The sequence below is a fragment of the Leucopleurus acutus genome, assembly GCF_964270905.1.
Source record: "Leucopleurus acutus genome assembly, chromosome: 5".
NCBI classification, from domain to species: domain Eukaryota; kingdom Metazoa; phylum Chordata; class Mammalia; order Artiodactyla; family Delphinidae; genus Leucopleurus; species Leucopleurus acutus.
Genome location: NC_139147.1, coordinates 48,922,058 through 49,066,236, shown reverse-complemented (window position 1 = coordinate 49,066,236; position 144,179 = coordinate 48,922,058). Strand labels below are relative to the sequence as shown.

Sequence of the window (144,179 nt, the reverse complement as noted above, 5' to 3'; positions counted from 1 at the left end):
GACTGATTTGCATATATTTAAGAATCCTTGCATAAACTCCACTTGATCATGGTATATGATCCTTTTAATGTGCTTTTGGATTCTGTTTGCTAGGATATTGTTGAGGATTTTTGCATCTATGTTCATCAGTGATATTGGCCTGTAGTTTTCTTTTTTTGTGACGCCTTTGTCTGGCTTTGGTATCAGGGTGATGCTGTCCTCGTAGAATGAGTTCGGGAGTGTTCCTCCTTCTGCTATGTTTTGGAAGAGTTTTAGAAGGATAGGTGTTAACTCTTCTCTAAATGTTTGATAGAATTCACTTGTGAAGCCATCTGGTCCTGGGCTTTTGTTTGTTGGAAGATTTTTAATCTCACTTTCAAATTCAGTGCTTGTGATTGGTCTGTTTATGTTTTCTACTTCTTCCTGGTTCAGTCTTGGAAGGTAGTGCTTTTCTAAGAATTTGTGCATTTCTTCTAGTTTGTCCATTTTATTGGCATATAGTTGCTTGTAGTAATCTCTCTTGATCCTTTGTATTTCTGCAGTGTCAGTTGTTACTTCCCTTTTTCATTTCTAATTCTTTTGAGTCTTCTCCCTTCTTTTCTTGATGAGTCTGGCTAATGGTTTATCAATTTTGTTTATCTTTTGAAAGAACCAGCTTTTAGTTTTATTGATGTTTGCTATCATTTCCTTCATTTCTTTTTCATTTATTTCTGATCTGATCTTTATGATTTCTTTCCTTCTGCTAACTTTGGGGGTTTTTTGTTCTTTTCTCTAATTGCTTTAGGCGTAAGGTTAGATTGTTTATTTGAGATGTTTCTTGTTTCTTGAGGTAGGATTATATTGCTATAAACTTCCCTCTTAGAACTGCTTTTGCTGCCTCACATAGGTTTTGGGTGGTCATGTTTTCATTGTCATTTATTTCTAGGTATTTTTTGATTTCCTCTTTTGATTTCTTCAATGATCTCTTGGTTATTTAGTAGCATATTGTCTAGCCTCCATGTGTTTGTATTTTTTACAGCTTCTGTGCTGTAATCGATACCTAGTCTCATAGTGTTGTGGTCTGAAAAGATGCTTGATATGATTTCAATCTTCTTAAATTTACCAAGGCTTGATTTGTGACTCACGATATGGTCTATCCTGGAGAATATTCCATGAGCACTTGAGAAGAAAGTGTATTCTGTTGTTTTGGGATGGAATGTCATGTAAGTATCAATTAAGTCCATCTTGTTTAATGTATCATTTAAACCTTGTGTTTCCTTATTTATTTTCATTTTGGGTGATCTGTCCATTGGTGAAAGTTGTTTTAAAGTCCCCTACTATTATTGTGTTACTGTCAATTTCCCCTTTTATGGCTGTTAGCATTTGCCTTATGTATTGAGGTGTTCCTATGTTGGGTGCATATATATTTACAATTGTTACATCTTCTTCCTAGTTCGATCGCTTGATCATTTTATAGTGTCCTTCTTTGTCTCTTGTAATAGTCTTTATTTTACATTCTGTTTTGTCTGATATGAGAATTGCTGCTTCAGCTTTCTGTTGATTTCCATTTGCATGGAATATCTTTTTCCATCCCCTCACGTTCATTCTGTACATGTCCCTAGGTCTGAAGTGGGTCTGTTGTGGACAGCGTGTATACAGGTTATGTTTTTGTATCTATTCAGTCAGCCTGGGTCTTTTGGTTGGAGCATTTAATCCATTTACATTTAAGGTAGTTATCGATATGTATTTTCCTATTACCATTTTCCTAATTGTTTTTGGTTTGTTTTTGTAGGTCTTTTCATTCTTTTGTGTTTCCTGCCCAGAGAATTTGCTTTAGCATTTTTGTAAAGCTGGTTTGGTTGTACCGAATTCTCTTAGATTTTGCTTGTCTGTAAAAGTTTTAATTTCTCTGTCGAATCTGAATGAGATCCTTGCTGGATAGAGTAATCTTGGTTGCAGGTTTTTCCCGTTTATCACTTAAATATGTCCTGCCCACTCCCTTCTGGTTTGCAGAGTTTCTGCTGAAAGATCGGCTGTTAACCTTATAGCCATTCCCTTACATGTTACTTGTTGCTTTTCCCTTGCTGCTTTTAATATTTTTTGTTTGTAGTTATTTTTTAATTTTTTTTTGTTTTGCGTAACACGGGCCTCTCACTGTTGTGGACTCTCCTGTTGCGGAGCACACGCTCCGGACACGCAGGCTCAGCAGCCATGGCTCACAGGCCCAGCCGCTTCGTGGCATGTGAGATTTTCTGGACTGGGGCACGAACCCCCGTCCCCTGCATCGGCAGGCAGACTCTCAACCATTGCGCCATCAGGGAAGCCCTGTATTTAATTTTTGATAGTTTGATTAATATGTGTCTTGGTTTATTTCTGCTTGGATTTATCCTGCATGGGACTCTATGCTTCCTGGAGTTGAATGAGTATTTCCTTTCTCATGTTAGGGAAGTTTCCAACTATAATATTTTCAAATATTTCCTCATATTCTTTCTTTTTCTCTTCCTCTTCTGGGACCTGTATAATTTGAATGTTGATGCATTTAATGATGCCCCAGCGGTCTCCGAGACTGTCCTCAATTGTGTTCTTTCTTTTTTCTGCTCCCTGGCAGTTATTTCCACTATTTTATCTTCCAGCTCGCTTATGTGTTTTTTCTGCCTCAGTTATTCTGCCATTGCTTCCTTCTAGAGTATTTTTAATTTCAGTAATTATGTTGTTCCTCACTGTTTATTTGCTCTTTAGTTCTTTAGATCCTTGTTAAATGTCTCTTGTATTTTCCCCATCTGTTTCCAAGAATTTGGATCATCTTTTCTATCATTGCTCTGAATTCTTTTTCAGGTAAGTTATGTATCTCGTCTTCATTTATTTGGTCTTGTACGTTTTTACCTAGCTTCTTCATCTGTAACATGTGTTTTTGTTGTTTCTTTTTTTTTCTCCTGGGTGGTGCTGTATTCCTGTCTTAATGGTTGTTTCGCCTGAGACTTACAACACTGAAGTTTGCAGCCGGTTGGATAGAGCTGGGTCATGGTGCTGAGATGAGGACCTCTGGGAGGCTTCACTCCGATTAATAGTCACTGGGGTCTGAGGTTCTCTCTTAGTCCAGCAGTTTGGACTCGGAGCTCCCACCACAGTAGCTTGGGCCTGACATCCGGAATGGGAACCAAGATCCCGCAAGCTTTGTGGCACAGTAAAAAAAAAAAAAAAAAAAGCAAGCAATAAAGAAAAAGAGGAGCAGTACAGTATCAAAGAATAAAAAACAAAATAAAATTAGAAAGATAAAAAATATATTAGGAAAAATAAAAGTATAATTGAAACAACCACTTGCTGGGGCTTCCTTCTGTCCTTTTTGGTGTCCATGGTTCCCCACCAGTGCCTGGTAAGTGTCTTAGTTGTGCGGAGATGTGAATTCCCCATCATCCTAGTATGCCGTCTTCTGTTTTTTATTTTTGAGTTTTAGGAGTTCTCTCTATATTCTGAATATTAATATATTATCAGAAATATGATTTGCAAATATTTTCTCCCATTTTGTGGGTTGACTTTTATTCTACTGATACTGCCACTTGATGTACAGAAGTTTCAGTTTTGATAAAGTCCAATATATCTATGTTTCCATTTTTTGCCCATGCTTTGATGTCACATACAAGAAATTTTTGCCAAATCCAGTGTCATGAACATTTTCCCCTATGCCTAGAGTTTTATAGTTTCAGCTTATGCATTTAGGGCTTTGAGGCATTTTGAGTTAACTTTTGTGTAGGGTGTTAGGTGAGGGTCCATCTTCATTCTTTTTGCATGTGGATATTCTGTTTCTCCACATGCTTTGTTGAAAAGGCTGTCTTTTCCCTACTGAATGGTCTTGGCAGCCATGTGAAAATCATCTACCATATATGCGAGGGTTTATTTCTGGGTGTTGTTCTATTACATTGATCTCTATATCTGTCTTTATGCCAGTTCCATGGTGTTTTGATTATTATAGCTTTGTAGTAATTTTTGAAATCAGGGAGTGTGAGACCTCCAAATTTGTTGAAGATTGTTTTGGGCTCTTCTGGTTTCCTTAAGGTCATGTATGCGTTTTAGGATAAGTTTTTATATTTCTGCAAGAAGTGCTACTGCAGTTTTGATAAGATTGAATTCAGTGTGTAGATTGCTTTAGGTAGTATTGACATCTTAACAATATTAAGCCTTCCAATCCATGAACATGGGATGTGTTTCCATTTATTAATGTCTTCTTTAATTTCTTTCAGCCACGTTTTATAGTTTTCATTGTACATGTCTTTTGTCTCCTTGGTTAAGTGCTAAGTTTCTTTTTCTCTTCTTGAAGCTATTGTAAATAGATTGTTCTCTTAGTTTCCTTTTTTTGTTGTTGTTTATTAATTCTAACAGTTTTGTTTTTGTGTATGTGTGTGTGTAATCTTTAGAGTTTCCTACATGTAAGATCATATCATCTGCAAACACAGATTATTTCTTTACAGTTTTGATGCTTTTATATTTCTTTTTCTTGTATAAGTGCTCTGGCTAGAACTTCTAGTACTGTGTTGATTAGAAGTGGTAAAAGTGGGCATCCTTGTGTTATTCCTGATCCTAGAAGAAAAGCTGTCAATCTTTCATCGTTGAGTTTGATGTTTCCTGTGCATTTTTAATATATGGTTTTTACTATGTTGAGGTGAGTAGTTTGTTTCTATTCCTAGATTGTCGAATTTTATTTTTTAGTTATTAGCAAAAGGTATTGTATTTTGTGGAGTGCTTTTTCTGCATTAATTGACATGACCATGTGGTTTTACACTTTTATTCTGTTAATGTGGTGTGTTATATTGATAGATTTTTGTATGTTGAACCATCCTTGCATCCTGGGAGTAAATCCATGTAGTTAAGGTATATAACCATATGAGCCATTTGAGGTATTTTATTGAGGATTTTTGCATCAATGTTCCTTGGGGATATTGGCCTATATTTTTATTGTAGTGTCTTTGAATTGATTTGCTATCAGGGCAATGCTTGACCTCACAGAATGAGGATGTATTCCATCATCTTCAGTTTTTTGGAAGAGTTTGAAAAGATTATCTGTTAGTTGTTCTTTAAAAGTTTGGTAGAATTCACCGTTTGAGGCTGTCAGTTCCAGGGCTTTCCTTTATTGGGAGGTTTTTGGTTACTGACTCAATGTCCTTACTAGTTATGGGTCTATTCAGATTTTCTATTTATTTGTGATTTAGTAGGTTTTGTGTCAGTAGGAATTTGTTAATTTCATCTACATTATCCAATTCATATAGTTGTTCATCGTACTCTCTTCTAATCCTTTTTATTTCTGTCGGGCTGGTCATAATGTTTTAATTTTCATTTCTGATTTTATTAATTTGAATCTTCTCTTTGTTTTCTTAGTCCATCTAGCTAAAGGTCTGTTGATTTTATTGATCTTTCTGAAGAACGAACTTTTGGTTTTGTTGATTTTTCTCTTTTTTTTCTCCCATTCTCTTTTTATCTCTGCTCTTATCTTTATTATTTTATTACTTCCACTACCTTTGAATTTAGTTTGTTCTTTTTCTAGTTCCTTAAGTTGTAAAGTTAGGTTGTTGATATGAGATATTTCTTCTTTTTTGGTGTAAGCATCTATAGCTGTATATTTCTCCTTTAGCACTGCTTTTGCTTCATCCCATGTGTTTTGATATGTTGTCCTTTCATTTTCATTTATCCCTCAGCGTTTTCTATTTCCTTGTGATATCTTCTTACACCCATTGCTTGCTTCAGAGTGTGTTGTTTAATTTCCAAAGATGTGAGTATTCCAGTTTTCTTTCTGTTACTGATTTCTAACTTCATCCTGTGTGGTCAGAGAAGACGCCTTGTATGATATTTATCTTTCTAAATCTGTTGAGATGTAGTTTTTTTGTCTTAAAATACAGCTATCATGGAGAATGTCCTTTGTACACTTGAGAAGAATACATATTCTCTTGTTGGGTAGAGTATTCTGTTTATGACGGTTAGGTCTCGTAGATTTATTTTATTTGTTTAAGTCCTCTAATTCCTTACATATCTTCTCTCAGGTTGTTCTGTTCCTGTTGAGAGTGGGGTATTGAAGTCTTCAACTATTACTGTGAAAATGTCTGTTTCTCCCTTCTGTTCTATCAATTTTTTCCTTAATATATTTTGATAATATTAGATGTGTAAGTATTTACAATTGTTAAATCACCTGTTGTATTGAACCTTGTACTAATATATAATGTCCTTCTTTCTCTCCTGTGAACTTCTGATTTAAGGTCTATTTTGTCTGATATTAGTATAGCCACCCTTGCTCTCTTTTGGCAAGTATTTGCATAGAATATCTTTTTTCATATTTTCACTTTCAACCTATTTGTGTCTTTGCATCTAAAGTGAGTCTCTTGTAGACAGCCTGTAGTTGGATCTTTTTTTTTTTTGCCATGCCATGCAGCATGTGGGATCTTAGTTCCCCGACCAGGGATTCAACCTGCACCCCCTGTGGTGGAAGTGCAGAGTCTTAACCACTGGACTGCCAAGGAAGTCTTGGATCATATATTTTTAATCCATTCTGCCAGTCTTTATCTTTTGTTTGGGGTTGAATTGATTACAGTTAAAGCAGTTATTGATAAGGAAGGACTTTCTGTGATTTTGATATTTGTTTTCTATACACCTTATAGCTTTTTTGCCCCTTATTTCCTACATTACTGTCTTTCTCTGTGTTTACTTGTTTTTTCGTAGTGAAGCTTTTTGATTTCATTCTCATTTCCTTTTGTCTGTATTCTATAGCTGATTTCTTTGTGGTTATCATGAGGATTACATTTAACATTCTAAAGTTATAACATGCTAATTTGAATTTATGCCAGCTTAATTTCAATAACATTCAGAACTGTGCTCCTCTATAGCTCTGTCCTCACATCCTTTCAATTACTGATGTCATAAAATGATATCTTTATGAATTGTTTGTTCAAAAGCATAGTCTAATAATTTAAAAAATGCATTAGTTTCTTAAGTCAGTGGTCCCCAACATTTTTGGCACCAGGGACCAGTTTCGTGGAAGTCAGTTTTTCCATGGACGGGGGTCGGGGGGGGTGGTTCAGGCAGTAATGTGAGTGATGGTTCAGGCGGTAATGCGAGCGATGGGGAGCGATGGGGAGTGATGGGTAGTGGCAGATGAAGCTTCACTTGCCTACTGGCTGCTCACCTCCTGCTGTGCAGCCTAGTTCGTAACAGGCCGTGTGGACCAATAGCAGTCCATGACCCGGGGATTGAGGATCCATGGCTTAAATCATGTAGAAAGTAAACGGGCAAGTTACAAACCAGTTACAATTCCTGATTTTATAATTGTCTATGAATTTACTTTTACCAGTTATCTTTATTTCTTCATATGGCTTTGAATTACTGTCTAATGTCCTGTCATTTCAACATGAAGACTCTCTTTAGTTTTTCTTATAGGGCTGTTTTTTCTTATAGTGGTAATGAACGCCCTCAGCTTTTTTTTTTTTTTTTTTAGCGGTATGCGGGCCTCTCACTGTTGTGGCCTCTCCCGTTGCAGAGCACAGGCTCCGGACGCACAGGCTCAGTGGCCATGGCTCACGGGCCCAGCCGCTCCGTGGCATGTGGGATCTTCCCGGACCGGGGCACGAACCCATGTCCCCTGCATCTGCAGGCGGACTCTCAACCACTGCACCACCAGGGAAGCCCCCGCCCTCAGCTTTTGATTGTCTTAGAATATCTTAATTTTGTCCTAATTTTTGAAGGACAGTTTGGCCAGATATAGGATTTCCTGTTGACAGTTTTTTCCTTTAGTCCTTTGAATATACTAATTCAGTGCCTTCTGGCCAGCATGGTTATTGATGAGAAATCTGCTCATAATCTTATTGAGGATCTTTTGTGTGTGATGAGTCACGTTTTGCTTGGTGCTTTCAAGATTCTCTCTTTGCCTTTGTCTTTGGACAATTTGATTATAACAATTTGATTATAATTATATAACAATTTGATTATATAACAATTTGATTATAACAATTTGATTATAACATTTCTTGGTGTAGATCTCATTCAGTTTACTCTACATGTAGTTCCTTGAGCTTTTTGGGTATTTATATTCATTTTTTTCATCAAATTTGGAATTCTTTGGTGATATTTATTCCAATAATATCTTTGCCCCTTTCTCTTCTCCTCTGAGACTCCATAGGTCCCATAGGTCCCTTAGGCTCTGTTTACTTTTCTTAAATATTTCTTCTTTCTGGGCCTTCCCTGGTGGCGCAGTGGTTAAGAATCTGCCTGCCAATGCAGGGGGCATGGGTTCGAGCCCTTGTCCGGGAACATCCCACATTCCGTGGAGTAACTAAGCCCATGGGCTACAACTATTGAGCCTGCGCTCTGGAGCCCATGCGCTGTAACAAAGAGAAGCCACTGCAAAAAGAAGCCTGGGCGCTGCGACGAAGAGTAGCCCCTGCTCGCCGCAACTAGAGAAAGCCTGTGCGCAGCAATGAAGATCCAACACAGCCAAAAAATAAATAAATAAATTTATTAAAAAAATTATTTTTTTCTTCTTTCTGTTCCTCAGATTTGGTCATTTCCATGATCATATTTTCAGGTTCAGTGACCGTTTCTTCTTGTTTCTTCTCCCTGCTCAAATCTGCTTTTGAATCTCTCTAATAAATTTTCATTTCAGTTATTATACTCTTTTAGCTCCAGAATTTCCTTTTGGTTCATTTGTGTATTTTGTCTTTTATTGATATTTTCATTTTATCATAAGTCATTTTTTTGACTTTTGTCCAAGATATTTTTCTTTTTGTTTTTTTAAAATTTCTCCGCATCACGTAGCATGTGGGATATTTGTTCCCCGACCGACCAGGGATCAAACCTGCATCCCCTGCTTTGGAAGCACGGAGTCTTAACTACTGTACCACCAGGGAAGTCCCTGAGGATCTTTAAGATAGTCATTTTAATGTCTTTGTCTACTGAAGCTGCCAACTGGATCTTTTCAGGGACAGGTTCTGTTGATTAATTTTTTTTTCTGTTGAATTGGCCATACTTTCCTGTTTCTTTGTATGTCTTATGAATTTTTGTTGTTGTTGAAAATTTGACATTTGGATCTTGTAAGATGCCAAGTCTGAAAATCAGATTCTCCCTTCCCCAGCGTTTGCTGGATTTTTTTCCCTTTGTTAGTTTTTTAAATTGTTGTAACATGTCCCTCTTCCAGGGATCAGCCTGATATGTAAACAAAAGGTCTTTTCAGGTTTTTTCTGAACCTGTGTCTTTCCCTGGTTATGTCTGTGACATTCTAAATTTCCTTGTACATGTGATTACGTTTTAATGTCCTAGTCCTTAAATGTTTGGTTCCCATAAGGAGAAAATGGGAAAAATGAAGGGAGGAAATAAAATAGGTGCTAGTTCTTTAAATCTCTTGGAAGTTGTTTTAGCTGGATGGGGAGATTGTTGCAACAATTGTAGTGGTTGTTGTGGCAGTGGCTGCCTGTCTCTATGTCTGCTTATCCACGATCAGAGATAGCAATCAGTGATCAGAATACAGATTCCCAGTATTTGGAGGATGAGGTCCTTATTGCTCATGTTGGTAATTGTAAGCCTGTGCAAACTGTTCTAGGAACTTGGGCATTGCTGCTTGCCTCCAAGCTGGGCATAGGTAACTGCTACCATCCAAATTGCCTAAATTGACCAAAATTAACTGTTTTACTGTTGAACCTTTTGACTGGAAGTTGTAAGCCTTCCGTAGACTCCAGAATTCCAAAGTGGTTACATCATACAGATTCTGCCAGTGCAGTTGTTGTCTAGGTGAGAACATGGTAGGTGTTTCCTACTCTGCAGTCTTCCTGAGGTCACTTGGTATGTACTTCATATTTTATTGTACAGGGATCTTTGATTTATTCTTGGTGTCTGACTTTTTAGTACTTTTATAAATGTAAAAATTTCTAAGTGGGGGTGGGGGAGGGAAGAATTGGGAGTTTGGGATTAGCAGATGCAAATTATTGTATATAGGATGGATAACAACAAGATCCTACTGTATAGCACAGGGAACTATATTCAATATCCTGTGATAAACCGTGATGGAAAAGAACATGAAAAAGAATATATATACATATAACTGAATCACTTTGGTGTACAACAGAAATTAACAACATTGTAAATCAACTGTACTTCAATAAAATTTTAAAAATTTCTATGTTAAGTAGTTTTGAAAATGGAGTAATTACTGTATAATATATTCTACTGTAAAGGAATGCTGTAGGTTAATAATTTTATATAGTTTTTTATTTCAAAATTTTTACCCACTTAAATCATACCATAATGAGTTGTTTTGTTAATTATAGTTATCATGGGTGAGAAGATTGTCAGTAAAGATTGAATTCATTCTATGGCTAGTCTAATTAGTACCAAATTGCTTTCCCAATTGTTTATCAATTTGCTTTTAAAAACTAGTTTATTGATATGTTACTGACAGAATATTGTATTAGTTTTAGGTGTACAACATAATCTCATATATGTATATATTGCAAAATGAGTAACACAGTAAGTTTAGTTAACATCCATCACCGCACATAGTTACAGTTTTTTTTCTCTTTTTTTAAATATTTATTTATTTGGCTGCGCTGGCTCTTAGTTGTGGCATGCGGGATCTAGTTCCCTGACCAGGGCTTGAACCCAGCCCCCCTGCATTGGGAGCGCAGAGTCTTAACCACTGGACCAACAGGGAAGTCCCAGTTTTCTTTCTCTTGATGAGAACTTTTAAGATCTACTATCTTATCAACTTTCAAATATATAGTACACTGTTGTCATCTATAGTCATCATGCTGTACCTTACATCTCCAGGACTTATTTCTCTTACAACTGGAAACTTGTACCTTTTTACCACCTTCAGTCATTTCATGCCCCTGGCTCTGGCAGCCGCCAATCTGTTGTCTGTATCTAGGTGTGTGTTTGTCTGTTTTTAAATTTAGATTCCACATATAAGTGAGATTGTACAGTATTTGTCTTTGTCCAAGGTTCATTCATGTTGTCACAAATGGCAGGATTTCTTTTTTTATGACTGAATAATATTCCATCGTGTGTGTGTGTGTGTGTGTGTGTGTGTGTGTGTCATTGTCACATTTTCTTTATCCATTCATCTATTGACGGACACTTATGTTGTTTCCATGTCTTGGTTGTTGCAAGTAATGCTGCTGTTAACATGGGGGTGTGTATATCTTTTTGAGAGAGTGCTTTTGTTTCCTAAGGATACATACTAAGAAGTGGAATTGCTGGATCATATATTAGTTCTATTTTTAATTTTTTGAGGAACCTTCATACTGTTTTCCATAGTGGCTGCAGTAATTTACATTCCCACAGCACTCCACATCCTTGCCAACACTTCTTTCTTATCTTTTGATAATAGTCTTTCTCACATGTGTGAGATTATACCTCACTGTGGTTTTGATACACATTTCCCTGATGATTAGTGGATGTTGAGCTCCTTTTCATGTACCTGTTGGTCATTTGTAGTCTTTGGAAAAACCTCTGTTCGGTTTTTCTGCCTATTTTTTAATGAAATTGTTCTACTTTTTTGGTTGAGCTGTATGAATTCTTTATATATTTTGGATATTAACTCCCTTATCAGATACATGATTTACAAATATTTTCTCCTATTCCATGGGTTGCCTTTTTTGTTGTTGTTTTTTTTTTGTGGTACGCGGGCCTCTCACTATTGTGGCCTCTCCCGTTGCGGAGGACGCGCAGGCTCAGCGGCCATGGCTCACGGGCCCAGCCGCTCCGCGGCATGTGGGATCTTCCCGGTCTGGGGCACAAACCTGTGTCCCCTGCATCGGCAGGTGGACTCTCAACCACTGTGCCACCAGGGAAGCCCCATGGGTTGCCTTTTAATTTTATTGAAGGTTTCCTTTGCTGTGCAGCTTTTTGGTCCCACTTTTTAATTTTCTTTTGTTGCCTTTGTTTTGGTGTTTAATCCAAAAAATCATTGCCAAGATCATTGTGAAGGTACTTACTCTCATGTTTTTTTCTAGGAGTTGTATGGTTTCAGGTCATACATTTAAGTGTTTAATCCATTTTGTGTTGATTTTTGTATATGGTATAAGATATTTATACAGTTTCATTCTTTTGCATGTGGCTGTCAAGTTTTCCCAACGTCAGTTATTGAAGAGACTCTCCTTTTCCCATTGTGTATTCTTAGCGCCTTTATCATACAGGAGTTGACCATATATGCATGGATTAATTTCTGGCTCTCTATTCTGTTTCATTCATTTATGTGTCTGTTTTTATGCCAATAGTATATTGTTTTGATTACTGTGGTTTTGTAATGTAGTTTGAAATCATGAAGTGTGATTCCTCTGGCTTTGTTTTTCTTTCTCAAGATTGCTTTGGCTATTTGGGGTCTTTAGTAGTTCCATACAAATTTTAAGACTGTTCTATTTCTGTGAACAAGGCCATTAGAATGTTGATAGGGATTGCTTTGAATCTGTAGGTTGCTTTGGGTAGGATGAACATTTTAACAAAATTAATTTTTCCAATCCATGAGTATAGAATATCTTCCCATTTATTTGTGTCTTCAGTTTCTTTCATCAGTATCTTACAGTTTTCAGTGTACAGGTTCTTCTTCTTCTAGGTTATATTTATTCATAAGTATAATTTTATTCTTTTTGCTATAGTTATAAATGGTATTTTTTCTTAATTTCTCTTTCAGATAGTTCATTGTTAGTGTATAGAAATGCAACTGATTGTAGTGTGTTGACTTTGTATCCTGCAACTTTAGTGAATTCATTTATTCTCACAGTTTTTTGCTGGATTTTCTAGGGTTTTCTTTCTATAAGATCATATCATCTGCAAATAATGACAGTTTTACTTTTTCCTTTCTGATTTGGATGCCTTTTATTTATTTATTTTTTCTTGTCTAATTTGTCTAGCCAGGATTTCCAGTACTGCGTTGAATAAGAGTGGTGAGAGTGGGCACCCTTGTCTTGTTCTTCATCTTAGAGGTGAAGCTTTTAATTTTTACTGTTTAATATGATGTTAGCTGTGGGTTTGTGACATTGGCCTTTATTATGTTGTGGTATGTTCCTTTTATACCCAGGTTTTTGAGGGTTTTATCATGAAACGTTGTTGAATTTTGTCAAATGCTTTTTCTGCATCTTTTGAGGGATCAGATGATTTTATCTTTTATTTTATTAATGTGGTTTATCACATTGATTTTTGGATGTTGTACCATTCTTGCATCTCTGCAATAAGTTGCACTTGCTCATGGTGTTTGATCCTTTTAACGTGTGTTGTGGAATTTGGTTTCCAGTACTTTGATGAGAATTTTCGCATCTCTATGCATTAAGGGTATTTTGGTGTATAGTTTTCTTTTCCTGTAGTGTTCTTAACTGGCTTTGGTATTAGTGTAGTGATGGCCTTGCAAAATGAGTATAGAAGTGTTCCCTCCTCTTAAAATTTTTGGAAGAGTTTGAGAAGGATTGTCATTAATTCTTCTTTAATTGTTTGGTAGAATTACCAGTGAAACCATTTGGTCCTGGGCTTCTCTGTGTTGGGAGGTTTTTGATTACTAATTCAGTCTCCTTGTTATTGATCTGTTCAGATTTTCTTTTTCTTCATGATTCAGTTTGGTAGGTTGTATGTTTCTAGATATTTGTCCATTTCTTCTAGGTTATATGACTTGATGTACAATTGTTTGTAATAGTCACTTATGATATTCATATTTTATTCATATGATATTCATATTTCTGTGCTACCAGTTGTAATGATTTTATTTACAAGTCTTCTCTTTTTTCCTTTAGTCTAGCCAAAAGGTTTTTTGCCCCCAGAAAACCAGCTCTTAGGTTATCCATATTGTTGGCATATAATTACTTATTGTAGTCTCTTGATGATCTGTTTTGATTTGAGTCTTTTTTTTCTTGGTTCGTCTAGCTAAAGGTTTGTCAACTTTATTTTTTGAAAAAACTAGCTCTTAGTTTTGTTTATCTTTTCTGTTGTTTTTCTTATTTTTATTTTATTTACTTCTGCTCTGATCTTTGTTGTTTCTTTCCTTGTGCTTAGTTTGGGCTTCATGTGTTCTTTTTCTAGTTCCAAGAGGTGTAAAATGAGGTTGTTTATTGGAGTTCTTTCTTGTTTTTTAATGTAGGCATTTATTGCTATTAACTTCCCTTGTAGAACATTCCATAGATTTTGACATTTTATGCTCACATTTTCATTTGTTTCAAGATATTTCTTGATCTTCCTTTTGATTTTTTTCTTTGGCCAGTTGGTTTTCAGTAGCATATTGTTTAACCTCCATATACTTGTGAATTTTTCAGCTTTCCTCCTGTTATTGATTTCTCATTTTATACTGTTTGGTTGGGAAAGATATTTTGTAGATTTTAGTCTTCTTAAATTTGCTAAGTCTCGCATTGTGGCCTATCATGTGACTTATCATGGAGAATGTTCTGTGTTTATGTTTTATAAATGCATGTCAGGTCTATTTGGTCAAGTTTACGGTTCAATCCAATGTTTCCTTTTTGATTTTTTTTTTGTGTGTGGTCTGGATGACCTAATGATTACTGAAAGTGGGGTGAGGTATTGAAATCCCCTACTACTATTGTATTATGTTTTCATTAATAGTGATATTATGCTCATCATCCCAAACTTGTTTTTCACACAGTATTATATTTTATGTATTTAACCAGTAGGTTATATTTTAAATTATTTTCTCTGTAGGTAAAATTTGTAACTACACTCCAAACTTTATTTTTTAAAAATTTTTTTTATTTTTATTTTTTTGCGGTACGCAGGCCTCTCACTGTTGTGGCCTCTCCTGCTGCGGAGCACAGGCTCCGGACGCGCAGGCTCAGCGGCCATGGCTCATGGGCCCAGCCGCTGCGCGGCATGTGGGATCTTCCCGGACCGGGGCACGAACCCGTGTTCCCTGCATCGGCAGGCGGACTCCCAACCACTGCGCCACCAGGGAAGCCCCAAACTTTATTTTGTACATAACTTTTGATATGTGAACCATGCTTGAAACATATTAACAATTACCTTTGACTTATGTTTTGATTACACATAAGTGTGATTATCATGTACTTGTGTTCGTGGAATTTTTACTTTTTAGACCTCTTCGATGTATTTAATACTTGTATTATTCTTTGTTCATTTTGCATGTGCACAATTCTGTGTTGTGCTTATCTTGTTTTTTTCCTTCCAAAGAAGCATGGAGAACTTAAAGGTAGAACAGGAATGAGAACTTATTTCTCAAGTCATATTTTAATATTCTTTTTACTGTTCAGATCACATCCTCTGCTATATAGGATGCCATTTGTAACCTGTTATTTTTATCGTGAATATATGTCAGCTGGCTTCTAAATTCATTTGTGTTCAGAAGAATTGAGTATAATATTATTTTGTTTTGCAGGAGTTCACAACCAAGTCAGACAGACAATAATTACGCAAAGCAGGCTGCACACACTAAAGAAAAGCGAAGAGATGATGATAGCATTTCACTTGTAATGTCTGATACTCAACCTAAAGGTTAGTGAACCTCAGAAAACTGTTGCCAATTGAATTTTTGTCTGTTGCATTTTTAATAATATTTTTTAACTAACTTTATACATGAAAGTAAAGAGATTTTTTAGTGACACAAAGAAAATTGCTAAATTTACCATTTGTATACATCTCCTGATTTGTTTACAAAATCCAGAAGTTAAATTTGAATATTATTATTTTCTTTCTTTTTTTTTTGTTGGGGCTGGGCATACAGGTATAAAGTTATAATGTTAGTTTGACTCTTTCTAAATGTCACTCCCATGGATATGTCTAGTAAGTGATATTACTGCTAACTTGATTATTATTATTAGCTTCCCACTGTCTATCCTCCTACTATGAAATACATTCTTTATTCATTAGGATTTCTCTTGACTCTAGGAGGATGCCAATACAAGCCACTATTAGCCCAAATTTAAAGGTAAATACATCCCAGACTTCTGAAAATTCACTGTAGGCCTCCTTGCCTGTCGGGTTAATGAATTGACTTCTTTTCTCCTTTTTGTCTCTTCTTATAAAGATCGTAAAATAATTTATAAAAGCTTTCACCAAAACAAATTTATACATTAGTCAAATGTGAAACTAACATCTTCAAGGGTCTCTTGGATTATTAATAGCTTCAAACTAGTTGAGGTATTTTGTTTTCTGAATGATTTTATAAATTATTCACAAGAAACGGGGTCCTTCACTGACACTGTGTAAAAATTCTTTGTACTTCATTTGGAACACAGCTGTTTTCATATTTTAAATAGTCTTTTTCATAGAGGAGGAAAACCTAAAAGGAAACTAGACTGATATCTTTGATGTATACAAGAAACCAGCTGCAACTCTTATGAGGGCAATCTCTAAAGTATTGTGACTCTGTAGATATAATCTTTGAATTGGTCACTAGGTACTACCTGCATATAATGAAAGACTTTTTTTTTTTTACAAATTGTCCTTTTCTCAGAAATAATTATCTTTAATTACAATATAAAAGTGTAAGTGGGCTTATATTTGTACAAGTGGCCTCAATCAGATACTATCAAGACACTGTTAAACCTTCATTGCTTTCCTGGGTAGAGTAGGAATAGTTAAATAAAAAGCTTTCTAATTTGTGCCCTTCAGTATTCCTTCAAAGTCACAGTGGAATTTTAGACTTACAGCAGGGAAAAAAATGCACGATAAAAGAAACACTTTATAGTTTGTTAGTATCCCTGAAGGGTCTCCTCTTAAGTAAAGTGTTTTTAAGAAAATTAGCTATTGAAACTTTATTGAAACTCACCGTATTTTCATCCTATAGATAATTGTGTCTAATACCAATTGTTTAACGTGAGCCCATAAATTAATGAGAGTTCTGAATTAAATCCCAGGTATACCATTGTCAACTTCCAGTTTTTTTGAGATATAATTGACAGCACTGTATAAGTTTAAGGTGTACAGCGTAATGAATTTAACTTATTTACATCATGAAATGATTATCACAATGAATTTAGTGAACATCCATCTTCTCATATAGATACAGAATTAAATAGAAAAAAAATTTTCCTTGTGATGAGAACTCTTAGGATTTACTCTCCTAACAACTTTCCTATATAACACACAGCAGTGTTAATTGTATTTATCATGTTATACATTACATCCCTAGAACTTATTTATCTTATAACAGGAAGTTTGTATATGTCGACTGCCGTCTTGCAATTCTGCCTCCCCCTGCCTCTGATAACCGCAAATATTATCTCTTTTTCTGAGTTTCTTTGTTTTTGAATTATAATTGACCTACAGCATTATGTTAGTTCCTGTTACATGACATAGTAATTCAACATTTCTATACATTTCAAAATGATCACCACGATAAGTCTAGTTATGATCTGTCACCATACAAAAATATTACACAGTTATTGATATATTCCCCACACTAGATGTAGTTTTCTTTTGTAGTACATTAAGTTTGCCTTGTAGCATTTGCTTTTTTGAATATAATACATTGGAAATATTTAACATCTTATTTTTATAAGAATTTGTTACCTCTTTAATTTTATATGCTAGTAATATTTGCAAGTAAAATTGTATTTGTTATCAGGTAGAGTCTTGTTTTTACAATGTCTAGCTCTACCTAATAAATTTATCCCTGTTTCCAATGTGATAGTCTTGGCTGATGTGCAATTAGTAAACTGTTAGAAGGAAAACTCCTGTATAATAGGGTTTTTTTCAAGCCCTATTTCTTTCATCAGTTTTTTTTTAACTTTCAGCTTTATATATTTATTATAGTTGATTAACAATGTTGTGTTAGTTTCAGGTATGCAACAAAGTGATACAGTTATACGTATACATGTATCTATTATTTTTCAAATTCTTTTCCCAATTAGGTTGTTACAGAATATTGAGGAGAGTTCCCTGTGCTGTACAGTAGGTCCTTGTTGGTTATCCACTTTAAATACAGCAGTGTGTACATGTCAGTCCCACACTCCCTAACTGTCCCCCGACCCACACCCTTCCCCCGGTAACCATAAGTTTGTTCTCTAAGTCTGTGAGTCTGTTTCTGTTCTGTAAATAAGTTCATTTGTAACTATTTTTTTTTTTAGATTCTGCATATAAGCGATATCATACCATATTTCTCTTTCTCTGTCTGACTTACTGCACTCAGTATGACAGTCTCTGGGTCCATCCATGTTGCTGTGAATGGCAATTACTTCATTCTTTTTAATGGCTGAGTAGTATTCCATTGCATACATGTACCACATCTTCTTTATCCTTTCTTCTGTCGATGGACATTTAGGTTGTTTCCGTGTCTTGGCTATTGTAAACAGCGCTGTAATGAATATTGGGGTACATATATCCTTTTGGACCATGTTTTACTCTGGGTATATGCCCAGGAGTGGGATTGCAGGACTATATGGTAGCTCTGTTTTTGGCTTCTTAGGGAATTTCCATACTGTCGCCATAGTGGCTGCACCAATTTACATTCACACCAATAGTGTAGGAGGGTTCCCTTCTCTCCACACCCTCTCCAGCATTTATTGTTTGTGGATTTTTTCATGATTGCCATTCTGACTGGTGTGAGATGACATCTCATTGTACTTTTAATTTGCATTTCTCTAATAATTATCAATGTTGAACATCTTTTCATGTGGCTCTTGCCTGTCTGTATGTCTTCTTTGGAGAAATGTCTATTTAGGTTTTCTGCCCATTTTTGATTGGGTTGTTTGTTTTGATGATATTAAGCCACATGAGCTGTTTGTAAATTTTGGAGTCTAATCTCTTGTCGGTCACATCATGTGCAAATATTTTCTCCCATTCTGAGGGTTGTCTTTTCGTCTTGTTTTTGGTTTCCTTTGCTGTGCAAAAACTTTTGAGTTTGATTAGGTCTCATTTGTTTATTTTTGTTTTTATTTCCATTACTCTGCTGTGATTTATGTCTGAGAGTGTTCATCCTTTGTTTTCCTCTAAGAGTTTTTATAGTGTCCAGTCTCACATTTAGGTCTTTAATCCATTTTGAGTTTTTTTTTGTGTGTATGGTGTTAAAGAATATTCTAATTTAATTTTTTTAACATGTAGCTGTCCAGTTTTCCCAGCACCATTTATTGAAGAGACTGTGTTTCCTCCATTATGTAGTCTTGCCTCCTTTGTCATGGATTAATTGACCATAGGTGCATGGGTTTATTTCTGGGCTTTCTGTCCTATTCCATTGATCTGTATTTCTATTTTTGTGCTAGTACCATACTGTTTTGATGACTATAGCTTTGTAGTATAGTCTGAGGTCAGGGAGCCTGATTCCTCCAGCTCCACTTTTCTTTCTCAAGATTGCTTTGGCTATTCTTGGTCTTTTGTGTCTCCATACAAATTTTAAGATTTTTTTGTTCTAGTTATGTGAAAAATGCCATTGGTAATTTGATAGGGATTGCATTGAATCTATAGATTGCCTTAGTTAGTATAATCATTTTGACAATATTGATTCTTCCAGTCCAGGGACATGGTATATCTTTCCATCTGTTCATGTTGTCTTTGATTTCTTTCATCAGTGTCTTATAGTTTTTGGAGTACAGGTCTTTTGTCTTCTTAGGTAGGTTTGTTCCTAGGTGTTTTATTCTTTTTGATGTGATGGTAAATGGGATTGTTTCTTGAATTTCTCTTTCTGATCTTTCGTTGTTAGTGTATAGAAATGTAACAGATTTTTGTGTATTAATTTTGTAACCTGCAACTTTATCAAATTCATTGATGAGCTCTAGTAGTTTTCTGGTAGTGTCGTTAGGATTTTCTATGTATAGTATCATGTCATCTGCAAACTGAAAATCTAACTTCTTTTCCAATTTGGATTCCTCTTATTTCTTTTTCTTCTCTGATTGCTGTAGCTAGAACTTTGAAAACTATGTTGAAAGTGGCAAGAGTGGACATCCTTGTCTTGTTCCTGATCTTTGAGGAAATGCTTTTATTTTTTCACTGTTGAGTATGATGTTAGCTGTAGGTTTGTCATATATGGCCTTTATTATGCTGAGGTATGTTCCCTCTATGCCCACTTTTTTATCATAAATGGGTGCTGAATTTTGTCAAAAGCTTTTTCTCCATCTATTGAGATGATCATATGATTTTTTTTCTTCAATTTGTTGATGTGGTGTGTCATATTGACTGATTTGCAGGAATTGAAAAATCCTTCCATCCCTGGGATAAATCCCACTTGATCATGGTGTATGATCCTTTTAATGTGTTGTTGGATTTGGATTGCTAGTATTCTGTTGAGGATTTTTGCATCTATATTCATCAGTGATGTTGGCCTGTAATTTTCTTTTTTTTTTTTTGTAGTATCTTTGTCTAGTTTTGGTAACATAATGAATTTGGGAGTTTTCCTTCCTCTGCAATTTTTTGGAACAATTTCAGAAGGATAGCTGTTAGCTCTTCTCTAAATGTTGAATAGAATTCACCTGTGAAGCCATCTGGTCCTGAACTTTTGTTTGTTGGGGGTTTTAAAATCACAGTTTGAATTTCATTACTTGTGATTGGTCTGTTCATAATTTCTATTTCTTCCTGGTTCTGTCTTGGGAGAGTGTACCTTTCTAAGAATTTGTCCATTTCTTCCAGGTTGTCCATTTTATTGCCCTATAGATGCTATCTTATGATCCTTTGTATTTCTGTAGTGTCAGTTGTAACTTCTCCTTTTTCATTTCTAATTTTATTGGTTTGAATCCTCCTTTTTTTCTTGATGAGTCTGGCTAAAGGTTTATTAATTTTGTTTATCTTCTCAAAGAACCAGCTTTTAGTTTCATTGATCTTTGCTATTGTTTTCTTTGTCTCTGTTTCATTTATTTCTGCTCTGGTCTTTATGATTTCTTTCCTTCTACTAGCTTTAGGTTTTGCTTGTTCTTCTTTCTCCAGTTGCTTTAGGTGTAAGGTTAGGTTGTTCATTTGAGATTTTTCTTGTTTCCTGAGGTAAACTTGTATTGCTATAAACTTCCTTCTTAGCACTGCTTTTGCTGCATCCCATAGGTTTTGGATCATTGTGCTTTGTTTTCATTTGTCTCTAGGTATTTTTTGATTTCGTCAGTGATCCATTGGTTGTTTAGTAGCATATTGTTTAGCCTCTATGTGTTTGTGTTTTTGACAGTTTTTTTCTTTTTTCTTCTTTTTTAATTAATTAATTTATTTTTGGCTGTGTTGGGTTTTCGTTGCTGCACGCAGGCTTTCTCTAGTTGTGGCAAGCGGGGGCTACTCTTCATTGTGGTGTGTGGGCTTCTCTTTGCAGTGGCTTCTCTTGTTGTGGAGCACAGGCTTTATGTGCATGGGCTTTAGTAGTTGTTGCACCCAGGCTCAGTAGTTGTGGCTCGTGGGCTCTAGAGTGCAGGCTCAGTAGTTGTGGCATGTGGGCTTAGTTGCTCCGCAGCATGTGGAATCTTCCTGGACCAGGGCTGGAACCCATGTCCCTTGCATTGGCATGCGGGTTCTTATCCACGGCACCACCAGGGAATTCCCTACAGTTTTTGTCTTGTAATTTACTTCTGATCTCATAGCGTTGTGGTCAGAAAAGATGCTTGATATGATTTCAATTTTCTTAAATTTACCAAGGCTCTCTGTGGCCCAGCATGTGGTCAGTCCTGGAGAACATTCCATGTGCACATGAGAAGAATGTGTATTCTGTTGCTTTTGGATAGAATGCTTTATAAATATCAGTTAAGTCCGTCTGGTCTAATGTGTCATTTAAGGCCTGTATTTCCTTATTGATTTTCTGTCTGGATGATGTGTCCATTGATGAAAGTGGAGTGTTAAAGTCCTCAGTATTATTGTGTTACTGTCATTTTCCCTTTCATGGCTGTTAGCATTTGCCTTACATTTTGAGGTGCTCCTATGTTGGGTGCATATATATTTACAATTGTTATATCTTCTTCTTGGGTTGATCCCTTGATCATTATGTAGTGTCCTTCTTTGTCTCTTATAATAGTCTTTATTTATTATTTATTTATTTATTTATTTGCGGTACACGGGCCTTCCACTGTTGTGGCCTCTCCCGTTGTGGAGCACAGGCTCCAGATGCGCAGGCTCAGTGGCCATGGCTCATGGGCCCAGCCACTCCACAGCATGTGGGATCCTCCCGGACCGGGGCACGAACCTGTGTCCCCTGCATCCAGGCAGACTCTTAACCACTGCGCCACCAGGGAAGCCCCTAACAGTCTTTATTTTAAAGTCTACTTTGTCTAGTATTAGTATTGCTACTGCAGCTTTCTTTTGATCTCCATTTGCATCAAATACCTTTTTCCATCCTCTCACTTTCAGTCTGTATGTGTCCCTAGGTCTGAAGTGGGTCTCTTGCAGACAGCATATGTATGGGTCTTGCTTTTGTATCCATTCAGCCAGTCTTTATGTCTTTTGATTGGAGCATTTAATCCATTTACATTTGAGGTAATTATCGATATGTAAGTTCCTATTGCCATTTTCTTAATTGTTTTGGGTTTGTTTTTGTAGGTCTTTTTTCTTCCCTTCCTCTCTTATTCTTTTTTCCTCTGGTTGGATGACCATCTTTAGTGTTGTGGTTGGGTTGCTTTTTCTTTTTCTTTGTGTGTGTGTGTGAGTGTATCTATTGTAGTTTTTGGGTTTGTTATTCCCATGAGGTTTTGATATAGTAGTCTATATATGTACAAGGTTGTTTTAAATTGCTGGTCCCTTTCCTGCCTAGATAAGTTTCTTTAGCATTTGTTGCAAAGCTGGTCTGGTGGTGCTGAACTGTTTTAGCTTTTGCTTGTCTGTGAAGCTTTTGAATGAGAGTCTTGCTGGGTAGAATATTCTTAGTTGAAGGTTCTTCCCTTTCATCACTTTTAATATATCGTGCCACTCCCTTCTGGCCTGTAGAGTTTCAGCTGAAAAGTCAGCTGATAACCTTATGGGAGTTCCCTTGTATGTTACTTCTCATTTTTCCCTTGTCACTTTTAATATTTTTTTCTGTATCTTTAATTCTTTTCAGTTTGATTACTATGTGTCTCAGTGTATTTCTTCTTGGTTTATCCTGCCTGGGACTCTCTGCTCTTCCTGGACTTGGGTGAATGTTTCCTTTCCCATGTTAGGGAATTTTTCAGCAATTATCTCTTCAAATTATTTCTCAGGTCCTTTCTGTCTCTCTTCTCCTTCTGGGAACCCTATAATGTGAATGTTGGTGTGTTTAATGTTGTCCCAGAGGTCTCTTAGACTGTCATTTATTTTCATTCTTTTTTCTTTATTCTGTTCTGCGGCAGTGATTTCCACCATTTTGTCTTCCAGGTCACTTATTTGTTCTTCTGTTATCTCCTCAGTTATTCTGCTATTGATTCCTTTTAGTGTATTTTTCATTTCAGTTATTGTATTGTTCACCTCTGTTGTTTGTTCTTTAGTTCTTCTATGTCTTTGTTAAACATTTCTTGCATCTTCTCCATCCTTGCCTCCATTCTTTTTCCTTGATGCTGCATCTTCTTCAGTATCATTATTCTGAATTCTTTTTCTGAAAGGTTTTTTATCTCCACTTCAGTTGTTTTTCTGGGGTTTTATCTTGTTCCTTCATCTGGGAAATATACTTTTGCCATTTCATTTTGTCTAATTTTCTTTCTTTATTTTTCTTAAAAATAAATTTATTTATTTATGTATTTATGTATTTATTTATTCATGGCTGCATTCATTCTTTGTTGCTGCCCACAGGCTTTTTCTAGTTGGGGCGAAGGGGGGCTACTCTTCGTTGTGGTACATGGGCTTCCCATTGCGGTGGCTTCTCTTGTTGCGGAGCATGGGCTCTAGCTATATGGGTTTCAGTAGTTTTGGCATACGGGCTCAGTAGTTGTGGCTCATGGGCTCGAAGTGTAGGCTCAATAGTTGTGGCACACGGGTTTAGTTGCTTCGTGGCATGTGGGATCTTCCCAGACCAGGGCTCGAACCCGTTCCCCTGCATTGGCAGGTGGATTCTTAACCACTGCGCCACCAGGGAAGTCCTTATTTTGTCTAATTTTCTGTGATTGTAGATTTCGTTTGGCAGGCTGCAGGATTGTAGTTCTTCTTGCTTCTGCTGTCTGCCCTCTGGTGGGGGAGGCGATTTAAGAGGGTTTGACAAGCTTCCTGATGGGAGGGACTGGTGGTGGGTGGAGGTGGGACTCATCCTTCTGGTGGGCAGGGTTGTGCTCAGTAAAACTTTTTGCTTTTTTTTTTACATCTTTATTGGAGTATAATTGCTTTACAGTGGTGTGTTAGTTTCTGCTTTATAACAAAGTGAATCAGTTATACATATACATATGTTCCCATATCTCTTCCCTCTTGCGTCTCCCTCCCTCCCACCCTCCCTATATCACCCCTCTAGGTGGTCACAAAGCACCGAGCTGATCTCCCTGTGCTATACGGCTGCTTCCCACTAGCTATCTATTTTACATTTGGTACTGTATATATGTCTATGCCACTCTGTCACTTTATCACAGCTTACCCTTCCCCCTCCCCATATCCTCAAGTCCGTTCTCTAGTAGGTCGGTGTCTTTATTCCCCTAGGTTCTTCATGACATTTTTTTTTCCCTTAGATTCCATGTATATGTGTTAGCATACGGTATTTGTCTTTCTCTTTCTGACTTACTTCACTCTGTATGACAAACTCTAGGTCCATCCACCTCACTACAAATAACTCAATTTCGTTTCTTTTTATGGCTGAGTATATTCCATTGTATATATGTGCCACATCTTCTTTATACATTCATCTGATGATGGACACTGAGGTTGCTTCCATCTCCTGGCTATTGTAAACACACCTGCAATGAACATTTTGGTACATGACTCTTTTTGAATTATGGTTTTCTCAGGCTATATGCCCAGTAGTGGGATTGCTGGGTCATATGTAGTTCTATCTGTAGTTTTTTAAGGAACCTCCATACTGTTCTCCATAGTGGCTGTACCAATTCACATTCCCACCAGCAGTGCAAGAGTGTTCCCTTTTCTCCACACCCTCTCCAGCATTTATTGTTTCTAGATTTTTTGATGATGGCCATTCTGACTGGTGTGCGATGATATCTCATTGTACTTTTGATTTGCATTTCTCTAATGATTAATGATGTTGAGCATTCTTTCATGTGTTTGTTGGAGAACTGTATATCTTCTTTGGAGAAATGTCTATTTAGGTCTTCTGCCCATTTCTGGATTGGGTTGTTTGTTTTTTTGTTATTGAGCTGCATAAGCTGCTTGTAAATTTTGGAGATTAATCCTTTGTCAGTTGCTTCATTTGCAAATATTTTCTCCCATTCTGAGGGTTGTCTTTTGGTCTTGTTTATGGTTTCCTTTGCTGTGCAAAAGCTTTTGAGTTTGATTAGGTCCCATTTGTTTATTTTTGTTTTTATTTCCATTTCTCTAGGAGGTGGGTCAAGAAGGATCTTGCTGTGATTTATGTCATAGAGTGTTCTGCCTATGTTTTCCTCTAAGAGTTTGATAGTTTCTGGCCTTACATTTAGGTCTTCAATCCATTTTGAGCTTATTTTTGTGTATGGTATTAGGGAGTGATCTAATCTCATACTTTTACATGTACCTGTCCAGTTTCCCCAGCAGCACTTATTGAAGAGGATGTCCTTTCTCCACTGTACATTCCTGCCTCCTTTATCAAAGATAAGGTGACCATATGTGCGTGGGTTTATCTCTGGGCTTTCTATCCTGGTCCCTTGATCTATATTTCTGTTTTTGTGCTAGTACCATACTGTCTTGATTACTGTAGCTTTGTAGTGTAGTCTGAAGTCAAGGAGCCTGATTCCTCCAGCTCCGTTTCTCATTCTCAAGATTGCTTTGGCTATTTCGAGTCTTTTGTGTTTCCATACAACTTGTGAAATTTTTTGTTCTAGTTCTGTGAAAAATGCCAGTGGTAGTTTGATAGGGATTGCATTGAATCTGTAAATTGCTTTGGGTAGTAGAGTCATTTTCACAATGTTGATTCTTCCAATCCAAGAACATGGTATATCTCTCCATCTATTTGTATCATCTTTAATTTCTTTCATCAGTGTCTTATAATTTTCTGCATACAGGTCTTTTGTCTCCTTCAGTAGGTTTATTCCCAGAAATTTTATTATTTTTCTTGCAGTGGTAAATGGGATCGTTTTCTTAATTTCACTTTCAGGTTTTTCATCATTAGTGTATAGGAACGCCAGAGATTTCTGTGCATTAATTTTGTATCCTGCTACTTTACCAAATTCATTGATTACCTCTAGTAGTTTTCTGGTGGCATCTTTAGGATTCTCTATGTATAGTATCATGTCATCTGCCAACAGTGACAGCTTTACTTCTTCTTTCCTGATTTGGATTCCTTTTATTTCCTTTTCTTCTCTGACTGCTGTGGCTTATACATCCAAAACTATGTTGAATAAGAGTGGTGAGAGTGGGCAACCTTGTCTTGTTCCTGATCTTAGTGGAAATGGTTTCAGTTTTTCACCATTGAGGATGATGTTGGCTGTGGGTTTGTCATATATGGCCTTTATTATGTTGAGGAAAGTTCCTTCTATGCCTACTTTCTGGATGGTTTTTATCATAAATGGGTGTTGAATTTTGTCGAAAGCTTTCTCTGCATCTGTTGAGATGATCATATGGTTTTTCTCCTTCAGTTTGTTAATATGGTGTATCATGTTGATTGATTTGCGTATATTGAAGAATCCTTGCATTCCTGGGAATATCATGGTGTATGATCCTTTTAATGTGCTGTTGGATTCTGTTTGCTAGTATTTTGTTGAGGATTTTTGCATCTATGTTCATCAGTGATATTGGCCTGTAGTTTTCTTTCCTTGTGACATCCTTGTCTGGTTTTGGTATCAGGGTGATGGTGGCCTCGTAGAATGAGTTTGGGAGTGTTTTTCCCTATGCTATATTTTGGAAGAGTTTGAGAAGGATAGGTGTTAGCTCTTGTCTAAATGTTTGATACAATTCGCCCGTGAAGCCATCTGGTCCTGGGCTATTGTTTGTTGGAAGATTTTTAATCACTGTTTCAATTTCAGTGCTTGTGATTGGTCTGTTCATATTTTCTATTTCTTTCTGATTCAGTCTTGGCAGGTTGTGCATTTCTAAGAATTTGTTCATTTCTTCCAGGTTGTCCATTTTATTGGTATAGAGTTGCTTGTAGTAATCTCTCATGATCCTTTGTATTTCTGCAGTGTCAGTTGTTACTTCTCCTTTTTCATTTCTAATTCTATTGATTTGAGTCTTCTCCCTTTTTATCTTGATGAGTCTGGCTAATGGTTTATCAATTTTGTTTATCTTCTCAAAGAACCAGCTTTTAGTTTTATTGATCTTTGCTATCGTTTCCTTCATTTCTTTTTAATTTATTTCTGATCTGGTCTTTATGATTTCTTTCCTTCTGCTAACTTTGGGGGTTTTTTTCTTCTTCTTTCTCTCATTGCTTTAGGTGCAAGGTGAGGTTGTTTATTCGAGATGTTTCCTGTTTCTTAAGGTAGGATTGTATTGCTATAACCTTCCCTCTTAGAACTGCTTTTGCTGCCTCACATAGGTTTTGGTTCGTTTTGTCTCCATTGTCATTTGTTTCTAGGTTTTTTTTGATTTCCTCTTTGATTTCTTCAGTGATCACTTTGTCATTAAGTAGTGTATTGTTTAGCCTCTGTGTGTTTGTATTTTTTACAGATCTTTTCCTCTAATTGATCACGTCTTATCGTGTTGTGGTCGGAAAAGATACTTGATACATTTCAGTTTTCTTAAATTTACCAAGGCTTGATTTGTGACCCAAGTTATGATTTATCCTGGAGAATGTTCCATGAGCACTTGAGAAAAATATGTATTCTGTTGTTTTTGGATGGAATATCCTATAAATATCAATTAATTCCATGTTGTTTAATGTATCATTTAAAGCTTGTGTTTCCTTATTTTATTTCATTTTGGATGATCCATCCATTGGTGAAAGTGGGGTGTTAAAGTCCTCTACTATGAATGTGTTACTGTCGATTTCCCCTTTTATGGCTGTTGGTATTTGCCTTATGTATTGTGGTGCTACTATGTTGGGTGTATAAATATTTACAATTGGTATATCTTCTTCTTGGATCGATCCCTTGATCATTATGTAGTGTCCTTCTTTGTCTCTTGTAATAGTCTTTATTTTAAAGTCGATTTTGTCTGATATGAGAATTGCTACTCCAGCTGTCTGTTGATTTCCATTTGCATGGAATATCTTTTTCCATCCCCTCACTTTCAGTCTGTATGTATCCCTAGGTCTGAATGGGTCTCTTGTAGACAGCATATATATGGGTCTTGTTTTTGTATCCATTCAGCCAGTCTGTGTGTTTTGGTGGGAGCATTTAATCCATTTACATTTAAGGTAATTATCGATATGTATGTTCCTATTCCCATTTTCTTAATTGTTTTGGGTTTGCTGTTGTAGGTCTTTTCCTTCTCTTGTGTTCCTTGCCTAGAGAAGTTCCTTTAGCATTTGTTGTAAAGCTGGTTTGGTGGTGCTGAACTCTCTCAGCTTTTGCTTGTCTGTAAAGGTTTTAATTTCTCCATCAAAACTGAATGAGATCCTTGCTGGGTAGAGTAATCTTGGTTGTAGGTTTTTCTCCTTCATCACTTTAAATATATCCTGCCACTCCCTTCTGGCTTGCAGAGTTTCTGCTGAGAGATCAGCTGTTAACCTTATGGGGATTCCCTTGTGTGTTATTTGTTATTTTTCCCTTGCTGCTTTTAATGTTTTTTCTTTTATTTAATTTTTGACAGTTTGATTAATATATGTCTTGGCGTGTTTCTCCTTGGATGTATCCTGTATGGGACTCTCTGTGCTTCTTGGAGTTGATTAACTATTTCCTTTCCCATATTAGGGAAGTTTTTAACTATAATCTCTTAAAATATTTTCTCAGTCCCTTTCTTTTTCTCTTCTTCTTCTGGGACCCCTATAATTCAAATGTTGGTGCATTTAATGTTGTCCCAGAGGTCTCTGAGCCTGTCCTCAGTTCTTTTCATTCTTTTTTCTTTATTCTGCTCTGCAGTAGTTATTTCCACTATTTTGTCTTCCAGGTCACTTATCCATTCTTCTGTCTCAGTTATTCTGCTATTGATCCCTTCTAGAGTATTTTTAATTTCATTTATTGTGTTGTTCATCATTGCTTGTTTCATCTTTAGTTCTTCTAGGTCCTTGTTAAATGTTTCTTGTATTTTCTGTATTCTATTTCCAAGATTTTGGATCATCTTTACTATCATCATTCTGAATTATTTTTCAGGTAGACTGCTTATTTCCTCTTCATTTGTTATGTCTGGTGGGTTTTTATCTTGCTCCTTCATCTGCTGTGTGTTTTTCTGTCTTCTCCTTTTGCTTATCTTACTGTGTTTGGGGTCTCCTTTTTGCAGCCTGCAGGTTCGTAGTTCCCGTTGTTTTTGGTGTCTGTCCCCAGTGGCTACAGTTGGTTCAGTGGGTTGTGTAGGCTTCCTGGTGGAGGGGACTAGTGCCTGTGTTCTGGTGGATGAGGCTGGATCTTGTCTTTCTGGTGGGCAGGTCTACGTTTTGTGGTGTGTTTTGGGGTGTCTGTGGACTTATTATAATTTAGGCAGCCTCTCTGCTAGTGGGTGGGGTTGTGTTCCTGTCTTGGTAGTTATTTGGCATAGGGTGTCCAGCACTGTAGCTTTCTGGTCGTTGAGTGCAGCTGGGTGTTGGTGTTGAGATGGAGATCTCTGGGAGATTTTCGCTGTTTGATATTACATGGAGCTGGAAGGTCTCTTGTGGACCAGTGTCCTGAAGTTCGGTCTCCCACCTCAGAGGGACAGCACTGCGTCCTGGCTGCAGCACCAAGAGCCTTTCATCCACACGGTCACGAAAAGAGGAAAAGGGGAAAAAATAATAAATCGTGCTCTCAAAGTCCACCTCCTCAATTCGGGATGATTCATTTTCTATTTATGTATTCCACAGATGCAGGGTACATCAAATTGATTGTGGAGATTTAATCCACTGCTGCTAAGGCTGCTGCGAGACATTTCCCTTTCTCTTCTTTGTTTGCATAGCTCCCGGGCTCAACTTTGGATTTGGCCCCCCTCTGCGTGTACGTAGCCGGAGGGCGTCTGTTTTTCACTCAGACAGGATGTGGTTAACAGAGCAGCTGATTCGGGGGCTGTGGCTCACTCAGGCTTGGGGGAGGGAGGGTCACGGATGCAGGGTGAGCCTGCAGCGGCAGAGGCTGGCGTGACGTTGAACCAGCCTTAGATGCGCTGTGTGTTCTCCCGGGGGAGTTGTCCCTGGATCCCGGGACCCTGGCAGTGGCGGGCTGCACAGCCTCCCGGGAGGGGAGGTGTGGAGAGTGACCTGTGCTCTCACACAGGCCTCTTGGTTGTGGCAGCCGCAGCCTTAGCGTCTCATGTGCGTCTCTGGGGTCCGCGCTGTTAGATGCGGCTCACGCCCATCTCTGGAGCTCCTTTAAGCAGTGCTCTTAATCCCCTCTCCTCATGCACCGGGAAACAAAGAGGGAAAAAAAGTCTCTTGCCTCTTCGGCAGGTCCAGACTTTTACCCGACTCCCTCCCGTCTAGCAGTGGTGCACTAACCCCCTGCAGGCTGTGTTCACGCCGCCAGTCCTCTCCCTGTGCTCCTACTGAAGCCCGAGCCTCAGCTCCCAGCCCCGCTCGCCCTAGTGGATGAGCAGACAAGCCTCTCGGGCTGGTGAATGCTGGTCGGCACCGATCCTCTGTGTGGGAATCTCTCCGCTTTGCCCTCCGCATCCCTGTTGCTGTGCTCTGCTCCGCGGGTCCGAAGTTTCCCCGCTCTTCCACCTGCAGCCTCCGTCCGCGAAGGGGCTTCCTAGTGTGTGGAAACCTTTCTTCCTTCACAGCTCCTTCCCACTTGTGCAGGTCCTGTCCCTATTCTTTTGTCCCTTTTTATTCTTTTTTCTTTTGCCCTACCCAGGTACGTGGGGAGTTTCTTGCCTTTTGGGAGGTCTGAGGTCTCCTGCCAGCGTTCTGTAGGTGTTCTGTAGGAGTTGTTCCACGTGTAGATGTATTTCTGATGTATCTGTGGGGAGAAAGGTGATCTCCGTGTCTTATTCTTCCGCCACCTTACCCCTAGCCCTCAGTAAAACTTTAATGCACTTGTCTGATGATGGGTGGGGTTGGATTCTCACCCTTTTGGTTGTTTGGCCTGAGGTGACCCAGTACTGGAGCCTACAAGCTGTTTAGTAGGGCTAATGGCGGCCTGTGGGTGGTCTTCCACCAGTGGGTACTTCCCAGAACTGTTGGTTCCTGTGTCCTTTTCCCCAGCCACCATCCGCCTCCACAGGAGACCCTTCAGTAATAGCAGGGAGGTCTGGCCCAGTCTCTTACGGCGTCACTCCTTTTTTCACTGGGTCCTGGTGTGCACGAGACTTTGTGTGTGCTCTCCAAGAGTGGAGTTTCTGTTTCTCCCAGTCCTGTGGACATCCTTTGATCAAACCCCACTAGCCTTCAATACTAGATTCTCTGGGGACTTCTTCTGTTGTTGGACCCCCAGGCTGGGAAGCCTGATGTGGGGCTCGGACCTTTCACTCCTGTGGGATAACTTCTGTAGTATAATTGTTTTCCACCTTTCTGTCGCCCACTTGGCGGGTATAGGATTTGAGTTTATTGCTGTTGCGTCCCTCCTACCATCTTGCTGTGGCCTCCTCTTTGTCTTTGGATGTAGTGTATTCTGTGTTTGGTAGGTTCCAGCGTTTTTTTGTCCCTGGTTGTTCAGCAGTTAGTTGTGATTTTGGTGTTTTCATAAAAAGGGGATGCACTCGCGTCCTTCTACTTTGCCATCTTGAGGTAATCCCTCTTCAGTTTTTTCTGTAGCATTTATGTTTAGAAGTTATAACTTGATATGGTATTTATAAGTAGAAATTGTCTTTGACTACCTTTACAGTTTACAGAATTACAAATAAAATTTATTGTGCTTTTCAAAATACTGTGTTGATAATTTGGGGGTAGTTTATTTTCCTGGGGGGAGGGAGTTAAGAATGTTGTCTTTGGAAATTGGAAGACTGTTGACAGTCTTGGAGTTTTTGCCCTCAGTCCCGTCCTCATGCCTGCCTTTTAAACAAAGACAAAGAGAAATTATGAATGTTAGTCTTTAGATGTTTATAAAGCTAGAGTAAGAGCAAGAATAGTTTGAAGAGAAGGTGTATAGTGTTGAAGAACTTTGAGTGAATGGAGAGGTCAGGCCATTCAGTGTTACATAGACTTTAAGTTATGAATTCAAGCAAGCTGCTTTGGGACTTGCTTTGTGTGAACTCTGAGTTGGTACTTGTATGGTGTAGATTCAGAGAGCAAAATAATTCAGGATAACCTGCAGTTAGTTAGGATAACCCTCAGTTAGTTAGGTAGAACCTTTTGGAAGGTATTTTTTTATATATATATTTGATATATATATATCAAATATATATATTTGATATATGTATTTTTTATATTTATATTTGATAACTGAAATACTAAGCAGGTTTGTTAATACTTGATATGGGTTTCAAAATAATGCTTTTTTGACTTAAAAAAGGGAGTACTTCCTTTTCTGTAGGGTAATAAATTTATTGGAGGTTTAAAATTATAGGGTCTTGATTTTTTTTTAAAAAAGAAAGTGTGAAGGAAATTGTTAGCCTTATGAATAATTATTTATCACAGTCACCTGCTGAGGAAAGGTATTTTTGTTCCTTTTAAAAGAGCAGTGATCAATACTCTACTCTTTCAAATTATTGTCCCTTTTCATTTAAAAAATATGTATATATAAAACTTACATTTAAAAAGGACAACTAATTGCTAAATTAGTTGTAATTTCTAAAATCACAGTGAATTTAAAAAACTTTTTAAGAGACTAACTTTCAAAATTTTATTAAGACTTTTTTTTTTGTATCAGAGTAAAATGCAGTTATGGGAAAAGGAAAAACATGGTTTGGTTGCTTTGCTTTGGTTGCTAAAGAATACTACCTTTTAATATATTTCCCATATCTTATACTTTTTGTACAATGAACATTTGCTTTGTGTACGCAGTTTAAAATGGGATATGTCTTTATATTCATCCATGTTAGTATGAGAATTTAGCAGTGGACTATGAAAAAACTAGCTTTGAAAGTAGTATAGTCATTTTGATGATTTTATTTGAGCTCTTCTAAATGGGATTCTTTCTTTACTTTTTGGCCATATTTATGTCTCTTCTGTTTTTTTAAGACCTCAATAGGGGAAGTAGAGGTTGTGATCATCTTGAAGAGGGGAGCAGAAACAAGGATAATACAAATTCTGATTCAAAAATGGAATCCACTCTGATTTCCAGGAAGAGGAAACAAAGGCTTAGAAGTAATTTACCTGGTTCTCTTAATCCTACTTCTTTGTATAAGTCAGCAGAACAGACAGTAAGTAGAGGTATTTAGATGTCATATGAAATAATTTGTGCTATGATAAAAATGAATTGACTGTGGCCAAATAATGTTCTCCTGGCTTTCTGCTTTTATCATCATATTTCTTTCTTTTCTTTGCCTATTTTTTTCATTCTGTTTATTTTTTAAAAAATACTTTAAATACAACTTTTTTTTGCAGTAATACAGTTATGGGAACAAATTTCAAATACAGTCATCACTGAGTATCTACATAGTATTGGTTCCAGGACCCTGCACATACCAAAATCCTTAGATGCTTAAATACCTTATATAAAATGGTGTAATATTTGCATATAATCTACATCTTCCTGTATATTTTAAATCATCTCTAGATTACTTATAATAACTAATACAATGTAAATTATATGTAAATGGCTATAAATACAATGTAAATGCTATGTAAATAGTTGTCTCTGCATGGCAAATTCAAGTTTGGCCTTTTGTAAATTTCTGGAATTATTTTTCTGGAAATATTTACCATTTGCGGTTGGTGGAACCTGCGCATACAGAGGGCTGACTGTATTATGAACAAGTAAAACAGTTAAAAGTATTTCTCCTCCGATAACCAGCCCTTAGTTAGTAGTTTGATGTATATCTTTCAGACCTGTTTGCTTTTTTCCTCCCCTTATAACCAAATACTATTCATACTGTCCAGTCAATTGCTTTTTCATTTGCTCTGTGAAGTTATTACCTGACTTATTTTATCAGTAGTAATTTACTTCCGATTTCTATAGACATCTCTTTTTCCCGAGTTTAGGGAATTTGTTGTAGAGAATTACCATACATACGTTAATGCATACATTACCTATTTTCAAAGACTTAGTATGCAGTTAACAATAAAAGTATGAGGAGACAGCTTTTTGAGTCCTTTGATTCACAAGGCATTTCAGGACTTTGCTGTGCCTTTGAGTTATAATTATAAACATGATTTATATTTATACAGTAATAGAGATGTGAAGGCAGTGATTGATTTTCATAATTTTTCATATTGTTATCCTCTTAAGTTTTTAATTTTTTTGCTTTTTTGTTACTAAAGTCATATGATGTCAAATGACCTCTTTTGCAAAATAAAACTGTAAAAAAAATTCCTCTCATTTAACGTTGACAAGACTGTGGAAGACCTCTGAACCACTTGTAAATATGGGAGTTTCTCCTTCCCATCCTTTTGAAAAATGTTTAGGCATCTGATTGGACAGACCAAACTCTATATATTTGAGAGACACTGGCAAGAGTAATGTAGTATAATTGAGTAGTTTTCTACCCCTATATTTATAGAAATGATACAATGTTTTTACTTCTATACTCTTCTTTAGGAATTTAAACTTAAAAAAACTCTTTATGTTAGCCAAATTTGAAAAATGCTAATTTTTGTATGCATTTATTTATGTCCAGAAAGAACAAGAAAATGACCCAACAGTATCCACTGAGTTGGAAAAGTCAAGTGAAAACTATCAGGAGGACCCAAAACTGCTTGAAGAAATTATGCTTGAACCCATAGAAAGTGATTTTACTAAACTATCCTCACTTTGTAGTCAGGAGTTGGCTTTGAGTGCTGCTCCCCAAATCACCTCTGAATGTTCAACCACTAAAACTTTTGAGAGCTGTATTTCTACTGATACTGTGGGGAATTGTCCTGTGGTCGAGAAGGATGAGAATGAATTGAACACAGTAGAAAAACCTGTTTTAAGTGAACATAGTGAAGGGAACCAATCATTTATCTCTGCTGAACCAAGTAAGTAACATGAGGATAACAATTTTCTCTCCTCTATTATTTCTTTTCTTTCTCCTCTCAAACAAATTTTGCTAGGCAATAAGTTATTTATTACATCATTGTGGAATATATTAACTTCAGAAAAAAAAGACTTGGGGTTTTGGGACTTCATTTATTTTGTAATATTGATTTAGGTAAGGAATGGAGTACTTGGAAGCAGAAGTAATTTTTTTTTAGATTAGTGTACTGTAATCTCATCAGTAGTTTTTTATAAGTTTCTGTAAGGACCATTATTATTGTCATTTTGGTTGATTAAGCTGAAGTACAGAGCATTTAAGTGCTGTTTAATTATTGTCATTAATTTTTTAATTTTCCAGTATTTGATGCAGTCACATGGTACAAAAAAGGTTCTAAAGGATATCCAGTGACTGGTCTCCCACATCTTTCCCTAGCCATCCATTTCCCCCTCCTAAAAGCAACTAATGTAACAGGATTTAAAGTACAATTTAGAATGATGGTGTAATAACATGATTAGAACTAGAATTTGGTCCTAAGTTCTCCTCATGACTCTATCCATTTTTAAATATCTTCGTCCTCTAGAAGTTAAGGTTGCAGGTAACTGCCAAATAATAGTGCTGACATGGAAACATTGTATGTGACTAGTGTAAATTAGATAATGAATGATAGGCCAGTTTCTAAATTGAATAAAGTTAGATGATTCAGTTCAGTGGGATTATGAAAGATATATTGCATGAATTACAAAGTTCTCTTTTTATGTATGATTATTGTGACACATTTAAAAAATACATTTTACCTTTTTAGTTGTTGTTTCCAGTGATGAAGAAGGACCCGTTGAACATAAAAGTTCAGAAATTCTTAAATTACAACCTAAGCAAGATCATGCCATCTCTAATGAAAGTGAGAGTACTTCTGAGCCAGCAATGTCAGAACTACCACTGATTACATGTGAATCTGTACGGGTAATTTATTTCTGTCTTCTCACAGATTAACAGTGAAATATACACTATTGGCTAATGACTATTTTTTTTTCCGTCAAGCAGAATATTATATAAAAATTATGAATTTTCTTAGTTTGAATTTTTTTTTTTTTGCGGTACGCGGGCCTCTCACTGTTGTGACCTCTCCCATTGCGGAGCAGAGGCTCCGGACGCGCAGGCTCAGCGGCCATGGCTCACGGGCCCAGCTGCTCCACGGCACGTGGGATCCTCCCGGACCAGGGCACGAACCTGTGTCCCCTGCATTGGCAGGCAGACCCTCAACCACTGCGCCACCACGGAAGCCCCCTTAGTTTGAATTTTGAGACAACTTTCATATTAGTTTGAGGGAAGTGTGTAATTGTTTTAATTTGAAGTGAAAGGCTTAATACCATTTTTCTTCTGGCCATTTTTATTTTTTAAGTCTAAATATTCTGACTTGAATATTCTTTTCTTACGGTTCTCATTGGACATTTAAGTACTTCATCAAAAATTTTCTAGAATTAAACAGTTTTCAGTATTTTTCTGGTCTTACAGTACAATGGTGACTTGGAATTATTCCTTTCCCTCACATGCTATTAAGGCAGCATGATAGAGGAAAGAACCTGACTTCTGGAGATACACAGATCTGTGTTCAAATCCTGGCTCTGTCATTTGGGCAAGTCCCTTAACTTCCTTAAGCCTGAGTTTCCTTATATCCTAAATGAGGATAATAACACCTAATTCACAAGATTATTTTTTGAGTATTAAGTGAAACAACATATGAAAGCATTTAGAACAGTGTCACAAACCTATCCGTTTGGTAAGTACTTTGTCTCTTTCTCTTATAGAAAATAGTAAGTGGAAGTGTCTGTTGGTTTAATGTCAGCTAGTGGTGTTTTTGACATACATATAGCTCTAAAGTAAGGTTCAAGTTATTTATTGTCAGTATTCATTCATATTATCAGCTCTGATTATCCTATTTTAAAGAAATGATTATCGGTAGACCACCAGTGCAGAATTATGGTTAACTTCTGTTGTTTTTTTTTTTTTGCGGTACGTGGGCCTCTCACTGTTGTGGCCTCTACCGTTGCGGAGCACAGGCTCCGGATGCACAGGCTCAGTGGCCATGGCTCATGGGCCCAGCCGCTCCACAGCATGTAGGATCTTCCCGGACTGGGGCACGAACCTGTGTCCCCTGCATCGGCAGGCGGACTCTCAACCACTGCGCCACCAGGGAAGCCCTGTTGGTTGTTTTTGAATAATGTCAGAGGCTGTTATTCTATAGAGTGTGGTGAAGAATTTGGTCAGTTCCATGAAAACAGTCTGATGGGCTGATTAGTGTTTCACGGGTGTTTCTTTCTTTTTCAAAAAAATTTATTATTTATTTTATTTTTGGCTGCGTTGGGTCTTATTTGCGTCATCTTCATTAAGGCATGCGAGATCTTTCATTGCGGCGCGTGGGCTTCTCTAGTTGTGGTGTGCGGGTTTTCTCTTCTCTAATTGTGGTGCGTAGGGTACAGGGCACGTGGGTTCTGTAGTTTGCGGCACGTGGGCTCTCTAGTTGAGGCTCGTGAGCTCAGTAGTTGTGGCGTGCGGGCTTAGTTGCCCTGCGGCATGTGGGATCTCAGTTCCCTGACCAGGGGTCGAACCTGAGTCCCCTGCATTGTAAGGTGGATTCTTTACCACTGGACCACCAGGGAAGTACCTCACGGGGGTTTCTGTTGCATTTGGTACTCCATAGAGAGATTACCTCAGGAATTGTGTTCTGAATTTTTGTTAAAATGTAACAATTGTTGCCCAGTTGGGCCAATAGCCTACTTGATGGCTTAGTTGTTTTGTAATTAAAACAGTGTTGACAATGAGTTCAAAATTCTAAATGAATTACAGTTCCCTTGGCAGTATATAAATTGACAATACAGTATGAAATGACTGTGTTAAAGGAAAATGACATCTCTTGTAGAACTGACAGCATATGATCACAGCCAAGCAGCAAATAATGTAGAGATCTACCAAAATCTATAAGGCAGAATAAACCTCCACACCCTCCCTTGTTTCCAATTTTAAATGAAGTTATGAGAAACATAGATTGACCGTTTTTAAGAGGCAGTTAGTCTTTACCAAATGTGAGGCCCAATAAGGAATTCTTTCTAATTCATCTTCTCATTTTGTTACTTAAAACACACAGGCAGTTATTTGACTGATTAGAACTATCTGTAGTTGATTAGATTCCCCGTTTTTACTTAGGGGATAAGAAGAGTTCAGTAAGCAATAAAAGCTGAGAATGATAAAGAAATTCTATTAGGCAGGTAAATGGCATTGTAAGCTGGGTTAAAAATGATGAGTAATGTGCATGTTTCAGGTGAGGATTAATCACATTTTCTAGAGGTAGGAGGAGAGTGAGTACACGTGCATAATTGCTCTAGTAGTAATTTATTTGGTTATTAGTGATGTTAAGGTTAAAGAGGGATAATGTGTAACAGCTAGGCAAATGTGGAGTGGAAAAAGTCATCTGAAAGCAGTGTAAAGCTCCAAAGAGATGGTGGGAAATTGCTGCTGCTGATACTGCCTGGTAGTCTATTGTAATTTAAAAGCAGAGTTGTGAATTTTTTGAGCAGAAGTGGTATGATTTTTGAGGTTTTAGGCAGCTGGTTGGCTGTCCTCAGCCATAGTGCATGTAATAAAGTATATAGATTTGATGTAACAGGCGGTTCTTAGGCACTTATATTCCTTCATTGCTCAGTAAAAGTGCAGTAGTTGAGAGCATTGTCTTGGTTTATGGAAGCAATTTTATGTGCTTGAAATAACCCTTGACCTGGAGTTAGAAACCTGCATTTGTCTTAGTTTTGCTTCTTACTAACTGCATTACCATGGGCAGGTCACTTAACCAATCCAAACATATATTAACTCTACTTATAAAATACAAAAAGAAAAAAAAACTTGCCCCATGGGGTGGTTGTGGTGATTAAGAGAGATGATGTATTTAAAAATTCATTTGAAACTGTTTAGTTATATATATTTTAATTTATAAAATTAAAGTAATTTAATTATTTAAAATTAAATTAATTATATAAATTTTAATTTATTTCTGTTGAGTTAAAAATGAATAAAGCCTATTAGAGAATACTGACTTTGAAATGGCTTTGATACAGAGGAGAATGTATTTCTGAAACTTGGGCCTATGGAATTAATTTAGGATTCAGCTTTTTAGAGTAATTGTCTCAAAGTAAACATATACTTAACAAAAAATTTATTTATTTATTAAATTTTGGCAGCTTTGGGTCTTCATTGCTGCACGCCGGCTTTCTCTAGTTGCGGCGAGCGGGGGCTATTCTTCGTTGCTGTGTGCAGGCTTCTCATTGCGGTGGCTTCTCTTGTTGCAGAGCACTGGCTCTAGGCGAGTAGGCTTCAGTAGTTGTGGCACGTGGGCTCAGTAGTTGTGGCACATGGGCTTAGTTGTTCTGCGGCATGTGGGATCTTCCTGGACCAGGGCTTGAACCCGTGTCCCCTGCATTGGCAGGCAGATTCTTAACCACTGCACCACCAGGGAAGTCCAACCATATACTTTTCAAGGAAAAAAATCTAGATAACTATTTCTTCACAGTAAGAACAGTGTAAAATCCTTCATAGATTCATTAATAGTAATTTAAAGAAGTATTTGACTTTGAAAATCATCATCAGCATTTATATAATACTTAGGTTTATATGCATTTTATAATTTTTTCCTTGTTAGGCTTCATCTGAATTATGTCAATATAATCCTGTCATGGAAAACATTTCCTGTGTTATACCTAGTAATGAGATGGATCTACAACTGGATTTTATATTTACTTCTGTTTATATTGGTAAAGTAAAAGGAGCTTCTAAAGGTTGTGTTACAGTAAGTATATTTAATTTTTTTTTTAGCTTTGCTTTTTGGACAAGGCATTTTCAGATTGTCTTCTCTTTTTTTAGTGCAAATGAAAATAGAATTGAGATTAATTTTATATAGGACAATTTGAATGTCATTATACCTATTTTGAAACATGTCTTTACTTGTGAAATCTTGAAACTATAGAGGAATGCCCTAAAATCATATCTGTAATCTGACTACTCTAATGAGGATTATGTATGAAAAAAATCATATGTAACATTGATATTCTTTGGGCTCTAAAACTTACTTGATGGTAAAGTAAATTTTTCTTTATGGTATAGTTAATAGCAAAAAGAAGAAATCTCATTTTGATGGTTTAAATTGTTCTCCAGATTCCCAAACTTGTTATTTAAGGATCTCCAGGAATAGTTCCTATTCTATTTTTCCACTTTTTTTCAGTTTTAACTCATCACACTTTGCATATGAAAGCCATATTGGATTTTGCTCAGTTCTCTATATTTTCTCACTATTTTTCTGCCTGTTAAAATCTTTTAAGGTTTATCTGAAATACTTCCTCTTCCAGAAAACCTTTTCCTGATTTCTCCTTCCTAGCCATAATTAACTTCTCCTTTTACTATGTACTTGCAGCACTTTGTTTGTACATCTGTTGTAGGATTTATTCTGTGTGTTTTTGTTTGTATTCTTGCCTAAACCTCTCCATTAGCCTTTAAGCATCTTGTGATGAAGAGTCGTGCCTTTATTCCCCTTTACACTTTACATAAATGGCTCAAACCTAACACACTTATAAACATTAGTTGAATTGTCCAGAAGAAACTGCCAAAAGACCTCACACTTATAAACATTAGTTGAATTGACTATGTCAGATTATAATTCAGGTATTTTCCTAGAAGTTTTGTTAATATTTCACTCTGTTATGGATAAGGCAGGGAATATAAAAATGGTAAGATATGATCTCTGCTTTCAAGGAACTTGTAGTCTAATGAAACAGTCTTGTTTACGGGAGAGGCCACAACAGTGAGAGGCCCGCGTACTGCAAAACAAACAAACAAACAAAAAAAACAACACTTAAGGAGGTCAGATATATACAAAAGATACCTAGAGAAAATTTAGCATCTTGTCACAGAAGGAGCAGAAAGAGCAGGAACCTTGCTGAATCCTTAGTCAGAAGGGAATTTATAACATGGAACAAAGAAAAATGAATGCTGGGAATGTCAGCAAAGCTAAGGATCAAATCCTGCTTTGTGATTTATTTACCAAAGTCAGTGACACCCTGTGAGGTCTTTTGGTAGTTTCTTCTGGACTTTGTCTTATATTTTTTTAAATATTCAGGAAACTTTTTTTTTTTTTTTTTTTTCGGTACGCGGGCCTCTCACTGTTGCGGCCTCTCCCGTTGCGGAGCACAGGCTCCAGACGCGCAGGCCCTGCGGCCATGGCTCACGGGCCCAGCCGCTGCGCAGCATGTGGGATCTTCCCGGACCGGGGCACGAACCCGTGTCCCCTGAATCGGCAGGCGGACTCTCAACCACTGCACCACCAGGGAAACCCTCAGGAAACATTTTTGAAAAGTATATTAAGTAAAGTCTTACTGGTTTTTATAAATGAGCATATTGAGAATTAAATTACTTGCACAGGGTTCTTAAACTTCCATAAAACTAAGTCTTTACAGTGAAACATCTTTTTGGTTTATTGAGAAAAAGGCTTAAGGCTTTTAGTATAGACTTTGATTATGTACTTGTGGTTTAAAAAAGAAAAAAATTTTGAAAAATTTGAATAGTAACACATCTTGAGTGGTAACTCGTATTTTGCTTCTTTATTTTTCCTTAGTTCACGACAAAGTATATTAAGATCCCATTTCAAGGTAAGCTATCATTGTCTTATGACCTCTTTTCACTGTAATTTTGAGTATAAAATAATTGGTCAGCAAAAATTCTGAGATATTTCTGTAATTAGTTTTTCATACTTTTTTCCAGTGTAGAATTTATGTAAAAATAAGGTTAATAATATGTTTCAATTTAACACTTTTTAGCAGCTTCAAAATGAGTTAAAATGTTTTATAACACTTAAAATATACTATTTTTATACTGTTGTTTTAATGACTTCAAGTAATATGAAGGGACTCATGGCAATTTCTTGGGATTAACAAAAGTAGTTTTGATAGCAAGATTTTTGATATATAAAAATGGATGAAAATAGAAACTAAATAAAGAAATATAAGGAAAATTTTTAGTGTTGCACACAAACATGTAAAATGGTTTTGTGTAGGGATTAAGAGAGATTTAAACAGGCAGAACTGTTTCTTATCTGAGTAAGGCAATGTGGATTGGAAAATGGACCTATAATTTGTAGAGACTCAAACAAGTTTCTCATTCTCTTTCCAAATAAAAAACCTTTCAGAATAAATAACATTAAGAGAACAAATAATAAGCAACAGAGAATAGTCTCTTTAGAGAATGAATTATGAGAAGGATGAACAAAAACAATATATACAAATAGCACTTCAGAAATGAACTGGGGAAGAGGAAACCTGTGTTTCCCAGTTCAGAAATGAACTGGGGAAGACTGAAGATGAGATTGAAGTAACTTTAGTTGGACTCCCCAGATACCCATGTACAGAATCCACAACTGTATGTTATAATAATGAATCTAATGATTAGGAAGCTACTATAAGTAGTAAGAATATGTAAGGCATATATAATATATAAAAATAAATATACTGATATTCCTAATTAGGAAATTTTAATAAGTTATGGTGGAATAATATAATATTAGCTATTTAAAGAAACCAAGGCCTGTGATTCAAGAGGAAATAACTTCATAAAAATAGTGCTATAATCTGTAGATAAAGACCTGGGTAACAGAGCTACCTCTCAATTTCTTTTTCTTTAATAGAGGTATAAATTATGTACATTATATTTCAGGTGTACATTATGATTTGATATTTGTATATATTGCAAAATGATTCCCCCAATAAGTCAAGTTAACATCCATCCCCATACATAGTTACAAAAATTTTTTTGTGTGGGATGAGGACTTTTAAGATCTATGCAATAGGTCTTAAATATGCAATACAGTATTATTAACAATAGTCACCATGTGCTATACATTATATTCTCACTGCTTATTTATTTTATAATTGGAAATTTATATCTTTTGATCTCCTTCTGTCATTTCGTCCACCCCCTGCTTCTGGCAACTACCAATCTGATCTCTGTATCTATGAGCTTTTTTTTTTTTTTTTAAAGATTCCACCTATAAGTTATGTCATATGGTATTTGTCTTTCTCTGGCTTATTTCACTTACTTAGCATAATGCCCTCAAGGCATGTTGTTGCAAATGGTAAGATTTCGTTCCTTTTTTTTTTTTTTTTGGTCAGAACAGTATTCCATTGTATATATATATCACATATTATTTATCACATATTCATTCATCCATTGATGGACACTTAGGTTTTTCCATATCTTGGCTTTTGTGAATAATGCTGCAGTTAACATGGGAGTGCATATATATTTTTTCTAATTAGTGTTTTCCTTTCCTTTGCATAAATATCCAGAAGTGGAGTTGCTGGATCATTAAAAAAATATTTTTGAGAACGCTCTGTTTTCCATAGTGGCTGCACCAGTTTACATTCCCACCAACAGTGTACAAGTGCACAAGAGTTCCTTGTTACCACATCCTTGCCAATACTCATTATTTCTTTTCTTTTTGTTAATAGCCATTCTAATAGGTGTGAGGTGGTATATCATAGTGGTTTTGATTTTCATTTCTGTGACGAGTAGCAATGTTGACCACCTTTTTGTGTACCTGTTGGCCATCTGTATGTTTTCCTTGGAAAAATGTCTTTTCAGTGTCTCTGCCTTTTTTTCAGTCAGATTGTTTGGGGTTTTTTGCTGTTGAGTTGTATGAGTTCATTATATATTTTGGATTTTAACCCCTTATCAGATATGTGGCTTGCAAATATTTTCTCTCATTCAGTAGGTTGCCTTTTAATTTTGTTGATGATTTCCTTTGCCATGTAGAAGCTTTGTAGTTTGATGTAGTCCCACTACATCTAACTAAAATCTATAGGTAAAAACCTTTGTAACGGAGCTACCTCTCAAATTCTTATGATACAAACAAACATCAAAAATGATACTTTAGGTTTTCATCGTTAATATTTTGTGCTTTGTTTCAAATGTTGCTTTCTTTATAGCTTTTCTATCCCAAATGAATATATATAAATATATATATATATATATTTTTTAAAATATTTTTTTGGCCACACTGCACAGCATGTGGGATCTTAGTTCCCTGACCAGGGATCTAACCCAGGCCCCTCGCATTGGAAGTGTGGAGTCTTAACCACTGGACTGCCAGGGAAGTTCCCAAATTATTATTTTTTTTTGACATCTTTATTGGAGTATAATTGCTTTACAAGGTGTGTTAGTTTCTGCTTTATAACAAAGTGAATCAGCTCCAAATGATCTTTAAAAGGTGATTTTAATTAAAAATTTTGGAAAAATACTCTTGTCAGTGGTAATGGGTTTACGATTTTATAATGGAAGAGGAAAATATTAGTCAGCTTCTTCAAATCTTGTCTGTGCTAAATTCCCATATAAAAAAAATTTTTTTTTTTAAAACAAGGCGTGCAGGGACTTCCCTGGTGGCGCAGTGATTAAGACGCTCCCAATACAGGGGGCCTGGGTTCGATCCCTGGCCAAAGAACTAGATCCCACATGCATACTGCAGCTAAGAGTTCTCATGCTGCAGCTAAGGAGCCGATGAGCCACAACTAAGGAGCCCACATGCCGCAACTGAGGAGCAGGAGAGCTGCAACTAAGGAGTCCGCCTACTGCAACTAAGACCCGATGCAACCAATAAATAAATAAAACAAGGCATGCATGTGAAAGGTTTTTGTAGGTGGGGAAATCTAGGGGTCTAAGTGTTTATTTTTCTGCAGCAGCTGTGGGAAAAATTTGATTTATTCATATTTATATTAGCTCTTAATTATGTTTGGCTGTGGCTTAAAGAAAATAGTTTATTTTTTCTTCACATTTAAGAATTCCAGAGGTAGACTGAACAGGGCTGATATGATGTTTATTTGGTCATCAGAGGCCCAGACTCCTTTCATTTTCTTACTCTGTCATCCCTGACACATGACTTTCATCCTCTAGTTTGTCTCATGATCCATATGGCTGCTCATACTCCAGCCATCGTGTTTGTTTTTTTAAAAATAAATTTGTTCATTTATTTATTTTTGGCTGCGTTGGATCTTCGTTGCTGCGTGCAGGCTTTCTCTAGTTGGCAGCGAGTGGGGGCTTCTCTTCATTGCAGTGCGCGGACTTCTCATTGTGGTGGCTTCTCTTTTTGTGGAGCATGGGCTGTAGGCGCATGGGCTTCAGTAGTTGTGGCATGCAGGCTCAGTAGTTGTAGCTTGTGGGCTGTAGAGCGCAGGCTCAGTAGTTGTGGCGCACAGGCTTAGTTGCTCCGTGGCATGTGGGATCTTCCCAGACCAGGGACCGAACCCATGTTCCCTGAATTGGCAGGCGGATTCTTAACCACTGTGCCACCAGGGAAGTCCAGCCATCATGTTGTAATGTTCCAGGTAGAGAGCAGGAGGAAAGGAAAAATGGTAGAAAGAATACATACCACCTATCTCTTTCCCTTTTAAGGAGTCGTCTTGGGTGTGCATACCACCTAACCTTCTGCTTATATTTTCTTAGCTAGAATGTAGTCAAATGACCACTCATCTGTTTGCAAAGGAAGCTAGGAAATAGAGTTTTTAAGAGGTGGTATCTTGCTTCCTCATAAAATTAGGGTCCTGTTACTAAAATCCCTAACAGTAGGTAGGAGAAATGATAGGCAACTCCTGCGTTCAGTGTCTGTCATAGCCCTGTAACAGAATAAACTAAATATTTTGGGAAAATTTGTTAATGAGGTAAATTTTTCTTGTGATGGTGTTAAATGCCCCCTGGCTTTTCTTCTTTTTTTTTTGTGGTGCGCGGGCCTCTCACTGTTGTGGCCTCTCCCGTTGCGGAGCACAGGCTCCGGACACGCAGGCTCAGTGGCCATGGCTCATGGGCCCAGCCACTCCGCGGCATGTGGGATCTTCCTGGACCAGGGCACGAACCCGTGTCCCCTGCATCGGCAGGCGGACTCTCAACCACTGCGCCACCAGGGAAGCCGCCCCCGGCTTTTTTAAGGCAATCTTTTTAAAGCAGCCTTCTTAAAGAATATTTAACTTTCATACTAAGAGCTTGGAACATTTGGATTAGTAATAACTATCTAGATTTCACAGAAATAGTATCAACTATTTGGGGCTGTGAGCTGCATGAGGAGGAAATGCTGAGAAGTTTTTCTGAAGGTTCTCACTCTTTACTTTTAACTTAATCTGTCTGTCTTTGCTGCCAGTTTCATTGACAGTTTTCAGAATGGAGGAGTTACAGTGTTCATAGACTGGAAGAATTAATATTGTTAAAATGTCCATATTACCCAGAGTGGTCTACAGCACTGTAATCCCTGTCAAAGTTCTAATGGAGTCTTTCACAGAATCTAATGGAGTCTTTCACAGAAATAGAAAAAAAAAAATCCTAAAATTTGTATGGAACAACAAAAGACCCCAAATACCCAAAGCAGTCCTGAGAAGAACACAACTGGAGGCACCACACATCCTGATTTCAAATTGTATTACAAAGCTATAGTAATCAAAAGAGTATGATATAGGCATAAAACACACGCAGAGATCAATGGAACAGAACTGAGAGCCCAGAAATAAACCCACATATATATGGTAAATTAATTTTCAACAAAGGAGCCAAGAATATACAATAGGGAAAGGATAGTTTCTTCAATAAATGGTGTTGAGAAAGCTGGACAGCCACATGCAAAGGAATGAAACTGGACCTCTACCTCTACTATATACAGAAATCAACTCAAAATGGTTTAATGACTTAAATGTATGACCGGAAACCATAAAACTCCTAGAAGAAAACATAGGAGGTAAGCTCCTTGACATTGGTCTTGGCAGTTTTTTGCATCTGACAGCAAAAGCAAAGGCAACAAAAGCAAAAATAAACAAGTAGAACTACATCAAACTAAAAAGCTTCTGCACAACAAAGGAAACCTTTAACAAAATGAAAAGACAGCCTACTAAATGGGAGAAAATATTTGCAAATCATATATCTGATAAGGGGTTAATACCCAAAATATACAAAGAACTCATACAATTCAACATCAAAAAAACAAACAATCCTATTAAAAAATGGGCAGAGGACCTGAATAGACATTTTTCCAAAGGAGACATACAGATGACCAATAGACACATGAAAAGATGCTCAACATCACTGATTGTCAGTGAAATGCCAATTGTCAGTGAGATAACCACCTCACACTGGTCAGAATGTCTATCATCAAAAAGACAGTAGATAACAAGTGCCGGAAAGGATGTGGAGAAAAGGGAAACCTCTTCCACTTTTGGCACACATTAGGATTGTAAGTTGATGCAGCCACTATGGAAAATAGTATGGAGGTTGGTCAAAAAATTAAAAATAGAACTGCCATGCGATCCAGCAATTTCACTTCAGGGTATTTACTCAAAGAAAACAAAACAGTAATTTGAAAAAGTACATGTACCCCAGTGTTCATTGCAGCATTGTTCACAATAGCCAAGGTGTGAAAACAACATAAATGTCTTCTAATAGACGAATGGATGAAGATGTGTTTTTATATATATATATATATATATATACACAATGGAATATTACTCAACCATTATAAAAATGAAATCTTGCCATTTGCGACAACATGGATGGATCTAGAGGGTATTATGCTAAGTGAAATAAGTCAGACAAAGACAAATACAGTATGATCTCACTTGTATGTTGAATCTGAAAACAAAAGGGAAGGAGACTCAAAGATACAGAAAAAAAGCAGCTGGTTGCCATAGAGGAGGGTGGTGGGGAGTTGGGAGAAATAAGTGGAAAGGATTAAGAGGTATAAGCCTCCACTTATAAAATAAATAAGCAACGGGAATGTAATATACAACATAAGGAGTATGGTCAGTAATATTGTAATACCTTTGTATGGGGACAGATGGTTACTAGACTTACCATAGTAATCATTTTATAATGTATGCAAATATCAAATCATTATGTAGTAATGTGAAACTAACATTATATGTCAACTATATTTCAATTTTAAAAAGGCATACAAATCAAAAACAAAGAAAAAGAAAAAGGAGCCAGTAAATAGAGAGTAAAAGAAGAGGGAAGGTAGGTTAGAATAGGACATGACAGGATAGGAAGAGAGGAAGTCGGGAGGCGCCACCAAAAAAATTGCATCCTAGACCTTTCAGAAGCTCATATGACTCTGGGGAATCTTTGGGTAATGGCTGGTCTGTGTAGTGGAATGCAGATGTTTGAGGAGAAGAAAAATAGGCGTTAAATGGCTTATGATAGCATTTGCAGTCTTGGTTGATAGTATTAACCAAGATAGAATTATATAGTTTTTTCAGTTATACTATGCTTAGTTTTCTGCATTGAAAAGATAGTCCGAGATCATATAGTGTGAGAGGCTAAATTCCTACATTTAATTATCACTTAAAAATTGTTTGGCCCTTTCTAATTTTTTTTAAAATTTTTTACGCCCTTTCTAATTTATGTGATCTTTTTTACTGTAATAATACTGTTTAGGTATTTCAGCCAAGTTTACTGAAATGTACTGGAAATAATATTTTTGAAAAACCTTGCATATAATTCTTTTTAAAAAATACATTGTGTTAAAGAGGAGTCATACAGTGCATATGGAGTGTATTCCTAAATAGATTAATTTATTACCTTGTTATCTTTTATTTATTACAGTGTCCCTGCATGAGATTTCATTGCTAGTGGATACTACACATTTAAAGCGGTTTGGATTATGGAAAAATAAAGATGATGATCACAGTAAAAGAAGTCATGCTATCCTCTTTCTTTGGGTCTCCTCAAATTATCTTCAAGAGATTCAGACCCAATTAGAAAACTCTATGTTAAGCCAGCAATGTGAGTATAAAAAGATTTCTAAATTTCAGGATAATCTGAGAAGTCCTATAAATAAAGTAATTTTCCTCTAAAATAATTTAGTAGAATGTAATTATTTCATTGAATTGAAATAAGTGCATTGAATTCAAAATAATTTATCCCTTGATATTACGTAAGATACTTTATTCATTTAATTTCTCCTTTTAATTTTACTCAACCGATTAAAATCATCTTCTAAAATAAAAGGACTACCTTACCTTTTAGTCACTTGACATCCTTGGCTACCTGTCTTAAGAGTTTCTTGCCCTTATTTCATAATGAACTGTGACAGAACTAATCAGTGGCAAAGTCAAATAAAATACAGAAGTCTTTATCTTCAACATTTTCTATAGTTTCTAAAAAAGATAAATCAGTTTATTTACTTATGTATCATTTTTCTAAGACTGGGTTGAATACTTTTCTGGTCCTCCCATAACACTTATCTATCAATATATAGTATCTTGAGATAGTTCCCAACTTTGATTAGTTTCCAGCTCCTAAAGGAGTCTGGTTTAGAATTGGGTAAATCAAATTGGTAAATTTCTTTCTTATCTCTTTAATCTCTCTGCCATTTCCCCTCCTACTCCCTTGCACATTAAAGATGTTAAGTAGTGAACTAAATTTTATGTCTTTAAAATTACTTATTTTGCTGTCCTCATTACTTCCAAATTAATTGGGAAAATTCATGATTAAATAGCAGAGAAGTTGGAAAAATACACAAGCCATTTATAATCATTATGGGAGGAGAGAATGTCATTTGATGAGGGAAAATGATTTTGAAGGAAGTGTTTGAATGGAAATTTTTTTAATTGGTAGATTTGATATATGAAGAGGGCTAGAGAAAAACAATTGCTTAGTCATCATTCATTTACTTATTCATACATTCATTAACAAACATTTAAGAGCACCTAGTAAATGCCAGGTACTGGAGATGCAGCAGTCAATACCATTGTGGAGTTTGTATTCTAACGTAGTAGGAGTCTAAAAATTGTGAGTTTTGGTTATAGGTTACTAATGTCCTGTTTTGGGATTTAATTTGCCTGGGTTATTAACTAACATACAAAATAGTTTGTTGAGTTGTATACCAACCTTATTGTTACTAATAATTATTTTAATTATAATCCCTTTGAAAAATAACACTACTGATAAAAACTGATTTCTTTTTTCTTTCATAGCAAAATCCACTGAATTCATTTTCCTTGAGCTACACAGTTCTATTTCACAGAGAGAAGAATTGAAATTGCAAGACATTATGACAGAAATAAGTACAGCCAATGGAGAATTAGAGCTTTCTTATCCACTGTCTTGGGTTCAAGCACTTCCTTTATTTCAGAACCTCTCTTCAAAAGAAAGCTCTTTTATTCATTATTACTGTGCTTCAACTTGTTCTTTCCCTGTTGCTACTGCTGAAGAAATGAAGATGAAATCAATATCTCAGGTTAGCGTATGATTAATATAATTAGTGAGGGGGAGGGAGGCAGTTCGATAAAAATTCTTTTTTTGAAATGAGCATGATTTCAGAATGCTGTGTTTTGTCAAAAGAGCACAGGAACCAACCTAAAGGAACTCCCAGTGCCAGAGCTGGAACAGTTAGATCAACAAAATCAGTAATGATAGCCTGTGATTATTATGAAAAAATAAGATATAATGCCAATTAATCTATATTGATACAAATAAATAACTGAATAGATGAATGAAAACATAAAAAAAGGTGGGTAAGGGACAATTCTTTCTTAGAAAAGTGTTGCAATTAATAAATGTAAAAGGAACAAGAGAAATATAAAACCACCTCTAGAAAAATCATAGTTATGATTGTTGCAGGTAAGGTCCACAGAGGGATGCTAAATTTAATGGATGAAAACTTAAGGGAAAAAAGGATATGTGTACAATATCAATCTCTCACCCCAAATATTAATTAATTACAAAAAAGAAGTAACTTTTTTTTCTCCACTGTAGTAACTTACAGTGGAGAAACATTGCAGACATCACCTTAACCCAAGTGATTGAAGTTAACATTACCAGTAATAAGATATATTGACCTAATGTACCTGTCACATCATGCACGGAGAAGAGTACATCATTTCTGTGTTGTTCTTCTCAATATTGTATAACCTCAGTCTAATTGTGAGAAAAATCAGACAAACCCAGTTACAAAGTAACTGACCAACAGTCTTAAAAAATATCAAGGTCATGAAAGACAAGGAAAGATTGAGGAATTGTAGCATCCTGAAACAAAAGAAATTTGTTAGCGGAAAAACTAGTAAAATCAGAATAAAGTTTGCAGTTTAGTTTGTAGTATGATACCAACATTAATTTCTTAGTTTTAATAATTGTACTGTGGTTTAAAAAGATGTTAATATTAGGGGGATCTGTGAGAGGCTTATTTGTTTTTTGCAATTCTTTTATCAATATAAGTCTAAAATTATCTTGGAACAATTAATGGTAAGTTTTAAAATACTGTGTTTATTTTTATAGGAGGTTACTAATACACATGTGGCTTGTGTATCTCTGCCAAATACCTCTAGAAAGAAAAGCATTTATTAAGTTTGCTATGACATGGGTGTGTGCACACACGCACACACACACACACACACACTCATGTGGGTTTGGTCTGGGGCTAAGCTGGTTTTTTAAAGGTCTGTAGAAAGCCACATTAGTGGAAGTCAAGATGTAAGCCTTCACCACTGTCTTTTGCATAATGTTGTAAAAATTTTGCCTGGTAATTACATTGTATATACAAATTTGTATCATAGTTTTCCATTTAATAATAAAATATCAATTTATGTTCTTATAAACTCTTCAGTCTCTCATTTAAATTTTTTCCTACTATTTATCACCTCTTTTGTTCATTTTGAACAAAATGAATACTGTTTGCAGATTCCTAAGTTAATTATAAAGCCAGACCTGTAAGTAACACTTCAGGTTAAACTTTGATCATTGTATAGTATCTTTTGATCCAAAGTATTATTTTGATTTAGTTATATCTTTATAGAAATTCTAAGAGTATATATATAACTCATTGGTATGTATCAATATTTCTTTTAGTCACATTTTCTCTTACCAGTCTAACTTTTGACTTTGTCCTTTTGAGAGTTAATACGTGTTTGTGCACATATAAGACCTTTTTCTTTGCCATTTTCTGTCAGCCCTCAAATACAGATACAGCCAAGCCTACTTACACCTTACTGCAGAAGCAAAGTAGTGGTTGCTACTCACTTTCTATTACATCGAATCCAGATGAAGAATGGCGAGAAGTCAGGCCCACTGGACCTGTTCAGAAGTATGTACTGTGTCATATCCCGTTTGTAATAGGTGGGCAAATTAGTAGTTTTCATTCACATTGCTGATTTTAAGTACTTTTCCTTTTTAAATGTTTTGAGTTTTACTTTCTTGCTGACAGTTAATAATAGAAGTAATTATTAAAAAGTTAAAAAAATTATTAAGAAAACAATCAATGCCATTTCATTTAGTTTTATGTTAATAAGACAGAAATGGTAGCCAGATGTCAAATGTGGTAAGATTAAAGCATTTATTGAAAATATTTGAATAGAAGAGTATGGTTTTTAAGAATATGTATTCCGTATCTGAATATATAATAGGGAAAGTGAAATTGCTTATTAATGTGTGCCTCAATTTAGGGTACTTTATCAGAACTTCCCTTTCAGAAGTACTTCTTTGTTTGTATTTCGTCTTTTATATGTCTTCTCATGGTGGTAAGGCAGCATAAGGGAGTCTGTGCACTTGAGAGTGATTTCTATTTCCTCTTCAAGATTCCTTTTCTCTGTTAAAAAAAAGAAAAAAAAACAAAGGAAAGCACAGGATAGGGAAATAGCCAATAAAATAGTAACTTTCATTTTAGCCCTTAAAATTTTCCTGTGTTATTTCATTTAGGTGCCACGGTTACCAAGATTAAATCAACTGCAGATGATTCTTCTTGAATCTTTCTAGTTCAACAAGTACATATTATACCTTTATTATTGACTGTAGTTGTGCAATGAGTACCACGCTGTCTGTTCCAAGATTATAGTCAGAACTCACAACTGCTCTTATGTCTGAGCTTTAAGAGAGGGTGCCAAAGGAAAAATGCCTAATTAGTGGTCATTTTGTTTTCCATTTCTTTCTGGTTGTGCTCTAATTATTTATATCCTTTATGTTCTCTTTAAGTTATGCATCGTAAGCACTTTTTTATGGGAAACTTGCCTCCTAAGCTCCCATGGTAATTTTTCATTGTCCAGCTGCTGGTGTAGACTAGCCACCAGTAGGAGAGCATTGTTTTTGACCGTTGACTCTTTTAGTCTTGGGGATTCAAACTTAGCATTGGAAACTGGAGTGTAGGAGAATCTTCTATGGTTTATTACTTCATTTTGTTGAAAGTTAAAAATTGTACAGAAGAGAGACATCCTCAATGGTATTGTCATTGACTGTGAGATAACCTATTGATTAGACAAATACTGAGACTAGCCCACATGGGAAGGATTGGAAATGAAAAGATACTCAATGAGAGTACTATTAGTAGCTTGTGAAAACAAAGGAAGGAAAATATAATTGCTTGTATCATGTCAAATATTTTTCACCCTACACATTTTAGTTATTGAATACTACTGCCCTGTTATTGTCCTATATAACAAATCCCTTTGACACTAGAGTTTTCAATATTAGTATATTATAATTTTATTTTTACTTTTTAAGGTTGATTGTATATCCTCCACCACCTACTAAAGGGGGCTTAGGAGTAACTAATGAAGATCTGGAGTGCTTAGAAGAAGGAGAGTTTCTTAATGATGTAATCATTGATTTCTACCTTAAGTAAGTACAATGATAAATGATCTTGTCATTTGTTTTACAGGTTTTGATGTGACTATTAAATATCTTTATCTCTGAAGTATTTTAACTCTAGCTAAAAATAACCTGCCAAAATTTCAGATTTGAAAATTTTTGTCTACCAAAGTTTTCTGGTGTTGACTAATTCAGTTTCATTCCTTTACTTCCCATAGATACTATATACTTCAGAAGAGTTACTGTTGTTTTGTTTTATTTGTTTTTGTTTTTCCTTGCTATTGATTGATACTTCTTTTTAGATTTTATTTATTTATTTTTGGCTGTGTTGGGTCTTCGTTGCTGCGCGTGGGCTTTCTCTAGTTGCGGCGAGAGGGGGCTACTCTTCGTTGCAGTGTGCGGGCTTCTCATTGAGGTGGCTTCTCTTGTTGCAGAGCACGGGGTCTAGGCGCATTGGCTTCAGTAGTTGTGGCACTCAGGCTTAGGAGTTGTGGCTCACAGGCTCTAGAACACAGGCTCAGTAGTTGTGGCGCTTGGGCTTAGTTGCTCCATGGCATGTGGGATCTTCCCAGACCGGGGCTCAAACCCATGTCCCTTGCATTGGCAGGCAGACTCTTAACCACTGCGCCACCAGGGAAGTCCCTGACTGATACTTCTTGGACTATAGTATTATTATAGTGAAGGAAGTACTTATATAATTACAGATCACTTTGGGAACCAGAAAGAAACAACTCTGTAATTCTCTATTGTGTCTTTAAGTGCTGTAAAAGTTAGCTGTCATTTTAAAAATCCATATTACTATTCCATTAAAAATAGTTTTCAACTTTTTATATAGCCAAGCTGAAGGAATGTGTAAGAAACTTTCATGCAGTGGTAATTTGTCTCTAGCCCTCATTTTGTACTCTATCCCTATACCTACATTTCTAACATTTCAAGATGTCTCCTAATTATTTCACTGATCCTTCCCAAACCAATTTATTATTATCATATTATTTCAGCCCTATTGTTTTACTAAGAGTGCTATCCTTATTCTACTAAGGATAGGCTCAAAAATCTCACGTTATTGTCTACTCTTCATCTTGGACATTGTAGATTTAATCTCTAGAAGTTCTGTTTGGGTCTTTTTTATATCTTTCATGTCTCTAACTTTTTGAACATATGGAATATAATTATTATATAACAACTGTTTTAATCTCTTTTTCTACTTATTCTAGTGTCCTTGTCAGTTCTGGGTTGGTTTCAGTTGACTGATTTTTCTCTTCATTATGAGTGGTATTTTTTTTCTTCTTTTTTGCATGTCTGGTGATTTTTTTACTGGGTACTGGTGTATTCCTATAAGTATTCTTGAATTGTGTTTTGAGACAGATTATTTGGAAACAGTTTGATGCTTTTAAGGATCTTGCTTTTTAAGGTTTGTTAAGCGAGCCCAACAAATTAATCCCCACTATTGAGGAAAGACCCTTCTGAATACTCTACTCAGTGCTTCATGAATTATGAGGTTTTCCAGCCTGGCTGGTAGCAGCAGGCAGTATTCCCACAACCTGCGTGAATGCTGGGTACCATTCCCTCTACTTTTTTCAGATAGTTCTTTCCCCAGTCTTAGGTATTTTCCTTACGTACATGCAGTGATCAATATTCTGCTAAATTCTTGAGGAGGACTCTGCAGATGTCTGGAGTTCTCTGTCTATAGTGCTTTTTCTTTTCCAGTATTCTGATCTGCAAACTCTCGCTGCCTTAGTCTCTCCTGACTCTCAGCATCTCCTCAACTCAGGGAATCTGCCATGTTCCACCTGGGTTATTCCCTTCTGTGCTGCAGCCTGGAAACTTATCAAGGCAGTAAGCTGAGGCAATTACGGAGCTCACCGTTTCTCAAGGGTCACTGTTCTTTGTTGCCTGATGTCCAGTGTTTTAAAAACTATTGTTTCATGTGTTTTGTCTGATTTTTTGCTTGTTTCAAATAGGAGTGTAAGTCTGATCCCTGTTATTCCATCTTGGCTGGGAGTAAAGTTTTCATTATCATTGACTCTTCACCCTCCCTTCCTTCTCTACATACTCAGTTGCCTGAGTAGTAGATTCGGTCTCTCAAATTTGTTTATTGTCTTTCTTCTGTCATCATGATCTTTTTAGTACTACTTATCTTACCTAAATTATTATTCTTTTAAAACAGTCTCCTTATATCCTTTGTCTCTGTTTTCCTATCTGTTAAGTATATTATTACCACCATTATTATTCTTTACTCCATGAATGCAATTCTCACTAGAAACTTTTATTAATTTCTTACTACCTGTCAAAATGAGTTCAAACACAGTCAGGCATTTGAGTGTCTTGATAATATGACACTAATTTGTCTTTTCTGCCATCTACTTATAACCCTGAACCTATTACATAGTCCAGCAAAACTGAATTATAAACAGTTTACTAAACAAAGCCCATCCTTATTCACTCTTTTGCCTTAATGCCATGTTACTCTTGCTTCATGGAATATTCTTTTTATCTTAACCTGTTGAAATTTTATTCCTCTATCAAGCTTCCTCACAAGAGTTATCTTCTTGAAAACTTTTCCTGGTTTTAAACAGATATTATTAACTCTCATAATACCTTATTTGTATCTCTTTTATGGTTCATATAATATTTTGCCTTATTTTAAAGTTATTGGGTAGCATTATGATTATTTTCCTTCTAAAGGTTGAGCATCTTATATCTTACTTATTTTTGTATTCCTAAATAGTGTCAAATTTATATTTTGTGAGATGAATTGGATCATCTTTGATGTTAATTTTGATATGTTTTATTGGAATTAACTAATATAATTTTATTTCAAATTCAGTTCTAAGAGTATTTTTCTATACTTCCTTTTCACTGAACCTGCCTGTATCTCTGACTCTTTGACTTCTTTTCAGAGGGGATTCTACTTTATTTTTTAAACTACTTTCTATTTATTTTTAATATTGATGAATAACTTTCAAATAGGAAAGTGCACAAATTTTAAGTGTATAGCTCATGAATGTTCACATATGTGTGTACCCATGTTATCGCTATTCAGATTAAGGTAAAGAATACTTTACCTTAAGCAGCACACCAAAAGCATTCTGTGTGTCGCCTTCCACATAGTATACCCTCCACATAACCACATTAAAAAAAATTCAAGTTGTGTTTGTCTTTTATGTTTTTTTTAAAAAGCAATCCCAAGATCATTTTTGGACCTTTATAAACTATTAACAATAGTAGAGTTCTCTAATTATGAGAGATTTAATCACTAAGTGATTGAATTATAAACTTGTGTTGAAGAATTCTTTTATTAAAGAAATGGACAAAGGATTTAGAGATTAGTCATGTCTCAGAGTTATTAAAATTTCTCTAGATTTATTTAGGAGCGTCATGGTTTCAGTTTTGTATTTGATTGCATGATTATTTGATTAATATGTCCTTGTACCGTCACTCTTCTGGATTGTAAGCTCTACGGGAGCAGGAATTTTTTTTGCCCCCTCTCATTTTATGTTGCTAGTATAAATATGGTGCTTGGCACATATTAGGAATTTGAGAAATATTTGTTAAATAAATGAATATGTGGAAAATTTCTGCTTTAATTGATCTTGATAGAAGGTGAGGTAACTAAAGAACAAAAAAAAGCTGAAATCAGAGCAAATTGCAAGATTACTTTGACTCTAATAGGACATAAAAATGAAGATTTTCAGAACACAGATAATTGGAGGAAGACTGGATAAAATCTAAAAATAATTTACTTTTGTGGTGTTACTTTGCAGGTATCTTATATTGGAGAAGGTGTCAGATGAACTTGTTGAACGAAGTCACATTTTTAGTAGCTTTTTCTACAAATGCTTGACAAGAAAGGAAAATAATTTAACAGAAGATAATCCAAATCTTTCGTAAGTCAGTCTTTCAGTGTACTTAAGTTTTAAGAGGAAAACATGCTATTTTGATGGACTTAGTGAAATAACTTCTTACAGTATTTCCTAGAGTGAGCAGTATTACCACTTTTGCAGGTGCTGGGCCTGTTTGCTCTGAGAGGCATTTCTTACCCTTCCACTGTTCTGTTCCCTATCACAGGGAGGCTGACTCTTACTGGTTGCATTTCCAATTGCATGTTTTGTGGGGGATATTGGAGGTTGGGAGGCAAGGAAAGAAGAAGTCAGGATGTTTCTTCCTTACCCTCTTTGCCTTGGGCAGTTATTCTGGTAGTGGTTCTAGTTCCTCTGTGGGTCCTTCTTTCACTGGACAGACCTGATAGAGCTCTAGCTTCCATTTGGAGGTACTACTTCTTCACTTTGCCCTTCAGCATAAGGGTGTAGCATTGTCCTACTATGCTAAGCTCTGGTTGCCTCACTGATTTCCTTTTGTGGCACTGCGCTTTTTCTATCACCACTGTAGCCAATTATTTGCATTACATTTTATCTGTCTTAAATATATAGGGAGGTTTATGTTTTCCTGGTTGGACCCTCACTAACATACTACTATTTAATTAAACTGATGTAACATTATAAAACTACCATGTTCCCACAAATCAGCTGAATTTCTGTCCAGGTATTTTTTTGATTAATTCTAAAACCTATAGAGCAGTGGATGGGGCTAGGCGAAAAGGAGGAAGGAGTAATTCTTGTATCTTAGCAGTAACTTGGATAGTTGTGAGCCTGGAGCCACTTCACCCCTCTCCCTGCCCCTCACAATTCGTGTGATAATCTATATGGTAGGCCCATGGTAAAATTAAGAGTTTTTATTTTTTAAAAAGTTAATGTAAGCATTTGTCTACCACTTTACAAGGTACATTTTTGTACATTATTTCTTCCCATAACAGTGCTTTTAGGTATGTAAGGCATTTTTCAGATGAGGAAGCAGGCCAATAAAGATTGGCAGAACTCTGGTAAGTGACAGAACTGGTTGGTACTTAAATCTTTATCTTTTAACCTCTAATCCAGAGATGTTTTTGTTATACTGGACTGCCTTTGAAAAAATGGCTGTGAGAGCTGTTTCATCCCTTTAAAATAATAGGAATAATAGGCAAGTAAGAAGATGATTAAATGGGTAAACTGTCTGAATTTCTTGTATTGTTGGAGAAGGAGGATAGGAATAGAGAGAGTATTAACATTTATCGAGTACCTGCTTGGAGCCATGACAGTGAACATAACGTTATTTTGTTTGATTCTACAGTAGTCTTATGACATAATGCCATTATTGTTACGAATTGAAGCTTAAAGAACTTAGATAAGTTATCCGAAGTTGGATATAGCTTTCCAGTTTCAAAGTTCAAGCTTTGTCTGTTGTTTTTAGTATTGCAACTATATAATTTATGGCCTAAATTGGGACACTTGAGAGAATAAAAGGAGGCTTTATTAATAGCTACGCTGGGCAACCCATGTATGCTGGGGCTGCCCTATACAAACTGAGATGTGTAGTCATCTATATTTTGAGTGTCTTTATGGATTTGGAATTTGTGCTGGTAGACAAGGCCTGCCAGGGTCAACTAAGGAGAAAATCACAATCTGAAAATATTCCTGATAATCAGGGTTAATGGAGAGGGATATATGGAAGGGGAAGATTTATTAAATAAATTTGATATTTAACATTTCTGATGCCCTCCTCTTCTATTTTATGAGTATAGAAACAGATGGTTGGCACCATGCACTTAATCCCACATTTTGTTTTAAGATTACTAGTTAGTGTGGAGATTATGCATTTGGCATACCCACGTAGAAACTGAGGAAATGAAAAGGTAGATTCTGCTGTATTAAAAAAAATTTTTAATTAAAAAATTAGAAAAAATTTAGATGTTGTATGAATGATCATATATAAACATAATACAGAACTGAGTTAGATGAGTGGCATCTTCCAGTGTAAGGTAGATCTTATATGTATCTTATGCATAATATATATTTATATATACACATACACATATACATATGAACACATACATACATATACACACACACAAATACTCATACTAATGCTTAGCCTGATATGTATACAATTAGTATTCACACAAAGAATCCCTACATCGGTTAAAAAAGAAAAAGAACCCAGAAGCAAAGTGACAGGGGATACAAAGCATAATTTATGGCCAGTAAATCCTACAGGAAGCTCAAACTGCTAGTGTTAGGAAATAGCAGACTAAATGTTTCACAAAGTCATTACTGTGGTTTATGAGATCCTGCAAGATCTGCTTCTGTCCATGTCCCTAAACTCATCTCGCAGCATTCTCTCCCCTCATTTATAGCACTTCAGTTCAGCCTACCTCCTTTCAGTTTTCAAATATGCTTAAGCTCTTTCCTGTTTTCTGACAGAAATTTCTTCTTCTGGCACTTTTATTTCATTTATTTATTTTTTTTAACATCTTTATTGGGGTATAATTGCTTTACAATGGTGTGTTAGTTTCTGCTTTATAACAAAGTGAATCAGTCATACATAAACATATGTTCCCATATGTCTTCCTTCTTGCGTCTCCCTCCCTCCCACCCTCCCTATCCCACCCCTCCAGGCTGTCACAAAGCACCGAGCCAATATCCCTGTGCCATGCGGCTGCTTCCCACTAGCTATCTACCTTACTACGTTTGTTAGTGTGTATATGTCCATGACTCTCTCTCACCCTGTCACAGCTCACCCTTCCCCCTCCCCATAACCTCAAGTCCGTTCTCTAGTGCGTCTTTATTCCTGCCTTACCCCTAGGTTCTTCATGACATTTTTTTTTCCTTAAATTCCATCTATATGTGTTAGCATACGGTATTTGTCTTTTTCTTTCTGACTTACTTCACTCTGTATGACAGACTCTAGGTCTATCCACCTCATTACAAATAGCTCAATTTCGTTTCTTTTTATGGCTGAGTAATATTCCATTGTATATATGTGCCACATCTTCTTTATCCATTCATCCGATGATGGGCACTTAGGTTGTTTCCATCTCCGGGCTATTGTAAATAGAGCTGCAATCTTATAAATGAAATAAAGGGAGATGAGTCTCATCTTTAAAAATCTAAGACTATATACCTCATCCCTCCTCTTCCATTAAGTTTTAACACCTCCCTTATCACAGATATAACATTTAGACAATTCTGTTAAGGTTTAATGATAATATTTTATATCAGCCCAGGTGGAACTAAATAGAATAAATAGGTATAGCTATTTATATTCAGTTGCTGAGACACTTTTGGAATCTGTAAAGCATTTTATGAATTGCTGCCTTTCTTTTATCCATACTTTATTGTTTATAAATAGTGATCATATTTAGAAACAGCCAGGAGTTAATAAAATGAGATAATTTTGTAGTCTGTTAAATATTATGTACCTTGAAGAAGATGGTTAAATAAACTAAAGCTAGCATTTTTCAGTGTATAAAAAAGACCCCTGAAATCTTTATCTTAAATTTTTAATTTTTTATCTATCAAATATGTCTATCTTTTTGTTCCCAGAATGGCTCAGAGAAGACATAAGAGAGTAAGAACATGGACTCGTCACATAAACATCTTTAATAAAGATTACATCTTTGTGCCTGTAAATGAGTCGTGAGTATTTCGGATTATTTAAAAAAAATCGGAGAGTACAGAAACATACTTTGTGCATTTTTAGATTAATAATCAGTAAAAAGTATGGGTAGATAAACCCAGGTATTATTTTTAATTTTTTTCTAAAGAACTAGCTAAAATAATGAGTTTATCTTGGATTTTGGTTTGACAGTACTTATATTGTAAATAGTGGGGAAAAAAAATGACAAATGCCCACAAGACTATAATGGCTTAGACATTCAGTTTAATTTGAGGTGGGACTCAAGAAAAGATTTTCTAAACAAAACAATCAAAAGCTTTTAGGATAAATTTTCAAATATTTAAGAGAACAAGCTCTTTAAGCACTAACAGAAAAAAGGTGATGCTATAAGTCTCTTTGTTTGTTTATTAAAGCAGATTCTCAACAGGAAACACTAATTATATAAAAGTAAATGAGTTTGACTTACTCAGATTTTATCCTAAGAAGTCTTAGTGCTTTTTAAATTAGTTTTGGAATCGTGTTCAGATACCACAGTGGACTTCTTCAAAATTGATGTTTGTTATACCCACCTTCTCAGCTATAGTTCTAGAACGTATTCTTCTACATTGTTTAGATTTTGTGTTATTAAGATTATATTTCTTTTTCAACAGGTCTCACTGGTATCTTGCAGTCATTTGTTTTCCATGGTTAGAAGAAGCTGTGTATGAAGATTTTCCACAAACTATATCCCAGCACTCCCAGGCTCAGCAATCCCAACATGACAACAAAACAATAGGTGATAAACTTAATGTGGATGGTGTTTTTAATAATGTTGGCAACAGTAAAATGATTATAGAAAACAATATGAAGTTAAAGGATAGTATAATTATTTCTTATCATTTAGTTTATTAGAAGAAATGTCTGAAATTTTCATGATAGATACCCAAGACTCATGTATAAACAAAATGTAATTGTCAGGTTTTACTGTTATATCAAGTTTTATCATAGCAGTTTTATAAAATAATCTTTCTAAAAGATTATTTTTATAAATCTTTTTTTATAAATTATTATTTTTATAAAGTATTTTATAAAATATTTATATTTTTATAAATTTTTATAAATCTATTTTATAAATCTTATTTTATAAATCTTTTATAAAATAATCTTTCTAAGAATTCAAGGCATAGATTGAAATCTCCCCTTTTTTCTTTTTCTTTTTTTTTTCTTTTTTTTGTGGTACGCGGGCCTCTCACTGCTGTGGCCTCTCCCGTTGCGGAGCACAGGCTCCGGACGTGCAGGCTCAGCGGCCATGGCTCACGGGCCCAGCCGCTCCGCGGCACGTGGGATCCTCCCGGACCAGGGCACGAACCCGCGTCCCCTGCATCGGCAGGCAGACTCCCAACCACTGCGCCACCAGGGAAGCCCTTTTCTTTTTCTTAATATAAATTAACACAATTCCTGTTGACACTAGTAATTTGGCTAGGTAATTGTGGGTCTCTTATAATTCTTCCATGATTTTTCTTATGTTACAACCCAAATCTTAAGTAAGCAAATAAGCCTACTTTTGTTGAGAAAAAAAATCAAATTGTATTTTATAGCTGTAGCCTAAGCAGCAAGCAGAATTAATAATAGCCATTACCGTTAATACTGGCCAAAACCTCTCTCTTGTGGGGGAGAAAGAAAGACTGATAAAGCAACTGATTACTTTCTATTTTGTCTAATCCTCCTATGCTGCAAAAGTGTATTTATGCAACACTCTATGATCATATGTTAGAAGAATTATTACTAGGCAAATTAACCCTCCTCCACATTAAAACAGCAGAGATTTTGATAAGTAAGCAATCTATGAAGATTGTCTTTTTACAGGTAACTGGCCTCAGCTAACTGGTATTTCAAGTTTTGGCTCTGGGGTGTATGTATTGTGTGATGACAGCCAATTAAGCATTGTCAGTTTTATCCATCGATTGAATTTTTTTGTAACATTAACCATAAAAAAAAAAATTAAATAGTTCCCAGGTATTTTTTCCCTTTAATTACTACTATGCATACAAGTTACAATTTAAACTTATCTAAATACTTTGTATTAGACATAAAATAAACACACATAACTTTTTTGTTATTTCTAACTAGATAATGATCTGCATACTTCTTCAGCACTATCCTTGGGTACAGAAGATTCTCAAGTAAGTGTGTTTTTATAAATGTGAAGGAAGGAAAACTCATGAATATAACAATTTTATCTGGAAAATAGGGCATAGCTAGGTGGGCTATGATGGATATTGGTGTACCATAATTAAATTATGCTGTTTTATGATTCTTTGGAATATTTCGTTGGGGTAGTAAAGAGAACAAGAGAAATTATTCTTTTTGCATCTGTTTAGCTTACTTTAACTCCCTAGGTTTGTTTATAGTTTATCTGATCATCTTGGTCGACTACTTTTTCAGTTTCTATGGAAAAATGTACTTTTATTCTTCATTATGTCATCAGTTTTTGCACTCAGAGTAATTAATTACCTATATTTTATATTCCACTTTCTATTATTATAAATTGTTGGTATAAATCATTCAAAGTAGACTCATGGTCAGTCCATACAACTCCTGAGGCTAAGATAGTTACTGTTAACTTTTCTTTAAATGGACCTCTAAACTGATATTCATGGTCTAGATTTGGTATCTTAATTGATTAAGGTAGACACCTAATTATTTTTTAATACATACAGACAGCAGCAGCCTCCCTGGCATAGGCCTGTGTCTTTACTGTCACTGGTATGGGGTGGGCAGAAGGAAGGAGGTTTCCTTTTCTGATGTCACAGCAGCAGAATAGGGGAGTTCCTTCTTGCCTCTAGAGCCAGGTTTCCCAAATTGGGTTCCATGGAATACTTGTTCTAAGATGCAGTTTATGATAAAAAGGATTCTAAGGTCAGTTAAGTTGGGTAAACCCTGTGTCCTATTCCTCTCTTAGAGATTCACTGTTATATTAGAATAATAAAGGTGCTGAGAAGTTCTGCATATTAAAGAAAGTTTGATCTATTGATTCTTAAATTTATTAACAAAAATAACAAAATACCCCATCTCTTGTCCCTTAGTATACATTAATAATCTGCTTCTTATGCTTCAAAGGGAAGAAGTCTGTCTCTATTGATATCATATACTGAGTTAAGAGAATGTGTATAAGGACAGGTTCAGTTAACTTCTTCATCTTTGCTTAAGATGGCAACTCTGAATAGAAGTAATTCAAGTTCCATGTTGTTTTTTAGACCATGTTAAAGCTCCATAACTTCTTGAGGTCACATGTAAAAGTGCATAAACTACTGTTTCACCAGTATAAGAAATCTATAAATTAAAAAAAAAATGAAGTTGGCTCACTTTAGATGATGAAAAGAACTCTTATTTGAAATTTTAATTTTAAAGTTATTTGAAACATTTTCTATTTCTTTTTTTTTAAAATTTATTCGGTTGTGCTGGTCTTAGTTGCGGCTCATGGGCTCCTTAGTTGCGGCTTGTGGGCTCCTTAGTTGTGGCTCGTTGGCTCCTTAGTTGTGGCAGGTGGGCTGCTTAGTTGTGGATTGAGGGCTCCTTAGTTGTGGTTTGAGGGCTCCTTAGTTGTGGCTTGCTGGCTCCTTAGTTGCGGCACACGGGCTCCTTAGTTGTGGCATGCAAACTCTTAGTTGCGGCATGCATGTGGGATCTAGTTCCCTGACCAGGGATCGAACCCAGGCCCCCTGCATTGGGAACACAGAGTCTTAGCCACTGTGCCACAGGGGAAGTCCCTATTTGAAACATTTTAAAGAGTAATTGAATATTAATTTATTCACACTAGCTTTAATTGCAAAGTCGTAAAAATTCATGTTATTTCAGAGTCCTGAGATGAATATGTCAGTACCAAAGAAAATGTGTAAAAGGTATGTACATGCTATAATAATAGAGTCTTTTCAGATACATAGGTTTACTTCATATAGGAGTATATACATCTTGATTTCTTCCTGTGATTTTCATAGGCCATGCATTCTCATACTAGACTCCTTGAAAGCTGCTTCTATACAAAACACAGTCCAGAATTTACGAGAGTAAGTAATGACAATTTTACTAAAATCTCAATAATTTTTAAGTTGCCTTAAGAATTACTGAAAAGATTATATCAGGAATTATATTTTATTATTTATTTAGATGAGGCCTGTTAATCTAATTAATAACAAATATCCCCATTATGTGTAAAATATTTCTCAAGGATTATATCAAAAGTAAATTTGGAATTTGTATTCGCAATTGAACAAAAGACATAATTTTACAAAGGAGCATTGCAAATATTAGTGGTTGTCAAAAGTTAACACTTTAGAAAAAAATAAGAACTCTTACACATTCTTATTTTGTGTGTGCATGTGTTTGTAATTTTTAAATTTCCTACAGGATCTGGAAAAAACTAGCAACTAAAGTTTAAAAATAATTTGTTTAGTTTACTTTGTAATATAAGTGACTGATGTATATGATTTATGAAAGTTGAGTTGTTGAAAAAAGTCTGGCTTTTAGTTTGAAACTCAGATGATTTATTTAAAGTAGCACTTTTGAAGCCTCATATTATAATTTGTGCTGTTAAGGTTTAAGTCTTTTGAAATGTGGCTGGAGGCAATATATTTGGCAGCAAATGTTTTTCCATTTTTGTGAAATTGTTGCATAATAGTAAAGAAATTTCTACTCGAGTCACTCTACTTTTTGATGATTTAAGGTATTTAGAGGTAGAGTGGGAAGTTAAACGAAAAACTCATCGTGAATTCAGCAAAACAAACATGGTGGACCTATGCCCTAAAGTTCCTAAACAAGATAATAGCAGTGATTGTGGAGTATATTTACTGCAATATGTGGAAAGCTTCTTTAAGGTATGTAAAGACATAAATACGTTTTTTATTCACAATTACCAGCATATAATCACAAATTACTGGGCAAGCAAAGAAGCAGGAAAATGTTAGAGGTAATCAAGAAATAAGAAAAAAAAGGCATAGAACCATATATAACCCAGATATTGGAGTTGGAAGATAAGAACTTTAAAATGATTTGATTAATATGTTGGAGAAAATAGTCAAAGATAAACAAAATGGATGAAAATGGAATCTGCTAAAAAAAAAGTCAAGTGGACATTCTCGAACTGAAAATGCATAATGATATATCTGAAATTAAGAACTTACTGTATGGGTTTGATAGCAGACTGAATAAAGCAGAAGACAGATAAGGGAACTTTAAAAAAGGACAATAGAAAGTATCTCACTGTAGCTCAGAGAGGAAAAACAATGTAAAGAAGAGAACAGAGCATAAGAGACAAGTGTGATACAGTCAAAAAGTCTAATTTACATGTAATTGGAGTTGCAGAAGGATTAGGGGTGGAGAGAGAAAATAAGGCAGACACAAATTTGAAGAAAAATTTTCAAAACTAAAAGACTTGTGGATTGAAGAAGCTCAGAAAACCATAAACTACATAAGTACAATGAGAAGTATGGGTATTATTTTCTAGCTCATCAGAGACTCTATAGGAACTATAGCAACGTTAAAAAGAAATTTTAAATAGCAAGGGATCACTCTGCTTTTTGAACTGTTAGCTCATTACTTCAGTCGTAACCAGTATTATTTATGAAGATGGGTATAGCAAAAGGTATTTTTAACCAGAAGCTTGTTTGGAGAATCCTTAAAGGTACTCTCAAAGCATGAGGGTTATAGTATGCAGTTATAACTTTTGGTATAATTGGGGAGGATTGATAATATACAGTAGAACATGGTACACATTATGGAAACCACTAAACATGTTATGCTGGGTTTTTTTTCCTTTTTTATTCTAGACTGGAACTTCATTATAGGGTGACAGTTCTGGCCTTCTAATACTCTTTCCAAAGAGATTTGATTTTGTTTTTAGATATCCAAAGTGCCTTATTACATGACATAGTCTGAGTCTGTTATATAATTCTACTTTATGTAGCCTCAGTCAGTAGAACATACTTCTAATATAGGTGGTAGCACCACTTAAGATTGCTGGGGGGAAAACCTCAGAACACTAAATCTTGTGTTTCACAAATTTGTGCACTAATATAACAGAGTGTGGATTGAAGAAAATAGGTTTCAGGTTGACCACTCAAAACCTGTGGAACTTTGTAACTAGGCCGTAAGAAATACAATTTTAATTCTAATAAAAACACTTGCACAGTTAAATCTCCACTGAGATTTGCCCCTAGAATCACAGTCAGTCCTTCATTTCAGCTTTATACTCTGGGACTCCTAATTTCTTCTTTAAGATGTAAGTCCTTCTTACATCTGGCTTCTAATAGTTTCATCAAATTTGTAAACATGATCTAGGGGTAGTCTTATTCAGCAGTTACTCATTTATTTTTTTAAACACAGGCAGAATTGTCTTTGCAGTTGCAACTTGCAACTTCCTTATTAAGCTTAACATAATGGAAAATATATCAGTTCCTTAAGCCACTAAATTGGCTATTTCGTGGACTAAAAGAAGGTACTTCTGCAGGATTTTCTATTTTTTATGTGAGATTCTTCATATACTGCTAAGGCTTCCTCTTCGTTTCAATAGTTTCAGAATATTAACATGTTGGAAAAAATTGTGTTCAAACCAGCCTGACTTCTGCATTGTACTGAATCATTCTGTGTTTACTAATTCTCTTTGCACTAATTCACTTAAACATGCATTGTAGCATAACATATGGTGTTTAACTTTGATGTTCAGTAGTTAGCAGTTTAATGAAAATGTTCTAAAATTGATTGTGGTGATGGTTGCCCAACTCTGAATATACTGAAAATCATTCAGTTGAATACTTCAGGCAAATTGTATGTTATGTGAAATATATCTCAGTAAAGCTGTTATTTAAAAAAATTAACAATTTCTCGTTTCTTATAAAAATGAACTTAAAACAAATTTGAATTATACTGCTAAAGTGATTGCACTCTGTCTTTTCTCTCATTAGGATCCTATTGTTAACTTTGAGCTTCCAATTCATTTGGAGAAATGGTTTCCTCGTCATGTAATAAAGACCAAACGGGAAGATATTCGAGAGCTCATTTTGAAACTTCATTTACAGCAACAGAAGGGCAGCAGTAGCTAGTTAATCTGTACAAACATGACACAGATGTTCTATACGATTACTGGAAAGCTGCTTATCAGCATTTGTGTTAGCCAGCTCACAGAGAAGAAAATAACTTGCAGTAGTTTTATAAGTCACTGTACATTATTTAAAATATATAAGATATAATATTAGAATTGTTAGGAGCTCATAGATGGAGTGGAAATGGGGGTGATATAGATAAAGTCATTAGATAGAAATTAAAATTTCATAAATATTTGATATTTTTCTGATTAAATATGCTTGGATTATGCAATAGCATATGTAATGTGGGAATGTTTTTATAGATAATAAAACTATGTGATCTGTACTTCCACATAACTGGGAGTTGAAGGGAGTTAGGTCCTCCCTGGTGCCAGCCCCAGTGCTTGTCAAATTCATTGACAAGTCACATTATATTGTAATTCTATTCTTTGCAGCTCAAGCATGCAATACGAATACTGTGTATTTTTTTTTTTAAAGAATTTAGTATCAAGGCTTCAGAAAATGCCATTTACGGCATCCCTTCTGTATAGTGTGAGAGAAAACATAATGTTAGGAAGGTGATAAAAATTCACTCATTCAATGCGCAGCTTATTTTTCTCAGTTGCTAAGTGGAACCATTACTCTATTCTAATTGTTGTTTGTTTTCCATTTCTTTTGATGTCATGTGTGGGGATCTGAGAATTTAGTTCATTCATTCAGAGTGAAATTTGGAAGAAAAATTTAGCTATCCAAAATAGGTTTTTAAAAATTGTATATGTAGCTTAACTTAGTTTATTTGAGGTATAGCTATATAAATATTGACTTCTGTCCTATTCTGACATCCCAGAATATATGTACACAGTTTCTGTAAGTATAGAAGATAAAATTGGTGACTTCATAACTTTAATTAAAAAAATATCCTCAAAGTCTTCTATATTAATCGTTAGGACTAAATACATAATTTTATAGCTGTTTACCCAGTATTCATCTGCAAAAGCCAGATTGCTCTCATTGCTTTTGTATTTTTATAAGGACATGTGATCCCCATGGAGCATAAGTTTTTGTTAAACATTCAGGTAACAGTTCTGAATTGATGTGATGATGGTGGTATTAAATATGATTAAACACTTCATAACTTTCTAATGTTATCAGGAATATTTTGAGGGGATGATTATATTGTATTTTCTCAGACAAGAAAAATGTTTTTTAATCTTCTGTTTTAAGCATCTCTTTACACTGTTACTGTATATAAAGCAGTGAAGCAAAGGCAATTTAAGATGAAGCTAAAAGTCGGAACATTTTATTTCAAAATCTTGTGAATTGAGGTTGTCAGTTAAGCCTTAGTGTCCTTAAGTTTCTGTTAATCTTGTCATCATCTTTATATTGTTCAAGATATTTGTCCTTTGGAGATTTCCTATAAAGATGGTTATAATTACATGTTTCATTCCCAATTTCTGTGGGGGGGGGAGGGGATTTTTTAGATGACTTAATTATTTTGTATATCTAATTTTGGGAAAGCAAGTATCTAATACATCTCCTTGTGACTTCTTAACTTTTTTGTTTGTATGTTTTTCAAAGACACCTCTGTTCTTTACCATGTTTTGAAGATTGTTTAAAATTCATTTTCCTAAATTCATATGGAAATAATGCTTTGAGAATATCAACATTTTATATTAAACATGTTTCCAATTCATTAAATTGAGGTGTAATTTTTTTCCTTAAGAAATGTGAGCCATTCTTAGAAATAGATTTTAAATTGTATGTTACTCTGTGCATGTCATATAATTGATGCTTAGATTAATTTTTCTGTTTTAGCAGACATGTGTTAATCTTGATAGTTCAGGGAACATTTTTTGAGCATCTACTACTAGCAGGCAATGTACAAGGTAGAAAAAACGGAATGACAGCTCTTATTCCTAAGTCATTTATAGTCTAATGGGAGAAATGGACATATGAACAGTTTTAATATGCCTGTTAGAAACAATCATAGAGGTTTTTGTTTTTTTTTTTTTTTTTTTTGCTGTACGCGGGCCTCTCAGTGTTGTGGCCTCTCCCGTTGCAGAGCACAGGCTCAGCGGCCATGGCTCACGGGCCTAACCGCTCCACGGCATGTGGGATCTTCCCGGACCGGGGCACGAACCTGTGTCCCCTGCATCAGCAGGCGGACTCTCAACCACTGCGCCACCAGGGAAGCCCCAATCATAGAGTTTTTTGGGAGCACAGGAGGGTGTTCAGCCTTCGGGTTTGTGTGTGTGTGTGTGTGTGTGTGTGTGTGTGTGTGAGAGAGAGAGAGAGAGAGAGAGCGCACGAGGAGATAGTGAGAGGTGGTAGAGAGGTAGTAAGAGGGTTGTCACTAGACAGGGAAAGCCTTTTTAGAGAAGATAATACTGTTTCTCACAACTCTTGGGATAAATAATGGTAGCTCTTTTTTTTAAGAAAAAGTTTAATACCTCTTAAAATCAGCTTTTGTGTGTGTGTGTGTTAGGGGGAAAATAGGTCTAGACTTATCATACAGAGCCCTTTCTAATTTGATTCCAGTCTGCATTCTATCCTCATCTTTCCACTGTCACCTACTTTTTAGTCATATAAAGTTATTAATTTATGCTTTAATTACTTTTAGCTTAACACCAAGCTTAAGCCCTTTCTTAATAGGAAATTATCTTGTGTTTTCTTTCTTTCAATACTATTTCTTTGGAAAAGTACTAAGCTAAAATGAATGTGAAATGTCTTTTGTATTCTATATATATCTATCTATCTATCTATCTATCTATCTATATATATATATATATCTATCTTTTATTGTGAAAATGACCTCTAATTGTTGAACTGTCTGGACTGGGAGAACTGTGAGTAGACATGCATACCCCAAAGCCCTCCTTGACCAGAACTTTTTAAAACTCTTTAGGAAAACCTGGGCCCCTTCTTCCCTCTGTAGAGTCTCTTGTAACTAACCTTGTCCTTATGGAACTTTGCAAACTTTGCCCAGGGGCTGTTAAAAGACTTGGTTCTATGTGTATGAGGCTTTCTTATGCTGGTGTGGTTTGCACCCACCCAGGTGGTCTGTACTCTTACAATTGAGTTCGTCCCTTTTGGAAACTGGAGAAATCAGGATCAGGGCTAGTTTAGGATTCTGAAGAGAAATGTGCTTTAGATCTTTACAAAACATTTTTTTTTCCAGAGAACTTCACCAGAGGTACATAAGATATAAATTCATTGCTATTTGATAGTAAATCCTAGCTTCTACAGGGTTTTTGACTAATTTAATTCCTTTCTACTAGATTTATTTGATAAAAACAACTGCCCTAATACAAAATTTTTATCTGGTCCCCCATTGTGGTAAAGATAAAAAAAAGTTTCCTTTCTTGGTTAAGAATTACTCACGTAGATAAAGACACTGGGCCTCATGTGTAATAGCAAATTAAGCAACAAAGTTATTATTATGTAGCTACCATTTATATTGTGTGCTTAGTAGGTGCCAGGTACTTTTCTAAGCATTTTCTGTGTGTTAACTAATTTAATGCTCACAATATCTCTATCATGAGTTAGCTTTACTATTTCTATCCTATTTTATAGATAAGGAAGGAGAAGTAAGTGGTTATAGTGAAAGATTTTCAAATTTTTTAATCGAGGGAAATTTACAAGAAACGGCACCAAGAAAACTAACTTTATTTTGTTTGTAGCTCTGTATTTCGGACATAGACAGGTATAGTCAGTCTGGGCGTTTTATGCTTAAAAATCATAGGTTGTAGAAGAACCCAGAGAACATGTGAATCTATCAGGTTTGACTAATAGATTGAGAAAAGTTGTAAAATTCAGTGAATTATATGTGTAACATTATTATTTTTGGAAACATTTTGAAGTGGAGTGCTCATTAAAGGCAAGGAGAGTGTTAATAAAGAGCTTAGCTGGCTAGATTAAAGAAATTGTCTCTCCCCATCTGTCCTAATTAGCTTATCTCTCCTGCTTTCATAGCATGCTGGTTATTTCAGAAAAGAAGTGAGAGGTACTTTGAAAGGACACCATTTTTATTTAGCCAATTTATAATGATTTTGGAATGGTTGTCAATTTTTGAACATAAACTGTTTAAATATTAGACATTTTCTGTAAAAATTTGTTACTGGAAGTTTCAGGCCTTTGGGTGCTCAGTTAAGGATTTTGGCCTCTTTCTTGGTTTTGGCTCAAATGATTATGTTTCCTCATTTTGGGAAGATTTCTCTGGGTATTCTGATATTTGTCCTGATAGAAGGAAACCTTCCATCATTAACAGGTATTTAAAAATCTACATTATTTTTTATCTTTAGATCTGAAGTATATTTTCTCTAAAAATAACATTATTTGATATGACTGCTGTAAGAAATTGAACCAAATATTACTCTAGTCTTTGATATTGCTTCATTTAAACTGTATGAAAATCTCTCCAATAATACTGGTTTTCCTCTTCATTAGTAATTCTTGGTTCAAAGCTTACTTCCTCTTATTTCTTGTGTTGAAATTGGATGTATACTTGATTTCAATAACTAACAATCTTGAAATAAAGGACTAGGAATTAAATGGAGAAAAAATTGAATGCTTTACTTCTCCCCTCCTTAAGCACACATGTCTATAATTCGAGCATTGAGTTCAAAATCCAAATGTGCTGCAAATGTCAGTTTTTCTTCATTTGTTACCTTTCATTCTATGTCTCCATTCATCATCAGAAGCTTTGTTTATGCTTTCACTCTGTAGCACAAACCTACTTATCTTTAGAAGAGAGCCAAGAACCCAAGAGTACAGTTTCTTTTCTCCTGACTGACTCAGAATCCACAGACTCTTCTCTGTCTATCGAAAAGAAACAACCTATGGACCACAGAGAAACTGAGAGACAGTGGTTGCTCAGAAGAAAGCGATCTACTCTGTTTCCTAATGGTGTGAAAACCTGCCCAGATGAAAATGTTACAGAGGCTATGGCAAACCATGTGAAATATTTTAAAGTCCGAGGTAAGCAAACATTCAAACCCTTGGGCTCTATGATAAAATTCAAACATAGTTCTAAAACAGTTGTTGTATTTGAACATTATAGTTCAAAATTTGTGATGCTTTGGATAGAGACTGAGCCAAATATTGTCTGTCTACTAGCCATGGAAAAGACTTGCTAAGAGTGTGGTATTTATACAGCTTCAGAGGAAAGTTTACATTATTTTAAGAGAGGACATGGTTTAAAATTTTTGAAGCACTTCAAAAATACCAGTTTATGTTTCTGGATAAATTAATTATAACTTTTACTTCTGCATTACAGTAATTTGTCTAAATATACCCACAAAAGATGTTAACTAAGATATACTTAACCTACTTGGCTAATTAGTTATTTTATATACATGGAAATATGATCAATTTCTATATTTTATAGTTTAGCCATTCTACAGATTCAAGCTATTCTAGTTGTTTTACACAAAACTTTTTACCTCTCAAATGGTGGCAGTTCTCACAATGGACCCTAAAGCAACAAAACTAGGAGTTTTTTTTTTTTTTTTCATTTTTAAAAATTAGTTTTTATTGGAGTATAGTTGCTTTACAATGTCGTGTTAGTTTTTTCTGTACAGCAAAGTGAATCAGCAATACATATACATATATCCCCTCTTTTTTGGATTTCCTTCCGATTTAGGTCACCACAGAGCATTGAGTAGAGTTTCCTGTGCTATACAGTGGGTTCTCCTTAGTTATCTATTTTATACATAGTAATGTATATGTGTCAATCCCAATCTCCCAATTCATCCCACTCCCCCTTCCCCCTTGGTGTCCATACATTTGTTTTCTACATCTGTGTCTCTATTTCTGCTTTGTAAATAAGTTCATCTGTATCATTTTTCTAGATTCCACATATAAGCAATATTATATGATATTTGTTTTTCTCTTTCTGACTTACTCTGTATGACAGTCTCTAGGTCCATCCGCGTCTCTGCAGATGGCACTATTTCATTCCATTTTATGGCTGAGTAATATTCCATTCTATATATATCTACCACATCTTCTCTATACATTCCTCTGTTGATGGACATTTAGGTTACTTCCATGTCCTGGCTATTGTAAATAGTGCTGCAGTGAACATTGTGGTACATGTATCTTTTTGAATTATGGTTTTCTCCACGTGTATGCTCAGGAGTGGGATTGCCGGGTCATATGGTAGTTCTATTTTTAGTTTTTTAAGGAACCTCCATACAGTTCTCCATGGTGGCTGTATCAGTTTACATTCCCACCAGCAGTATAAGAGGGTTCCCTTTTCTCCACACCCTCACCAGCATTTATTTTTGTATATTTTTTGATGATGGCCATTCTGACTGGTGTGAGGTGATGCCTCATTGTAGTTTTGATTTGCATTTCTCTGATAGTTAGTGATGTTGAGCATCTTTTCATGTGTTTGTTGGCCATCTGTATATCTTCTTTGGAGAAATGTCTATTTAGGTCTTCCACCCATCTTTTGATTGGGTTGTTTGTTTTTTTGATATTGAGCTTCATGAGCTGTTTGTATATTTTGGAGATTAATCCCTTGTCCATTGCTTTGTTTGCAAATATTTTTTCCCATTCTGAGGGTTGTCTTTTCATCTTATTTATGGCTTCCTTTGCAGTGCAAAAGCTTTTAAGTTTCATTAGTTCCCTTTTGTTCATTTCTATTTTTATTTTCATTACTTTAGGAGTTGGATCAAAGAAGATCTTACTGCGATTTATGTCAAAGAGTGTTTTGCCTATTTTTTCCTCTAAGAGTTTTATAGTGTCCAGCTTTACATTTAGGTCTTGAATCCATTTGGAGTTTATTTTTGTGTATGGTGTTAGGGAGTGTTCTAATTTCATTCTTTTACATGTAGCTGTCCAGTTTTCCCAGCACCACTTATTGAAGAGACTGTCTTTCCTCCATTGTATATCCTTGCCTCCTTTGTCATATATTAGTTGACCATAGGTGTGTGGGTTTATCTCTGGGCTTTCTGTCCTGTTCCATTGATCTATATTTCTGTTTTTGTGCCTGTACCATACTGTCTTGATTACTATAGCTTTGTAGTATAGTCGGAAGTCCGGGCGCCTGATTCCTCCAGCTCCATTTTTCTTTTTCAGGATTGCTTTGGCTATTTGAGGTCTTTTGTGTTTCCATACAAACTGTAAAATTTTTTGTTCTCAATCTGTGAAAAATGCCATTGGTAATTTGATAAGGATTGCACTGAATCTGTAGATTGCTTTGGTCAGTACAGTCATTTTCACAATATTGATTCCTCCAATCCAAGAACATGCTATATCTCTCCATCTGTTTGTGTCATCTTTGATTTTTTTCATCAATATCTTATAGTTTTCTGAGTACAGGTCTTTTGCCTCCTTAGGTAGGTTTATTCCTAGGTATTCTTTTTGATGTGATGGTAAATGGGATTGTTTCCTTGATTTCTCTTTCTGATCTTTCATTGTTAGTGCTTAGGAATGCAAGAGATTTCTGTGCATTAATTTTGTAACCTGCAACTTTACCAAATTCATTGATTAGTAGCTATAGCAGTTTCCTGGTGGTGTCTTTAGCATTTTCTATGTATAGTATCATGTCATCTGCAAACAGCAACAGTTTTACTTCTTTTCCAGTTTGGATTCCTTTTATTTCTTTTTCTTCTGTGATTGCTGTGGTTAGGACTTCCAAAACTGTGTTGAATAATAGTGGTGAGAGTGGACATCCTTGTCCTGTTCCTGATCTTAGAGGAAACGCTTCAGTTTTTCACTATTGAGAATGATGTTTGCTGTGGGTTTGTTGTATATGGCTTTTATTATGTTGAGGTAGCTTCCCTCTATGCCCACTTTCTGGAGAGTTTTTATCATAAATCAGTGTTGAATTTTGTGAAAAGCTTTTTCTGCATCTATTGAGATGATCATATGGTTTTTATTCTTCAGTTTGTTAATATGGTGTATCACATTGTTTGATTTGCATATACTGAAGAATCCTTGCATCCCTGGGATAAATCCCACTTGATCATGGCGTATGATCCTTTTAATGTGTTGTTGGGTTCAGTTTGCTAGTATTCTGTTGAGGATTTTTGTGTCCATGTTCATCAGCGCTTTGGCCTGTAATTTTCTTATTTTGTGATATCTTTGTCTGGTTTTGATATCAGGGTGATGATGGTGGCCTTGTAGAAAGCTTGGGAGTGTTCCTGTGTAATTTTTTGGAACAGTTTCAGAAGGACAGGTGTTAGCTCTTCTCTAAACATTTGATAGAATTCGCCTGTGAATCCATTTGGTCCTGGACTTTTGTTTGTTGGAACACTTTTTATTTTATATTGAAGTATAGTTGATTAATAATGTTGTGTTAGTTTCAGGTGTACAGCAGGGTGATTCAGTTATACATGTATCTATTCTTCTTTCAAATTCTTTTCCCATTTAGTTTGTTACGTAATTATTTTATTTTCAATTAAACAGTGTTATCCTTGATCTCATACCCTTTTATTATATTAATTCATTCTCTGTTCCTTATATTTACTAACCAGAATTGGTTAATTGACCATAATATGTCCCTTAGATATTTGAAGGATTCCCAAACTTTGCTTTTTGCTGCTCAAGAGCCAATAAAAAGCCATAATATGGATGCGATGCTAGTAAATTAAAGTGGATATAGATAATGAAATGATAGTGAAATCAGGCTTATTCATTCATGCATGTATTCAACAAATGATTATTGATCATTTACTATTTTCCAGGGACTGGGCTATATAAACCTTCAGTCTGAGCTGCTACTTTGTCTTCTTCTTTATTTTCCTCTATGTTGTCCTTTCTGTCCTCCTTCCTTATCAAAGCAAATGCTTTTAAAATAAAAAATTTAATATCAGATATTACATATATTTATATGTTTGATTTTTTAGTTTCTTAAAGTGGCACAGTATGTTAGAACTTATTTTTTCAGAGTGTATTTTATATCTCTTGGTTATATTTTGGACTATCAAACTTACTAAGCAATAAATTTTTCTTTCACTTTTTAAATGGAAGTCCATTGACCTGGCCTTTTGTGAGTAGGGCATATTCCAGAAGTGGGAAATTCCAAAGAGAGTGGGAAGAGAAAAAGGAACTGAAGATGAATGAGAATGAGTGTTTAATATATCAAAATATGATTTCTACTACCTGGATTTTTATGTAATATTACTTTAAAATAGGTAAGAATACCAGAATACCTAGATAGCTTCTGGTTAAATAGTGAAGAGGAAATAACCAATCATTTAAGGAATATGATTATGTCTTTTAATTTCTTTGCCCTTGTGTTTATACATTCAAGAGACGCTATTGAAAAAGAAGCCAACCAAAAGAAAAATAAAGCATTCCTTGAATAATTGACTTTAAAATACAGATTCTGTGAATGAGATCATTGGAAAGGGACCTCAAAGCTAAAATGATTGACACAGCACATCAAGATTATAACAATGTTGATATAGCTCTTACTGTCATGATAAAGAGTAAATATTTTATTTGTTATGTTTTGAAATTTAGGAAAAATGAATATTTCAACATAGGTCTTGATTTGGAAGAGATTTGGAAGAGATAATTGGATTATGCCCTTAGAACCAATTGTTTTGAGATTGGAGGAAAAGATCCACTCACTGTCCAACCAGGAATCTTTGGTTTTTCCACCAAGCTAATTCAGTGTAATGGTTTGCCCAATTTTTCCTTCATAGATAATTTGGTTTCAGTTGCTAGTTGGTATAACACATTTGAAAAATATCTCCATTTAAGCAAGAAGCAACTGAATTTAACCTAGTCATTTGTGAAATTAAAGAGATATTTAGGGTGCTTGGAGTAGGAAGTAATAGTATCCCCCTTTAAAAAATTGTATTAGTAGTTGGACCTTTTAAAATATAGCTTTAAAAGGAAACCGTAAACAAGAAGAAAAGACAGCCCTCAGAATGGGAGAAAATATTTGCAAATGAAGCAGCTGACAAAGGATTAGTCTCCAAAATTTACAAGCAGCTCATGCAGCTGAATATCAAAAAAACAACCCAATCCAAAAATAGGCAGAAGACCTAAATAGACATTTCTCCAAAGGAGATATACAGATTGCCAACAAACACATGAAAGAATGCTCAACATCACTAATTATTAGAGAAATGCAAATCAAAACTACAATGAGGTATCACCTCGCACCAGTCAGAATGGCCATCATCAAAACTACAAACAATCAATGCTGGAGAGGGTGTGGAGAAAAGGGAACCCTCTTGCACTGTTGGTGGGAATGTAGATTGGTACAGCCACTATGGAGAATAGCATGGAGGTTCCTTAAAAAACTAAAAATAGAACTACCATATGACCCAGCAATCCCACCACTGGGCATATACGCTGAGAAAACCATAATTCAAAAAGAGTCATGTACCACAGTGTTCATTGCAGCTTTATTTACAATAGCCAGGACATGGAAGCAACCTAAGTGTCCATCGACAGATGAATGGATAAAGAAGATGTGGCACATATATACAATGGAATATTACTCAGCCATATAAAGAAACAAAATTGAGTTATTTGTAGTGAGGTGGATGGAACTAGAGTCTGTCATACAGAGTGAAGTAAGTCAGAAAGAGAAAAATGAATACCGTGTGCTAGCATGTGTATATGGAATCTAAAAAAAAAAAAAAATGTTTCTGAAGAACCTAGAGGCAGGACAGGAATAAACACACAGATGTAGAGAATGGTTTTGAGGACACAGGGAGGGGGAACGGTAAGCTGGGACGAGAGTGGCATTGACATACATACACTACCAAAAGTAAAATAGATAGCTAGTGGGAAGCAGCTGCATAGCACAGGGAGATCAACTTGGTGCTCTGTGACCACCTAGAGGAGTGGGATAGGGAGGGTGAGAGGGAGACGCAAGAGGGAGGAGATATGGGGATATATGTATATGTATAGCTGATTCACTTTGTTATACAGCAGAAACTAACACACCATTGTAAAGCAATTATACTCCAATAAAGGTGTTAAAAAGAAATATGTGGCTTTATTAGGGTATACATTGGTAGATTATAAACTGCACATATTTAAAGCATAGAATTTGATTTGTTTTGACAAATGTATTTATCCTTGAAGTTATCACTACAATCAAGATAATGAATTGTCAGTTACCTCCAAACATTTTCTCATGTGCCTATATAATCCCTTCCTCCCTCAGCACCTCCCTTGACCTCAGTGCTGAGGCAACCACTAATCTGCTTTCTATTACTATGTATCGTTTGCATTTTCTACACTTTTTCTACTATGTATCGTTTGCATTTTCTACATATTTTCAATGTCCTCATACTGTTTACTCTTTTTTTTTTGTCTAGCTTCTTTTAATCAGTTTGTTTTGCGACTCATCCATGATTTTTTTGTGTATCAGTAGTTTGTTACCATTTACTGTTGGGTATTATTCCATTTTATGGATATACTGCATCTTGGGATATTTGGGTGCTTTTCAGTTATTGGGGATTACGAGGAAAGCTGTCATGAACGTTTTTGTACAATTTTTTGTGTGAACATATGCTTTTTATATCTGTTGGTTAATAGGAGTGTAGTGGGTGGGTCACATGATAGCTCTATGTTTAACTTTTTAAGAAATTGCCAAAACTGTTTTCCAGTGTAGTTGTACCAACAGCTGTATATTGGAATTCCAATTTTTCCACATCTGTGCAGCGCTTGGTATAGTCAGTCCTTTTAAACTGTAACCATTCTAGTAGATATGAAGTAACGTCTATTGTGGTTTTAACTTACCTTTTCTTGATGGCTAATGATGTTGAGCACTTTTTCATGTGCTCATTTGCCATTTGTATATCTTTTTTGGTGAAGAGTCTATTCGAATATTTTGCTCCTTTAAAAAAATAATTGGATTGTTTGTTTTATTATTGAGTTGTAAGAGTTCTTTATGTGTTCCAAATACCAGTTCTTTGTCAGATATATGTTTTGCATAAATTTTCCTCCAATGTTTGGTTTGTCTTTTTATTTTCTTAACAATGTCTTTTGAGGAACAGAAGTTTTAAATTTTGATAAAGTCCAATTTATCAGGTTTTTGTTTTTTTTTTTGTGGTACACGGGCCTCTTACTGTTGTGGCCTCTCCCGTTGCGGAGCACAGGCTCCAGACACGCAGGCTCAGCGGCCATGGCTCACGGGCCCAGCCGTTCCACGGGCACGTGGGATCTTCCCGGACCGGGGCACGAACCTGTGTCCCCTGCATTGGCAGGCGGACTCTCAACCACTGCGCCACCAGGGAAGCCCTATCAGTTTTTTTTTTGCATCATGCTTGCTTTTGGTGTTGGATCTAAATTTGCTTAGCTCAGAACCACAAAGACTTTCTCTTGTTTTTTCTGATAGAAATTTTATAATTTTTAGGTTTTACATTCAGGTCTATGATCTACTTTGAGTTAATTTTTGTATTTGATGTATAAGGATCAAAGTTAAATTTTTTTGCTTTTGCATAGCCAGTTGTTTCAGCATCATTTATTAAAAATATTATCTTTCCTTGCCGCTGAACCTTTGTTGAAATTCAGTCTTCTGTATATGATGGGTCTATTACTTCACTTTTCATTCTTTTTTTTTTTTCGGTACGCGGGCCTCTCACTGCTGTGGCCTCTCCCGTTGTGGAGCGCAGGCTCAGTGGCCATGGCTCATGGGCCCAGCCGCTCCGCGGCATGTGGGATCTTCCCAGACCGGGGCACGAACCCGTGTCCCCTGCATCGGCAGGCGGACTCTCAACCACTGCGCCACCAGGGAAGCCCACTTTTCATTCTTTTACACAGATCTCTTTGTCTGTTTTTATGCCAGTACCTAACTGTCTTGATTACTGTGAGCTTTATAATAAGTCTTTGAGTAAGATAGTGCAAGTCCTTCAACTTTGTTCTTTTTAAAATTTGTTTGGTTATGCTAGGTCCTTTATCTTCCATATAAATATTATAATCATCTTGCCAATTTGTACACAAGAGGCTACTGGGATTTTGATTGGGATTGTGTTGAATTTATTGATCACTTTGCAAAGAATTATAATCTTAACAATATTGACTCTTCTGATCTGTGGATATATCCCTCCATTTATTTAGATCTCTGTCAGTTTCTCTCAACAGTGTTTTGTAATTTTCAGTGTATAGATCTTACACATCTTTTTATCAGATTTATTTCACTTTTTTCATGCTATTGTTAACACTATTTAAAAAAAGTTTGGTCTTTGATTGTTCCTTGCTAGCATATAGACATACAACTGAGTTATGTGTATTGATCTTTTATTCTGTAACTTTGTTAAAATCACTTATTAGTTCTAGTAGCTTCTTAATATACTCCTTAAGGTTTTCTACATGGCTGATTATTTCATCTGCAAATAAAGATATAGTTTTACTTCTTATCTTCCAATTTGTATGCCTTTTATTTCTTTTTCTTGCCTTATTGCATCAAATTAACTGTTCCTCATGCTTTGGGCTCCACGATTCTGAAGGGAAATTATATTACCCTAAGAAAAAGACTTTGCTCCATTCTAGATTTCTGTGTACTAGATAAGATGCACAGCTTGAGTCCTAGTAACAGGATTAAAGACAGATTAAATGCCAGCATTTCCTTCTTCAGAATATTGTCATTACATTTACCCTTCCTCCACCCGTTTCCAGGACAAGTTTCTCTGCCAGAAGAGAGGCTTTTGTAGATTAGTTATCTTCTCGAAAATAGAAAGTTATCTCCAGTGTTAACTAAAGGCTACATGAAAATCATTTGACAAGGATAGGACTTCTGAACAAATAGGCCAAATAGAGAAGTATGTGGCGTTTGTCTGTGGTGGAGTTTTGCCCTCCTTGGTACCTCTTTCCTTGAAATAGTGCTGATTTTGCTCTTGTCTGTACAGCCTGTACTGTCCTATCTAGGTTTCCCCTCTCTGAGCTGCATGAATACTCCAGACTACCCCCCAATTCTCCTCCTGTATCAGAATGTAAGTGTTTTGAATTCTATTATTCTCAATTGGAAAACCACTGGATAAATTAAGGATGTGCAGTTGATCCTTGAACAACATGGGTTTGAAATGTGAGGGTGCCCTTCTACTCACATTTTTTTGAGTAAATACATACTGCAGTGTTATATGATCCGGGGTTGGTTAAATATGTGGATGTGCAACCGCGGATAAGGAGGGCTAACTGTAAAGTTATATGTGAATTGACTGCAGAGGGTCTGTGCCGCTAACTGCCACATTATTCAAAGGTCAACTGTAACTGTATTACCTTTCTGGAGGGAATTGCATTTTTTATAGTTTTACTGAGATATAATTAACATACCAATTAATTCATTTAATGTATAGAATTCAATGGTTTTCCAGTATATTCACAGAAACGAGTAACTATCATCACACTCAGTTTAAGAACATTACATCACCTCAAAAGAAACCCCCACCCTTTAGATATCACTTTCTTACCAGTCTGTCTCCCCTTCCCCTCCCCCCAGGACTAAGCAACCACTAATCTACTTTCTGTCTCTATAGAATTGCCTATTCTGGATTTGTCATATAAATGAGATAATATAATATATGGTCTTTTGTTACTGGCTTCTTTTACTTAGCATAATGTTTTCAAGGTTCATCCATGTTGTAGCATGTATGAGTAGTTTATTTTTTGTGGCCAAATAATAACATTCTATTGTATGGATACACCACTTTTTGTTTATCCATTTGTCAGCTGATGGATATTTGGGTTGTTTTCGTTTCTCTTGGGTGTATATCTAAGAGTAGAATTTCTGAGTCATACGTTTAACCACAAGAGGAATTTCCAGATTGTTTTCCAAAATAGATGTACCATGCCCACCAGCAGTGTATGAAGGTTCTGATTTCTCCACATCTTTCCCAGCACTATAATTTCCTTAAAAAAAAGAAAAAATTACAACCATCCTAATGGGTGTGAAGTGGCATCTTGTGGTTTTGATTTGCATTTGTTTAATGACTAATAATGTTGAGCATCCTTTTATATGTTTCTTGGATTTGAATATCTTCTTTCAAAGAATGTCTTTAAATCCTTTGCCTTTTAAAAATTTGGGTTATTGGGCTTCCCTGGTGGCGCAGTGGTTGAGAGTCTGCCTGCCGATGCAGGGGACGCGGGTTCGTGCCCCGGTCTGGGAGGATCCCGCATGCCGTGGAGCGGCTGGGCCCGTGAGCGATGGCCACTGAGCCTGCGCGTCTGGAGCCTGTGCTCCGCAACGGGAGAGGCCACAACGGTGAGAGGCCCACGTACCACAAAAAAAAAAAAAAAAAAAAAAATTTGGGTTATTTATCTTGTTTTCATTGAGTCATAAGCAATCTTTATATATTCTCGATACAAGACCCTTATCAGACAAATGATTTGAAAGTATTTTCATTTTCTTGATGGTGTCTTTCACAAAAGACAAAAGGTCTTTTTTTCACCATGCACAAAAGGTTTTGATTTTGATGAAGTCCATTTTATCTATTTGTTATTCTTTTGCAAAACTGTTTATGCTCTTCTGGGTCCAATTTCATATGAATTTTAGAATTAGCTTGTTAATTTCTGTAAAGAAACCAGGGTTCTGATAGGATTGCACTGAGTCTGCAGATCATTTTGAGGATACAGTTGGCCCTCTGTATCTGTGGGTTCTGCAACCACAGATTCAACCAACTGTGGATTTAGGATTGCCGTGTACACACTGCTATATTTAAAATGGATAACCAACAAAGACCCACTGTATAACATAGGGAACTGTGCTCAATATTATATAACAACCTAAATGGGAAAAGAATTTGAAAAAGAATAGATACATGTATATGTATAACAGAATCACTTTGCTGTACACCTGAAACCAACACAACATTGTTAATCAATTACACCCCAATATAAAAAAGTTTAAAAACAAACCAAAAAAACTTGAAAAAAAATTCCAGAAAGTTCCAAAAAGCAGAACTTGATTTTGCCGTGTGCTGGCAACTATTTACATAACATTTACATTGTATTAGGTATTATAAGTAATCTAGAGGTGATTTAACATACGAGGGTGTGTGCATAGGTTACATGCAAATACTACACCATTTTATATAAGGGAATTGAGTATCTGAGGGTTTTGGTATCTGCAGGGGTTGGGGGTTTAACAATTAAATCTTCCAATTCACGAACATGGAAAGTTTTTCCATTTATTTATGTTGTCTTTAATTTTTTTTCAACAGTGTTTCATGGTTTTCAGAGTATAAGTTTTGTACTTTGTTTGTTACATTTATTCCTAAGTATTTTATTATTTTTGATGCTTTTGTAGATGGAATTGTTTTCTTAGGTTCATTTTTTGTTTGTTCATTGCTAGTGTATAGACATACAACTGATTTATATGTATTGATCTTGTATCCTGACACCTTGCTAAACTTGTTTATTCTGTAAGTTTTTAAGTGGATTTCTTAGGAGATTTTTTCAGGAAATGACATCCCCCAAAGCATAATTTGTAGGAGGCAGCTTATGCTATTCTTCTGTGAATTCATGAGAGATGCCAAGGGAAGGCCTGCTATGAAACCTGGTATGATTTCTACACTTCTGGATGCTCCAGCTGCATTTTTCCTCACACAATAATGTTTTTCTAAGATTTTATGAAAATATTTTAAACATATAAAGTAGTTGAAAGAATAGTTTAGTGAACAACATAGTCTTACCACCTAGCTCTACAGTTAACATTTTATATTTGCTTTATCACATATCTATCTATCCAACCATCCTATTTCTTAGATGTATTTCATAAATTAAAGATATCATTTCATTTCCCTGTAGAACTTCAGCATGAATATCATTAACTAGAGCTTAATATTTGTTTACTTTTCTGAAGGTGGAATTTACATAGAGTGAAATGCATAAATCTTAAGAATACCATTTGGTGAGTTTTGACTAATGCACACATTGGTGTAATCCAAACCTCTCTTAAATTTGGGGATAGTGCCACCACAGAAAGTTCCCTTATTCCCCTTCCAAGACAGTCCTCCCTTCTCAACCCCAACTACCAGGTGACCACTCTTCTAATTTTTTTAAACCATAGCTTAGTTTCACCTATCTAGGACTTTATATAAGTAGAATAGTATGAACTCTTTTGTGTAAGGCTTCTTTGACTCAGCCTTTTGAGATTCATTCATGTTTTTGCATGAATTAGTAATTTGTTCCTTTTGATTCCATTATGTGACCGTATGTTTGTTTATTTTCCTGTTGATGGATACCTGGGTTGTTTTCTTTTTTAAGTTATTATGAATAAAGCTGCTCTAGCATTGAACATAAGTCTTTCTGTGGATATGTGCTTACGTCTCACTTGAAGGAATACCTAGGAGGAGGGTTACTGGGTCATAGGTTTGGTGTATATTTAGTTATATAAGAAACTACCAGTACTTTTTCCAAAGTGATTGTACTATTTTTCATTCTTGCCAAAAATGAGGGTTGTGTTTGTTCCACATTCTCGCCAAAATTTGATATTGTCAGTGTAAAAAATTTTAGCCTCCCTGGTTCATGTGTAGGTGGTTCAATTTCCATTTCTCTGAAGAATGAATGACAGAGCACTTTTTCACATACTCGTTGACTCTTTATATCTCGCCCTTTGTAAAGTGTCTGCTTCAGTCTCTTACATATTTTAAAAATTGGATTGTTTGCCTTTTTGTTAGGGAGTTGTAGAAATCCTTTAAATATCCTAAATACCAGTTCTTTATCAGATATATGTATTTTGGTTTTTTTTTTTTTTTTTGTGGTACGTGGGCCTCTCACTGTTGTGGCCTCTCCCGCTGCAGAGCAGAGGCTCCAGAAGCGCAGGCTCAGCGGCCATGGCTCATGGGCCCAGCCGCTCCGCGCCACGTGGGATCCTCCTGGATCGGAGCACGAACCCGTGTCCCCTGCATTGGCAGGCGGACTCTCAACCACTGCGCCACCAGGGAAGCCCAGATATATGTATTTTGAATATTTTCTGCCAGAGGTATGGGTTACCTATTCATTTTTATTAATAGCATCTTTGTTGAGCAGAAGTTTTTAGTTTTGATGAATTCTAATATCAGTTTTTTGTTTTTTCTTTTATAGTTGTTGCTTTCTGAGTCCTGTCTATGAAATCTTTGCTTATCTTCAGGTCATGTATATATTCTTCTGTGTTTTCTTTTAGGACCTTCAAAGTATTAGCTTTCATATTTCAAATTATTTTATTATGTATTTGTGAAGACGTTATTGAGATTTATTTTTTCTCATAGATATATAGTTATTTGGTCTCACAGTACTTTTAATACTTTCTTTGAATCACCTCATTTGATAACCAGATCTTATAGATATTCGCTTTTCGTTTGTTTTTACCAACCCAGACTTTCATCTTTGCATTGTCTTCTGGTGTGTACTAAGCTGTCATTTGGAAGTTTAAAGAGGAAGAAAGGAAGAACTTGAATCTACAAGTGGTCACCTCTGCCTCAGTCTGTCTCTGTTGGAGTCTTCTGTATGCTATAGGGTCAGAAGTTCTAAAGAACAGGATTTAGGATGTAGTTAGTTCACTGAAAAAGAAACTAAGTTTGCAACCAAAGGTTCATTCAGTTTAACCCTGAAAAATCAGTTGATAGAGAAACTTTCAATATTCATATATTTTAATCTCTGTTAAAGCCTAAGAGGTTTTTTTAGTCTGAGACTCTTCTTCCATCAAATAACTGTTGGACAACCAGAATTCAATATGATAATAACATTTAATATTCATGTAGCACTGTAGTTTATAAAATACTCTCACAGATAAATTAAGTAAAGCAGTTATTATTCATCTCATTAAAAAAGAGAGATGAGTACACTGAAATGTTGACTGGCTAGGTCAGTTACTCTCGGTTATCAAGATAGTACACAGTGAGCCTAGGGCTAGAATTGAGATCCTTCTGACTCAGTGAGTTCAGGGCCTCTATCTCGATATGCTGGTAGATTAGCATTCAGTCCTCTTGAGATGAAAAATGATTTCCTTGATCTCTGTCCACTTAAATCCAACTTTCTCCCTTACCACCCTCCTCCTCTTCTCTCTCATCCCATCTGTTGTGCACAGTGCCCTGCATCAGGACACTGAAATGGTTACAGGATAGCAATACACTTAGTGCTGTATAAAATGTGCAGACAGCCTGTTTAGGGTCCTTTCAGAGTTGATGCTTTGAAATAACTTAGCAGATACATTAAATTAGCTTTCATTTTAATACAGCAGTATGTTTCTTCTGAATATCATTTTCTTTTCTTTTTAGTTCTCATATCTTTTAAAAAATTAATAGATTTTATTTTTTGGAGAAGTTTTAGGTCTACAGAAAAATTGAGCAGAAAATCCAGAGTTATGTATACTGCCACCCTTACACACACACACACACACACACACACACACACACACACACACACACACATTTTTCCCTCTTATTGTGAGAACCCCAAAGTGCTTTCTCTAAAAATACCTCTCTGTTTGTTTTTCAGTATGCCAGGAAGCTGTCTGGGAAGCCTTCAGGACTTTTTGGGATCGACTTCCTGGGCGTGAAGAATATCATTACTGGATGAATTTGTGTGAGGATGGAATCACAACTATATTTGAAATGGGCACACATTTTAGTCAGTCTGTGGAACATAGAAGCTTAATTATGAAGGTAAATGTAGTAACAAGGGAAGAAATTACTGGACTGTTGTAGGAGTGCGTATACATAGCTCAGGCCTAAAGGAAGAAAGAGCAAATGCCAAATCCCTGCATTACTCTTTTTTGTTAATTAGGTTGTTCAAGTGACCTACCACAGGGTGGCTTAGTCTTTGCATCCCTAGCTCTGGCCGTTATAATAAGCATTGTTAACCCAGCAAGAGCCTCATGCTTGTTTATAAATGTAAATATTTGGAAATAATACTCAGCAAAGATTTAGGCTAAGAATATAAATCTGTGAGAGTCAAACATTCCTGCCAGGGTTTTTCATCTTATCAATTCAGAGTGGTGCAAACGACTCTAATTAAGATAGAGGATATAGGTCATTGGATAAATGTTTAGTAAAGTATAAATGTGATTCTAATTAATGAATTTGCTTACTTGTTTTCCTTGTTTTAGATTTAGTTTACTCTTAGCAAAGGATAAATAAGCATGCATATAGACAAATTATCTGCCCACCTTCCCCTTTCATGTTGCATGCATGTATTCATGACAAGAGAATGAAACTGTTTAGATATACGTGGTAGATTGCTCATGCTGTGTGATAGGCCCTTTATAGCCTTCTTCCTTTTGTTCAAGTCCTCCATGTCCTCAGCTCAAATGTAACCTCCTTTGTGAGGAATCATCACAAAGATGGGAGATTTAGCTCCCATAATCCTTTGAACTCCATAATTCTTTATTCATTCTTTAATGTTGTACTTCTTACATTTTATTATTATTAGTTGTATATGTATATGTGGGCCAATGTATCAGAAGAATAGAATTGACAGGGGACCAGACTGGAGGGGTGGATAACTTAACAAGTTTATAGTTGATAGGAAACCATTGAAGGGTTGTAAGTAGGTAAGTCATGGGGGCTGATTGGACAGTTTTGAATTGTAAAATGGTTATTATGGTTTCTATACGCCATGCGATAGATTAGAGGGGACAAGATGCGCAGAGATCAGTCACGACTCCAGGGCCGAGGGGATGAGAGTCCTAACTAGACCATGAGATAGAGAAAGGGAGCATAGGGGATATAAGTAGGAAAAAGATTAGTAGGACTCTGTGATGGATTGGATGGGAGTGGGATAGGATGAAAGAATGGCCCAGGAAGCCTTCCAGCTTCTAGCTTGGATGACTACCACTGAGAACTCAGGCAGAGAAGCCGCTTGTAGATGCTGACAGGGAGAGTGAGTTTGCTTTTTAATGTGTTGTTCTGAGCCATTTGTGAAATGTGAATTGCTTGATATTTAGGTATGAAGCCAAGAAGAGTGGTCTGGGTTATAATACAGCTCTAGGGATCACCAGCCTTGAGGTAGTAATTGAAATCATGAGAGTGGCTGAGAACGTTACTTAAGCAATCACTGGCTGTCCAAAATCTGAAGGAAGCTTGATTTTACCTTTTTTTTTCTTAAATTGAAATATAGTTGATTTACAGTTGTGTTGATTTCTGCTGTACAGCAAAGTGATTCAGTTTTACATATATATACATTCTGGGGTTTTTTTAGCTTGATTTTAAATATAACAACAACTGTTTACACATAGGTGGTGAATTTATGTGGTTGACACCCTTTATCAGAACTCAGAACGCCAGCATTTGTACAAATAACCACCATGCTGGCCTATAAAATTTTAAAGCTAATAGTATAACCTGATAAAATGATGATTTTGCTATATGCGTATATGTATCTTGAGAGAGATTAATTAAAGGAAATAAAATCACAGTTGAAGCTGCTGGATGGTTGAAATTAAAAAAGAAACAAAAAAGAGTGGCTGAGATTATTCTAGGAGAGTCTGTATAGTAAGAGCCGTGAGTTATTTATAAATATTTTGGGAATTATTTAGAGTAATAGCCTCTCCATTTTACAGATAAGGAAATTGAGGCCCAGCACCAGAGAGACTGTGGGATTTACCTCCATAGCTAAGAAAGAGAAAATGTAATTCTTCTGATTCTAAATTAGTGTTCTTATTATTGTATTGGTCTCAAAATAAAACCACTAATTTAGAGGAAACTTGGAAACAGTTTGCTTTGGAATGCCCCAGAGGAATAATCCAATTATTTATCAGACAATTTATCTTTTTATCTGAATTCTGGAGAATCAGATTTCATAGTTATTTTATCCACATGATTATATTGGTCTGTGATGAGAGTTTCTATAAATGTATTAGATCACAAAACAGTTTGGTTCTAAGTCCATGGAAGGTTAATGTAAAACTCTACCAATCTCTTACCTGTAGATCTTTTTGGAATGATTAGCGGGTGAAGTCTGTTAATCTGTGCGCATTAAGAGAGCACAGGGACTTTTGTGCACATACACAGAGGACATTCTTGGAGTCACAAAACAAACTTGGCATCATTAGTACCTTGCTTTAACTATTTCTCTAACCATAGAGAATAATAACATAGATTCTGTGTTAGGGCATTAGTGTTCTAGATGCAATACATTTTGTTTACTGCTTATTAACTGTCGTTAATTCACATGGTCATTTTTATATCTTTGTTTTCCTTAGAAACTGACATACACAAAGGAAACTGTAAGCAGGTGAGTGTCTTTTTTCCCTAAGTTCATGCTTGGCAACAGACATGTATCATACCTATTCCCAGACTCATCCCACATTTGATGATTCCTTCCTGTTTTCTTGCCAGTTCCTGCAATGACCAGGCCTGTGGGTTAGTCTCAAATGCTTTTCCTCATCTTGAGGCCACTTCCCTTCCCAGACCACCTCTGCAGCCACTGTGCTAGTTTACTGTCTGACCTTCCCAGGAGGCAGACTTGGTCCTCTCTCTTGGGTGAGAAAATAGATTTTTGGAAATGGAATACCAAATGATCTACTCTTGTTGAGGCTTACAGGCTAATGATAATATTGATCTAAAATGGTACACCTTAGTGGAGGATGGTTTACTAAATGATGGGTTGTGGTGTGGGTCACTTTATTGTGTAATGATGATTATGATGTTGAAGCATAGGAATAGCACAGCCTTGATGAATCCTCCAGTGGTATGAGTCTTGGCTCTGTGGGCCTTTAGGCTTAGGATTAAGGTCATTTCTGGCTCCTGAACAGTAGCAGGACAAAGCAGATCATGGAAGGTGAGGGATTTTGAGCCTACAGGGACTAAAGATTTCCAATTCTATCCATACTCAAAATATCTAGATTATGCCGGCATGTAAGTGATTTTTTTTGAAAAACATCACTAGGGCATGCAATTCAGGTTAGAGTCCAGAATTTTGCCTCAAATTAGATGGAAGGACAGATTGAAAAACCAACTAGGTGAGTCAGCGTCCAGAGGTCTAGCCTGGGCAGCAGAGTCCAGGCAAAAGCATAGCTGGAGTACACCTGTGGGTTGTAGTGGGGTATATGTAAGTTTCAAATCAAACATGAGTAAACAGGAGGAAAGTGGGACTCCTTGTGGTCTCACTTCGTACAGCTAACAGTACCACTGAATCTATGCTGGGGCCTGGGATTGAGCTCCTGCTTAGATGTGGGGCAATGTGGTGCTTTAAATGTGTGTTCTTCACCTCTGAGAGCCAGAGCTCGGAGGTTACTTGTGATTGCCATTGCAACACGAAATGCAGTAGACTAAATAATCTTGTGGGTCCTACCAGTGCCAGTAATCTTCATGGTTGTATGTAATAAAAATGATAGCACATCTTACATATCTTATATGGTTAAGAAGTATATAAAAACCATAATAAATATGGCTCTTAACCTGGAAGAAGCCTTGGAGTTTACCTGTGAAAATGGACATTGGAAAGATTGTAGCTTGTGAGTTATTATAAAGTGGTGGAAGGAAGGTTATCTGAAATAGAATGGAAAGTTGTAACACCATATGTGGATTGGTGTCATAACACATGAGGTGAACAGAGGTAGCTGGAAGATGTTTGAGGGGTAGTTTGTGTATTCCTACGTAGCCCACTTCAACTGGGTGCAGTTTTCTGCATTCACCTACTATTTCTTGTAATGAAATTGTGTATGTGTAGAAGAGAAATTCTTATTATGGTTAGTTTTCCTGATGTGTTAACCATGTTGAAACATTCATAAATAAACATCATAGAGAACTGACTGTGTCACATATTTTTATTGTTAAGGCACTGTATGTCCTAGATAAACGAGGAGACTCAAAATACTATGCACCATCCTTAGAAAATAGGACATGAGTAAAAATAGCAATACAAATGAACAAAAATATAACTGAATTTTGAGAATTTAAAAGTTGGTATCCTTCCCATGAAACTAGAGCAGACCAGGTTGGGGTGGGATGAAAAGTTGTGGTACTTGCTGAAATGGTACTTGCTGAAATGAGGTGACCTGGAGTTAGGTAACCTTGGGAGTGAAACCATGGGAGTAGTGTAGGAATTCACTAAACCCCTCTTTCTTTAAGCTGAATATTATAGTCATCCCTTAAAACCCTTAATTTGCCCATCACTTTTCTATATGTAAATTTATTTTTATGATTTTCTTGAGATTACTCTCATTTTCTGTGTTGAGATTCTGGTACTAGTTTTCTATTTCTGCTGCAACAAATTACCACAAGCTTTGGTAGCTTAAAAAAACACAAATTTGGGCTTCCCTGGTGGTGCAGTGGTTGAGAGTCTGCCTGCCGATGCAGGGGACACGGGTTCGTGCCCCGGTCCGGGAAGATTCCACGTGCCGCGGAGTGGCTGGGCCCGTGAGCCATGGCCGCTGAGCCTGCGCGTCCGGAGCCTGTGCTCCACAACAGGAGAGGCCACAGCAGTGAGAGGCCCGCGTACCGCAGAAAGCAAAACAAAAAAACCCCACAAATTTATCTTCCAGTTCTGTAGTTCAAAAGTTTGACATGAGTCTCAAGGTGTTGGCAGGCCTGCGTTACCTTTCTGGAGGCTCTAGGGGAGAATCTGTTTTCTTGCGTTTTTTAGCTTCTAGAGGCTGCTCACACTCGTTGACTTATGACCCCCTTGCATCTTCAAAGTTAGCAGTGGCTGGTCGAGACTTTCTCACATTCTATCACTCTGACACTCTTCTGCCTCCTTCCACATTTACATTGGGCCTACCTGGATAAACCAGGATACACCCTCTTCCTTAATGCCAGCTGATTAGCAACCTTAATTCCATCTGCTACCTTAATTCCCCTTTGCATGTAACCTAACGTAGTCACAGGTTCTGCGGATTAGGATGTGGACATCTTTGGGAGACCATTATTCTGCTTACCACAATACTTGTCTGTAATTTAAATTGCTTCTTCTACATGAACTCTAACCTAGCTGCTAACATATGGCTTGTACCAAATAGTCTGCTGTGTACCAATTTAACCTTCCCCCTACTATCATCTGGCAAGTCTATTAAAAAAAAGCATTTTCCACCTTACTCAGGACCTCACATCCCATCTTACCCTTTAGACACCAACCCGTCATTGTTTTTTTCTCTCTCCTGAGTCTTCAACTTCTCCTGTTACTAACTGCTCATTAGCATTTAAACATGCTCAAGTATTCCCAGGTTACCTGTCTTAAAAAAAGCCCTCCTCCAGCACTTGTCTCCAGCCAGACATCTTGAAAACATCTCCCCTTAGCTCCAGTCGTAATTTATTCAAATACATTTTCCATCCCCTTTTCTCTTGCTTCTCCTTCTGGAATCCCTATTATGCATAGATTGGCATGCTTTGTATTATCCCATAGGTCTGTTATATTGCTTTCATTTTTTTCATTTGTTTTTCTGTCTGCTGTTTTGATTGGGTAATTTCCATTATTCTATCTTCCAGATCACTTATTCTTTCTTCTGCATTACTCATTCTGCTGTTCATTGCCTTTAGCTCAGCTTTTGTCTCAGCAAATGAATTTTCTAATTTTTCTTGGTTCCTCCTTATAGTTTCTAGTTCCTTTTTACAGTAATCTGAATTTCTGTTGATAACTTTCTTAATTCCTTCAGCATTTTCATTACCTCCTTTTTGAACTCAGTGTCTATTAGACTGAAGAGGTCTGTTTCATTGTTTGTTCCTTCAGGGGAATTCTCTTGGTCTTTTAACTGGGAGTGGTTCCTCTGCTTCTTCATTTTACTTATATTTCTCTCATTCTGTGAGTTTAGGAGAAACAATTATCTACTGTAGTCTTGGAGGGCTATTTATATGCGGGATCATCCCTGCATAGCTCATGTGGGTTTAATAGTTTTTTGGTGTGAGGGCTGTTTTTGGTTTGAATGATTGCTGTCTCTTTCCTCAGCATGCGCTGTCCTTTATCCCCTTGATAGAGGGTGTGCAGGTGCGTGGCCCTACGCACATGCTCTGAGGAAGGCGGGGGCAGCGGGTCCAAGCTGCCTCTCGAGTCCAAGATGGCAGCAGCAGCTCGCACCTGGAGCTCGTGTAGGCGGTGCCCTGCTGCAGAGGAAGAAGCTTCTATGGCGGTCCCGCCCCTCTCCTTGTGTGCTTCCCAACAATGGCACCTTGCCTCTGTGGTGCACCCCCTAGCAACGGCACCTTGATTCTTTTCCTAATGCCTCTGCATATAATATTTTATTTAGTTTTCATCAGCACCCTTGTGAAGTAGGTAGGGCAGGAGGTGTTTCTATTTTAGAGATTAGTTCTTGAGGCCCAGAGCAACTGAGGTATTTTCCCAAGTTATACACAAAGTTGGTGATACATCTGGGACTAGAACCCAGGATTCCTAATTCCTTGCCTTATGTTCTTTTGTTGTCACATGCTCATTACAGTTAACAGCTTCTAAAACAAAGCAAAGTATAGTAAATTGTAAAGGGGAGTAGTAATCTAGATATGAAAGTATTGTTGGCTTGTTTTACCGTATTTTTAAACATATATTCCATGTGGCTATGATACCTTTTGACACAATTCCATCTGAATTCCACTGACATGATTAGGTAGTCGTTGTGAGGAATAAATTATGAGCTGGATAAACTGAGAAAATGAGACAGTAGGGGGTTGTTTGCTGCTGGTATTAAGCTGAAGGTCTTAGCTGACCAACTTCAAATTTGTGGGTTGGCCTAGAAATGAAGCATTTCTGTCTCCAAACCCAGTACTACTCTGTTCTAGTTCTGTTGTGAGTCACATTTTAGGGTATCCCTGCAGGAGGCACACCTAATGAGAAAATGTGAAAGGATTCTTGTTACTGTCTTTTGAAGGAAGTGTGGGAGGATGAGGGATTAAGTGTTAGACAAACGATTTGAGTTACTGAGAGTTGCCTACTTACCATCATTAAAATAATGTTATTTTGAATTTAGTAAGTGAAATCTAGTTCTACTGAAGTGAGCAGACTTCTCCATTCTGAGTATTTACTTAGAGAATTAGCTTAAATTTGATTTTAGTTTGGGGGACAATTTGACCAACCCCAGGTGAGGTCTGGTTTCTCTGCCATGCCATCCCAACTTCCTTTTCTAGTTACTGTAGTATTGTACTTTGTTTTACTTTGACCTCTTTGCTCTTCATATTGATTGCTCTCCAGCTTTGACTGGGTTTCCCTTCCTCTTTCTTGGTCCTTACACATTTTGACTTTTAGGTCTTTTAGTTTATGTACACCACTATCATTAAGACCAAGTAAAACCATCTTGGTTGCTCTTCTAGGGAATATGGGTCACATAAAGTCCATGTGATGTGGAATTAATGTGGGTAAGAGTGAGGTTTCTGGAATCAAATGGGCCTATTTTACATCACAGCTCCTTCATTGGCTAGCTGTGTGACCCTGAGCAAATTCTTAATCTCTTCTATCATTAGTTTCCTCATATGCATAAATGGGGATAATAGTGTCTTCCTTTTAAGACTGATGCCAGAATTAAGTGAGTTAACCAAGACAAAGCACTTAACACAATGCCTGACACAGTAAATTTAGTTGTAGTCATTCTTGCTATTATTATCATTGAAAAGCGAACTGGATATGGTTAGGAATTTTAGGTATGGCCTTGGGTCATCAAGTCTTTGTGTGACCCTGAGAAAATTGCTTTACCCATTTGCACCTTGATTTTTCATCTATAAAGTGAAGGTATTGGGAGGGATTCTGCCTTGTGGACAGTTGATAAATCCTATTCAAGCCTGATGATGTTAATGTCTCTTCCAAATGCATCTGAATCCTAGTTTTTTAAGCTCCGTCTCCTGCAACCCAAGAAGCCTCTCGGTGCTTTCTCATCATCCAGGTCTTCCTCCACTCATCATTCATCAGAATGACTTATCCAGATGTCCTATTCCTTTGGGTTCTTTTGGATGACAGCTCACTTAGTAAGCAGTTTCCTGCAAGTGGATGAAAAATAACCAGTAGTGGTAGGTTTGGTGTACTGGTTTAATATGTTATTCTTTCTAGATAGTATTTCTAAAACCAGAAGAATCCTTATGGTGAGATTTTTTTTAACCTATATTTATCAAATTTTCTACCAAAGCCTGGGCCTTTAGGGAACATGGCCCTAGTTGACTCCCCTACTCCAATTCCAGTCATGAAATGTCTTTGAAACTATCATATTTTATCTTAATATTCATTTAAACTTTATATTCTACTCTATAGCCACACTTGTTTTAATATTAAGATGTTTTAAATTCCATATCAGTTTTTACTTAGCTCCCTGCCTATGCTTTTACTTTCGAGTAAAAAATTGCTGCTTCAAGATGTGTGCCATGTTTATCTGGTGGCTGTGAGCAACCCTTCCCCTGCCCCACCATGATCTAGTTTAGAGCAGCAGGACAATTTAAAGGGAGTGGTTCTGAAGTGAAGATGGGACTCACTGAGACATTAGCAAGTCTGAGAGGGAGACATTTTGACTGTGATTAACTCACCTTCGAAAGGTGACTTGTGGAAAGTTGAAGAGAGTTTTCAATTACTATAATTTAAATTGTATATTTTGGGGGTATATGCAAATTTGGACTTTCAGAAACCCACCTTCTTTTCTTTAGAGCAAGGGCTTTCTCAGATTATCCTCTGATCTCTTCAGATCTTTGCTTTCAGTTGCAGGGCAACATGGTAAAAAGATAGTCGGGGACCTGAAACCTGAGAGCAATGTGGCCTATAGCAAATCATTAGATGATGATGATCATCATCATCTAAGCTTGACTTGTTTTATATTAAAAAGTTTTGTGACTCTGTGATCTCTCAAATGAGATGAGATTTGGGCTTATATGTTCGCCTTAGCAGCCAGTGCTTTCATGTCTGTACTACTTGTTGAGTTTGTAATCATGTATTTGTTATCTGTTTTCTATTAGACGGTAACCTTAGACCATGGGTGTTTTGTTCACAACTGTATGTCAAGTGCCTTCTACACTACACTGGTTGGCCAATAGTATTTATTTATTTATTCCCAAAATATCTATTCAGTGCCTACTAAATGGTAGGTTCTTTTTTAGGGTGGAGATACAGCATGAATATGGCAGGTAAGGTCCCTAATCTCATGGAGTTTAGATTCTTGAGGCAGTCTTATTCAATAGAAATTTCTGTGATGATGGACATGTTCTGGGCTGTCCAATAAAGTAGCCATTAGCCACATGTGACTGCTGAACACTTGAAATGTGGCTAGTGTGGATAAAGTTCTGAATTTTAAACTTTAATTTTAAATTAATTTAAATTGCCACGTATGTCCACTGGCTACCATATTAGACAATGCCATTCTAGAGGATTAGGGCGTGGACAGAGATCAAAAAGTAGATAAATGAGCAGGATAATTTCCCATAGTGATAAGAACTGAGAAGAAACAAAACAGTGTTATGAAATAGTAAGTAAGGGAGTACTTTATGTAGGGTGATTCTAGTTGAGTAGCATTAAAAAATGTAAAATAAATCAATTGTAAAGACTATTTTTTTTTTTTAATTTGCTACTTAGTACTTTGGTTTGGGAATCATTGTTTGGAGATCTGGTGAATCCTTTTTGGAAAACAAACCCCAAAATAACCCCTCACATTTCTATCATTTAATAACTCCAAACAATTTTTTTCCTAGCCCTGAATTGTCATCTCCAGTTCCTGTTGGTGATACCTCAACATTGGGAGGTAGGCTTTTGTGCCTTTATTCACTTTTCTTCTAAAATTTATTATCTAATTGAAAGGAAGCAAATTTTTCAGCTCACATTTTAAAAATACCATGTGTTTCTCTCTATGTGTTGTTAAAGAGTCTCAAGAAAAATTAATTCTTTTGTCACTTATTTTATGACATTATGATGTGGGTACTTAAGAATCTTTAATTATTAAGTATAATACAAAATCGGAAAACTGCTTAAAACAAATGTACAACCTAAACAATTGTTTTATGGCAAACACCCTGTGATCACTGCTTATGTCAAAAGGTAGGACCTTTCCAGCTCCACCATTTGTCATTTGTCTTGTAGAGTTTTCCAGAGTAATTTTTTTCTGATTGCATTCTGTGGTGTACTTTAACATTTACTTTGACCTCTATATTTCCTATAAATTAGTAGTTGCTTTCTTTGTTTTGTTTTGTTTTGTTTTGTTTTGCGGTGCGCGGGCCTCTAACTGTTGTGGCTTCTCCCGTTGCGGAGCACAGGCTCCGGACGCGCAGGCTCAGCGGCCATGGCTCACGGGCGTAGCCTCTCCGCGGCATGTGGGATCTTCCCGGACCGGGGCACGAACCCATGTCCCCTGCATCGGCGGGCGTACTCTCAACCACTGCGCCACCAGCGGAGCCCGCTTTCTTTATTTTTAATTTTTTTAAAAAAAAATATGTTCTATGTTGGAAATTTCAAACATATACAAAAATAACACAGTGAGGCCCAGCTTCAGTAATTATAATTTATGGGAGGGGGGTGGGTTGAATTGGGAGATTGGGATTGACATATATACACTACCATGTATAAAATAGATAACTAATGAGAACCTGCTGTATAGCACAGGGAACTCAATGCTCTGTGGTGACCTAAATGGGAAGGAAATACAAAAAAGAGGGGATATATGTATACATGTAGCTGATTCACTTCGCTGTACATCAGAAACTAACACTACATTGTAAAGCAACTATACCCCAATTAAAAAAAGATTATAACTTATGGCCAATTCCAACCATCACCCACTTTCCCGGTCTGAGAGTGTTAGTTTTATTAGATAGCTCCTTAAGGATAGGGACTTTGTATCCCTGGAGGCTTGCATAGAGCCTGACATATAGTACGTATCAATGAATGCTTGTTGAATGAGTCATATTTATTTCTTGTGCTGAGGAGACTCTGGATAAATGTGTCTTGAGGTTAGAATGCACAGAATTTCTAGGATGAAAAAGTAAATGACTTTTAGAAATGCCTTGGAAATCAGTTTCTTGCTTCCTGATAGGAATTCTGATTTAGTCATGGACTGAATTCATGCACATGTCTTTGTTTTTCTACTTAGGTGCCAGTCTCAGTGTTCCATATCCAGGGGTGACCTTCTATGAAGGTATCTCAGAGAGCAGCTTGGAGAGGCCAGAAGAGAGTGTGAGTGATGTTCTGTTTTGTCATTTAGTTTCTAACATGGAGAATAGGGATTAAGAGAGATTTATAGTCCATTGCCAGACTACACAAAACTTCAGGTGGTTCCCTTTATGGAAATGTAGATTCTAAAACCAGTTCAAAAAATCTGCGATTCCTTAGAGAGCCAAGTAAATCTGCTTTTGGCAAGGAATGGCTTCAAACTGTAAATGAAATGACTAGGGGCCTGGGGAGCTGTCATCATGGTAAGCCCACTGTCTTTTGTGGGCTGTGTACATAATTTACTGTGAGGGTTTTTGCTTATGTTCTTCTGTTTCTTAATAAATCAGGACTTAGTCTTCTTCAGAGGGAAAGTATATAGATTTTATGTAGTTTAAAGAAATACCATGCTTTTTAAATGCATCATTATTAATAGTAATCTGTCCACTAAATAACATTAAGTTGGCTTTCTATCACATTGAAAATTTTTTAAAAAGTATACACTTCCAGGAAGATAGAAACATTTTGTTAGAAATTTTGTTAGATATGCATAAATCCTAGATTACTTAATATAAGCAAACTCTGATTGAACGTACTCACTAGAAAGGTACAATTTTGTTACCTTACACCTTCTCTTACCAACTTAGACATTTTAACTTCTGAGAAGTCAAGTTAAGTCACCCCACTCTGCCCCACCACTTTCCCTGTCACTGAACAAGGCTGGTGGTAGTTTGGGATCCTTGAATCAATATATTTACCCTTAGTACAACTGTGTCCAAATTAGATGGTACTAGAAAATATTGGCATTTGATAAATATTTGAATAAAAAGTTATACTGTAGTTCTGAACTTGAGGCAGAATAGTTATGATTTAGGTCTGGAAACATTTACAGAATGAGATAGAATTCACTATAATAGAAATGAAGACATTGTGTGTAATCAATTGGAACATTCTAAAACAGAGAGGGTGATTTGAAGGTGATTTATAGAATCAGTAGGAAAACAGAATAGTACAGGGATACATGACAGGAATTAGATTGCCTGTACCTCTAGTTCAAAGTGAAGCCTAATGTACAGTTTTACAGTTCAGTTTTTTCCTAATACATTTTAGAAATTATATACTTTATTTCTGTTTTGTTACTATTTACCCTGTGTGTTATTATGTGTATTTAATCTAGCAAAATTTAAGTTTTTCAGAATCTTTATCCTTATCCTGAGTAATACAGGAACATTAGAATATTAGAATGATTCAAATGATCACCCTACTATTTTATATGCTATTTTTCAGTATTTTTGTTCTTTCCCTTTAAAGCTTGTTTTACATTTACCCAGATGTTTACCACTTTATTTTCTTAAAACTCTTTTTTGCAGTTTAGACCTCTCTTCTGGACTAATTTTCCTTCTGAAATATATGCTTCTGGTATTACTTTAGTGAGAATATCTCACTGGTTCAATCTCAGTTTTTGGTCACCTGAAACTTTATTATCCTCTTATTCTAGAAAGACACTTAAAATCTGTATTAAATTCTAGATTGAGTTTTTTATTTTCAAGGTTTTATTTCACTTCTTCTAACTTTTATTGTTGCTACTAAGAGCTCAACTAACAATTTAGTTCTTATTCCCTTGTGGGTAATCTTACTATTTTTTTGTCCTACTTTTAAGATATTGCTCTCTCTCTCTGTCTATCTATATGTAATGATGAGAGATAATGACTGAGAATTTCTCAAAATTTATAATAGTAATAAAGCTTCATGTTAAGGAAGTACAACAAATCCAAAGCAAAATAAATAAACATAATCACACTCTTATCCCCATTGTTGTGAAACTGCAGAATCCCATATACTATATAGTGTACTACTGTAAGTATACTGTAGTATAGTATACTGCTACAGGCATATCTCAGAGATACTATGCGTTCAGTTCCAGACGACCATAATAAAGTGAATATTGCAATAAAGCAAGTCACACGAACTTTTTGGTGTCCTAGTGCATATAAAAGTTATGTTTAAACTCTACTATAGTCTATTGAGTGTACAATAGCATTATGTCTAAAAAAAACCAATGTATATATCTTAATTAAAAAATACTTTATTGCTCAAAACTGCTAACCATCGTCTGAGCCTTGAGGAAGTCTAGTAGTAACATCAAAGATCACTGATCACGCATCGCTATAACAAATATAATAATAATAAAAACATTTGAGATATTGTGAGAATTACCAAAATGTGACACAGGGACATGAAGTGAGCAAATGCTTTTGGAAAAAAGGCACTGATGGACTTGCTTGACTCAGGATTGCCACAAACCTTCAATTTCTAAAAAATGCAGTATCTGCAAAGTACAATAAAGGGAAGCTCAATAAAATGAGGTATGCTTGTGTATATAGTATCCCAATACTATATCATTTAGTATTATATAGTATCCCAAATACTGTATCATATACTACTCTAACCATAACTATGATATAATAGTATATAATACAGTATTGAGGATACTGCAGTTTCACAAAAATGTATATAGAAGAAATTTTCAGCTGTTACTTCGTATGATTAGATATATGTCTGACCTCCTCATTTTATACCTTCTGTCAGTTAACCACTGTTTCATAACTTTCTTTGTCTCTCTGTGTTGCATTCAGAAATGTCTTTCAGTTCACTTATTCTTCTTTCAGCTTAGTCTAATTTGTTTTTCAAACTGTCTATTGAGTTTTTAAAATCCTTGCTTTATGTAGGAGTCTTTGATCTGACTTTTCAACACTATTTATATTTATATTATATCCCTTTGTGGTATTTAAAACTAAAGCCTAGGTCCCAAGGGATCACTAGATATACTATGTACACATAGATTACTGAATCACCTCTCTGGATTTTTCTAACCTATCTTTTTGGATACCTTGGGGCTTTCTTTATTTTCTTACAAACCAGCTATGCATTAAAAACATCAAAAATATTTATTTAGCATTTTAGGCATTCTGTAGCAGTAAGGTTACTAAGGATATTTCTTGTATAGTAATAATAGAAGTGGAAGTATCTGTTCAAATTTAGTGAGAGAAAATTTAATATGGAAGAAGACAAAGTCTTGTACAAAATTCCTTAAGACTAAAGGTTTTTGTTAGTTTCAACATGACTCAGCAGTATGATGGGGAAAAAAGCTGAGTACTGAGGGGAAAAAAACTAGTAAAAACAAGTGTACTTTCAGGCTGCATGATAGAAATTAGAATCTACTATAAGGAAGGTGATAGTTGTACCATATTTTAATTGTACCATATTTTAATTGATCAGACCTCACTTATGTGTACCACACTCTAAGGAAGACATTAAGAGCTTGAGAAGTCTCTAGAGGAAAGGAACTAGTGAAAAATCAGGGAAGATGACAGCTGCCTATACTTATTTGAAGGGCTGTCTGGGGACTACACTTTTTATACGCATTCCAGGTTGCAGAACTGCGATCAGTGGGAATTTACAGGGAAATATATTTGGGTTTTATTAAGAACTTTACAACCATGAGAGAGCTTTTTTGGAAATGTAATGGCCTGCCTTTGAAAGTCTTTCTCATCAGAGCCATTTAAACTGAGGATGAATAGATATTTTGGGGAGATACTGTAGAGAGAATTCAGGCATCAGAAAGGATGGTGGAATTTTCGAGGTTCTTTCCAGTTGTGAAGTTTTGAAGGTCTGTGGTTATTTGATCCATCAGGGAAGAAAGATGATACAGTGGAAAAAGCCCGGTATTCTCTTCCTGACTCTGCCATTGTCTTGCTGTTAGCCCTTAGGCCATTCTTCCATCTCAATCCCGGTTTTTCTTGTGTATTAAAATGGAGGGACTTGGATTAGATGAGCACAAGTGTATCTTGCATGCAGCAGTTATTAGTGTTGGGTTCTAGTAGTGATATTCTGTTTTCCTCATTCCTTCTACATTTGTTAATTGGGATTCTTCGGTAAGGAACTATTGCCACTTCTCTCTTGTTTATTTATTAAATTATTTATTTATATCAGTACAGACTCATGGATATTTCTTTTATTCTTTGGATTATAATCCACTATTTATTTTGTGGCTCAAATTGTTCCAGCTTTGGCTTGTGGAAGACCTGGATTTAGATGTTACAGAGTACAAAAAGTTTGTTGGTGTGGTTTCAGATTCCACGTAGAAACTAACCTTTAAAACACTTCCACTCATTGAGTTTGGCACGGTATCAGAAAAGATTATCCATGACTATCTGAAAAGGCTATTAATGTATTCCTTCCTTACCCAATACATATCTGTGTGGCTGGATTTTCTTCATGTACATCAACTAAAACAACATATTGAATGCAGAAGCAGATATGAGAATCTAGCCATCTTCTATTAAGCCAGACTTTAAAGAATTTGTAAAAATATAAACATTACTCTTCTCACTAATTTTTTTATTTTGCAAAACATATGTTATTCATTTGTACACGTAATGAGTTTCTTATTTTGAAATGAATTAATATATATATTTAAAATTTCTCTTTTAATTTTTTGTTTGGTGTGTATCTATAGATATAACCCAGAAAAACCAAACTTCTTTGGGTTCCTTAATGAATTTTAAGAGTTTAAAGGGGTCCTAACACCAAAAAGTTTGAGAAACACCCTTCTAGACTATTTTTAGATGATAATTTCAACTCTTTTTCTTCTTTAAAAATTTTTTCCTTTTATTTATTTACTAACAAAATTTTCTATCCTTCCCTGAACCAGTCATTGTGTATTCAAAGGAATGTACAAATACACAGTAATTTTAATATTAGCCTATGTCTTAAAGTCCACCAGTTAGTTTCAAAGTCAAATATTATATAAATAATCGTCATCAGAAGTTGCCTTTGGCACAGTGTCTGGCATATCATGGGTGATCAATAAATATTTGTTGACTGAATGAGTGAACATTTATTGTTCTTTCTCTAAAAATCCAGATTAGCAATGAAATTGAGAATGTGATAGAAGAATCCACAAAACCAGCAGTGGAGCAGGTTGCAGAATTCAGTATCCACCTTTTGGGGGAACAATACAACGAAGAACTACAGGATCCCTACAGCTTTCACCACCAGCGCCTTGTAGAAGAGTTTATTTCAGAGGTGGGTGATTTTCTTGTATGTTTTTATTCTTTTATTTCTTTTTGTATACAAGATAGTTTGCTGGGGTTGTAAATTTCCCATATTAACAACACTGGTTAAAGGTAGATTTCGGATTTAAGCTTTCCATCTGTTTGATTCAGGGAGTGGTGATTTAGCCATTTCTTTAGAAGGCTCTGTGAAAAGTTCACCGAAAGATGAACTATTTCATTGAAACAAAATTTTGTATGCGTTTGCCATCTGCTACCAAATAAATGCTATTTCCAACTTTGGCTGCGCGGCCAAGGAAGAATGTGTTCTATGGCATGGTTTTAACTTGACCATATTTGGAGAAATGAGTATCTTTGAGAAACTGTATTTAGTGTGTTGTTTTTCTTGAGGGAACATTACATTTAATTTTTAAAATTTTATATTTGTTCTTTTTTTAAGTTGAAAAATTTTTAACAGTTAATAATAGGTAGTATGAGGCACCAAGTTCAAAGGACAAAAGGATATCCAGTGAAAAGTAAATTTTCCTGTTATCTCTGTTCCTTGGTTGGAAGTATTTTTAAAAAGGGGTTTCTTTAAAGAATTGTGCATTAGACCATCCCACAAGCTTACTTTCTGGAAGAATTCTATATAGGGGCTTGAATTCAAGATTCTTTCAGTCAAAAATGACCCATTCTTGGCCCCCTTCTTGTGTGCCTTTGCTCTTGTATAGACTGTAAGGCACTGAGTGCCCATCTCCTCTCTCTGTCCAGTGAGAGGGCACATCATTCCTTCCTGTTTATTTCTTTTCCATCGCTCTTGATGGAATTCTCTTTGGCTAAGTTTTTCAATTCCATTACCTTGGACTAATTTCCTTCTCTTTACACTGTTTAGACGAGAAACAAAAATGTGCATCTCTCAGCCAAGCAGCATTATTGCAGCCATCAGACACAGAGAATGTAGGCCAGACAATTAATTTCCTAGCTGTGTGGCCAAGTTGTGAGGCTGTATGGTGTGTGGAAGAAATGTCAGCCAGGCCAGTGGCCACCTGGCATCAGACAGTGTCTTGGATCAGCTGTTTGGTTCTCTCTGCCCTTGGATTAAGGAACCTTTAATAAGCCTCAGTGTTTGGGTAAACAATCGTGTTGAATGACTGCATATTTAGAGAAAGTCTAATAAACACTCTGAAAAAACATTTACAGCAGGGACTTTATGAGGTATAAGTAGCTATTGGCTTGAGGTGATTTGAGGGTGATGAAGGATCCGTTCCTTCTCTGGCCTTTTCCTATATCCCCGTCCTTTTACCTGGAATAAAATGTTTACGAATAGCCACTTCTTTGTATGGAACTGCAGGGTCAGGGTCATGTCTCTGAAAGGTCCTGTCTCCATGTTTACTGCAAACTGAAGGAGGCCCTCAAGCTCTCTCCCTTCAGGACACAGTCACAGGAATTGTTCCTTCAATATTATTTCTTAGGTAATATTGCAAGACACAGGGAAAAAGAAAGCCTGCTTGGGAGGATTGAGGTTCGGGAGCCGTTATATTTTTTTAAATTATTTTTTTTTATCTTTTATGAGGAGAAGAGTAAGATAAACTTGGGACATCACCAAGAATGACATCAGAGAGGGAAAGGTCATTGTGATTGGCTTGGGAGTGTGGATACCTGACAACAGACACGGAATCAACACAGTGTCCTCGCATAGTGCTTTGTGTTCTGCAGCCTGCTGTATGTCCGTTTGCTAACAGCAGCCGTGTGGGTAATCATCTCCATTTTATAGATGAAACCCAGGAGGGCAAGTAACTTGTTTATGGTCATTTCATTTCAGCTTCTAGGAGTAGAAGGGAAAATCAGGTCTCCTCCTTCCTTTGAAAGTGTTCCTTCCTTTATATCAATACAGAGTCCCCTTCATTTTAATTCAGGTGAGAAGTTGTGGTGAGCCTCACAGTTTTCCCAGTCCTGGTCCCAATTTTAAAACCATATTTATCAGGGGAAAGAGGATGAGGCATGTATTTCAGTAGAAAGATTGGGGATTGAACAAATTTGGATTCAGTCACTTACCAAATGCATGATCTGGACAAATTAGTTGACATCTGAGTCTCAGTTTTCTCAACCATATAATGGGAAAGATATGTATCTCTTGGTATTGTTGAAAGGATTAGAAGTAATGTTATATCAAAGCACCAGGTACATAGCAGTCACTCCGTAAATTGTACCTGTTACTAATCTTGATGTTAATAAAGTGGAATGACTTTATTACAGCTGGGTACCTGTACATAGCTAACTGGGTATGATTAATTAGAATACATATATGTATTTGAATCAAGAGATGGCAAAACCCCAGATGAGTTGGGTTTAGTATTAATAATAACATGCACTTGTACAGCATTTTGCAATTAATGGAGTACTTTCAGCTACATTCATTTTAACCTTACAAAAACTAATGTGGTTGGTGGGCAGGGCAGCATTAATCATATGAAAGAAGACTTGTGCCTGGCCACTCTGCCAGTAAAAACAGCTGACACTAACCCTCAGTCTTTGGATTCCTAGTCCTGCAGATTCTATCCCCAGCCTCATCCTCCGAGAATTAATAGTACTTCTCAGTTTTCTTTCAGAGAATGAAACAAGGCAATTATTATAGCTGAAAAGCTTCACATGTTTGGATTCTTTATCTGCAAGGCATGAATATCTTCGGTGAACCAAGATTTTAAGAAAATCCCATTCTCCTGATTATGTGTGGACTTGGTTTTAAAAGCAGATGCCCAGAGATGTCACTAACAACTTCTCTTGTTCTAGTGTCGGCCCCCTAGTGACTCATCTGGTGAGATTGTCACCTTCTGAAATGTTGTGGATAAAATGTTTGATTTTGTTAAATATGTATTTATGCATAACTGATTTTTTTAGGTATTTGGTCCAATCTAGCATTTCCCCCCACTCTAGTCACTAAGCTTATATTGATTTATGTGGCTTGATTTTAAAAACTCAGTGATAAAACTGGTTCCTGCAGTTGTGATGCTCATAAATTGATCTTTTGACCAGTTACTGCTTTATAACCTCCTTCGTGACAAGCACTCAACAAGGCCTAAGCCCAGGTCTGCAGATTTCTTTCTTAAGTTAGCTGTGTTCACAGTCCCCTGTGTTGTAGTAGGAAATAGATGCCACCAGACATTTTACACTTAGAGGAAATGAGCACCTGACTGTGTGTTAGCGTGTGTGCTGTGGCCAGATTTCTTTCTTTTTTAACATCTTTATTGGAGTATAATTGCTTTACAATAGTGTGTTAGTTTCTGCTTTATAACAAAGTGAATCAGCTATACATATACATATATCCCCATATCTCTTCCCTCTTGCGTCTCCCTCCCACCCTCCCTATCCCACCCCTCCAGGTGGTCACAAAGCACCAAGCTGATCTCCCTGTGCTATGCGGCTGCTTCCCACTTAGCTATCGATTTTACGTTTGGTAGTGTATATATGTCCATGTGTGGCCAGACTTCTAATCCATATAATTACATTAAAAAATGTTATTACAGTTTCTTTGAAACCAGTCCTTTTTTCACATTTCATCACATAAGGGAAAAAACAGTGCTTTGCCAATAAAAGTGTGTTTTTTATAATTTGGAAAAAATTAATATTAAAGCACATCAAAACCTTAAAAATCAAAATGAAAAAGGAAAATGTGGCAGTGATGTAAAAACTATTTTCTAACATTGTAACAATTATAATTTTCTTAACTTTCTGATCCACATATATCCATATGTGTGTACAAGCTTCTAATGGCTGTAAACAGGGCACTTTATATTCGACTCTTAAAAGCATTTTTTCTATGTACTTTTTTTACATTTCTACATAGCTATAAAGTTTATTTTTATTTTTAACAGGTGGAAAATGCATTTACTGGGCTACTGGGCTACAAGGACATTCATGTACTTGACTTTAGGTAAATAGACTTTAAAAATGCACATGTTTTGTGGAACTCTTTATTTCAAATGGAATATCGTTTTGTGTTTATTATGTATACTCTAACAATGATTCAAAATGATGTGAATACTGTAATTCAATACTATTTTGTTAAATTCATATTCCTTTTTAAAAAATTTATTTTTTAAAATTTTCTTGGGGTATAGTTGATTTATAATGTGTTAGTTTCAGGTGTACCACAAAGTGAATCAGTTATACATATACATATATCCACTCTTCTTTAGATTCTTTTCCCATATAGGCCATTACGGAGTATTGAGTAGAGTTCCCTGTGCTATACAGTAGGTCCTTATTAGTCATCTGTTTTATATATAGTAGTGTGTATATGTCAATCCTATAAATTCATGTTCCTAATGCTGGTTTTTCAGATGAAGAAACTGAGTCAGAAAAAGGCAAAATAATATATTCAAGGAGATATATTAAATTGTAGTTGGGCCAGGGTAAGAACTTAGGAATTCATGTCCCCAGCTTGCTGCTGACAAGTCACACTGCTTTTATTTGGCACTGAAGGGAGCCTGAAGTCAGATTAGATGTGACCTCAGCGTGCTCCTAATGCTCGTCAGTGCTACATTAAGGTGACTTTGACGTCTCCGTGTATGGCCGCTCTGGAAGGGATGTGTTCATCAACATAACAGTTCTGGGTAAATCAGACACCTCTTTTTTTTTTTTTTGCGATGCGCGGGCCTCTCACTGTTGTGGCCTCTCCGGTTGCGGAGCACAGGCTCCAGACGCGCAGGCTCAGCAGCCATGGCTCACGGGCCCAGCCGCTCCGCGGCATGTGGGATCTTCCCGGACCGGGGCACGAACCCGTGTCCCCTGCATCAGCAGGCGGACTCTCAACCACTGCGCCACCAGGGAAGCCCCAGACACCTCTTTTTAAGACATTTATTCCCTACTTACGACCTGCAGCATAATACTTGCGAACATTTACTGAGTGAATACTTCTGGCCGCTTCACATTCCTGAGCTCACTTAATCGTCAACTCTTTCAGCAAAAATATCATTATTAATACTTATTTTGCAGAGGAGCAAACAGGTTTAAAAGGATGAAGTATTAGCCCAAGGTCAGAGAGTTTTTAAGTTAGAGCATAAGAGGGATTTTGAAACAAAGTGGCTGACTTTATAGCTCTCACTCTTAACCTCTGTGCTAGACTGAGTCCTCTGAAGGTTTGGAGCATGTGGGTGGTAGCTGTGGCCCACCTATTAGATGCAGGGGAGCATGAGCATAATTAACAGTGTATGCATCTTTGGCATAGTCTTGTCACAACTTCTGGGTTTTCCAGAAATAATAGCAAGCACTTACGAGCACAGTGTGCCAGTATTTATATTAAATCGAGCACAGTGTGCCAGTATTTATATTAATTCATTTAATCCCAACAGCCATGCTGTGAAATACTTATTGTTATCCTCCTTTTTTTCTGACAAGGAAACCAGAGCACAGGGAATTTAAGTATTTTATCTAAGGACACTCGGCTAATTATTGGTGCAGGGGCGAGGGCAAGCATGGTAAATTGACCCTCCACCTACTCTCACACCATGACCTGTCTCCCAGTTCAGCCTTAGCCCTTTGCACAGGATACTTGCCTCCAGCTGTCACTGAAGCTCACATGAGAGCCTGAGAAGGTGAGGCTTTTGAAGTCCTCTCTCATTTGGCAGCACTTGAAAGGCAACTTGGCCTTTGGGATCAACTTGTCTAGGTTTAAATCCTGCCTTTGGCACTGCTGGCTGGATGGTTTGGGATAAATTAACAAGCCTTAACTTCTCCTTTGTATAAAAAAGATAATTTATACAATTTATATTAATCCTGCTTTATTAAAAAATACTTTTAAATGCTTTGGGTAAATTATTTAGTTGTTTTGTTTCTCAGTTTCTTTACCTGTAATATGGGGATGTTCATGGTCCTTAATAAGTTTTCATGAGGATTAAATGAATTAATTTTTGTAAAATGCATAGCACATGGGAAGTTCTACTACATTAAATAAATGAATATTAAATAAATAAATATTAAAGGCTATGCAGTATCCTATAAGTTAGTCAGTCCTGACCTTTCCCAACCCCTTAGAACCTTACTATATACCATCTGATTTTCTTTTATTCATTTTAATACCACATAACACATTGTATCCCCCCAAAAGTATTCCCAATTTTGTTAGTGCCAACAGCTGGAGTTCTCTGCTGATCTACTGAAAAAAAGTTTATTTATAAAGAGATAACCATATATTAATTGTTTAAAAGTATTTTTAACAAGTTTGAAGACAGTAAAGACTATTGATTTTAAAATAGAATATTTTCTCCACCTTTGCTATCTTCCTTCAATGTACAGGAATTTGTCATTATCTAGTATATACAAGCATTTTCATTTAAAGAAACATTTCAGAGGAAATACATTAAGAACTTGTAGTTTGATGAATTATATGACAATTATAACGCTCTTAAACTCTGCTTAACACTTTCCATTTTTGTTTTCAGATCCCCTAAGGAAAATGGCAGGTAGAGTAACTTTTGGCACTTTCTATACTGTCCACCTAATGAGGAGGTAGTTCAGAAAATATGGTAGCCCAAGGTCCAAGGGAGTGTGGCTTAATTTCTTTATTACTTCCAGTATCACTGTTCATCTCCTTACAGATGAGTTGGCCAACATTTTTTTGTTAAGAGTCAGATAGTAAATATTTCAAACGTTTTCACACTATACAGCCTCTGTCGCATCTACTCACCTCTGTCACTATCAGATGAAAGTAGATGTAAGCAATGTATTGAAAGTGAATGAGCGTGGCTGTGTTCCAATAAAACTTATTCATGGACCCTGAAATGTCAATTTCATGTGATCTTCACGTCACAAAATATTATTTTGATTTTTTCAACCATTTAAAATATAAAATCCATTAACTCATGAACAGTGGGCCGGATTTAGCTCACAGGCTGTAGTTTACAGACTTCTGTCATAGGCTGCTGACTGACAAGTACTTTTATTTTTTAATCTATTTTTATTTAGTTTTAAATCAAAAAAATTTTTTTGAGGTATAGTTGATTTACAATTTTTTTTTTTTTTCTTTTTGGCGGTACGTGGGCCTCTCACTGTTGTGGCCTCTCCCGTTGCGGCGCACAGGCTCAGGATGCGCAGGCTCAGCGGCCGTGGCTCACGGGCCTAGCCGCTCCGTGGCATGTGGGATCTTCCCAGACTGGGGCACGAACCCGTTTCCACTGCATCAGCAGGCAGACTCTCAATCACTGCGCCACCAGGGAAGCCCTGATTTACAATTTTATATAAGTTTCAGGTGTACAACATAGTGATTCACAATTTTTAAAGGTTATACTCCATTTATAGTTATTGTAAAATATTGGCTATATTCCCTGTGCTGTACAATATAGCCTATGACAAATACTTTAAAATATTGAGTTATACTTAATTTAAAATTGGAATAAAAACTGGCATTAATGAAAACACTTTCAAGTATACTATTGTCATTGAATAATATAATCAAATGTCATTTTAAGTGGTAAATGAAAGGGAGAAAGCTGATCTCTATCATAGTTCATTTGCGAAAACAGCTGCTCTCTGGAACTTCTTAGAAGCATAATATAAAAACATAGTCAATTCCTCTTGTGAAGGTTGCTTGTCATTTTATCTTTGAACTCAACTTTATTTAAAATTTACTTTCTCTTGAAAGATTGATAACCATAATATAGAAAACATGAAGCAAATTCATAAGCTAAGTACAGAGATGTTTAGAGATACGGTAATATTTCTTCATTGTAATATCTTTTTAAAATATTTTTTTTTTATTGAAGTATAGTTGATTTACAGTATTATATTAGTTTCAGGTGTGGAACATAGTGACTCAGTATTTTTATATATTATATTCCATTTAAAGTTATTATGAAATATTAGCTATATTCCCTGTGCTGTATGATATATCCTTGTAGCTTATTTATTTTATACATAGTAGTTTGTATTTCTTAATCCTCTACCCCTATCTTGCCCCTCCTCCCTTTCCTCGTCCCACTGGTAACTACTAGTTTGTTCTCTATATCTGTGAGTCAGTTTCTGTTTTGTTATATTCATTCGATTATTTTATTTTTCAGATTCCACATATGAATGATAACATAGAGTATTTATCTTTCTCTGTCTGACTTATTTCACTAAATGTAATACACTCCAGGTCAATCCATGTCATTATGCCTTCATTTATATAAGATATAAATATAATATCTTATATTTGAAAAGGGCTTTCTGACTTCCTCATTTTCATTTATATTATTTTAGCAAATATTCACTAAGTGTCTGCTAATTGGGCAAACCTTGTGCCTGCAAAAATGAATAACTGTTGGTCTCCATCATCTAGGAACACAGTCTAATTAAAAGTGCTTTCAGAGATATGTCAAAGTACGGGTTCTTTTGTTTTTTCCTTTTATTTTCTTATATCCCTGTAAGATAGTGAAAATGAGAATATTCATTCTCCTTTTGGAGGTGAGGCAATTTTGCCTTAGAGAGGCAAACTGATTTGACATAGCTTATGTGACTAGAGGGTATCAGATATTTTGCCCAAAGTAATCAGGATTTGGGTTTCTGTACTCTTAGTATATGCAGACTGCTCTGTGTGTTTATATTATAGGTATATGTGTTGATGGTCAATATTCAACCAAAAGATTGTTTAATTGCTGCCCTCTTGGGGAGATTAGAATGTTAAAACAACCCGAATTCTGATGTTAATCCTGTGATCAAAGAATGGTTTCAGTTGCTGAGTGCTAAGTTCTCTATCGGGACACAGACAACAATTCAATATGAAGCCATTAGATTTTATGATAGAATTGTTAACCTAAGTACAGTTTCTAAAATTGTTAGTATTGTCAGATATTAACCAGTTGGTGGAGTTTATTCATAACTTTCTGGTATACTTTTATTTTGAGCTGTGTGTGAATGAATGTGTGGCACAGAAATAGTCTATATAATATGTAACACCCCTCTCTCTCTCCATAAGCATTTATATACACATGAAATTTTCTATTTGCTTTGTACCTCTTTCAAGATGCACACATTATTTTAAGTTATTAGGACCCATTTGAAGTGAATAAACAAAATATCTGCCTGGTATACACACTTCAAAAATTCAGCTCCAGGCCTTGTAAGTATGCACCTTCTTCCTAATAGAAGTATGAGAGAAGAAGGGATGTCTGAGTTTCTCTGAAATATCTTTAGTTTGATCAGTTGTCACGAGATGTGGTATCATTATTTTCTCTATTTAAAACCTGCACACATCAAACAGCCAATCAGGGCATTAGAGGTGAGGAATAAGGGTAAATTTCACCTCCACATGATTGATGTCTCTAGAAATAGCAGTCAGACAGAGAAACTTTCCTCTACATAGCAGTCGTTTCAGTTTAGAAGATGAAAGATGATGCTATGGTGATGGTTGGTTAACTTGGAGTTGCTGAGTGCAGAGAGCCAGCATAGCTTTCTTCAGTCAGATAACATTTTGTCACCAGTGTGCATTCTGTGTCTTATGTACTTTCTTTTTCTCTTGGCTTTTATTCTGTTCCTCATCTTGAGATGTCTCTGTATTCCATTTACCATGCCAGAACTAAGTCTGTTCTGGGTCATGCTGAAGTTCTCCGATCTGAGAATAAATGGTTTTCTGATACCTCAAGCATTACTTTGAGTTCTCTTTCCAGGACAAAAACTTGGTAATAAATTGCAGTATCTCTGTGAGGCATTTTATCTTCTTTAAAGAATTTATCCTTACTAGACAAAGTAGATGATATTAGAAGTGTTATTTTTAGAAGTCCAAGGGAAACATTGGGAGACAAATTATATTTTGCCAGTAAAGAGTAAGGCTAGTGATCTAACCCAGACTGCCTGATTTGCTCAGATTTCTTGATCCAGGAACATTTCTCTTGGTCTTCTCCCTATGCTATTTAAAAGTCATGCAAAGCACATGGTAGGCTCTCAGTAAAGGCTTGACTCTCCTTGTCTGATTTTCTTTGTAGCTTTGTCTGATTCGCTTTGTAGCTCAAGTGCTAACTGGCACAACCTTTTCTTCTTCTCCATTTTGTCCCTTATCACTGCTTCCTTAGAGCCTTAGAGTCTTAGAGCCATATTAACATGTTAATAGGTTGGGCATAGATCCCAAGGAGAAGCTCACCTTTCTGGAGATGTAGGCATGGTCCATCCCACAGAGCTTGGAAAGAGCATGCACATCCTCACAGAGCTGGGTTCTGGCTGTGAAGCAGTGTCCCTAAAATCATTACCCAGAAGACACAAATGTATGAGGATAATATGTATGCTCTTTAGGGTGAAAAATTACTCTTTCATATTTAGAGACTTAAAACCCTTCAGATTAAGTCAGGAGTATCACATACTGTCATTTAAGTGGCACAAATTCAATGGTCTTATCTGCCTGCATTACTGAATAAAATTGACCATTTGTTTTTTCATTATTTTCAAAAGTATTTAGTGAACTGCTGTGAGCCAGGTATTGTGTCCTAAATGCTTGGGACACATGTGGTGTGGTAAGTTGTGACCAGTAAGTGTCCCTCATACTATTTTATTTCACATTGGGGCCATCATTTGGTTATTTTAGCATGTTTTACTGAATTTATTTCGTTACAAAAGGAGATCAGGAATTACTCATGAATCAACATATTGCGATATGAAAAATTAAGGGTTTGAGGGAATTTACAGATGACAAGCAGATGTCTCGCCACTTAGTAGGGCATCCGGGTGTCAAAATGCTCAATTACCACTTTAAAGCTCCCTAAACCACCCTGTTGGAAGTGGTAGCTTATCAGATCTGGGAGGAAAACCTTACTGACCTTAGAGTGGGACAGGAACATCGTATCATGCCTGGCTGCTTCTGTGGCAGGTGAGGGGTAACACCTTCATGGCTTCCCCTGTAGGCCCTGGAGAAGATCAGAACTGCCAGTGTTCCCAGGAAGGAGAGGTCTCTTGAGACCAATTTATGCTTACCAAACCACAAAATACAATGCCGATTGATCTATTTAAAGCAAGAAAGATATCTGCCAACTGACTAATTATTGCATTGGCTTAGCTCATGCATTCTTTCCCCATAGGACAATCTGTAGGGAATTATAATCAAAAGTTCCTTTTGCAAGCTTGAGATCAGAGAAAGGAAGTTGGGTGATCCTAATGGCCAGTATCAAAGTCATGCTAGCCTGTTGCAGCTGTCTCCAGTCTAGGGATCTGTGTTACAAGGAAGCCACAATACACTGATCAGAAACTTTTCACTAATGGTAGCATAAATTAGTTGACTAACCCTTTTTCTAGACTCTATGAGACACTTCTCATTATCCTGTCACTTTTTTTTGAGATATATGAATACCTTAATTAGGCTGCAGTTTTCTCTTTATATTCAGGCAGGTATAGATTTCTGTTAATTTGATAGACACTTAATGCCAGGTACCAAGCCAAACATTGGAGATAGAAACTCAAGGAGAGACTGCAAGGGAGTCACTATAAACAGAATCTTTTTACAAAACAGCAAAGGCTATAATCAAGGAATATATAAGTGAGCTCAGAGGAGGAAGTGCTTAATTTATTTGAGTGCTTTGCTTTGGGCATCATTTTGCTCCTATAGAATGTCTGAAGGTGGCAGATTATTTCCATTGCACATCTGCCTTCAGTGGTTTCTCTTTGGGAGGGTGGTATTCTCCTTTCCTCTGGAGGGATCTTGGTGTGTCTTGCTGGGTACTGCCTCTGATGGCTGTGTCTCATAGACTGGCTGGAAGCCAGAATGATGAGTAGAGCAAAGCCATTCTCATAATGACTTTTTTCTGGTAGTAGTTTAATTAAAGTTACTGAGAGTGTAGCAAAGTAGTTCAGAATACAGGTACTGGAGTCAGGCAGATCCGTGTTTGAATCTTGGCTCTATCTATCCCTTATATATGGTGAAATTTTAGGCAAGTCTTTTAACTTCTTTAAAGCTCAGTTTCTTAATAATAATCTGAAGGTAATAAAACCTTCATAAGGTTATTATGAATATTAAGTGAGATTAAAGCCTGTGAAATACCTGTCACATTGTAAGCACTTACAAAAATGTTAGTTTTTAGCTGTTAGATAAATCTGAGTGTCTAGAAGGAGTAATTCTGTTGGCTTAAAACTTTTATATTCTGATGTTTCTTCAAAATGACTATTTAAGAAAATATCAAATGACATATCATGTCCTACTAATTATTTTCACTTTATCCTTTATTCCAAGAAATCTTCTCTTTGCTTGTGGAAAGATAGTGAAAAGGCCCCATTCCTAGACAAAGTTATTTCTTAGGACTTGTCAAACTTTTATTCAGCACATTAAGGAGGGAACCAACAGAAAAATGAGAGCTAGTTTCTAGAGCATTTGAAAGAAGTATATATAGTTAATTGGGAAAGGATTGTTAAGTTAGACACAACATTGCTAAATGCCCTACTGGTTAGTAAAATCATAAACTTTAGATTTATCGTTCTATCAGGCCAAAAAACCCATCACATTTTAGTAGTTCTTTTTTACAATTCACTATTAAACTTTATAGGACTGTAAATTGTCTGTGCTATAAAACAAAAGTATGTCTCCTGAGAGACTTAGATAACTGTCATATTAGAAAATATTCTAGCATGATATTTTTAAAAAGTCATCAATTTGCTTTATCTCCAAATATTTCATATTTTCCTTTCACAGTAGGCAACTATGTTTTAGTTCCTAGTAATTAAGCTTCTTCATTGCTTCACTCCCCATTGTGGAGTACATAATTCATCCAGCAACAGTAATAAAGAGATATGAGAGGATTTCCCATTGTTGAGTAGAGTTAGAGGGTTTTGTTTTGTTTTGTTCTTTTAAATCAGGTAGGAAAAAGGCTAATAGGGAAAGAAGGAAGCAGGGTGATAGGGAAAAGGAGCAGTTGGCTTTGAAGGGGTGAGAACATGGGGGAAGAATACGCTCAGGTATTGTGCAGGGTTGACTCTGCGGCCTCCTTAGTCCCCTTTCCATGTTCTTAGATCTATAACCCTCTGTTCTCTGGGAAGAAGGGGATGGCTAAAGGTTTCCCAGAGTCTTCAGAGAATGGTGATGGAATCCATGCTTTTTGAGACTCTCCCTCTAGGTCTAATGTTTGTTCTTGGTGGGTTCAAAGCTCCTTTCTTTGTGTTTCCTTGGTGGGACCTAATCTGTTTCTCTTTTCATCCATAGTGGCATAGATGTTCACTATGCAGTTACCTTCAATGGTGATGCCATCAGCAATACCACCTGGGACCTAATTAGCCTTCACTCCAACAAGGTGGAGAACCATGGTCTTGTGGAATTGGATGATAAGCCCACTGCTGTTTATACAATTAGTAACTTCAGAGATTATATTGCTGAGACACTGCACCAGAATGTTTTGCTGGGGACCTCCTCTTTGAATCTGGATCCTGACTCCCTTCAGCTTATTGATGGTAAGTTGGATAACCATTAAGTCTTTGTACAGTTTTAGTTTCTTTTCCAGTATATTCTGGGAAAACTAATTTCCAAAAATATTTATGGTTCTGGCACTCTCTAGACTGCATGAGACAGAAGCCATCCTGATGTGAATGGCGCTTTAGCCATGCAGATAATTTGGGTAGATCAATCAGGGGTTTCTGGTGGAAGAATGGCATGAGGATTAAGATATGCCATAGGCAAAATGAGGTTGTTTAGCAAACTAAATCCATAAACAACACAGTGAGGTCTTCCTTTTATGTGGAGCCTGTGGTGGAGCTACTTCCTAGAAGGTGTCCTAAAAAAGAGGTCAACAGTTCTCTCAGAATTTCCAAGCAAGTTTAACAAAAGCTTTAGGATATCCAGTACAAACTAATTCAGGTGCTTTGACCTTTCAGTAGATGTACATTTCAATTGCTCAGAATTTTATTCCTAAAATCCATTCCTGTTTGTTTTGCCAGCTTCAGAGTTCTGAATGGCTGCAGCTTTCTAGGTGACTCAATCATCTTAAAAGATATGTTCATCTTTGATCTCATGCTGCTTGTTTTCCATAGAAGACAAGATAACTGAATACACAGTTGAAAAAGAATTTTGGAAAATACTTACATTTTCCAAAAATAGGGTCTTTGACTTCTGTTTGATCCCTTTATGCCAGTGAACAGGTGAATTAAGAGAGATTCTGCTTCTATTTTTGTGTATGCACCAGATCACCTTTCTGACAATCCTTTCTTTTTAGCTTTTATTGATTCCTTCTCTCCTCCAGGCAAAATCATTTTCTTTTTTGTCTGTGTTCACATACATTATATAAATGTCCCTCATATTGTTTTATAATATGTATTTATCTGTGACATAGGGAACAGTTCCACAAAAGAAACTTGACTTTATTAATGTTTATAGCCTCAATCTCATCAAAGTCCATGGTAACTAGCAAGGATTCAGTAAATCTTATTGAATTAAATTATACAATCTACTCTGTTAACTTTATGGCTTAGTATTGGTATAGTGATAAACTCTCTGGTGTCTTACCCCATTTTTCTGCCGAAAAGGAAATAGTTTTGCATAATTTTCTCCATTTTTAGCATCAACTAAATGAGTTGGAATTTCAGTTCAACTTCGTTATTAAAATGAAAAAAAAATCAGTTTTAAAGCAACTACTTCATAGGAATCTTGAAAAGAGTAAAAAATTGCTTGATAAAGGAAAGAAAATAATATAGGAGTGTCCTAAATGTAATGATGGGGAGAATATTTATTTTATGTTTGAGTCTTATAATTTAGACAGATTGTGCTAATATAAGTACAATATTTGAATAAAGTATCAAGCATTTTCTAAGCGACTCCCCATCTGTTCTACCCAAATGTAAGCTATAAAAAGGAAAAACTTGGTTTTTAGTTGTCCCTGAACCTCAAGTACAATTGTGTCTCAACTAAAAATGTTCTTTAATGTTACTCTTTCTTTAGTGAGAGGAGTTTTACTTCCCCAAAGTGAAGACCAAGTTTGGAACACCCAAAGTTCAAGTCTTCAGGAAACCTTACCATCTATTCTGGTAAGTATGTTTCTGTGTTTTACTCCTAGAACCAGGCCCTCAAGCTTTTCTTCTTTGTACACTTACCTGCTTACTTTGGTATCATGACTTTCCCAAGCTGTTCCTATTACACATATTCTCTTATATCATCCTTGGGACATTATTCATAGTTGTCAGCTCATGGGACCCAAGTATTGGTTCAGATAATTTAAGCCTTCTACAGTGGTTAAATGAAGTCCACACATTTGGCATTGCCAAAGTCCACACATGGTAGAAAGCTTATTTATGGTTCATACTTGCTTGGTGATAATTAAGCTATAAGTGCCCACTGAGTTGTTCTCTCAAAGTTACCCAGAAATAGTTTTTATAGCTAAGATTATAAATTTGGTGTACATAGATACAGAGTATACATTTTTGTTCCAAGGATTGTATTGAAGAAAAAGTTTAGACTCCAAAGCATATTGAACAGTGTGTGTATGGAAAGGAGAGAAGGCAAGAGTAGAAATATTGGCTAGTTGACAGGGATGGTATATCAGGCCTGAATTTTTTTTTTCATATTTAAGTCCATTTATTTCTAATGTTATTTATCCTTACATGTGTGTTTTTTTTAATTGCACTTTGAAGTTGTAGAATTTCTTTTTTTTTTTAATTGGCATATAGTTGCTTTACAATGTTGTGTTAGTTTCTGCTGTACAGCAAAGTGAATTAGCCACACGTATACATATATCCTCTCTTCCTTGGATTTCCTTCCCATTTAGGTCACCACAGAGCAGTGAGTAGAGTTTCCTGTGCTTTACAGTCTGTTCTCATTAGTTATCTATTTTATACATAGTAGTGTATATATGTCAACCCCAATCCATCCCACCCCCACCTTCCAATCAGGCCTCCTTTTAACCTGGGCAGAAAGCATTCCCATTTGCACAGAAACAGCATGGAATGAACTTTCCTTTTTGTTCTTAACACTTAACTCCCCTGGACACTCTTCTGCCCCCTTCAAATCTCCACTTGCCATGTCATCTACAGGGAGGCATCCAGTAGAAAAGAAAGTGACTTCCTCAAGTGCAGGTAAAGCAACAACCACAACACCTGTAGAGACTAAGCTGTCTACAACATGACTATACGATCTTTTATTATCACATAGACACAGAATGGAGACTCCCTTCTTCTTCATTCCCTGCTCCTTCTACCCTCTTGAGACTTCTTTTCTGTCTCATATGGCAAAGAAGAAATTAATGGTAATTAATTTCAGATACTTGTTTCCTGGCTTTAATCCAGCAACTGAAATTTAGAAAGTCTGCCCCAAATTGGCTTAACCAATATATACAGCCATTACTTCTGCTCAGGTATAGAGCAACTCAGTTTTGAAATGTGGAATCACTGGAAATACTCTTTTTCACCAAGTTCCATGTTGGAGAAAGAAGGTTAGAGGGGGATTGACATCAGAGATTACATTCATTTGGTGTTTGTTTATTCATTCACTTATTAATTCAAGTATATTTATTTTGTGCTTTTCATGTGCCAAGTGCTGGGGAAACTAAGATGAATAAGGTGTGGCCTTGCCTACAAGAAGTTTCCAGTCTGGTGGTTGTAGACAGACTTCTACACAAATAAAGTAGTGCTGTCATAGGATTTCGTCCAAGGTGCGGTGGCAGGGAGTGGTGATTCACTGCGAACATGGCACATTCCGCTCCTTCTAATCCCATTCTACTCAGGGCTTCCCTAACCAAAGATCTGTGATGATATCTTAGAATGATGTAAAGACAGAAATTTCTGCATAAGTCAGGGGTTGCAAACTGGAGACCAGCTGACTGGATCCAGCTATAGGCATGTGCTTTGGGGCCAATTTTTTTTTTTTAATTTTTATAAATTTATTTATTTATTTTTGGCTGCGTTGGGTCTTCGTTGCTGCGCAAAGGCTTTCACTAGTTGCGGTGAGCGGGGGCTACTCTTTGTGGCAGTGCACGGGCTTCTCATTGAGGTGGCTTCTCTTGTTGCGGAGCACGGGCTCTAGGCACGTGGGCTTCAGTAGTTGTGGCTCATGGGCTCAGTAGTTGTGGCTCATGGGCTTCAGTAGTTGCGGCGCATGGGCTCTAAAGCACAGGCTCAGTAGTTGTGGCGCATGGGCTTAGTTGCTCCATGGCATGTGGGATCTTCCCGGACCAGGGCCCGAACCCTTGTCCCCTGCATCGGCAGGCAGATTCTTAACCACTGCGCCACCAGGGAAGCCCCCAAATTTTTTAAAAAGCCAATATTTAAAAGTAAGGAGATTTTTGCATAAAAATGCAGATTTCCAACTTCTTTTGAAAACCAGAAGATCTGATATCATTAGGTTTACATTTCCCATTGCAGAGAGTGGCTAGAGCTTGGCTGAAAGAAGCTACCCCTTTAATTATTGGCAAACACTGACTACCTGGACTCATTTGTTCATTTATGTTGCCTCTTCTGTGGTTCTATTTGCATTTAAGCCAACTCCTTAGTTTTTCAATTTGAGGAGACATTGCAATGTTAATGGGTGATTAAAAAACATGAAAGAAAAGAATGATTAATTAGAGGTATCTGATTATTGCTTCTCCTCCTCCCCCTCCTCCCCTCCTCCTCCCCGTTCCCTCCTCCCCTTTCTCCCCCTCCTCCTTTTCCTCCCCCTCCTCCCCCTTCTCTCCCTTCTCCCCCTTCTCCCACTCCTCTCTCTCTATTCTTTAATAGGAATGAGATTTTTTTATCCGATTTTATTTTTAGAAATTATTTTAGACTTAAGAATGTTGGGATATTGAATTTGACACCTTTTGGCCTCCTGGTTTGGAAAATCACTTGTTGCACAGTATGCTTCCTATAGCACTTAGCAAACTTTTCAATTGGCCTTAGCAGAAGTGAAACTGGCCAATATAATATTGAACCTGTTAATATACTACATTGAGCTAAAAGAAGAATTCATGAGTTGAATTTGTTACTATGGGAACATCTATTCATATAAAAATAAATAAAGTGCTATTCCTGGCATGTATGTGTTCATCTTTCAAAATATATGAGAGAGCTTCATTGCCCTGCCCTTTTTTTTTTACTGGGTACTTGTTTGGAATAGATGGTCTTCCTTCTTTATTTAAAAAGTCAAGTTGTGGGCTTCCCTGGTGGCACAGTGGTTGAGAGTCCGCCTGCTGATGCAGGGGATGTGGGTTCGTGCCCCGGTCTGGGAAGATCCCACATGCCGCGGAGCGGCTGGGCCCATGAGCCATGGCCGCTAAGCCTGCGCGTCTGGAGCCTGTGCTCCGCGACGGGAGAGGCCACAGCAGTGAGAGGCCCGCGTACCGCACAAAAAAAAAAGAGTCAAGTTGTTTACTTTCACATTTTACGTTGTTTACTTGTGGCTTAATTTTTATTAAAGATATTGTGTATTGTTTTAACTTTTATGAACTGAAAAGGAGTTTATAGGTATATCGAAATCATATATATTACTTAAGCATTTCTTTTTCATTGAGGATTCAGCTGCTTTCCTAATGTGTGTCAGATCATAGGCTCTGTTTGATAAAACTCAGTTTCTTAAGTATAGGTCAAAGAGCTTAGCCTTCTCTCTTAGAATTTCGAAAAAATGCACACTTAGAATTTACAAGGATGTAAATATGCCTTACTCAGCTGGAAGCACAGGTGGCTTTAACATATCTCTATAAGTGGTTTTAGGTAATTCAGAGGAAAACAAGTGAATTCCCTGGTATGGTATGACACTCATCATCGTACCAACATTTTTGAGGGGCAGAACTTAGTATTGAGTAAATGGCCTTCTTACTTTTCACTGAATACATATATAGTTTTAGATAATAGAAAAAAAATGAGAAAGAAAGAGACTTTTCCTCATATACAAACAGCCTCCATTTTCAACATAGATGTTTAAATATTAGAAAATGGTTTTTCCTCCTTTCTCTCCTTTGTGTTCACCTGGGTCTTTTAGATTTGTGCATATATGCTAACCTGAATGAGAATAGACTGCCAAGTCTGCTAGCTCCGGTTTCTCCTCTGGAAATCCTTTTGCCCTCTGTATATATTCCTCAATGAACAGTCTGGTATAGTGAGTGAAGCACGGGGACCGAACTCTAGAAACTCAGAATCTGGTTCTGACTTTTTTTTCTCTATTTTTTGTGACTGTGGGCATTTCACTTCTATGAACCTCAGTTCCTTATTTTTAATAGGCAAGTTTGGACTAAATGATTCTTAAGAGTCTTTCTAGTTATAAAATTTGATAGTTTTGTTACATTCAAACATATGTGCATGCTCAGCCCCACTTCCTAACATAAGATTCTTATAAACCAAAGGATGGCCTTATAAAGCACTGAGCCTTTGGCAAAACAAAAGCTTCTATTTGTTTTACTTCTACATTCTGGAATTCAGTTGGTTGTCTTTTCATTTATCTGGAATTGAGCTGTTGCTCTCTCCATCTGGTCAATTCATTTTATTCCCCCTAGCTTTATTGAGATATAATTGACATCCAACACTGTATAAATTTAAGGTGTGTAATATGATGATTTGATACACATATATTGTGAAGTACTTATCACAATAGAGTTAGTTAACACCTCCGTAACTTCACATAATTACCTTTTTTTTTTTTTTTTGGTGGTAAGAACATTTAAGATTTACTCGTTAGACAAATTTCAAGTTTATAACACATTACTGTTAACTATAGCCACCACGTTGTACATTAGCTACCCAGAACTCATTCAGCTTATAACTGCAAGTTTGTACTTTTTAACTGACATCTCTCCATCTCCCCATCGCCAGACTCTGGAAAACACCATTCTACAGTTGTTTTTATGAGTTTGGCTTTCTCAGATTCTACATATAAGTGATATCATACAGTATTCTTCTGACTTACTTCACTTAGCATAATGCCCTCAAGGTCCATCCATGTTGTCACAAATGGCAGGATTTCTTTCTCTTTCATGGCTGAATAATATTCCATTGTATATATGTAACACATCTTCTTTATCCATTCATCTGTCAGTGGACACTTAGGTTGTTTCCATATCTTAACTATTGTGACTAATGCTGCAGCGAACATGGGAATACTATAGATATCTCTTTGACACACTGATTTAATTTCCTTTAGCCATATACCCAGAAGTGGGTATTGCTGGATCACATGGTAGTTCTATTTTTAATTTTATGAGGAAAAAATTTTTTTCCACACACCATTGCCAGCACTTTTGTCTTTTTGACAATAGCCATTCTAACAGGTATGAGGTGATATTTCACTGTGGTTTTGATTTGCATTTCCCTGATGATAGTGATGTTGAATATCTTTTCATGTAGCTATTGGCCATTTGGATATTTTCTTTCTGTTTTTCTCAGACCTCCTATGGATACACCTTCTCCACACTTCTTGCTGCCTGTTGTGGCAGAATTCTTAAGCTTGTATGCTTTTTTTTTTGCGGTATGCAGGCCTCTCACTGTTGTGGCCTCTCCCGTTGCAGAGCACAGGCTCTGGACGCGCATGCTCAGCGGCCATGGCTCACGGGCCCAGCCGCTCCGCGGCATGTGGGATCTTCACGGACGGGGGCACGAACCCGTGTCCCCTGCATCAGCAGGCAGACTCTCAACCACTGCACCACCAGGGAAGCCCTGTATGCCTTCTCTTGATCCTGCAGTGCACCAGGCTAAGTACTGACAGCTTTCCTAAAGGAAGTGCAAAAGCTTAACTTTGTCGTCTCTCCTTGGCCTATGGATAGATTCAGGCTGGCTTTTTGGGCCTGCTCGCTAGCTGTCTGCCAAAGTCCGCTCTCCCTGCCATGGGGAGTGCACACGAGGAGCTGGCCGTGGGGTGGAGGAGGTGCCTGTGGGGGTGAGGTGCCCATGGGCCAGTTGAGGGGGATCCATGGGCAAGATGTCTTGGCAGCTCGTGGTCAGGCCTCCTGGTGGAGTCAGTCATGTAGTTAGTAGGATCTGCATCCCTGTGATATGTTCAGAGTCCTGGCCGCCGTTCTTTCAGCCACTTCCCATCCCCTGGTCGTGCAGCTTACAACTCAGTTCTCTGGATAGAGTGAGAGAGAAACAGGCCTCTTTAGCAAGGTCCTGCACAGCTGGGGAGGCCAGAGACTCACTCACATGCTCTCACTTTCCACTGTGCAGAAATCATGTACAGAGAGGGTTTCTCTTGGCCCTGAGCTGTGCTGCCTTGGGGGAGGGCTGAGGTGGGTAAAGGGAAACTGTTCCTCTTACACTCGCCAATGTGTCTAAAGTTGGACTTTTTTGCTCAAATGGTATGTTTGGAGCTTCTCTGTTGGACTCCTGGACTTCCACAAAGGCTCTGTCATTCATGGGTGACTGTCTAAGTCATTGTTCTCCAGGGGCTCCCAGACTGTCCGAGAGGGGCTGGAGCCAGTTCACGGGCCGCCTCAGGGTCCACAGCCAGGACTGAGGTCTGTATGCTTCTTACCCTGTGCATGGGTGGGCTAGACTCCTTCTGGGTCCCTTGGTGTATGATGCTGGACCCCACAGCTCCCACAAAGGCACTTTTGTCCATAGAGGATGCCAAATTGTTACTGTTGAAGGGGGAATACGAGTGGGGGATGTCTTACTCAGCTGACATCACTCTGGCCCATTCTTGAGGACCCAGAAAGTTTTAGACCCTCTATTCAGAAACGTAAGGCAACTTTGTGTGTCTGTTTGGTGCTGGGTTATATAGGAGCACTGTGTACGCAGGTCAGTGATTGCAAGCTGCCTTCACTACATAGAGTTATATAAGGTTAAGTTCGTTCCTTGTGATGATGTACTCTTAAAATATTAAAATTTACTAGAAAAAAGCCAGAAATCTTTCCCCTGATTAGATCATCTTTTTGGCCTTACTCATGAATCAAGTCTTGATATCCTCATGTTTACTTTTGACGAGAGAATTCCCAAGAGGTAATTTCTTATCCTGAAATGGTTCTTTTATTATTATTATTTTTTAATCTTTTGCAGTTACATCCTGTCTTTTGAGGATGGTCTTCCTCTTTCTTTGACATATATCTTGCCTTTCTCTACTTTCTCTATATATTTCATTTCATCAGACTCTGGTCACAGACTCCAGTCTAATGCTCAGATGTGTCTTCCTCTATTCCATTTTTTGACCAAAGTCACACTGGCAAAAATATTCACTAGTATTGCTCCATCCACTTTTCATCACTTCCCTCTTAACTTTCTAGATTCTTTATTTCTAATCAAATTTAGCAGAATGATACCATTTTTGGTTCATGTTGTTGTTATTTTAATTGATTCTCATTCTTCCTTTTCTGGCTATTTGTATTTCATTACAAATTATGTAATCATCTTTTGACAGAAGTGATTCAAACTTTTATGGATTTTAAAAATACATTGCACTACAAAACATGGCACGGCCAGGGTTTCAATAGTAACAGAACCACCTGTTCTGTTAAGGGGTTAAGGGAGTGAAAAAGGGATCTTGAAGTATGCTGAGACTAATAACAGTGAGAAGCCATTCCCATCCATTGGATTGTAGGGCAAGGGGAGGAAATGCAATTACCAGAGCCCAGTGAGAGCTGAAGTTGCAATTGTAGAGGGACGCAGCTACGTCTGCAGTATTGAGGCTTGGAGGGAACTGGGAAGAAATACCGAAACCTCTCACTCTTCCTGTCCTTTGATCTTCTGCTTCTAAAAGTGTAAACTGAGACAGAAGACAGCTGGTAAGGGAGCAGGGTGATGAAATTATCAGGGAAGAGAAGGAGCTAGGGTGGTGGCAGATGAAAATAGCCAGCAGGATGGCCCACTTAAAATAGGACCTAATTAAAAGAGCATGAACAAGGTAGGAAGTGTTGGTGTCACTGAGTTCCACAAAAGAAAATTAGTTACTTGACTTAGTGCTTTTAGTTTAGAAATAGTAGATGAAACTGAGAGTATCTCCATATATATGCAGTGGTCTACTATGCATTTGTCACTAGAAGAGGGGATAAATTGGGTCATGCTCAGTGATTTCTTGCCTCATGTTCCCTCCCTTGTGACTAGGAGAGTGTGCTGTCTAAGGCTTCCTCACATGGACCCTTGATGGAGAGACAAGGGGAAGTGTGTAGGCAAAGCATACAAGACTAATTAGGTCATGACATTGGGTTAGTCCCTCCGTAGGCTAGTAGGTTGTTTAGTTCCTGGCCATGGACTGAAGTGTAGGTAGCCACCTTAAAATTGTGTGCTTTTGTTTAAAAATCACATTAGGCTTGAGAGTATATGCCAGTGAAAATTCACTACCCTTGGCAGGAATCTCCTGGAAGAGTGGGGAGAGGATTCTATTCAGAGTTTCTTAGTTTTCATGGGCTTCATTTTGTTTATAGCTCTTCCATGAATTCTAGTCTTCAGGCAGGTTTATGCTTGTGGAAAATTTCTTAAAGGTTCCAGTTGATGAGGAATATAATGATTTAACAACTAAAGAAGTATTTTAGAAACCCAGGCTGGAATAATACAACCAACACATGATCAAGCTGCATCCTCTACTGAGGAGCTTTTAAAAGTACCATGTCTAGGTCCTACCCTCAGACCAGTTAAGTTAGAATCTCTGAGGTGTGGGGTGTGGGCATTGGTGTCTTTAAAAAGCTTACATGTGATTTTTAAAAAAAATTTATTTATTTACTTTTTTTTTTTGGCTGCATTGGGTCTTCGTTGCTGTACGCGGGCTTTCTCTAGTTGCAGCGAGCGGGGGCTACTCTCCGTTGCGGTGCGTGGGCTCTCATTGTAGTGGCTTCTTTTTTTTTTTTTTTTTTTTTTGCTCTACGCAGGGCCTCTCACTGTTGTGGCCTCTCCTGTTGCGGAGCACAGGCTCCGGATGCGCAGGCTTAGCAGCCCTGGCTCACGGGCCTAGCCGCTTCGCGGCATGTGGGATCTTCCCGGACCAGGGCACGAACCCCTGTCCCCTGCATCGGCAGGCGGACTCTCAACCACTGCGCCACCAGGGAAGCCTGGTGGCTTCTCTTGTTGCAGAGCACAGGCTCTAGGCGCGTGGGCTTCAGTAGTTGCAGCACGTGGGCTCAGTAGTTGTGGCTCACGGGCTATAGAGCACAGGCTCAGTAGTTGTGGCCCACGGGCTTAGTTGCTCTGCGGCATGTGGGATCTTCCTGGACCAGGGCTCGAACCTGTGTCCCCTACATTGGCAGGTGGGTTCTTAACCACTGCACCACCAGGGAAGTCCTTGCATGTGATTTTAATGCTATTTAGAGTAGAGAATGATTGATCTTTTCTATTTTCCTTTTTCAGTTTTTATCTAGGAAATATTTTGTGAATTCCTTCTATGCATATGACACTTCTTACTTTTTGTTATTCAGCATAGATTGGAATATATAAACTCCTATCCAGTGTTATGGCTGTTTTACCTATTAACATCATTAAACTTTTTTACGTGGACTAACCTTCACAGGATTAAATAATTAGTATGTTCAATGGTTGTGTTTCTGTCTACTTTTCTATTCCTGAAGCTGAACTTTAAGATACGATTAGTACTACATTAGTAAAAAGTCACTGGAAAGAGAAAATTTTATTTTGTAAGTGTGATACCAATTCACAGATGTTCCTATTTGCTCAAGGTAAGAGACCACATTTTGATGTGTTGCAATTTCTTATCAAAATAAAAGACCTTAATTTAATACCTTTCAGAATGATGAATAAAATTACTGATTGTTCTTTCTGCTGTGGGCAATGTGCTTAGGTCTTTGACAACAAATTACAGATATTAGTAACATCTATGTATTTAAAGTATTTAAGCTAATAAGACAGAGGGAAAGGAACCATCTAAAGCAAGGCAAACAATATTTTCTCTCACAAACTCACTTTGTTTGGGATCTTTTAAATATATTATCTCATCTATTCCCACTTTCCAGGTGAGATTCAAGCGATACATGATTTTTCTCTAGATTTTCCAACTAGTAAGTGGTTGAATTAGGATTTAATTATGGATCTGTTTGATTCTAGAGCCCATACTCCCCTTCCCTCCCCCAATATTACCTTGCCTTTTGTCCCTAGAAAATCCAGGAATGTAGATAGATAGATGGTATTTGAAATTATTTTTATGTGTTTCTTTTATCTATGATATGATTTAGCCTCTTTTTGCCCCTCCAGGATAATACCCCTCAAGCTGAATGGCCCTCAGCAGATGAATTCACCATGAGCAGTATTTCACCACTTGATTTCAGCTCTGGTCCTCCTTCAACCACTGGCAGGGAACTCTGGTCAGAAAGCCCTTTGGGTGATTTAGTGTCTGCACCCAAATTAGCCTTTCCCTCGAAGGTGAGCCTCAGTTCTTCCCCAGAGGTTTTAGAGATTAGCAGCTTGACTCTTCATTCTGTCACCCCAGCAGTGCTTCAGACTGGCTTGCCTGTGGCTTCTGAAGAAAGGACTTCTGGGTCTCACTCATTAGAAGATGGTAAGGAATTCTAATGACTTTTTGTACTTCTTTATTGTATCAGATGACAAAGGTTTTGAAGAGAGCGAGAGACTAGGGTTAGGAGAAAAGCATGGCAGCATTCATTAGGAGGAAATGTCTTGGGAAAGTTGTGTGAGGAAGGGAACAATCAGCTTTAATTGGTTGGAAGGGAGCATGCAAATAGGTAAATAATTAGAAATGAACTTGTGGGCTGGGCTGGGATCACCTAATAGATATTTTGAAGGTCTTGTTAAAGAATTTATAATTTAATTATATTACTAGTTAAGAACTACTCTACTTACTTGAATATTTGAGTGGTAAACAAACAGCCTCGAAGAAGATTATTCCAGTATCTTTTAATAGGATTAATTGGGGGCCAGTAGAGATTTTTAGCTTGTATCAGGCTTGAGAAGGGGAAAACCTGAACTAGGGCAGCTACAGCAGAGATTAAGAAATGAAAGTCAAGTAGCTGATTTAGCTGTTGTGGGATGTGACTCAGGGATGGAGTATATGTGAAAGAGGAAGATGAACAAAGATATAAGTAATGAGTCTAGGATTTTGAACATTGGGTGAACCTGAAGGCTGATGGATAATAAACATAATAAGGGGGAGTTCCCTGGTGGTCTAGTGGTTATGACTCAGCACTTTGACTGCTGTGGCCCGGGTTCAATCCCTGGTCGAGGAACTAAGATCCCACAAGCTGCATGGCGTGGCCAAAAATAAAAAAAATAAACATAACAAGGAGATGGAAATTCCTTGGGAATTTTCCTAGGGAATTTTCTTCCTAAGTTTTTACTAGATTCACTCTTTGTTGTCAGTATGGCTACCAGCAGTTCTTTATTTTCAGGGAGTAAAAATAATCACGTGTTTGAAGATGAATTTTTTCAGTACCTGATGTCTTGTTATCCTCAGTTAAGGGGGTTATAATCATGAATGACTGTACCATATCACAAAAACATAATCATACCTTCTTGTTGTTTGCTGGATTTGGCAAAGTAAAAGTCAGCAACTGTCTGTCGTAATCTAATGGGGAAAAATGGGTAGCTGGTTTTATTAGGAGGACTGGGAATATATTTTGGCATCTATGTAGATTAATTCATGGTAAACTCTATTTTTAGGATTAACTAAAGTTAAAGGATCAGAAGATTTTCTTTCTGTTGATCCACTGCCTTCAAGCCCATTTAGTCGTCCTATGCCAAAAGAAATAATACCATCCATGGAAGACTCTGGGGTGTCTTTGACATCCTCACCATATCCGGTCTCCTCTGTCACATTCGATATTCTTGCTAAAGAAGTAACTACACCTTTTGGCATGGACTCTTTGGCCTCCAAAGTCAAAGGCCAATTAGAAGCGAGCACTTGGATGCCAGACACATCTATGGAGAAAGAGTTCATATTTGAGAGTGGTTTAGGTTCAGGGTCTGGGCAAAAGGTAGGTCTGATTACTTGGCCATGGAGCAAGACTTCATTAGAGAAGAGCACTGAACCATTTTCCAAGTCATGGCTTGAAGTTGAGGATTCAGAGGATTTACTTTTGCCAACTGAGGATACAGATGAGAAACTAGTTACAGATGACAGAATAGATTCCATAGATCAAAGTACTGAGCATTCAAAATATGGGCATTTTGATAGATCCACAAACTTTGCAGAGGATGAGACCCTTGGTGGACCTACTGTGTCCATCTTTGCAGAGACCACAACTCAATCTGCATCTCCAGTTCTATCCAAGCACACATCAGAAGTACCTGACATTGACTATTATTCAATTACCAAATCACCTCCTCTACTGACATCTGCAGCAATCTCTGCTTCTACTGATAAACCAATTCAAGAAGAACCCTTTCTAAAGGAGGATATGGAACAAACTACAGAGTCATCCAACCGTGAATGGTTTGACAGCAAGATTTCAGTAGTGAAGCCAGATGTACAACCTTTGTGGACCATATTGCCAGAATCAGATGTAGTTTGGGTAAGAACTTCTTCCCTAGAGAAACTGTCCAGAGACACATTGGCAAGTACACCACAGAGTACTGACAAGCTCTGGTTGAAAGCTTCCATGACACAGTCTACCAAATTGCCTTCAACCACAAGTTCCACCCTGCTGGAAGATGAAGTCATTATGGGCGTACAGGATATTTCATTAGAATTGGACCAGATAGGCACAGATTACTATCATCCTGAGCTAATCCCAGAGGAAAATGGCAAGGTTGGTGGTCATGTGGAAACGTCTACAAGTATTCACTCCACAGAGGTGGCTATTGTGGCTCAGCCAACAAAAAGTGAAGACTTGAGTCATACCCAAGCCGCAGGAGCTTTGGTGGTTTTCTTCAGCCTCAGAGTGACTAACATGATGTTTTCAGAAGATCTGTTTAATAAAAACTCTTTGGAGTATAAAGCCCTGGAGCAAAGATTCTTAGAACTGGTAAGCATAAGAAGTGAAATACAGGCATTAGTGAATAATCGTGTATGAACCACCCCTCTTTCCCCCCAGAGCATAAGATCTGAGCCAAGGAAAGTGTGGTCTGCTATGGATTTTCATTTCCTATCGTCTACAAATACTGTAATGGCCTAGGGTTCATAGGAAAATAATGAGACAGGTGGTTACAAGAAACGGAAAACACAAAATGGTATGAGCCACACTTGGATATTGTATTCTTGGATATTGTAACTTAGATACTGGATATTGTATTATATAATTTCTGGGACTGATACAAGTTTAAGATTTATATTCACATTTTATTGTGAGACCAGTGCTTTGTGGGTACCTGTAATGCCTTCACTGTCACGATCCTTTAGTGAAACAGAATAAACTCTCTGATGTCTAAAACTGTCTGTGAGTTCCATGGGGTTCCTAAATAACACTGAAACCTCATGACTCGCAAATGATTCACAATTCATACTTTTGTTGATGAACAGTTTAAATAACGTAAATAGAATACAATTTGGAAAAGTGGAGGGGTTCATCTTTGTTTTCAGTATGTATTGAACAAAATGCAAAACTTTGTCAATAAACTGACCAATTTTTGTGTATTGTAGCTGGTTCCCTATCTCCAGTCAAATCTCACTGGGTTCCAGAATTTAGAAATCCTGAACTTCAGAAATGGCAGTATTGTGGTGAACAGCCGAATGAAGTTCGCCAAGTCTGTCCCTCCTAATGTCACCAATACTGTATACGTGATTCTGGAAGACTTTTGCACCACTGCTTACCAAACCATGAACTTGGCTATTGATAAATACTCCCTCGATGTGGAATCAGGTAATGATATTAAATACTATGGTGGTTTCTTAGTGGAACCTAGTTATTATTCTTGTGTATTTTCTACTACACTGAATCAAGATGAATTCAATACTTATAGGTAAAAGAGTACTATGTCTGACAAATTTTCCACGTCTTGATAATTAGTAAAATATCTCTTCCAAGGATGTCAATATCATTCTCTTTTCAAAAGGATTGTCCACACTTGTCTTTACATGTTTACCTCCCATTTCCTTTTCTACCTGCTGTATCTGGCTCTCTATTTTACTTATCCATGGATCTGTTCTTATTACATCTCTACGCTGCCAAGCCCAATAGCTTTGGCCTTTCTTGCCTTCTATGTTATTTTCCTACGTTGTTTTATCAATTTCCATTATTGTAAGCCTAATATAAAGTCAGTAACTCTCCACATTTCTATATGCAGATCAGACTTATCTTCTGAGCTCCAGAATCAATATGTAACTATGTACTTGATTATCTCAACTTGGATATATACTATGTATATCAAGCTTAGACTAAGCCCTTAGGCTAAGACTGAGCCCTTGTTTTCCATATCTGCATACCTTCCAACTAAATTTACCTCTCTCAGCTTTACTATCTTGATAAATGGAAGCTGTATCCACTCAGCTACTGAAGCCAGAAACCTGGAAAGTCATTCTCATATCTCAGTTTCCATCACCCCTTTCAGTCACTCACAAACTGACATTGATTCTGATAAATATATCTCAAATCTATGTGTTTTTCTCTGTCTTCACTTCCCCTACTTTAGGCCAAGCCATCATCATCTCTCATTTGGACCAGTTTCTCCACTACCTCTCTTTTTTCCTCACTCCCATACCTTCCCATTCATTCTCCAGACAGTAGCCAGGGTGCTCTGTCTAAATAATCAGATTATTTCACTTTTCTGCTTGAAATACTTTCAATGACTGCCTGGTTCAGTAGCCACAGGCCTGGTCCCTATCTTCTTCCCCAGTATCGTCCAATGAAACTAACTTCTTTTCTCACTATGTTCTAGTCAAACTAGCTCGTTTTGGGTTCCTTAGATTTCCAAAACTTATCTTGACTTGAAGCTTTTTGCACATACTGTCTTCTTTGCCTGAATCTCTTTCCCCTCTTGGCTGACTTCTGCTTACCCTTTATGCCTCAGTTCAAATGTCTCTTTCTCAGGACTTTCACTGATTCACCCATAATCTAGGTTGGTTCTTTTCCCTCTGTAGAGTTTATAACTATTGTAATCATGATAACTTATGCACATACTTGCTAAATAGCTATTTTGCCCAGTTGAACTATCCACAAGGACTGAGACTTTATTTTATTAACCACTTGGTAGCCAAAACCTCGCACAGTGTCTTGCATGTAGAATGTACTCAAAAATACTGTGAATGAGTGAAATGAACCATTGTTTTTATTTGGAAGACTTGGATGCAGAGGGTACTGCTGGATCCTCAAACCTTTGTTCTTTTTTACCTTCTATATACCGGAGGACAGTGGTTTTGAGTAGGAGTAACGTGGAATGTCTGGGTTTGTATTTCTCCAGTGCTTTTCACTCTCTGACTGGTTTGGAAGCCAGCCCTATTCTTTAACCGGGAAAGAAGCAAACATTCTTTCCTTTGAAATCCTTGAAGGACCGTTATTCACTGAAAGTGAGGAAAATGATTTAGCTAATCCCCCTATAGCCAAATCTTTTGCCACTTGAGTTCTTTAAGGACATTTGCACATTCTTTGCCATGTGGTGTAGTGGAAGAAGCAATTAATTATAATTTGGAAGGCCTGATTTCTTGCCTCTGCTCTGCCATTTATTATTTATGTGATCCTAGATGAGCTGTTTTATCTCTGAGCCTTACTCCCTCATATAGCAAATGGGGATAATGTTACCTGGCCTGTGTATTTCATGGGGCTATTCTAAGGATTAAACAAATAGCATGTATAAAAACATTTGACTAGCCATACAAATGCAAGCAGTGATGATTATAAAACTTTTGCAAAAGTCTACCCACTCTTTCTTTTTTTTTTTTTTTGTGGTACGCAGGCCTCTCACTGTTGTGGCCTCTCCCGTTGCGGAGCACAGGCTCCGGACGTGCAGGCCAAGCGGCCCTGGCTCACGGGCCCAGCCGCTCCGCGGCACATGGGATCTTCCCGGACCGGGGCACGAACCCGTGTCCCCTGCATCGGCAGGCGGACTCAACCACTGCGCCACCAGGGAAGCCCTACCCACTTCTTTTTAAAGGGAAGTACATAAATAAGTGCATTTACCTCAGTTTTGTATGTAACTCACATGTCAGCTCTATGCCAAATCATTCAGGTTTATAGGGTCACCTTGTTCCTTAATATTCAAATGAATTTGCATTAGTCTCTCCCGTGTGCAGTGTAAAACCTGCATCCATGGCCCTCAACCCCTAATATCTCTAGGAATTATCAGGGAACTTAACTGTTTCTTAATCATCTCCAGCTCTGATTTCCTTCTGCTGAATTTCCAATCTCACATTTGTCTTGACCCTTGTGGTTGTTCTTTATGTTAATCCAACACAGATCATGGTCCCATGTTTTTACTTTCCCAAAGTACCTCTAATACAAGGCAGTTCATTCCATCAGATATTTGTTGATGATATGAGGGTGATGGAGGAATTTTTATTGTAGCACAGGAGATTACTGTTAGGTGTAAATATCCAAAAATTTCTCAGCCACCCTTTCAAGGGTGTCTTTTAATGGACAATTTTTTCTCCAGGACTAAGTCAGCTACCATGTTACTCTGGCCACTCTGGCTGTATTTCCAGACCTTCTTCACATTTCCTCTACTCTCATTCTCCGGGACCCATCAATCCTTCTCTTAGCCTGTCCCTGGAAAACCAGAGTGTAATTCATTCTACAGTTTAGATCCCTGTCTCCCATCCCAAGATTAGCTCCAAGTCTACCTTTGTTTTCCCATAAAGTCATTAAAGTACTCTTCCAAACAAAGAGCTATCTATTCTGGGCCTCCACCTTTAACCTGTACAAAAGACTAAAAATCAACTTTAAAACTCCATTCTTTTATTCACATGATTAAAATATTGGTCTTGGTCTCTCTCCTTGATCTGGGATCAAAAGGGAGCAGCATGTATCTTTTTCCTCTTATGGATTCTGTTTTTCCTTTCCCTAGACACTCACCCACACCCATGGAATGGTCACAAAGTTTTAGAATTTTTAAATAGAATTTTCCTATTTCTTGTATATTTTTAGTTAAAAGCCTTCAGATTAAACTATTATTTTATCTGAAGGTTGGCTAAAGATAAGACTGACTTGTCTCTTGCTTAATTTGTTTTAACATGTAGTGTCTCAGAAATCCTTGAATTTCCATCAACAAAGGGGAACTGTGCAATATCATCCTTCCCACCCCCTATATACACTTCTGTACCTCACTGCTAGGCCAGGATTAGATTATTTTCTGATTAATAAGTCACAGAATGAATACCAGGGTAAGGATGTGAAGACTTAGGAAATACACAGTCGAATCCTGCTGTGTATTTCCCTTGTAGAAACTGCCATCTGTCAGCACATTTGTGTGCTCTTCTTGTTATATGAGCATCTTATTGGTCTCCTGTATTAGTTTCCTAGGGCTGCTGTAACAAGGGACCACAAACTGGGTGGCTTCTAACAACAGAAATTTATTCTCTCATAGTTCTGGAGGCTAGAAATCCAAATCAAGGTGTTGGCAGAGCCGTGTTCCCTCTGAAAGCTCTGGGAAAGAATCCTGTCTTGCCTCTTCCTAGCTTCTGGTGTTCACCAGCAGTCCTTGACACTCCTTGGCTTATAGATGCATCACTCCAATCTCTGCTTCTGTCTTTATATGGCCTTCTTCACTGTGTGTCTGTGTCTCTGTGTCCAAATTTCCCTCTTCTTATAAGGACACCAGGTATTGGACTAGCAGTAACCTAATCCCGTATGACCTCATCTTAACTTGATTACATTTACAAAGACCCTATTTCCGAATAAAGTCATATTCTGAGGTTCTGGGTGGACATGAATTTTGGGAGGATACTATTCAACCCAGTATCTCTCCCCATTCCTACATAGGGCTAAGAAAGATCAGCCGCAGAGATCCTACAAACTCCAAGGCCACAGATTCGTGCAAAATGTCTTTAATTTTCACAGTAGCAAGGAAATCATTGACTCCGAGAGCAATATTAATTTATCTGGAATATCTGGAAACTGAGAGACTATGCTCTTTGTTTTTTAACCTCCCCTTTGTCTTCTGGCTAATTCTTATGCTTTTTCATACAGATGAGTTTATGGGTCATTTACAGTTATTTCCTCTTTTTGTGGTATCTTTGTCACCATTTGCAATTCAGAGATTGTCACTGACCAGTGAAGAACATGCAGTGGAACCATGGTAGGATGGAAGGCCCATCCGTGGTCAATGTCTTTTATCATTTTTGACTAGTTTGTGTGTCCTAATTAATTTTAAAAAATCTCACTTTCTCTCATCCCATCAATGAAAAATGAAATTACTGAAGCTAAAATACTGTTGGGAATGGCCTGAGGAGGTGCAGGGCTGATTTGTTTTTCTGACATTAGCTGTCACTGATCTCCACTGTTCTTAGGCTGCTCTTATTGGGCTATACGCATCCCTGAGGCTTCCACCAGTTCTTCTCTGGATACTGTCTCTCCATCCATGTTCTCGGTGGGGTGGGCTGGGGGTGGGGCATGTAGCATCATGTGCAGCGTGGAGGAGGGTGACAGAAGGATAAGGTTGGTGGGAATGAACGGTACATGAAAACTGTTTAATTTAGATCTACAATTACATGGATTTGAAAGCTTCTACATGCTTCCTACATAAAACAGGTAGAGGCTCACCCAGGTCATTGGGTTTTATGGTTTGGCTCTGAGTTTCAGAGAAATTTGACAAAAGCTCATCAATCAAGGATGAATCAGAAATTTTTTGTGGTGTGGAAGGTGGTGTTGTATTTCAGTGATTCAGGAAGGGGATTGGATGTTCACGGTACTTTGGATGGGGGAGCCGTAGTGGAGGGGTTTCATGTACCCCAATTCCTGTGTTTTGCCTTTCCTTGTATCGTTTTCTGGTTTGCTTGATGTTTTAGGTGATCAAGCCAACCCTTGCAAGTTTCAAGCATGCAATGAATTTTCCGAGTGTTTGGTCAACCCCTGGAGTGGAGAAGCAGAGTGCAGATGCTACCCTGGGTACCTGAGTGTGGAAGAACTGCCCTGTCAGAGTCTCTGTGACCTACAGCCCGACTTCTGCTTGAATGATGGAAAGTGTGACATCATGCCTGGGCATGGGGCCATTTGTAGGTATGCTATAGTTAGAGATTTTGGCTTCGCAAGATTAGAGATACTTCCTCTGAAGAAAAGGGATCTGCGCCTATGATGTTAGGACGATCACAGCAATATTTATTATAGAAGTTATATCTAGGAAATAGATGGGTGCCATCGAGTCCTCCTGTGAGGACTGAGTCAGTTCATAGGCCTGAATTATACCCAGTTCAGTGGGTTATTTTATCTCATGCTCTTAGGGAGCTGTAAGAAAAACATTGCCTAGTGTCCTACGGAGAGTACTTAGAGTAGTTGGGGATTTTTGTGTTATGGTTCTTAGTGGTGATAACAAGGCAATTGGTGATCAAATTAGGTTTAGGCATATGATCGACACTTTACACTGTATCTGAAACAGAGGAGTTTTATTGTTCTATTTGAATTATGTTCTTAACAGCTTTGGGCTGCTCTTGGTCCTACTGAATATTCAAAAATAAAGAAAAGCAAGTATTTAAAATTGTGACAAATATATTTTAAGTATCTAAGATCTATTTTTTAAAGGTAGAGCCAAAGAAAATGCAGCAGGCAAATGAGCAGATTCAGGTAGCCTTCCCTGGTCACTCCCCTTAAAAAGAGCAGAGCAAATCAACCTCCCAACCACATCCAACCAAAGTCACATGGTGTGAAAGGAGAGAATGCTGAGAATAAGCCAGGGAAACATCAATAAGAGGACAATTTGAGAATTTCAAAAAGGGCAAATGTTGGCATGGATGCCAAAAACAGAAGAAATAGTTGGAAATGACTCACACTTTTCTATGTGTAAAGTTTAGCTAGAAAACTAAGAGGAAAAATAGTCTCTTGATTTCCAGAGAAATGAATATGATTTTGAAAAGCAGTGATTGCTGCTCTGGGAATTGAAGATATTTTTGCACAAGTGGGTGGCCTTGTGGTTTGGAGGATCTCTGCAGTGTGATGGAAGGACGTGAGGAGTCTAGGGACCTGGGTTCTAGACCAGCTCTGTTGCTGACTAATTGTGTGATCCAACACCAGTCATTTTCCTTCCCGGGCCTGTTTTTCATTATCCATAAATAAGGAAGTTGACTTTCTTTAAGTCTAGTTAGTCTTTTATTCAGTCTTTACAAGTAGATATTGAGGACCTCCTGGGTCTGTGCCAGGTCTCATGCATAGCCTTAAATCTTACCATTTAACCTCTTTACTGAAGCTTCATGTGGTCAGCATTTATTTCTCTACCTGTTCTCGGTCCCACTGTAGGTTCTGCTGTTACTTGTTACTTTCAGCAGAGTGATTCCATTTTGGGGCTTGGTCACTTCTTGTTCCAGGTGCCGGGTGGGCGAGAACTGGTGGTATCGAGGTGAGCACTGTGAGGAGTTTGTGTCCGAGCCCTTGGTGATAGGCATCACCATCGCCTCCATGGTTGGACTTGTCCTTATTTCTTCTGCTTTCGTCTTCTTCCTCATCAGGACTCTTCAAGCTCGATATGTTAGGAGAGAAAGAGAGAGACCCTTCAGGTGAGTACGGAAAATTGCTCTCTGATAGACTAAAATATTCCTTTTATTCATTCATTTTGTACTTCCTGTGTGCCAAATACTGGAAAGGATCAGCGTGGAGGGGAGAGGGCTATAAAGTTGAATAAAGACAGGGTCCCTGTCCTCAAAGTGCGTCAGATTGGAAACAAACATAAGCAACAGTTTGAACACGCTGCTAGGGTGCCTAGATGAAGAATGAATTTGTTTTGCCTAGGGGAGGACATCTTAGAAGTTTTAATGATGGCTATGGTATTTAGCTGGACCAAAGAGTAGATGTTTGCTGCAGGGGGTGGGTGGGAGACGTTCTAGCTAGTTGCATGAACATTAGCACAGTCAGGGAGGCACGCATGAATCTCACTGCACACTGAAAGTCACGGTGGGGGAGGGGTTGGAAGGGTGATAGAGATGAGGGGAGGCCCTATGTGAGGACCAGATCTGTTAGTTCCTTCCCCTTTGGCTCATTCCAGTGGTAATTAGGCAGACTTTAAATCTAGATAAGAATCTGACAAGAAATGGAATCTGGTTCTCTTTTTAGTTGAGCATAGCTTCATTAACAAAGGAAATAAAACTGGTTCTACTTGCTAGACTAAGCGATCCAAGGACCTTTTGAGTTGTAATATGATCACAATCCCGGGCTGTACTTTGCGTCTGTGCTTCCAGGTCTGCTTCGGGTCTAGGTTACCTCCCCTCATCCTCTGGCTTAGGCCCAGGAGACACCTCTCCTAGGTTCCTAGAGCACCCAGGACATAATTCCATATTGTTCTTATACTTTTTATTGGGTCTGACTTTGCATTAGACCGCAGTCTCATTCTGGAGAGATTCCAACAATTCTTTGTATCACCAGCATCTAGAATGTTCCTAGGCATATAATCAATGCTCAGCACATATTTGTAGACCTGAAATGAATTTAACTGAAGCCCATTCTCCCCTGTATTTCTATTTCTAGTAGATTCTTTGTGTGGTTTATCTACCCTGGGAATAATGGAGCTGTATTCATTTAATGAAATACTATTGGCAGACATATTTACCCATCAGCATTTATTGGGTGCCAGGCACTGTGGGGCAAATAAAGATGAAGGAAACATGGAACAGTTCCACAGGCACTTACCAGATAGTTGAGGAGATAATAATGATAACACGTGGTAAATAATTTTTGAGATTGATCTGGATATTTTTCACAGTCACCTCTCCTCGTCCCCCATTGGTATCCAGTTAGCCTCTTTTTCTTCCTCAACAGAAATCTTGCTCCAGGTTAATAGTCTTCCAAGTAGTTGAGCATCCAACGAAGAACCTGATTCAATCATACTTTTCTTTTTGTGGCTCCAGCAGGCAGCCTGACAGCCTCTCGTCTGTGGAAAGAGCTGTAAAGCACAACCCCGTGTTTGAAAGTCACGGGGCTGATCTCGAGCAGTACGAAGGACCCTACCCTCAGCGGCCCTTCTACAGCTCCACAGGCAGAGAGATGATTGCTGGTCTGAGCAGGGAAGAAATCAGACAAATGTATGAGAACAGTGAGCTTTCCAGAGAGGTAGGAAACTTGGTTTTTCTGTTGCTGCTCTTCTGGGTGTGTGTGTGTGTGTGTGTGTGTGTGTGTGTGTGTGTGTGTGTGTGTGTGTGTGTGTGTGTGTGTGTGTGTGTGTGTGTGTGTGTGTGTGTGTGTGTGTGTGTGTGTGTGTGTGTGTGTAGTAGGTTGCAAGAAACGTTGAAAATTATTTCATGATTAGTTTTTTACCTCATGCTGTCTCCCAGTCGATGTGATATGTAGAGGGTATACAATTCTGCGCTGTCCTTATTTCCCACCCAGTGGGTCCTTTATCATTAATAGCAAATGCTCTCTCCCTCCACCCCCCCTCCTTAGAAATATATGTCTGGGTTATTCAGAGCAGTTCATGTAGTAGCCACACCTTCCATTTTTCTGAAAAGGCCATTGTTTTCTATAGCTCTCCCCTGGATAGTTCAGAAAGCCACAATCTCTTATAAAAATTAGACCTCTTTTTTAAAAAGCTGTTAAAGTTTTTCTAATGCAATGTAGAAAAACTTTCTTTTCCTTTTCTTTCTTCTTCTTTTTTTTTTTTTTTAAAGGAAATTCAAGAAAGAATGAGAATTTTGGAACTGTATGCCAGGGATCCTGAGTTTGCAGCTTTTGTGAGAGAACATCAAATGTAAGCATTAAGTTTGCCTTAGAGTTAGTGCCACAAGCATGCATACTTAATTCCTGTCCCTGTGACATGGGTTTTGTTGGTAACCAATGTTTGTTGAGTTCTTTTCAATTAATACACATCCACACAGATTACCTCATTTATTCCTCCTAATGCCTTTATAAGTTGAATGTTTCTTATTTAAGTTTTATGAATGAGGAAAGGAAACCTCAAAAAGATGGAGGGACTTACTCAAGATCATGATGACAGCAAATGCCGGAGAAGATTGAAAACAAAGACATTCTGTTCTGGCCTAGAGCTCCCTGGCTCTGTCATATTTTCTTATTAATATAGATGTCACCCATTTGAGTAGCTGTAAATCCTCACATATTTTAACATATACTTCCTTTTCCATCTCTGTAGATACTTTAAAGTATGCTTTGAATGAGACAAATCTCATTAAAGTGTGTCCCTTGCTTTTATTAAGTTCATCTTTTCTTTTTTTAAAAAAAATGGGGGGGGGCTATAGTTGTTTTACAATGTTGTGTTAGTTTCTACTGTACAGCGAAGTGAAGTAGAGTTCCCTGTGCTATACAGCAGGTTCATTTTACTTTTCAATCTACCATTTTCCATTACTTTTTTTAGCATGCATTTTGGGCAAGTGTCTGTAGTTTTTTTCCCCTTGTTCCTCAGGATCCATAACCAGACTTAGGTTACAAAAATACAATAATCTTGTAAAGAGAACATTTATAGATGTTACTTGAGTGTAGTGGGTGGGATTATAATTTGGCTTTGATATTTGGTCCTACAGCTGCCCTCACAAAGGTGCTTCCTCATGGATGGGTCTCACCCAGGCCAGGTGACGGCACCAGGTTTTTAGAAGAGAAAAACCAGAGCAATTCATGCCTGCTTATAGCAGAAATCGATAAAGGGTCAGGATAACACATGTGGTTCTGATTGGAGCCTCTGCCCCTTTGTTCCAAATCCTCTTTCTCTGATAGGCAGCCCCTCATGCATGGTTCCTCTGATAGGAAGGGACAAATTGACATCAAAGGAAACTAAAGAAGACGCTTTTCTAATTCCATTTGCATGGTAGAGACTCCTTTAAACATCTGACTTATTAGCCCATGGGAGTTGCTGCCAACCTTGCTTGAATGCTATCAGAGCAATATTACTGGGACTCTGCCTTTTAGACCAGGATACCTGCTTATCTCGACATCTCTAGCCAGCAGATGGCCTTTGGCTCCACTTCCGTGGTATCCAATAGAAAGAACGTGACTGATGTTTTTTATCTTTCCTAAGCCCCTCAGAGCCATCTGCGTTCCTTGAATTACAAATGCATCTCATCTAGGCTAAGAAATCCAAAGAAAGGATCCAGGAGAGCCTAATTAGGGACAGACAGATGGACTACATGTTTCACTTTCTTCTGGTAAACTGTTTGGCATTAAAATTATTTAAAAATTCATGTAACAAAGAAGATTTAAACAAGAAGATCCAGTGAAACAAAAGAATGTTCACACAGACACTATAAGGGGGTTGTTCACAGTGGGAAGATGGCATTGAAAAAATGTTAGGTACATAATCCATACAACATTTTCAGTTTTCACATAGTCCGGAGTTTTCATCTACCAGTAGCTCAAGAAAATATTAATGGGCTTGATTTAGGATTCAGTAAAAGTATTACATAGTCTCTGTAGATTGGATTCTTTTTTTTTTAACTTAGCAAAGCACAGGACAGCTTTCCTGCAAAGAAAGAAGGTATTGGTGATTTTAGGACTATAGCTTGATGATATATTACAACAAAAGTGTATTTCAGTACATTCTGGATTTTTTCCAATTAATTGCTCTTTGTTTTTTTCATGGCAGGGAAGAGCTTTAACCAAAACTCCTATTTTGCAACTGATTAGAAACCTAGAGAAGATGGAGATCACTCATTACCTACGTCATATAATTAACTTGGGTTTGGAACTCTGTTGGAAGAAGCGTTTTCTATCAAAAAAATTAAATTTGGGACACAAATATTTTTTTCTAGTTTAAAATTTTAGAATATAGTAAGAGATGTGATGGTTTTTATACCCACAAAGACCAAAAGCTGTACTTAAAGGGAATCAAAACTGTATGGGGCTTCCCTGGTGGCACAGTGATTAAGAATCCACCTGTCAATGCAGGGGACAGGGATTCGAGTCCTGGTCTGGGAAGATCCCACATGCTGCGGAGCAATGAAGCCCATACACCACAACTACTGAGCCTGCTCTCTAGAACCCGCAAGCCACAACTACTGAGCCCATGTGCCACAACTACTGAAGCCTGTGCGCCTAGAGCCCATGCTCCGCAACAAGAGAAGCCACCGCAATGAGAAGCCCGCGCACCGCAATGAAGAGTAGCCCCCATTCGCTGCAACTGGAGAAAGCCCACGCACAGCGACAAAGACCCAATGAAGCCATAAATAAATAAATAAATAAATAAATAAATATGTTTTAAGGGTATTTGTTCACATTTATGTGCCCTAAAGTCCCATTTACTTTACATAATAAAACAAGTGCAGGTT

At 37.0% G+C, this 144,179-nt stretch overlaps 2 protein-coding genes across 16 annotated transcripts in view; both read left to right on the top strand.

Moving 5' to 3' along the window:
* SENP7 (SUMO specific peptidase 7) overlaps positions 1-69,723 on the top strand; it is a 170,879-nt gene extending 101,156 nt beyond the window's left edge. For 14 of the 15 annotated variants that reach the window (XM_082839378.1, XM_082839381.1, XM_082839373.1 and 11 more), the window contains 18 exons: positions 15,314-15,429; positions 33,026-33,207; positions 34,624-34,963; positions 35,765-35,922; positions 39,650-39,796; positions 41,615-41,648; positions 48,625-48,804; positions 49,998-50,260; positions 51,969-52,102; positions 53,512-53,628; positions 57,363-57,485; positions 61,017-61,109; positions 61,740-61,864; positions 63,199-63,251; positions 64,927-64,970; positions 65,067-65,135; positions 65,792-65,942; positions 68,028-69,723. In XM_082839378.1, coding sequence (XP_082695504.1) covers positions 15,314-15,429; positions 33,026-33,207; positions 34,624-34,963; positions 35,765-35,922; positions 39,650-39,796; positions 41,615-41,648; positions 48,625-48,804; positions 49,998-50,260; positions 51,969-52,102; positions 53,512-53,628; positions 57,363-57,485; positions 61,017-61,109; positions 61,740-61,864; positions 63,199-63,251; positions 64,927-64,970; positions 65,067-65,135; positions 65,792-65,942; positions 68,028-68,165 — 2,467 coding nt within the window. In that variant the 3' untranslated portion in view covers positions 68,166-69,723. The remainder of the gene's footprint in view (positions 1-15,313; positions 15,430-33,025; positions 33,208-34,623; positions 34,964-35,764; positions 35,923-39,649; positions 39,797-41,614; positions 41,649-48,624; positions 48,805-49,997; positions 50,261-51,968; positions 52,103-53,511; positions 53,629-57,362; positions 57,486-61,016; positions 61,110-61,739; positions 61,865-63,198; positions 63,252-64,926; positions 64,971-65,066; positions 65,136-65,791; positions 65,943-68,027) is intronic. The other variant, XM_082839374.1, reaches the window with a different exon arrangement.
* A 2,606-nt stretch (positions 69,724-72,329) lies between these two features.
* On the top strand, positions 72,330-143,639 carry IMPG2 (interphotoreceptor matrix proteoglycan 2; the record flags this gene model as incomplete). The annotated part of the gene is made up of 19 exons (XM_082839082.1): positions 72,330-72,414; positions 72,873-73,124; positions 87,540-87,706; positions 90,244-90,275; positions 97,625-97,674; positions 99,016-99,098; positions 103,998-104,159; positions 107,998-108,056; positions 110,566-110,586; positions 117,273-117,517; positions 118,998-119,083; positions 129,143-129,446; positions 130,565-131,868; positions 132,483-132,702; positions 137,778-137,988; positions 139,287-139,475; positions 140,820-141,021; positions 141,576-141,655; positions 143,498-143,639. The coding sequence occupies 19 exons, from the start codon at positions 72,330-72,332 to the stop codon at positions 143,508-143,510; spliced, it is 3,765 nt and encodes a 1,254-aa protein (XP_082695208.1). The 3' UTR covers positions 143,511-143,639.
* Between the last annotated feature and the right edge of the window lie 540 nt (positions 143,640-144,179).